Here is a 139,853-nt window from a genome sequence, read left to right on the forward strand (position 1 = left end):
GCAGTTAGAAGACCTCCTCCACTGTGTGTCTGCACCAGGACAAAGTCACAGCGACCTTTGCAATTCCCTCTTCTCAACCTTAGTCTTTTTTCTGCACATTAACAGTGATGTGTGAGTCAGTTGCTTAATGCCCGAAAAAGAAAAAGAAAAAAAAATCTGACTCTGGGAAACCCACACACACTTAAATTCTAGGACTGGAATTCTGTTCAGAGCCCTAAATGAATGGCATCCTCACGTCGCCTTCGATTTGTCCTCTCCATCTGGAATCATTGTAATAATGGGTCACGGCTCATGTGTGTAATGCATGAACTGTGGGAAACAATCTATATGCGCCCATCATTTAATCCACACAAAATCCTCAGTCTCTGTTTTTTAAAAGAGGAAGACCAGAGATGTTAATTTACCTAAGGCTACCCAGCTAGGAGGTGGCAGAGTCGGGGCTCCACCCCAGGTCAGGCTAACTCCCGCATCCTTCATCCTAAGCCTCTGACCTCTGCCAGGATTTGCCTAGCATTTCTGGAGGCAAGCTCTCCTCCTTTCTACTTTAGAAAAATGCCATCAAGGGGGGGAGTTACTTACCACCTGACACAGCCCACTCACTACCCTCACATTCTCACTATTTGCATCAGCTACTCAGGAAATTAGAGCAAATCCTATTTTTAGATGCTGGGGTTCAATGACAGTGATGTATGGGTTAGTGGCTCATTTTTATGAAAGTGGCTCAGAGGTGTTACCTGATCTGATGTTTGGAAACTCTCTTACATCACCGTTTTGATCTTTAATAGAGTTTATTTCAAAGATCGCTTTGTTTCTTGCGGCTCCTCTGTGAGTCCTACAACAGACTTTGGCCAGAAACAATAATACTTGGAGCTGGAATAGATGGCATGGAGAGAGGGTGAGACTTTTCTCAGAAACTTGAAACACAAAGGATGGCGGGGATGAGCGGAGAGCAGGGCAGGGCCTCAAAGTAGAGTTTGCCCGGTGGCTGAGCAGCAGGCAGGCCCTTCCTGCCAAAACTGACTGTGTGTGTATGTTAGACAAAAGCTCTACAACTTTACTACTCACTCTTCATAGCTAATCGCAGTCTCTTAGTTTTGAAGATTCTACCAGCAGGGAGGCCACGCGATGTCTGTGGGGCGCTCAGGCAACCCTAAGACTTAGGCAAGAAAAGAAAAGAGCAGAAAAAGAGGGATGGAGATGATAGAGGGAAAGGAACAAATACAGAGCGGTTGATGCGCCCTGGCAGAAAATCTGATTTAATCAGTTTCACCCTCTTGTCAGTACTGGAAAAGACCTTTATTCCCATTTACTAGATTAGGCAACCGAGGCCAGAGTTGTCATGCAACTTATTACTGCAGAGCACATGGCTAATGACTGTGGAATTAGGATGGCAAGATTTGGAAAACAAAACTACAGGACACCCAGTTGAATTTGAATTCCAGATAAACGATTTTAAAACATTTAGTTTAAGTTTGTCTCATGTAAAATTACAGACTTATCCTAAAAATTTAACTGGACATCCTGTCTTTTATTAATACCTGGCAACTGTCACTGAGATTCAAACAGTTCTGTCCATTATTTCTCAGATACTCGTTTGCTTTATATATAATACTTCATTTATATTATACTTTTATATATAATACAGCAGAATATAATTGATGATGATCATCAGCCAATATTGGTTGAGGGCAGTGCTTTGCCTCTCCTATTTCACTTGAAACCCTGTCATCCTCACACCACCCCATCCAATGGGTACAATTATTATTTCCATATTCTGGATTAGGAAACTAAGTCTCAGTGAGATGCAATAACTTGGCCACAGTCCACAGCCAGAAAGTACCAGAGCTCAGATTTGAAATTGTTACTGTCTTGCCTAAGCATGGTCACTTAAGAAACAGCCTTTTCAAAAGTTGAGTTAACACACATGTAGAAAAGTGCTCAATATCTAAACAGAAGGTTCAATGACATGCTGCGAACACCTGTGTAAGTACCAACCAGGTCCAGGAAGAAGACGTCCAGCACTCCAGGAGTCCCACGCGCTCCCTCCCAGTTGCAATGCTCATCCTCCTCCTTGGAGATTCCGTCACTCTGGCCTCCAACCTCCAGCTGAGTTTGCCTGCCTCCAAACGTTATGTAAGTGAAATCTTTACAGGAAGTACCCGCTGGTGTTTCATTTCTATCCCTCAACACTGTGCTTGTTGGATTCACCCTGTGGTGGTGTGTACCTGGAATCTGGTCCTTTTCATTGCTGTATAGTGTTCCACCAGCTGATTATACATAATGAACCCATCCTATTGTTGGTGAACATTTATGTTGTTTGCGATTAGTTTAAAATGTGATATTTTTTTTGTATTGAAGTATAGTCCATTTACAATGCTGTTATTTTCTGATGTACAACAAAGTGATTCAGTTATACATATTATATATATATATATTCTTTTCATGTTTTTCCATTATAATTTATCACAGATATTGAACATAGTTCTCTGTGCTGTCCAATAGGACCTTGTTGTTTATCCATCCTATTTACAATAGTTTGCATCCGCTAATCCCAAACTCTCAATCCTTCCCTCCCCCCACCTGCCTTGGCAACTACAAGTCTGTTCTCTATGTCTGTGAGTCTGTTTGTGTTTTGTACGTACATTCATTTGTGTGGTTAAAATGTGCTCTTATAAGCAACAAGCACGACTGCTGTGAACATTCTCCTGCGCGTCTCTTGGCGGACACAAGCATTCATTTCTGTTGGGTATATACCTAAAAGGGGAAATGCTAGCCAGAAAGGGGTGTATATTCAGAGTGCGTAGATATGCCACACAGTTTTTCAAAATGTTTGTACCAATTTACACTCCTAACAGCAGCACATTCAATTTCCAGTTGCTCCACACTCTCACCAGCACTTGGGGTTGTCAATTTTTGTAATTTTCGTGTAATGGTATCTCCTTGCAGTTTTAATAGGCATGCCCCTGATTTCTAATTAGGTTGAACACCTTTTAATGAGTTTATTGGCTCTCTGAACATTTTCTTTTGTGAAGCCTCTGTCCCAGTTTCTTGAGCATTTGATTTGGCTGTCTGTCTTTTACTTATTGATTTGTGGGAAGATTTTTAATAAGTTCTGAATAGGAGCCCATAGTTCTGGGTATTGGAAATATCTGCTCCCATTCTATGCCTTGACTCATGCACTTACATGGTGTTTATTAGTGGAGGTCTTATGATTTTAATATATGAAATATATCAGTATTTTCCTTTTTGAATGGTGCTTCTTAAACAAGAAGTCTTCTCCTACCCCCAAGATTATAAACGTTGCCTCTGCTCTAGGTTTCTGGAAGCTTTGTTCTTCTGCCTTTCACATTTAGATCTACAGCTCAATTGGCATTAATTTCTGCATATGGTGTGACATAGAGAGATTGGAAAACTCAATACTGTAATGATGGCAAATGTCTTCAAAATTGATCCGTAGACTATGTCATCTCAATTCAAATCCAGCAAGTATTTGTCATTGTCGTATGAGAAACCTGATAAACTAATTCTAAAATTGATAAATAAATTCAAAAAAAGAATATCCAAGATAATATTGTAGAGAGAATGCTAAAAGAATGTGTTTTATTGATATCAAGACTATTATAAAGCTATAGTAATTGAGACCATGTGATACTGACATAAACATAACCAAATCGACCAGTGGAACCGAATGAAAAGCCCTGAACCAGCCTACACGCATGTGCGGAACATATGTTTTGTGATACAAGTGGACCCACAGGGCAGTGGGGGAAAGATAATTCTTTCAATGCATTGTGAGGGGTCATCCATATGGAGAAAAACAAACTCGTCTCCAGGGCTCCCACTTTTCAGCACTGCACAAGGCCAGGGTACTCTGTTCTTAAATGCTTGTATGATGATGGCAGTGATGGTTATAACATCACCATTATTTACTACAATTCTGCCACTCTCAAAGTGCTTTCCAGTCTGTTATTTTCCCCAAACCCTAAGAAGCAGGCAGGGAAGACATTATCAGTCCTTTCATGGATAATGAAGCGGTGGCTCCAAGGGGTGAGTGACCAACCCAAGGACACTTGCCTAGCCCTTGAGCTTCACCCGTGGCTTCTTCCACTTTGTGAGAAGGCCAGTGTTCCTTCCTGAGGGGCATGACAGAGGGGCAGGGAGAAGTGGGCTTTGGGGAGGTGGACTGGAAATGGCTAGAGGTCAGTTGTACACTTTTCAGGCCCTGCGATGGGCTCCTTGACCAGGTGTCAGTCTCTGGATCGCTCCCTGGAGGAGAGTTGTCCCTGGGATGGAGCAAGAGGGCTGTGAGTTGCGGTGGGAAGAGGATGGCGTGGATCTGCCATTTGTAATCATGCTGGAGACTGGGGTGGGGTGTGAAGATGAGCTGGGGTTCTAATTCCAGCTCTGCCATGAATTTGCTGTGTGCCTTTGAACAACTGACCTCACCTTTCTGGGCCTCAGTTTTCTGAGTCTTCATTGTTAAATTAACCATCTTTCCAGTCTTTCATCTTTAAATGAACCAACTCCAAGATGTATCCCTTAAAGTGTTTGTAAAGAATTAACAGAAATGGTGCCTATTGCTTAGTAAGGACTCAGCAATTCTCAGCAATTGGTGTTAGTATTATTCAGATCACTTCTTTCTAATAAAAAGTAGCAGCTGCCATTGATTGAGCATTTATATGTCTTTTTCTCTTGTGAAACTGGGGGCTCAGCCTTCACAAAGGATTTATGAGCTGCATTTGCCAAGCCCTACCCATCTCCTGATACAGAATGGATGATTCTACATGCTTTTATATATAGGTATAGAGAAAAGACTGGAAGGAACTACACCAAGATGTTAAAAATCATCATCTCTGGGTGATAAGAATGGAGTTGATTTGCTCTTCTTCTTTTTATTTACTATTTTCTGAATTATGTACATTAGATGAGAATTAATTTTATAGTTGGGAAAATGATTGCTCTGATAAAGAAGATGCAGGTATGAATTCTTCTTGTTAGTTTAAATGAAGAAGAGTCTGCAAAGGGCCACGTTAAAGCCTCTCCTTGAGTTCCAAGCTTAAACAGACAATGGTTTTGGAGTCAGAAATTCCAGAGTATCAATCCCAGCTCTGCTCCTTTCTAGCTGTGCTAAGCTAGCTGAGTCTCTTAACCTCTGTTGGCCCCAGTTCTCTCATCTGAAAAATGAAAATGGAACTAGCAGCCTTCGAGGCTTGTTTTCAAGGGCTTGATATGTGCGAATGTACACAGCCATGTTTCTGGCACTTAGGAGGCACTCACCCAGCAGTGACCCTTCCTTTAGGTGGGCTCCTTTCCCAGAGTTTCAATGGAGATCCTTTGACGGTGGCCATTACCTACCATCTCACTTTACAGAGGAGGACAGGGATTCAGGGTGGAAACTTGTCCAAGGTTACAGAGCTCCGAAGGGAAATTCTGAAACAGGCTCAGAGAGGGTGAGTGATCAGACAGAGGTCACACAGCTTAAATTTACTGCCTGTGTAGCTTGTAAAACAACAAACTAAACACCCTCCCCCACTCCCCCAAAACCCGAGTGCCCTTTATTGGGGGGTTACCATTAATGAGGCACCGTGGCAAGCCTCCTGAACAAAACCAGCAGCAGCAACAACAAATCCGCTGCCATTTATCAGTGCTTACGCAATGCCAGGGATCTTGGCACGTCCCACAATCGTCTCAGTTAATTCTCCGGACAATTCTAGGACGTGCGTCTTTCGAGCCCATTTTACGGATGGGGAAACTGAGGCTTAGAGGCTGAGGCCCTTCCCCAGAGCCGCAGCAGGCCTGGCACCGGGTCTGCCCAGCTCCCCGGGAGGCTGCGGGAGGGCCAGGTGGCATGCAAGGAGTTAAGCGGTAGGCAGTGCCGTGGCTCCGCGCGAGGAGCGCGCCGGGCTGAGGCGTGCTGGCGGCGGCGGCGGCGCTGGGAGCTCGGGCTCCAGAGACGTGAAGTCCGGGGGAGCGAGCGAGGCAGGAAGGGAGGCAGAGAGAGAGAGGGAGGCGAGGCGGCCGGAGCCCCGCGCCCAGCCGCAGCCCGCGCCCAGCCGCAGCCCGCGCCCAGCGCGCAGCGGGCCCGGGCATCCCCGGGCGAGTGCCTGCGCGGGGCCTCGCCTTGGCGCGGGGCACCCGCAGTGCCGCCCGCCCGCCAGCCCGCCCGAGCGCTAGGCTCGCAGGAGCCCGGTTTGCACTTCCTCTCGCCTCCGCCCGCCTCCCCGGCTCACCGGCTGGCGTCGCCACCGCCTCCTCGTCCCCGGCCACCGCTGTCGCCGCTGCTGCAATCCAGGACGCACACTCTTCCACTTTCCCGCTGGAGGCGCGGAGGATGCCCCTTGCACCAGACCCGGAGAAATAGCCCCCCGGGCCGCCGGGAGGAGACTAGGCGGCGAGAAAGAAAATCCAGTCTCCCTTTCCTGGATGCCACTGCAGCAGCTGGCAGCTGGGAAGGCACCCACAGAGCGGGTGCGCCAAGCGGGACGCGGGAGTCGCAGAGAGAGAGACCCCGGGCGCTGGCTGGGCTCCGTTGGCAGAGTTTGCAAGTGACTGAGACCCTCAGGTAAGGGCTAAGGGGCCTGGTCCTGCTAGCAGGGGGGCCTTAGGGAGAGGGCATAGAGCTGCTGCAAAGGATATCTGTCGCCCAGCTGGGCTGCCGATTCCAGATGCTGCCTGGAGCCTGGGGTTCAGTGTCCAGAGCCAGGTGAGTAAAGAACCCCGAGTGGTGACAGCCGGCTCTGGGTGGATGACAAACTTTCTCTCCTCCCTCAGAGGGTTGGACGTGCCGGCTTATCCTGCGTCCTTCCTCCAGGCATCCCCTCGGGTTCCTGAGATAGGACGTGCAGGGCTTCTCAGCTGACCTGGGCCGGGGAAGGCAGTGGGCCCCTTTCATTTGACTCATGAATCACCCCCTTCTTGGCCAGTTAGAGTTCTGAGGGAGAAGGAGCTGGACCTATTTTCAAGTTGACTTTACAGGGTCCTTGTGGGGGTAATACTCTGGTAAACGAGATTCCCCATCATCTGGAGAAGAAGCCAGGACTGCCTGGGTGATGAATTCTGTGTAGAGTGCTTTGCGGTCTTGCTTATGTCCATTCTGGTGCGTGCGTGCATATGTGTGTGTATATGTATGTGTAGAGGGAATCAGGGGGACCCGTCCAGACAGATCGCCCCCATCCAAGCCCTTCCAGCAGCCCCAAGCGTCATCGCCGGAGCCGAATCACCTCGCTGGCAGACGCTAGAAACAGTGGGGATCAGCTCCGATCCCTTGCAGCTCCTTAGATGAGCTAAAAATTTGGGAGAAGTTTCCTGAGCTGCTCAATGAGACCATTCAGATTGGAGCCTGGCGAGGTGCAAACTTCAGCAGAAAAGAGGTTGGAATGGACATTTGGATGGGGACTCCTGGCACTATCATCCTCAACTCTGAGGCTGTGGGTGGTCTGTCACACCCCAGGCCCTTGAGGCTCTGCAGAGCCCAGCACGTAGCTCATGAGTCTGGCCAGATCGTTTTTTTCCTCTTAAGGAAAAACATGCTCCAAAGAGGCCACCTGGTCTCCAGGGGTCATTTTTGGAGCCATCCCTGTTGTCACAGCCCCGAGATGAAGTCTTGCTTCACTTCCTAGGGTTCCAGCCTAGGGCCGGGGTCATCTCCATGAACTAGTTGGTCCATGAGGCAGGCAGTGGAGGTGCTTCTGTTCCTGACCTAACAGATGTATTCCCCTGGCCCTGTGGTCAGACCTGGTGTCTGCCTCTAGGAAACAACATTGCTACGTGGTTCCTGGACAGTGCTTGAGGCATGAGGTGGGAGTCTGAGGACCTCCCGCCAGTGCTTGGGATTCTGACCTGGGGCCAGGCAGGCTACGAGCTGCTTCTCTAGGCTGCCAGGACCCAGGAATGCTTCGAGGGTGTCAGAGGCTGGTATTTAATGTCCTGGGGAAACCCCGTCTTCGGGTCAAGAGGTTGAACGTCAAGTCGGCCATCAGTTTGCTATGTGAGTTTGGGCAAATCACTCAACCTCTCTGAGCTCCAGTTGCTGCTTCTGTAAAAAGGAAGAGATTTCCTGTATCCTCAGAGGTCCAGACATTCTTACAGCCCTGAGTGACTGTCAGAGATGAAATCCTCCAAATCCCAGGAGGTGGTGTAACACAGTGTGTGAATGGTCTGGGACTGAGACACGTCTGAGTCTGACCAATCACTTCGCCTTCTGAACCTCGGTCCCTCCACAGTACAATGAGGAGCTGATAACTGAGACGGTGCGTGGGAAGTGCTTGGTGCGCCTGGTGAGACTGGGGCTGCACGAATGCAGCAGCAAGGCTGTCTGTTTTGAGTCTTGCGCACAGGCATCTGGGTGCTGTTGTCCCCAGGGAGGCTGGCCCTGAGCACCAGGTGCCTGATCCTTGGCTGGGGACCCGGCCCTTGTTCTCTCGGATCATCTGACACCTGCAGTTCCCTCCCCCGCCCCGACCCCGCTACCTGCTCCTTCCTCATAAAAGCACTTCTGGACCAGCAGCTCCTAGTGGGGAGCCCCAGGCGGTCTGGGAGCGCTGGATGCATCCAGCTGCTGCGTCGCCATGACAACAGGAGGTAGAGGTAAGCTGTCTCCATGGCTTCAACTTTGCAGCTGTGGAGGGATCCAGGGCAGAGAAGTTCAGTATGTCTGGGCAGCCCTCCATCTGCTTAGGCTGTCTGATCAGGCGAGGCTGCTGTTCCCTGCAGGAACAGCCACGCCGGGAAAGTGTCTTGCGTGTGTGTGTGTGGGCAGGTGGCTGAGATTGTGGAGGAAGGCTGTCAATTAGTCAGTCTTATTTCTTTCTGGATGGTTCCGAGGCTTGGGATATCTACATCCCTCCCTGTACGAGGTAACCCCTGTGCTGTGCTTAGTCGCTCATTCGTGTCCGACTCTTTGTGACCCCCTGGACTGTAGCCCTCCAGGCTTCTCTGTCCATGGGGATTCTCCAGGCAAGTATACTGGAATGGGTTGCCGTGCCTTCCTCCAGAGGATCTTCCCAACCTAGGGGTCAAACCCAGGTCTCCCGCATTGCAGGCTGAGCCACCAGGGAAGCCCTGGGTCCATGCTAAAACCTCCATGGGGAAGACAGACCTCATCTTGGCCAACACGGAGTGAGTTAACAGGCATGCAGCCTGGCCTGGAGTGGGAGCAGCTCCACCATGTGTTAGCTCTTATCTACGGGCTCGACTTTCAGGATTCAGAAAATGAACAGTTTGCTTTCCTGGCGGAATAGGACGTGTGTGTCTGTGCAGACACCTGTGTGTGAACATGTGCCTGTGCATACGTTCTCATGTAGTATGCGTACGTGTGCTCGTGTGAGTAGAGTTACGTAAAACCCTGAAGCGTGTGTGGGCACATGTGAGACTAGTGTCAGTATTAGTGTGTACTCATGAGATTGCCTGTCCACGGACTTAGGCATATGTGTGTGTGCACGTGCCTGAGTGAGGCAGTGTGAGTGTGGGTATGCATAAGCAATTGTGAGTGTTAAGCAGTTGTGTGTGTGGTCAGGTGCACACATGTGTCGCGAGGGTCTGTATGCCAGTCTCTGTTTGAGGGGCTGTGTGGGGTGGCCAGGGCACATGTACATGTTGTCTGTGTGGGCATCTGTGAGCACTGCGTGTGTGCACGTGCGCACCTGTGTGCAGTGATACGAGTGTAAGCTTACGGCTGTGTCTATCCCCGTGCTTTTCACGGTGTCTTTGTGCCTCTGTGTGCATGTGTGTGTACAGCCCTGCACGCTTCTCGTCCTCTGTGTGCCTGTTTGCTGTGATGCAGCCTCTGTGAGTGTCTCTATGTGTGCGTGTGGGGTTCTGAACACGTGTGTCTGTGAGTGAGAGAGGGTGCACTTGACTATGTCTCTATGTACGTGTGTGTTTCTATGGATGTGCACCTGTGTGCTTTGCAGTGTAAACTTAGTCATCTGTGTGTGTACACATGTGTTTCTGAGTGTGTGCACCTGTGAAGCACAGTACGCTTGGCTGTGTCTCTGTGTATATGTATGTGTTTCTTAGTGTTGCTATTGGGCTTGTTGGTCACTGTGTCCATTCGAGTGTGTCTCGGTGTGCACGTGAGGTGTCTCCGAATGTGCTTCTGGATGTTGCGGTGTGACGTTTGTGCATGGCTCCTGTGTGTGCGTGAGTTCCCAAATGTGTGTACCTAGAGTGGGGCCTTGTATCTTTTCACATGTCCCTGGGTGTATGATGTGTGTTTCGTGTGCTTGCCTGTCTGTGGGGCAAAGCAACTTCTGTGTGTGTCGCGTGTGTATATGTGTGTTTCTGAACACATGCGTCTGTGCAGGTGTGACTCGGTGTCCGCAGGGCTGATAAGGTGCTGGGCGGGGGGGTGGCTGTAAACACTGCTGAGAGCGTCCAGACAGAACGCATCTCTGAACCTTTAAACGCTGCTCTTCCGTGTGCTCTGCACGTCTGCACTGTGCTCGCATGTGTGCCTGCCGAGTGTTGATTCAGCGATCGGTGGCGCCAGCTCTGAGCAGAGTGTTGGGGTGTCGGATGTTCATTTTCTCAGGCGCCTTTGCTCTGAAGCTGTGTCTTCCTCTGCCCCCCAGCTCCCTCAGCCCCCAGGACAACCCATGTCTCCCCCCACCAGAGGCCTGTACTTAGGCCAGTCACTGAACAGACTCGCAGATGTTCAGAGCACAGGTATAATTTTAGGCAGAAGGTCTGAACATAGGCAGCCTAGGATGCACTGAACATTTCAACAGCAGTGTTCCTAATTAAGAGCAACTTGTTTTCCTTAAATAAACAAATCAAGTGAGAAAAGAAATTGCCCGAGATTAATGGCTCCCTGGAGCAGGTCCAGATGTTGGGAAGGTGAGGATGGGGGTCCCCACAGACTGCCAATGTTGCTGCTGGGGTCTTCCAGATTTTGACCAGGAGTTGATGTCGCAGGGGCTGCAGAAGCTGGTGAGGCGAGCAGGCCGGGGCAGTGTGAGAACCCTTTCTGAGGTTTGCCTAGTGTTTGGTTGTTGGGGAAAACACATCCCTGGCCCCAATTCCTCCCCCATCCCTGTATCCATGCTCTTAGCCATGAGATGTGGCTGTTCTTCCCACTCAAGAGGCAGGCAGGGTCTGTGCTTCTCATCTTTCACTTTCAGTTTGGCCTTGTGTCTTCCTCTGGCCCGAAGTGATAGAGTGTCCTTTCCAAGCTTAGATGTCCAGGGGCCTTACATGTTTCTGCCATGGCTGGGAGAAGGGCTCCACCAAGGTAGCTGCCCTCCTCCCCCTAGCCTGGCCCCAGAATGAACACATGTTGAACTACCCTTAGCCCAAACCTCAGTTAAGAGTCTAGCTCAGCCATGCTCCAGTTGGCCACTAACAGATCAACTAATTAAATCCTTATATTACTGGGGCTTTGTGGTTGTTCATTACACACCATTATTGTGATTGTAGCTAACTGATGCAGTTACCAGTGCTCTGTATTTCCTGCTCCTGTGGGACCCCTGGTACTCATTCAGAGATGCACCATGTACTTCTCACCATGGATACCCCATTCCTACCTGGATCTCTGCTCATCCCAACATCAGCAGTGTTAATAATAATAATAACAGCTAATGCTTATGGAGTACTTACCAGATACCAGATACCATGCCAGAGGTTTCATACAACTACTCTCTGAGATATTTCTGTTATGACTTCTGTTATAACCTGTGAGGCTCAGAGAGATGATTTGACAACTCAGGAGAGGCATCGCTGGAATTTGCACTCAGATCACCAGATGTCAGAGACCATGCCTTTAACCACGACGTCGTCTTGCCTCCCCAATGCTAGCAGGCATGCTTGCCATTCTTGGGAAGCAAGCACATACTTGACCTTCCAGTTGGCTCACCTGGAGGTCAGGTAGGCAGGAATGAATTAGATCACAGACATGAGAAGCGTCTCTTTGGTTGAGGGGAGATTTGTTCAATCTCTCATTCACGTATTCGTTCTGTATCGAATGTCAGGATTTGCTGATGCTCAGCATTTGCTCCGAGTCTTCTAAGAGTCATACTTTGTCCCGGGCCTTGAAGATACAGAAGTGGCAGACCCCAATCCTGTCCTTGAGGACCTTACAGTTTGGGGAGGAAGCAGGAGGCCCTGGTTCTGGAGGCAGATTAGACTGGAGTCCAGCCCAGCTTCCCGATTACTATCTGAGCCCCACATTCCTTGAGTCTTGGGTTGAGGACAGAAGCTTCAGTTTACCACCTTGCTGCTGCTGCTGCTGCTGCTAAGTCGCTTCAGTCGTGTCCGACTGTGTGACCCCATAGACGGCAGTCCATCAGGCTCCCCCATCCCTGGGATTCTCCAGGCAAGAACACCGGAGTGGGTTGCCATTTCCTTCTCCAGTGCATGAAAGTGAAAAGTGAAAGTGAAGCCGCTCAGTCTTGTCCGACTCTGTGCGACCCCACGGACTTAGGAAATACCATAAGGAAGGCACGTGCCTCGGTTTGCTCGTCTGTAATATGGCGATGATAGTGACAGCGCCTCCTCCCAGAGGTGTTATGAGTATTTACTACGTAAGCTCAGCCCGTCAGCCCTGGGCATTGTGAAAGGGGGCTTTGGCTGAGGTGGCACAGGTTGGTGACAGAGCTGAGGTCAGGAGCTGGGCCTTCTGCACCCTGACCTGTGACAGGGGCCTCAGATCCCACGCTGCTTCACATGTGGGCGTATTCGTCTCTTACTGCTGCTGTGACAAGTGACCACAAGTACAGGCACTTAAAACAGTGTGAACTTATTCTCATTGCTAGAGATTAGAAGTCTAGAATGGGTCAGCAGGGCTCCGTTCCTACTGGACTCTCAAGGGGAGGAACATTTCCATGCCTTTTCTATGGCCTGGAGGCTGCCCACATTCCGAGGCTGGTAGCCCCACGTCGCTCTGACCTCTGCCTCCACGGTCATATCTCCATCTCTGACTTCTGAATTCCCTGCCTCCCTTATTAGATGGGCTTCTCTCATAGCTCAGTCGATAAAGAATCTGCCTGCAATGCAGGAGACCTGGGTTCGAGTCCTGGGTCAGGAAGTTCCCCTGGAGAAGGAAATGGCAATCCACTCCAGTGTTCTTGCCTGGAAAATCCCATGGACAGAGGAGCCTGGCAGGCTACAGTCCATGGGGTCACAAGAGTCGGACACGACTTAGCAGCTAAACCACTGCCACCACCTTATTAGATGGCACTGGGCCCCCTCAGATAATCCAAGATAATCTCCCCATCTCAAGATCTTTAACTTACTCGTATCTGCAAAGCCCTTTTTGCTATGTAGGGTAACATCACCATAGGTTCAAGGAATTAGGGCATGGATATCTTTGGAGAGTAGTTATTTGGCTACCAGGCTTCCCTGATGGCTCAGATGGTAAAGAATCTGCATGATTTGATCCCTGACTCAGGAAGATCCTGACCCAGAGAGCATGGCAACCCACTCCAGCATTCTTGCCTGGAGAATCCCATGGACAGAGGAACCTGATAGGCTACAGTCCATGGGGTCAAAGAGTCAGCCACAACTGAGCAACTAACATTTTCACTTCTTTTTCTTTATTTGGCTACCACGGTGGAAAAAAAACAAATGAATCATTCCACATTCATTGATTCAACACATATTTATTGAGTGCTTAGGTGCACCAGGCTTGAGTATTTCCTGGGCATCGACCATGTACCTAGGTCTATCTAGGTCCTGAAGATGAAGTGTTGAGCAAACAGACAGAGGCCCTGCTGTCCTGGGGGTGATTCAGGAATCGGAATCAGAACAGAAATGCATAAATAAATAACTGAACAGCTTAAATTTAAATAGTGATGAGTTCAGTGAGGAAAACACAGCAGGTGATGGAGGTGGTGTCTTCTAACAGCCCCTGTCGGGGTCCTCTGCATCGAGGAACCCTCCTCCCCTACCCCTTCTGGTCTGGGGGTGGGCATGGTCCTCCTCTGCGGCCAGGCCCTGGGTGCTGCACTTCCCACCCCTCGTGGCTTCTCTACACTCTGCCCGCCATCGTAACTGCCCTTGGTCACCCCACTGGGGTGAGCCGTCTGTTGCCCACTGGCCCCTGATCAACACGGGCGCTTGATGTGCCAGGAAATGTGCCCTGCTCTTTTTGTGTTTTCACTCATTGATCCTCACAACATCCCTCCAAGGAAAATGCTCTTTTACCCTCTTTCTCAGGTAAGGCGTATAGGCATGTTCACAGTATCTTTATTCACAATGGCGGACAAGTGGAAGCAACCCAAGTGTCCGTCGACATGGGATAAAGTGTGCTCCATCCATGCCGTGGGAGATTATTTAGCCTTAAAGAGGAGCTAAATTCTAACACACACTACAACAAGGATGAACTCAAAGATGTTCACACTGTGAAATAAGCCCGACGCAACAGGACAAACACTGTATCGTTCCACTTTGACTTTCTTAAAGTAGTCGGGTTCAGAGAGACAGGAAGTAGAATGGTGGTCTCCGGGGGCAGGTTGCAGGGAGAAATGGGGAGTTGGTGTTCAATGGGATCGAGTTTCCATTTGGGAACATGACTGTTCTAGAGATGGATGTTGGTGACGGTCGCACGACGCTGTGAACGCACTTAACACCACTGAACTGTACACTTAAAAGTGGTTAATGTAGGAAATTTTATGTTGTGTATGACATCACCGACTTAATGGATATGAGTCTGAGCAAACTCCGGGAGACAGTGAAGGACAGGGGAGCCTGGCGTGCTGCAGGCTATGGGGTGGCGAAGAGTCAGACACGACTGAGCAACTGAACAGCAACAACAATAGATTTTGGCAGGATGAAAACAAAGTAAATAAGTAAGTTAAAAGTCTAGAGAGGACTTCCCTGGGGTCCAATGGATAGGAATCCACCTGCCAATGCAGGGGACACGGGTTCAGTCCCTGGTCTGGAAAGATTCCTCATGCTGCAGGGCAGTTAAGCCCGTGGGCCACAGCTACTGAGTCCATGCACTCTAAAGCCCATGCTTCACAAGAGGAGAAGCCACTGCAAGGAGAAGCCTATGCCCCGAGACTAGAGAAAGCCTGTGCATAGCAATGAAGACCCAGTGCAGCCAAAATTGAATAAATAAATTAAAAAAAAATTTTTTTTCTAAAGTCTGGAGAGGCTAAGATTGGAACTAAGATCTGACCCTAGAGGCCATGTTCTCTTCCGCATACAACATGGTCTCACCCTCAGAGAACTATGCACACCCAAAAGTGGGTGTGCAAGGAGAGTGTGAAAACACGCTGGGAGAATGTGGACTGGGGCTTTGCACACAGCAAAGGGAAGACCTGAGGTGTTGAGGAACCCATGGCACACTGGCACCATGCACTCCCTTTCATCAAGGTTCACCCACTGGTCTAATCAACAGATTTTTATTGAGCACCTACTGTATGCCAGACCCTGTGGCGAAAGTGAGGAGAAAAACAAGACCCCAACCTGCATATAATTACAACTTGAAGTAACTGCCAGAATTTAGGGCCTCTGAAATGAAGAATTCCTTGAGAGAGAGAAAAAAACAGCCCGGCTCTGAAGGATGAAGAGGATTGAGCAGGTGAAAAAGGCTGGGAAGATAGCAGAAGCAGCATGTGCAAAGGCCCTGAGGTGAGGAGAGTGGCATGAATCAAAGACACGGACACATTTCCAGACCAGGGAAGAGCTGGCACACAGCCAGTGGACAATCCTCAGGGCCTCGCCAGCCCCTCGAGTGCTTTGCTCTTTATCCTTCCAGCAGTGGGAGGCCTTGGACAGATTTTAAGTACAGGGAGTGAATGATTCTATTAAACCCCGACCAGAGCAATAAGAAGAAACTGCACCCCCACGTGAGGTGGGAGCCCATTGAAATGCCTACAAAGAGGGAGCTGGGCGGACTTCAGTGATTTCAGGATTTCAGCTTCATTATGCAAAACACACAGCTTTCCAGGGGAGAGGTAGGCTTGGCAAAAGAGAGTCAACAAATTAGTTTTTTAATCTGCTTTAAGTTGCTAAAACGCCCTGTCTCCCTTCCATTGTCACCTGACGGCCTGTGGGCTATTTTCACTTTTATCAGAGAAATTTTTTTTTTTTAATTAAAGGAGTTTTTCCTTTTGAAAAACAAATCCCAGCTGTGTTCTGATAAGATAGAATTAAAAACGGCATGGGGGGGAAATGCCACAGAAAGCTCTGACTTTTCTCCTTCTGTATCTGAACTGATTTAAATAATAATTACATGTTTCATTTTGATGCAGCCTCTCCTCAGCCCTTCCTGGCCTCCCCCAAATCACCAGAGTGTACCAGCAGCTCCAAACATAGGATGCTTCTAAAACTCCCAACTCTTGGCCCCTAGAGAGAGAGAGATTGAGAGACAGCCCTATAAAAGACTGAGCTGCTGCTGCTGCTGAGTCGCTTCAGTCGTGTCCGACTCTGTGCGACCCCATAGACGGCAGCCCACCAGGCTCCCCCTTCCCTGGGATTCTCCAGGCAAGAACACTGGAGTGGGTTGCCATTTCCTTCTCCAATGCATGAAAGTGAAAAGGGAAAGTGAAGTCGCTCCGTCGTGTCCGACTCTTAGCGACCCCATGGACTGCAGCCTACCAGGCTCCTCCGTCCATGGGATTTTCCAGGCAAGAGTACTGGAGTGGGGTGCCATTGCCTTCTCTGGATAAAAGACCAAGAGTTCTGACCTAACAGCTTCAGGTTCAAGGCAAAAGTTGCTCGAATCCAAGTGCTGCCAATTCACAACAGTGTGACCTCAGGTAATTTATTTCAATCCCCTTAGCTTCTAACTGTGTGTGTGCATCCTGTGACCCCTTGGACTGTAGCCCACCAGGCTCCTCTGTCCATAGGATTCTCCAAGCAAGAATACTGGAGTGGGTCGCCATGCCCTCCTCCAGGGGATCTTCCTGGCCCAGGGATTGAACCTGGGTCTCTTATGTCTACTGCATTGGAAGGTGAGTTCTTTACCATTAGCGCCACCTGGGAAGCCCTGGCTTCCCACTGCTGCTGCTGCTGCTGAGTCACTTCAGTCGATTCTCCAGGCAAGAACACCAGAGTGGGTTGCCATTTCCTTCTCCAGTGCATGAAAGGGAAAAGTGAAAGTGAAGTCGCTCAGTCGTGTCCGACTCTTACTACTCATATGTAAAATGGAAATAATGATAGGATGTATATTCGTTGGATCCTTCTGGTTGTAACTGACAGAAAGTCCAACTTAAATATCATGACACTCTTTTATTCTCAGGCAAATAAGGACGGTATAGGTTCATGTAACTGGCAACTAGCTTCAGGTTTGGCTTGATCCAGGAGTTTGATGGCGTCACAGGACATTCCCTCACTTTCTCTCTCTCCCTCCCTCCCAGTGTGTCTCTTTTTTTCCCCGTCCCAATCTCTTGACTCCTTTTCCTCAGTGGTGGGCTTTCCTTCTCCAGCGGGCTCTGACTATCTTCATCTCTGCACAAATGCCTACCAGTAACTCCATGATTACATAGTGTCAGCCCCAAGCCCTCCTCCCACCGGGTTTCCTGAAATCAGAGAAAATGACTATACTGTTCAGTCAGATTGAGGTCATATGGCCACCGTGGACCCTCCTCGGGTGGGGAGGGTGTGAATCAGCTCTTGTGGTTTCCCGAATCACAAAGACCAATAGCAGAAGCGGGATGGGTCCCCAAAGGATAATCAGGACCAGTTAACCTGACAAAGGAAGTAAATGCTGGTCACACTAAAATGACCTTTCTACTGCTGTCACCTCAGAGGGTTGTTGTGAGGTGAAGATTAAATGATATTGATCACGCAAGGTGCTTGGCGCTGAGCCCAGCATGCAGTGTACACAGTAAACGCTGTTCCTACTGCTTCTAAGCTGTTGTTGACATGTGATTGACATGTGATATCACATGTTATTGACATGTGATAATATAGGCCAGGGAGGGGCTCTGTGAGTACTGAGGGTGATGGGGGACGCCCATGACCAGATGACTCAGCCTCGGCACCCCACTGGCCCCTGGGAGTCTTGGGCCTGTCAATTCCCCTCCAGTTTTGGTTGCCAAAAGCCATCATTCCCTAACAAACCACATCTCACGGATCGCTTCACCAGCTAAAAGCTGGTGATGACTCAAAGGACGCAGGGAGGGGTGACAGATGCTGCCGGGGGCAGGCAGGTCCCCTAGGAGGGGCAGTGATGAGCCAGAAACCTGGGGGACCAGCTACAGGGAGCACCCACTCCCACGAGCTGTCTCCCCACATCTCTCAATGGTCTTTAAGGTGTTATACACAACCTCTACCTGCTTGTAAATGTTGGTCACCCAATTCAGGCAATTTTGAAACACCAGACAGAGCAAACAGGCATGCCTGTGGGCTCAGCTGGACCTCTGTTGTAAAGCCAGGTCTCCCCAACACGGGGGACACGGAGCCTGTTCTGTCTGAACCACAGAGAACTGGTGTTGGGGATGCCCTCGGAAGACGAGCCAGCCCTTTGCTCTAGAATCTGGTTGTGTGCCGCCTGCCTTCAGCATCCCCCTGGATGTCCCCACAGGAGTTCCTTTTCATTCTGAGCCACACCATTCGTAACAGGCTCCGTGGATGGCTTCAGTGCAAACGACCGCTTAGAAGCAGTTCATTTTGCTGCCTGAGATTATTAATGTTCTCTCTGATTTCCTGCTTCACTCTATTGATTTCCTGGGATAAACCTTTCTCTGCAGAGGCTGTGAAGGTAATTCAGCTGCCATCCCTCCATGTGAGGGAGGGTTGGATCCTGGCTCTCCCATCCCACTTCCTGCTGTGTGACAGAGGGCAAATCACTCCACCTCTCTGAGCCTTGATTTTCTCTTCTACGACCTGGAAGGGGGGTCCTCAGAGCTCCTGCCTCCTAAGGAGGTGTTGGTCACACGGGAGCCACTCACCAACCTCGGCTCCTCCTGTGCAACTCCAGCCCCGGTGACCTGGGGAAAGTGAGAGACACGCTCATGCTTCTTGTCTGTGTTTAACACCCACTCTATGGAAGGTTCTTTCCAAGCATCGGTTGCTGTTCAGTCACTCAGTCGTGTCACTCTTTGTGACCCCATGGACTTCAGCACATCAGGCTTCCCTGTCCTTCACCATCTCCCTGAACTTGCTCAAACTCATGTCCGTTGAGTCGGTGATGCCATCCAACCCTCTCATTGTCGGTCGCCCCCTTCTCCTCCTGTCATCTTTCCCAGCATCAGGGTCTTTTCCAATGAGTCGGCTTCTTTGCATCATGTGGCCAATGTATCGGAGCTTCAGCTGCAGCATCAGTCCTTCTGATGAATATTCAGGGTTGATTTTCTTTAGAATTGACTGGTTTGATCTCTTTGCTGTGTCCAAGGGACTCTCAAGAGTCTTCTCCAGCACCACAGTCTGAAAGCATCAGTTCTTTGGCACTCAGCCTTCTTTCTGGTCCAACTCTTACATTCGTACATGACTACTGGAAAAATGATAGCTTTGACTATATGGACCTTTTTGGCTCACAGCAGCCCTGAAGTTTGTGGCCTTATATCATTCTCCTTATTTACAAATGAGGAAACTGAGGCTCTGAGAGGAGAAGGGATCTGCCCAAGGTCACACAGGTAGGGGATGCCAGAGCTCAGACTTGAACTCTAGCGTGCCTGCATCTGGCACCCCTGGCTCTTGAGAGGGGCGCTACCTTCTATTGGAACCAGCTGCATTCACAGAAACTCATGGGCACCAAGGACCCCTTAGCAATGGGCTCTAGACCCAGCTCTGCTGCTAACTTGCTGCGTCACCTCAGGAGACTTTCTGGACCTCTCTGGGCCTTTGTTTTCTCAGCTCCTTAGACTCACGTTGCTCCCTTCCAACCTCAGGGCCTTTGCACATGCTGTGCTCTCTGCCCGGCATGGGCCCCTCTCTGCCTCCAACCTTCTTTACCTGGTTAATTGCACCTCCACCTTCGGGTCTTGGGTGAAGCATGATTTCTGAGAATTCCTGTGGAGTTCCCCTGGACCAGATCAGATCTCCCCCACTGTATGCTTTCCCAGATCCATCCCTCTCCTTCAGGGTTTGTGATTCCAGTGCTCCGTGATGATTTAACTAACCTGTGTCGCCTCTGCCAGAATTGCCCACTTGAGGGGGATTGGGGAGTCAGTTAGATCTCTTCCCACACCCACACTCCAAGCCTGCCATATATTTACAGCAAAAGGTTGTGGTTATTAACTGAAACTTAAAAAGAACCCTTAGGACCCTCAGATACTGGTAGGAGTATGAATTAGTACAACTGCTTTGAAAAACTGCTGTGCTATATTTTCTTACATGGCATGATACATCCTCTAATCTGCTATTCTACTTTGAGATATAGACTCAATAGAAATGAGGATATATGTTCTTTTTATACATGTAGTAGTCGTAAGCATGAGAAGCCAGAAACTACCCAAGTGTCCATTATAGTAGAATAGACAAATAAAATGAGGTCCCGTCATAACACGGAGTAGTACACAGCAGTGAAAATGAACTGGCTACAGCTTCGTGCCACAAATAATGCCCAGCAAAAAAATCCAGACACAAAAGGGCAGGTGTGTGTGCATGCCTGCTAAGTCACTCAGTTGTGTCCAGCTGTTTGTGACCCCTATGAACGGTAGCCTGCCAGGCTCCTCTGTCCATGGGCAAGAACACTGGAGTGGGTTGCCATGCCCTCCTCCAGGGAATCTTCCCAACCCAGGGATCAAACTCGCTTCTCTTACGTCTCCTGCATTGGCAGGCAGATTCTTTACCACTTGCACAGCCTGGGAAGCCTGTGGGCATATACTATACAATATGAATTACACAAAGCTCAAAACAGAAGCTAAGCTATAGCGTTTAGGTGAAAATATGATAAAGTAAAGCAAGGAAGAAGTCATCAGGACGGTCACGACCTTGGGTGAGGAAGGAGGGAGAGGTGATTAGGAAGGAGCACAGAGGGGACTTTGAGAAGCTGGCTTTTGTTTCTGGCCCTGGAAAGTGGTTACCTGGGTGTGTGTTCACTTTGCAATAACTCATCAAATTGTACATCTTCATTTTGTGTTTTCTTTTGTCTGTGGGTCACGGGTCTCATGGAAAGACCCCCTGTACCCACCGCAGATAATTACCTCTCGGGGGGAAGTGCCGCCTAGACCACACTGCCTTGGTTTACGCACAGGGAACATTTCTGTCATCCTGTTTAAGCAAAGGTTTCTCTACTCTCCGCGGCATGGGGTGTGTCTCTCTATCCTGCAAGCCCCCAGGACTCCAAATTTACATGTGTGGAAACAACCCAGTAGCTTTCTGTTTTGGCATGGAGGCCACCTGGCCAGAGAACACAATTATCCCCTTTTTCTCAGACCTTGATAAGCATGGGGTGAGGGTTGATGGCCCCAGAAGGAAAAAAAAAAAGAAAGAAACTAGGAAAGAAAGAGAAAAACAAAACCTGAGAAGCGTTTTCAAGTTTCTAGTTTTGCCGGCTACCAAAAGACAGGGCATCAGCTGTCCTGGGTGGAGGGTCAGATAACACAGCTGGGGCAGGGCTCAGAATGAGGACCGGGGCTCCGAGGTGGGGCAGCCAAGTGCCCGGCCCTGGGGAGGGGCTGGCCCCCCGTCCAGGAGAGCTAGGTCAGCAGACTGACTGCCCCAGATCTTTTCCAGCCACCCTGACCTCCGTTTCCGTGCAGATAGGAGGGTGGTCCTGGGCCCTCCTCTTGAACCTGAACCTTAGCTAGAGAGCAGAAATACCGTGATTTGTGTTTGTCCTTGGAGCTTGAGAGGGCTCCCCTGGTGGCTGAGATGGTCAAGATCCCACCTGCAATGCAGGAAACTCCGGTTCAATCTCTGTGTTGGGAAGATCCTTTAGAGAAGGGAATGGCAACCCACTCCAGTACTCTTGTCTGGAAAATTCCACAGACAGAGGAGTCTGGATGGGCTAAGTCCATGCAGTCATAAAGAGTCGGACATGAGTGAGTGACTTTCCCTTTTAGAGCTCAACACGGGATATATCAGGTCTTCCACATGCTTCCAGAAGCCTGGCTGATGGTTTTGGGTTATTAACTCCCTTGATGATGAGCTTCATCCATTCATTTAGGAAATATTCATAAATCTCCTACTTACCATTCATTCAATAAACATGGATTGTGCTTACCTTTTTCTGGACTCTGCTAAGCATCAGGGATATGATGAGAGTGAGTAGCTGGTTTTGGTTTGCCAGGGATTTTCCCAGTTTAAGCACTTAACATCTAAGTGTCCCAGGAACCCCTCAGTCCCCCGCAAACCTGGACGGTTGGCCCATGTGAGCAGGATGCTTCTGATGACCAACCTCGTAGAGCTCTCAGTCCAGTGGAGGAGGTAGGCAATTACAAACCAGTGCATCAGGAGGCGTGGGCTCCAAAGGAGATCTCTCATCCCAGTAGAGGGTTTCCAGGAAGGCTTCCTGCAGGAGGTGGCATCTGAACCTAGCCCTTCGAGAGGAGTAGGGCCAGGCAGAGCTGGAGAGTGGGTGAGGGAGAAAGACAGTATTCCTGATGGGAAAGAGAGCTAGAGGCTTGTTTTCAGAGGTGAATCAGGTGAACTATGGCTGGTGGTAGAGAAGAGTAGGGTTGGGGAGAGGACCAAGGAGGGGTAGGTCATGGATGACCTTTTGAGTTAGGGGGGCAATCACCTGGCATTTGGGAAACCTGGGTGGGAAGGGAAGGGAGAAGGGAAGTGAAAGCTCCAAATTTCTATCTAAAGATTGGCTGGGCTGCTGTGTAAAGCATGAAGGAGGAATTGACAGTGGAGGTGGGGGTGGGAAAGGGTTGAGAATGGCTGGAAAGAGGCTGTTGGGCAGGGCTCTTCACTGAAGCTTCCACATGCTCAGGCCAAGAGCCTCAGAGGCATCTTTGACTCCCATGCTTCATCGGCTGCCCCACAAGTGACTCTGAGTAAATCCAGCCCCTCCTCGCCATGGCCACCCCGTTCCTGGCATCCCATGCCCTTTTCCTCCACGGCTCTTATCATCTTCTAATCTACCATGTGATTGGCACGTTGATTTCGTTTGCTCTCTGCTTCTTCCCTCAAGAACAAGGTGTCCTCAGCCTCGAAGCTATTGACATTCTGGACCACGTGATTGTTTGTTGCTGGGAGCTGTCCTGGGCATCCTGGGATGTTTCAGCAGCATCCCTGGCCTCTGCACCCACTGGATGCCAGTAGTACCCCCCTTCCTGGGAGGTGATAACCCAAAAAAAAAACCTCTCCAGACTTTGACCAACGTCCCTGGCAGGGCAAGGGGGCAACATCGCCCCCGAGTCAAGACCTATCGCACAAGAATTTACGTTCCGTGAGGACTGAGATTTTTGTGCCCTTAACCGTGTTTCCCCGGCGCCCAGAATGTGAAGCCTGGCTCACTCATAGTGGTGCTCACTGAATGTTTGTTGAATGAATGAGCGTGAGATGATAGGGTCGGGGATGGGCTTGGAAAACTGTGAAGGGCCTGGGAGACGGTAAAGTGACTAGATCAATAAATAGAGCTACCTTTGTATCTATTATGGTGGTGATTCCAGCCCTCTTCATTATCCTTTCTGGGACTCATGTTCCATTCATCATATGACAGAGGAGGGGTCAGAGAGGTTAAGTGATGTGAGGAGGAAAAAAAAAAGTAGGAAATGAGTGGTGGAATCAAGCTCGAACCCAGATCTTTAGGAATCAAGCTTGAACCCAGATCTGTAGAAACCAAGTTCAGGGTCTTTTCAGGTGTCAGATACCGTCATATAATAACAACTGTTTATTGAGCGGTTGTTACATGCCAGGCTCTGGGCTTTGGATAGATCGCCTCGTTAAAGCCTCTGACAACATCATGAGATTACTACTGTCATCCCGTTTTTACAAGTGGAGACTGTGAGGATCAGAGAGGTGGAGTGAGTTGCCCAGAGCCACACAGCCAGGAATGGAACAGAGCTACCTGCCTGGGAATCTGAGGCTGACTCCCCTTCCCCTCTTAGTAATGGCTTCACCCCAAAGTGCTTTTCCTTTCCCTCTAGTCTGCAAAGGAGAAATGATCAAAGGATTCCCACTGACATGTTAATTTTCAAGGCTGCATTTTGAAGTGCCCTGCAAGGAGATTCTGTACATTTCACAAAGCCCCCTAGCCTCTTCCTGCTTAACCTCATCTCCCTGGCCCCACTGCCTCTGTGTGATGCAGAAGGCTGTTGCTCTTAACCACTCTGCTCTCCTTCCCCTCCGATTGGATAGATTTTAAATAAATAATTTCAGGGATGTGTCATGAGCTTATCCAAGGGGAAAGACTGGCACATTGTGGGAACCTACAGGAAGCAGACTCAACTTATTTCACGGGGTCTCCAAGGAAAAGATGTGGAGACGGGGATGAGAAGGATGGGTGGGAATTAACCGAGCAAAGGAAGAGGGTGGAGAATATTTGTGGGTCAGGGGGAGCTCAGCTCGGGGAGATGGCGTGTTGCAGAGGTGCATCGTGCATTTGTCCAGCTGCAGTTCAGAAGCAGCAGAGGGAGGAGGTGCTGCAGAGACAGATGGGCGGACTCGGATGCCATAGTGCATGCTTGGGAGTGGATCCCGGTCCTCTCTTTGGCCTTCCCTTTGGCAGGCTCTCTGCTCATCCTGTCCTGACCCTGGATCCAGAAGCAACACAGACAGCCCCCTCTCAGAGGTCAGGCCCGAAGCCTGTTGTGGCTCGCCGTGGCCAGGTTGAGCAGACACGCTGGGCAGACCTCCGTGAGAGGCTCTTAAAAAAGAAGAGCCTGTTGGAGCCGTGGACCAGCCTCCCTCTGCAGCCACTGGTCTAGCCCTGGGTCCTTGCCTCATAAACCCTCCTCTGACCTGAGTTTGTCTCCCGAGATGGGGCTCCTGGCCCCTCAGTGGCTGCCTCTCCTCCCCACCCTGTCCCCAGGGCTCAGCCTCTGCTGTGGGGGCCCAGCGTGGTCACGCTTCAAGGCTCCTCAGACTGTTCCTCACCGTATCACATGCTGTCTCCTAGGATTCTTGCTCAGCTGAGGTCCTGCTGATTGGTTTACTGGTCTAGCTACTGACATCCCATCTGCAGCAGGAGCGTTTGGGGCTGGATAACTCCCGGTTGTAGGGGGCTGTCTTGTGTGCCTGGTAGGATGTTGAGCAGCGTCCAATGCCAGGAACACCACCCCCTTCAATTGTGACAACCAAAAATGTCTCCGGGCATTGCCACGTGCCCCCTAGGGGACAAAATTGCCTCTAGTTAAGACCACTGGTTTAGATCAATCATAACACATTCCTTGGGAATTGGCAAATCGCTGCCTCCTTCCAAAGATAGGGGTTCTGTTATCCAAGTAGAGGGAAGGATATATATATATACACAAGATATGTAATAGTGCATGCCATGCTTATTGCAGTAGAGAGTTTTTCCTTTTCCTTCCTCCCTCCCTCTGCCCCTCTGTCCCTGCCTTCCTCTGTCTTTTTCTTCCTTCTTTCTTCCTCCTTCCTTCTTCCTTCTTATTCCAACAAAACTTTCTGTGCATTATTTATAAACACAGGCAGCCGAATCTGGCGTTTGACCCTTTGGATACAGTTTACAGACTCTTGGAATTTATTTTAAAATGGCAACCACAAAAGAAAACCAAAAGCCTCTCTTCCTTGAGGTAAAATGGCCCCTTGTAAGGCAGGCACTGCCGTATTCACCGCCTTCTTTGTATAGTGTTATCCATGCAATAGATAGTAAATCCATTCTTTAAAAATTTTTTACCCTTTCCTCCCAATTTTTAAATCGCAGTAGAATACACATAAGATTTGCTGTCTTAACCACTTCTAAGTGTACAGTTCAGTGTATTCAGTACACTCATACTTTTGGGCTACCCCACTGTCGTCCAGCTTCAGCATCTTTGGAGAAATTCTCAAGTTGCTTGGCCAGAGGTGGATGAGCCAGGATCGCCTGGACACGCCCTCTCAGTTTATATCTGGGGAAACTGATACCCAGAGCAGGGAAGGGACTTGCCAGGAGACATCACCAGTTAGAATCAAAGTCAAGATTAGAACCTAGGGCTCACTCTGCCCAGGCCCCCTTCTTTGTGGCTGCCTCCACCCTCCCCCCAAGGAATGGGGGTCCAGAATACCTTGCACACAAAGACGCCACATAAATATTTAGTGACCATGCTGGCCAGGGACTCCACCGAGGTGCTCCCTGGGGTTAATTCGGTTCCCTCTCTAATCTCTGAGAGGTTGGGAGATGAAAACCTACTCCAGAGGCTAATGGCCAATTAATTACTTTATTTGGCCAGATAACACATCTCATCTTTTTTTTCTAGAAATTCCTTCCCCCCTCCCTGCTCCCACCACCACCACCACCAAGGTATGATCCCTTCTTTGCAACAGCTCTCCTTACTCTCTCCGCACCCTCCCCTGCCCACCATGGGACACCAGACAGCGGGACGGCTGCTCTGCGATAAGCGGGCCATCGATCCCCTTTCCGCCCTCCTGGACCCGTCTCAGGGTGTCTGGGGAGCCTCAGTTACCCTCACAACAACAGCATTTAGCCAGACCCTCCTCCTCCGGGATGCACAGAGGCATTAATTGCAGGGAGAGTAAGAGAAAGAGGGGAAACAAAACCCAGCAAGACTGCCCATTCCGAAGGTGACGCAGTGGGAGAAGGACGCCTGGCCAGCTCTGATTTCTGAGTTGTGTTTTTTTTTTTTTTGAAAGTGCCTCTGCATGGCTTGTTTTCTCCACTGGCGGGCTGATAGGGGACGGCGCCCAAGGCAGGACCAAGTTAGAGGCTCTGTTCAGACAAGCGAGGCAAGGGTCCAACCTGTGCTGGGAAGGGCAAGGGCCAGGAGAACAAGGGCTCTGTGTGTTCATGGGCACAGGGATGGGAACCACAGGCTCCAGCCAGGTGCCAGATGCCCTCAGAAATCCACGAGGCTGGAGAAATACTGGGTCGGGTGGCATCGGTGATGGGTAATCGAGATAGCCGTGAGCAGAGATTTTTTAAAGTGAGCTGCATTTGGGATGATGACAAATTCCCCCTCTTGGTGGCCAAGTCTGCTGGGGATGAAGGTGGGACTCCCAGGAATGAACCAAGCCCACCCAGGAGGCTGAGGGGAGGGCTGGATGTTCCTGCCCTGGAAACATGAAAGAGCCCAGGGAAGGAGTGGCAAGCTCAGATGTCCTTGGGGGCCAGGCAGGTGACCTGATGCAGGCCCCATGGGACTCAGTTTGCCATGGTTGATCACTGAGCTAGGTTCAGCTCCCAGCTCTTCAGCTTGCTTAGCTGAGTCACCTCGGACCAGTGATTTTAATCTTCATGCCTCAGTTTACCCATATAGGAAACTGAGTCAGTGCTAGTACTTACCTCATTGAGGCCATTGCAAGGGTGACATAACACACACTTAGAAGCAGCAATGCTGGTTTATCTTTCAGAAGCAGGACCTCTGGGTTTGCATTCCAAAGCACCAAATCACTAATGGTTGGCCGTGAACTCAAATTGGAAAATGAACAGGAACAGCCTGTCCCCTGGCTCTCTGCAGCCCACAGCCCACGGGCTGCCCTGGCACCACCCTCTAGCCAGGGGTTTTGGACAGACCTGGGCTGTCTCTCCCGCTGCCTGGTTCTTGACCCTGGACAAGTGGCTTCCCTTGTCTGTATTGTGTTTGAAACATCTATGGTATCAGTAGGAGCCTGGAGAAAGCGATGACTCACTCAGATTGGGCAGCAGACGAGAGTCTATGAAGGCGGACGGTGTGCAAAGTGGGGGAATCACAGCGGATGGTGCCGAACTCCAGGGTTAGTGCCCGAGGGGAGCTGTTACCACCTCTAGTCCTGAAAAGGCAAAGCGCAAGAGAGGTGGCAGAAGCCCAGAGCAAAGTGTGTGGAGAGGGATCGGGTCTTTGGTGGAGGGGCTCAGCCAACCCTGGTGACTCCACAGAGAGAGAGGGACTGGGGGAAGGAATGCCCTGCCCATTTTATACCTACTTTCTCCTCGCCTGCCCTCACATTGGCCTAACTCAAGTGGAAGTCAGACAGCCTGTGGGTGTGGTTCATGAAGACCACCCTAACTAAGGCAGAGTGCGGGGTGGAGAAGGGGAGGAGTCGACGTGGGGGCAAATGAATGACAGGTGATGCCACCACCCTCCTGGATTCTGGAAGGTTTTCCTTAGCCAGCTAACAGGTGATGCTAACACACAGTTGGAGCGACAGGCTGAAGGTATTCTCATTGTTTTCGCAGGAGGGAAGGCAGGGGCGCTGGAAGGGAGAGTGGAGAGTCCCTCTGTGTGTCCTCAGAGTATGTGATCGGCCCCTTAGAGATGATAAAGGGTGTGTGTGCTTCCTGTTGCTGCTGTAACAACATCAACTCAATGGCTTAAAACAACACACATTTATTCTCTTATAGTTCTGAAGCTCAGGTGTCCAAAATGGGTCTCCTTAGGATAAAATCAAGATAGGGGCAGGGCTGTGTTCCTTCTGGGGGCGCTAGAAGAAATTGTTTCCTTGCCTTTTCCAGCTTCTAGAGGTTGCCCACATTCCTTGGCTCATGACCCCTTTCTGTTGTCAAAGTCAGCAACCATATCACTCTGGTCTCAACTTCTGATGTTGCATTTCCCGGTTTGACCTCTCACCTCTTGCCTCCCTCTACTAAAGACGCATGTGATGGTGTTGTGCCCACTGGATAATCCCCATCTCATGACCCTTAACTGCCAGGTTTCTTTTGCATGTAGAGTAAGAGTCATAGGTTCCGGCGATTAGGACATGGTCATCTTTTGGGGGGTCTTCACTGTGCCCACGACCAAAGGGTTCTAGGAAGCTTCTCAGAGGGGAGGTGTGTTCCCACCCCCATGCCCAGGAATTCAAAATCCCCTCCATTAACGTATCTTTTTTAGAGGAATGATCTCCCCAAACTCCAGCATTTCTTGATCTACCTTCAGAGAACTCCCCAGAGCTGCATGTTCCTCTTAAAGTGGCTCTTCTATCAACTCACTATTTTATTCAGCTTCATCCTAAGTGATAATATATGTAAAATCAAGGTTCGATGTTCACTTATAAATTTTCTAAGTATTCCCATTTAAATAATTACGTAACTATTGACATTTTAGGGGAGGTTGATGTGTGAAGCACCTACGAGTGCCTCGTGGAATACTATGAGCATGTGAACACCCCATGGCAGAGAATTCGGATTGCCACAGGGAAAGGCGACTAGGCTTCCTAGATGGCAAATTTGCCCCCATTCCCAGCCTGCTGCCTGCATTAGTCAAGGTTCTCCAGAGAAACAGAACCGAAGAGAGAGACAGACGTGTTATAAGGGATCGACTTAATTTCAGAAGCTTTGAATCTCAAGGTCTGCAGTTAAAGAGCTGGACACCCAGGAGAGCTGATGGTATAAGGTCCAGTCTGAGGCTGAAGGCAGAAGACAGACATGGTGTCCTAGCTGGAAGACAGTCAGGCAGAGAGTGACTTCTCCCTTAGGCCACCTTCTCATGTCGTATCTCCTTCTCTGACGCTGACCCTCCCACCTCCCTCTTCTAAGGACCCTTGTGATAATGTTGTGCCCACTGGATAACCCCAGGTAATCTCCCCATCCCCAGACCTTTAACTTAATCGTATCTGCACAGTCCCTTTTGCCTGTAAGGTAACAGAGTCAATGGTTTTAGGGATTAGAACATGGGCATCTTTGGGGGAGGGGGTCTTCATTCTGCCCACGACAAAATGGTTCTAGAAAGCTTCTCAGAAGGAAAATATCTTCCCGTTGCCATGCCCAAGAATGAGGGCCACATGTATTGGGGAGCACAACCTGCTTTCCTCAGCTATGGATTCATATGTTAATCTCATCCAGAGACACCCTTTCAGGTACACCCAGAGTCATGTTTGACCAAATGTGTGGGCACCCAGGCACCGTCAAGTGGACACATAAAATCAACCATCGCAGTGATGTTGTGAAAAGAAGGCTGAGAGGGGAGTGAAGAGACCTAGGTGTGGGTTCTGGATCTGCTGTGTGATGTTAGCCAAGACTCATTCTTTCCTGGGGCCTCAGTTTCCAAATCTGTACGATGGGGATGACCCCTAAGGTTCCCTCTTGCTCAGACATGATGTGGTTTTGCTCTTAGCCCACTGTATGTTAATAATCAAACACTGGGAGATGAGACAGGCTAGTTTTGACAGGGATGCCTAGAGTATGCGGTGCAGTTGGAGGCACCAAAGGACTCTATCCAACCCCAGAGCCAGCATGACTCATTCTTCCTGGACCTCACGGGGCACCGTATGCGCACATAGGTCATGGCTGTTAGTGGGGAGATTGTTTTATTCGGTCTTGTAGCCATCTCACCAGGCCTAGAATAAGGACTCGGTATATTATCTGGTTGCTGAAGACTGATTGAATGATAGAAGAAAAGTCAGCATGATGTGTGAGACAATGCCAAGACGTCAACATATCCAAAAGGCCCCTCATAGGACTGGAGACCCTCATAAATGAGTGGTGAGTGTACAGACCTGGGTAAATCCTAGAGCCACTGCTTAGGCGGAGCTACATGACCTTGAGCAAGGTACTTCAGCTGTCTGAGCCTCAGCATTCTCATGCATACAGTGGGGATAATAGTAGAACTGAATCATAAGTTTGAAAGGTGTCTCAAACTTTGAGACACCTTTGACTGGTGTCTCAGTGGTAAAGAATCCACCTGCCCCTGCAGGGGTTGCAGGAGATTCGGGTCCAATCCCTGGGTCAGGAAATCCCCTGGAGAAGGAAATGGCAACCCGCTCCACTGTCCTTGCCTGAGAAATCCCATGGACAGAGGAGCCCAGGGATTGCAATTCACTGGATCACAAGAGCTGGACATCACTTCGTGGCTGAACAACAACAACAACCTATGCAAAAGGCACAGCCCAGTTGGAGAGGCAATGGCACCCCACTCCAGTACTCCTGCCTGGAAAATCCCATGGACGGAGGAGCCTGGAAGGCTGCAGTCCATGGGGTCGCTGAGGGTCGGACACGACTGAGCAACTTCACTTTCACTTTTCACTTTCATGCATTGGAGAAGGAAATGGCAACCCACTCCAGTGTTCTTGCCTGGAGAATCCCAGGGACGGGGGAGCCTGGTGGGCTGCCGTCTATGGGGTCGCACAGAGTCGGACACGACCGAAGCGACTTAGCAGCAGCAGCAGTGCCTCACACTACTTCAGTTCAGTTCAGTCGCTCAGTCGTGTCCGACTCTTTGCGACCCCATGAATTGCAGCACACCAGGCCTCCCTGTCCATCACCAACTCCCAGAGTTCACCCAAACTCATGTCCATCGAGTCGGTGATGCCATCCAGCCATCTCATCTTCTGTCGTCCCCTTCTCCTCCTGCCCCCAATCCCTCCCAGCATCAGAGTCTTTTCCAATGAGTCAACTCTTCTCATGAGGTGGCCGAAGTATCACACTTAGTTAGTGCTCCATAAATATCAGCAACAACAACGTGTGTTTTTTTTATCTTTTTATTTTGTATTTAAGTCTAGCTGATTAACAATGTTATGAGAGTTTCAGGTGAACAGAAGGGACTCAGCCATACATATACATGTATACATTCTCCCCAAACCCTGCCTCCCACCCAGGCTGCCACATAACATTAAGAGTTCCATATGCTATGCAATAGATCCTTGTTGGTTATCCATTTTAAATATAGTAGTGTGTCTAAATAGAAATGATACAAATGAATTTACAAAACAGAAAGAGACTCACAGACATATAAAATGAACTTAGGATTGCCGAGGGAAGGGCTAGTCAGGGAGTTTGGGATGGTCATATACCGCTGTTCTTACTGTTCCCATTCTGCCTCCCATGCAGGTTGTCTGGGGAAGATGTAGATGATCCAGTCAAAGCACATGCCTTTCCTGGGCCATTCAGGGGATGTAGGGAACTGTTGTTGACCCCGTGTACGAGGAGGCATGTTAGGTTCTTTGAAATCGACATTGAGCACCCTCCCCGATGCAGCACTCCCTTCCCCATCATTCTGCATCAGCAAGCCATCTGTGCCGTTCAAATATTGTTCAAATGTAATATTTCTGAAACTATTTTTAAGATGCTTCCTAAATGCTTGCCAAAACTCTTAACGGTCCCACGTGAACAAAAAATAAAATCGTTCGTCAGCTTTGCATTGTGGAAATAGACTGTCAGATGGAGAGAAAATGAAGGCAGTTGATTCAGTGCACCCCAAAGAGGAGGTGGAGGTGCTGGGTGCATACCTGACTGTGCCCTGGTCGCCCAGGTAGCCTCAGAAGGGTCATGCAGCATCCCAGAGATGCTTCCTCCCCTGAACGATGCGTTATTCACAGGGTAACCAATCGGGACAGCTCAGCACCCATGAATGGTAGCTGTTAAAACTGTCTAAAAAGATACTTGTGAAATGGCCTTCCCAGATGTTAGTTTTCCCATAAGCTGGACTCGGAGAAGGCAATGGCACCCCACTCCAGTACTCCTGCCTGGAAAATCCCATGGACAGAGGAGCCTGGTGGGCTGCAGTCATGGGGTAGCTAGAGTTGGACACGATTGAGCAACTTCACTTTCACTTCTCACTTTCATGCATTGGAGAAGGAAATGGCAACCCACTCCAGTGTTCTTGGCCTGGAGAATCCCAGGGACAGGTAAGCCTGGTGGGCTGCTGTCTATGGGGTTGCACAGAGATGGACAGGACTGAAGCGACTTAGCAGCAAGCTGGACTCAGTAGTAGAGGGATCGGGGATGAATTTTGGGTGGATTTGAGCAGAGCCTTTCTAAGAATGGGTTGCAATCCAGCCCTGTCTGTCTACTTGAGGAGCCAGCACATTTAAGAATCTGGCTCGACAGATTGCTGAATTCCTTTGAAGCGGGCAGCTGTGGGTGGTGGGTATCAAGGAATCTATTTAAGGCCACAAATTCAGGTGCACCGGAAGCATCCATTTTCTTATATCTCTTTGAGTGAATTCAGATTAGACTTGGAGTCTCTACTGGGTTGCAGGAGACTTAATTTTCATCATCACTGGGTCCACCTAGTCACCATCAAAATCCATTCATCGATCTGGTCTGTCTCCTCCAAGTCTGCAAACATGCTGCTTCTGGGCCAGGCTAGCAATCTGTGCCTAGGTCGGTATTTCTGGCATTAAGAGTCCACCCACTCCCCTTGGGCCTCTGCCAGGACCTGTTTTCCACTTCTGGTCTGGTTCCCTGTCACAGAAAAATTGTTTCCGCTCCCCCAACCTCCTCTCCAAGACCCCCCTGCAGGCCCATCAATGAGCTTTCAACCGGGTTTGCTAATAAACAGTTTTAAGATTGAACAAGGCTCCCAGATGTTTCACTCTGGCTTGCTATATTTATTTAATTAATAGGCTTTATTTGAGGAACATTTTTATTTGGCTGTGCCGGGTCTTAGTTGCAGTATGTGGGATCCTTAGCTGGGGCAGGTGGGATCAAGTTCCCTGACCAGGGGTGGAACCTGGGCCCCCTGCACCTTGGCGCGTGGAGTCCCAGCCACTGAACCCCCAGGAAAGTCTCGGGGGAGGGAGTATTTTTAAACTTACAGAAAGATTGAACAGAAAGTACAAACAGTTTCTATACACCCTTTCAACACACCCCCACCCGCCTCTGCCCAGTTCCCCTGGAAATTAACATCTTGTGTTAGTGTGGTCTATTTGTACAACTGGTGAGCCCGTACTGGTACATTATTATTCCCTAAAATCCATAGCTTACGCCAGAGTTCACTCTGTGCTGTGCATCCTGCGGCTTTTGACAAATGTATAATGACACATAGTCACCATTACGGAATCAGGCCGAATCATGTCACTGCCCTAGAAAAACCCTCTGCTCCATCCCTCTCTTCCTCCAACCCCTGGCTAACCACTGACCTTTTTACTGTCTCCATAATTTTGATTTTTCTGTGTTTTTCAAATCTTTAGCTTCCAAGATTTAAAAAGTGGAATATTTTGTATAAAAATCCAGATGTCCGATGCATGCTTAGTCACTCGGTCGTGTCTGACTCTTTAAGACCTCATGGACTGTAGCCCACCAGGCTTCTCTGTCCATGAGATTTTTCAGGTGAGAATACTGGAACAGTTGGACTTCCCTATAGCTCAAACGGTTAAGAATCCACCTGCAATGAAGGAGATCAGGGTTCGATCCCTGGGTCAGGAAGATCCTCTGGAGAAGGGGATGGCAACCCACTCCAGTATTCTTACCTGGAGAATCCCATGGACAGAGGAGCCTGGCGGGCTACGGTCCATGGGGTCGCAAAGAATCGGAGATGACTGAGTGACTAACACACCCATACTGGAACAGGTCGCCATTTCCTCCTCCAGGGGATCTTCCTGACCAAGGGATGGAACCCACGTCTCCTGTGTCTTCTGCATTGCAGGTGGATTCTTTACCCATTGAGCCATTGGGGAAGCCCCTAGATGTCCAGTATCTCTGAGAAAATTGATAATGTCCAAATGCAGATTCAATCCCTGAGTCAGAAAGATCTCCTGGAGAAGGAAATGATAACCCACTCCAGTGTTCTGGCCTGGAAAACCCCATGGACAGAGGAGCCCGGTGGGCTACAGTCTAAAAGGTGGCAGAGTCGACATGGCTGAGTGACTAAGCACACAAACAAAAACAGGTGGCCGTGGCCTGGAGCTGGGTACCAAGTGCTGCCCCCTCCGAGGCATGTGGGGTCTCTCGTTGTTGTTTCTACATTAAATTACATGTGGCCCCCAACTCCCTTCCTTGGCCCCTGTGGGCATTTGAGTTTGCAGCCCCGCTCTGGCCTCCTACAAACACCAGAACAGCCTTTGACTCGTGGGCTGCTTCTATTTCCTGCCCTGCAAATGCATCCCTGAGACCAGGTGTCACAACAAGACCGGATACCTGCTTGAGGTGGGGAGGAGAGAACCATGTTAGGGAAATCACGCCCAAATTAAATCCTCTGAAAACTGTCCTGTCACCTGTGGAGGCTCATCCAAGACCCGCAGACAGCCAGCGGGAGGGATGTCTGAGGCGGGAACGGGGTCAGCCAACCTCCTACACTTGATAGGTTTCTTCTGCCTTCTCTGCACAGCCTGAACTTACCAGTGATCTGAGGCTGGGGGCCCCGGCGTGGGTTACGCACAATGTCCTTCAGTGGCCGCCACGGCGCTGGGTCAATAATTTATGCTAATGCTGCAATTCACCCTACTGACCTCCTTCCTGGAGAGTGTCAGGGAACTGGACACCCAGAGATTAAATTGCCCCTGGAGGCGGAGGGGTGGGGGTGGGGGCGGAGGGAGTAGGTGGTGACAAGTGCAGAGAGAGGAGGAGGTTCAAGGCCAGAGCATCACTTGCCAAGACACAGGCAGAAATGAAGACAGCCTTTTAACTTGGCTTCAGGGTTTCGCTTTAGGGAAGAACCTGAATCTCCAAGCCGTGAAATGAGAACCAGATTGATGTGAGAGCGCCTCTTCCCTCCTGCCTACAGCAAGCCCCTGAACAGTTTCCAATCAGAGTGTCTGGGACAGACTGAGGAGTGGTCAAGAGAGCACCGGAAGCAGAGTCCAGTTGCTCCCCTTCCATGCTGAGCGATCCTGGGCAAGTTGCTCTAGCTTCTGAGTCTTCATTTCCATCTCTGGCATGGAGACACTCACACACACCCACACACTCAATGAAGGCAGTAATAATGCTTATCTGTCGGGAGAATAAATGGGCCTGTCATGTCCCACGGGGTCCTCTGTATCTCCTCCCCACAGCACCAATGTCTTGTCATCTGCCCGAGTCATCATACACGAGCCCTTCCTCTTTCTCACCCTCTATGTTTATTCAGTCCACAGCAGTTCGTTTCCTTTTGTTTCATTTTCACCCACTGCCGTGTTGAAGGACACGTGAGTTGTTTCTCCAGCTTGGGGCCATAGGGAACAGAGCTGCTAGGAACATTCTCGTGCAAGTCTCTCAGTAGACAGAACACTCACTGCTTTTAGGCTTGTGCCTGGGAGTGGAATTGCAGGGTCATGGGCGAGGTGGATGCTTAGCTTTAACAGACCCTGCTGGTCCTCCCACCTGGAGCTCATCTTAGAAACACCTTCCCTGCCCACTTCAGCTTTCTCTCCAGAAGATCCATCTTCCAGCTCCACACTGAGCTGGTAACAGGAATTAGGAGACAGCCTAGCTCAGGACACCTAACCTTCTGACTCAGAGGTTTGGGGCAGGAGGGACATGGAGAGGATGGAGAGGGAAGAGGACCCACTCTCCTTTTCACTCAGCCTCTTTCTTTATCTCTTGGATTCTCCCATTTGCTAAGTTACTGAGACAAAAGTTTGGGGTTCATTTGAGGGGGTGGGGGAGACGTCTCCCAGACTTAACTCATCAGCATACCACCTTTGTGATTTTTGCCACATTTGTTAATTTTTCTTTGAATTGAATTGCTTTTTTTTTTTTTTAAATGAAAACTATTTACTTAAGAAGGTAACTTACCTGAGACTGTAAGTCAATATATGCCATGTGCTCAGTCGTGTCCCACTTTGCAACCCCATGGACTATGGCCCATCAGACTCCTCTTTCCATGGGATTCTCCAGGCAAGAATACTGGAATGGGTTGCCATTTCCTCCTCCAGGGGATCTTCCCCACCCAACCTGAATCTCTTGTGTCCCCTGCACTGACCGGCAGGCGGATTCTTTACCCTCTGAACCACTGTATGCCTCTGAAATCAATACAACTCTCCCTAAAGAGAGGCTGATGATTATAAACACTAAAAATAAAACAACCCAAAGTTGATCAGTTCCAGCCAGATACAGTTAATGTCCAGGGACTATGAGCCTGAGCCTCTCTCCGTACCTGTAAGGTACCGATTCCACGCCTCTGGTCTTGGTATGATGGCGATGGGGACATCTCATGAATCTTATGGGTGGTCCCCACAAGGACATTCCTGCATTGTGATTCTGCTGGAGCTTCCACTCCTAAGCGAAGTCGTCTGTTAGGTTCAGCAAAGCCCTCAGACTTTCCGGGGAAGTGTTTGTAGCCCTTGGGGCCCTGCCAAGGTTAAGCGGAGAGAATGGTCCTGGGGAAATTCACTCGCCGTGTCATCTGCTTCCAGGCACTGACTCGAAGCCCTGTCTCACGGAGGGTAAGCAGGCTCTCCCCAGGGTGGCTGCTGTTAGGGAGGTGGTGATGTGCCGGGATCGGGGTTTCCCGGCAGACCCACCTGGGTTCCAAGCTCAGCTCTCCGCTCACTGTGTGTCTCGAGTGTCCGACTTCTCCTCTTTGGGTCTCAATTTGCTCTACTATAAATGGGAGTCCTCACTCCAATCTCCTCAGGTGGTGAGACTGATCAGAATAGATAATGCACAAAATACAACAGGCAGATATTTGATAGACAAAAAGCATTATTGTGGTTCTTCTTTCTTAAGGAACCCATGGGCTGCGTTTAAACTTCTGCAGAGCTGATTGTTCCTCTCAGAGACTCATAATCATCCCAAATCTTCGACTCAGAAAGCCCTTCACCGTCCAACCTCAGTTCCATCCCAGATATCTGCTTTCCCACAGCCCAGGCCACAGATGTTCACAAACCTGGGTGAGAATCCGGCAATAGCTCTAACACAGGTAAAACTTTTTTAAATTGAAAGTTGTTGTTGTTTAGTTGCTAAGTCATGTCCTATTCCTTGCGACCCCACGGACCGTAGCCCACCAGGCTCCTCTGTTCGAGGGATTTCCCAGGCAAGAATACTGGAGTGGGTTGCCATTTCCTTCTCCAGCAGATCTTCCAGACCTCAGGATCAAACCTGCATCCCCTGCTTGGCAGGAGGATTCTCTACCACTGAGCCGTCTGGGGGATTGAAAATGGCAACAACATAACTCAAACGGACTTCCTAAAGAGAATCTTTTCTCTTGGCTCACAGCCATCTAAATCTGTAAGCGCTTGCTTCAGGTGCGGTTTGATCCAGGCTGAAACAAAAAGCATCAGATCTTAGTTTCTCTGCATCTCTACCTTAACTGGTCTTTGGCTGCCTGACGTTAACAAGACATCCCCAAGAGCCCAGTCTCATTTCTCCTACTTGTCCCAATCCACAAGAAACCAGAACCTCCCTCTCCCAGCCAGTCTCGTTGACTCTAATTAGATTATCTGCCTGCTCCCGAACCAGTCACTGTGGTAGGAGAGGGAGACAGCTATGCTGATCGGCTTAGTCTAGTCGAGACTCGTCTTTGGAGCTGAATGTGGGGTTAACCCTACTCAGACCACATTGGCTAGAGGAGATGTGGGTTCTGCAGGGTGTTGAAGCCAGAGGAAGCGGGCAGGGGTCAAAGGATGCTGCAGATGCATTAACCAATGTCTTAAAAACTTTCTTCAAGAAACAACAGATTTTCCATTAGAAACCTGGTAATATAACAGAATTGAAGGAGTCTCCTTCTCTCCCTCTCTCCTCTCTAACTTGTTCCCAGTGCCGTGTTGCCTGAAAATAACAAGGTTGGAGTCAGAGTGATGAATGGGGCAGGATTGACTCGGCACTAATTTTGCCTGGAAGCCATAGCTATTTTGGGCTCCTGCTGAGCCCTGGTTTAGCTTAGCTGGTTAGAGAGCAGGGCTCATGAGGTCAAGGGTATAAAAAGGAACAGAAACGTGGGCCTGGAGGCAGGAGTCCTGGGGCCAGATCTTCAAACAGGTCACTCACCTCGCCCCAGGCTACTGCCTCCCCATCCCCCATGAGGGGTCCTGTCCTCCTGCGCCCACCTTCTTCACCAGGCACTCCTACACATCTCTCAGGTCACAGCCTGATTTCTCACTTCAAAACTAGGTTGTAAGTCCCTCCATGTACTTCGGTAGCCCTGGGGTTCTGGGTTCAAGGCGCAGTTCTTGCGGTTTCTCAGTGAACAGCTTGGGCCAAGTTTTTCAGCCTCACTGCACCTCAGTTTTGTCATCAGTCAAATGGGGAGGATGTGAATAGTGCCTGCCTCATGGGGTTGTTGTGGTAATTACCTGGGGTGATTTTTGCAAGAGGTTTCCCTGATGACTCAGTGGTAAAGAATCCACCTGGTCAATGCAGGAAACACAGGTTTGATCCTTGATCCAGGAAGATACCCTGGAGAAAGAAATGGTGACCCACTCCAGTATTCTTGCCTGGAAATCCCCATGGACAGAGGAGCCTGGTGTGCTACAGTTCATGGGGTCACAGAGTCGGGTATAACTTGGCAACTGAGCAACGATTTTTGTAAGCATTTAACACATGGCCAGCCTCAGTAAACGCTAGCTTAAATGAATGATGGTTCTGAAAATCACACAGAATATCAAGCTAGCGAAATCAAGCTTCTGCTCCCTATCGTTTAAAATACACAGAACCAGAGTTTCATTTCATTCTCTCCTCTACCTCACCATCTAGAACTGTGCCTGGCTTAGTCAGATGCTCAATAGACTATGTTGAACAAATGTCCCAGTTCAGTGTGTTCTGGGGAATTCCCCTAGTTCTGTTGAGAGCCCAGAATTGCACAATTAAGTTATCCACAGGTCTCAAGAGCAACGTCAAGTTTGCAAGGCCAGCGTGAACTGGGGGTGGGAGGCTTCCTTGTGCAACAGTTTGAGCTGCTAAAAATTACTTCCCTTCTTTGAAATTCCATTTTCTACTCTCTCCGGTTCCCACCCACCCAGAGCCTTGAAATTCTGGAAGACCCCCACTAACATGCAAATATCTGTGCATAAATTCATTATCACCCTGGTGTCACTGGCTTTGAAGAATTAATTAGAAGAGCAGCCTGGGGAGGGGAGCAAGACAGTGGGCTGATGGACTTTGTGGAGTCGGGGATGAAGGAATGGAAAAGCTGTCAAGAGGCAACCTCCCTGGGTGAGAGGAGAGGCAGCCCAGACCTTAGGTTCTGCCCAGACCTTGACCTGTAGCAACTCTGTATAAACTTGGTTGGCAGCAGTGCTAGCAGTAAATAAATAAAATGCCCCAAACAAGACCCTTCTGTTTGAGTGGCCCATCAAAGATCCGAGGGAGGTTATTTCACTTGGCAGCTTCCCCCGTGGGTGGCCAAGGAGCCGAACATGGAGGCTGTTCTCCTTGGGCCTTCTTGTGCTAGGAAGAGAGAATAAATTCCACAGGACCTGCGGTGGATGACTTACTTTTCTCTCCCTAAAGACATTCTCAAAGTTGTGTGGTAGAGCGTTCTTTGGCCAAAGAAAATGTCCTAGGAGTAAGGGTGTGTGTGTGTGTATGTGTATGCTTAACCTGGTTAAGAAACTTGCTCAGGATCAGGGTAGGCTCGGCAGCTCTGAGCCCAACACTGTGCTTTGTGCTCACAACACACCGGGGAGGCAGAAGATGAGGCTGACAGTGATAACACAGGTGATGTGATAATGACAGAGATGATGGCAGCCAAGATGTTGATGACGACGACCATGACGGTGAGGATGGTGATGATGGCGGTGATGGTTCTGATGGTGGTGGGAGCAAAAAGTCTCCTGAGCACATACCGTGAACCCAGCCCTCTTTGAAGTGCTTCCATTTATTTTACTAATTCATTGCATCCTCACAACCTCCTTGTGAGAAAGGGTCTATAATCGAATCCATCGTTGGCTAGTTGTGTGATACTAGGCAAGGTAGTTCATCTTTCAGAGCCTCAGTTTCTGCATCTGTACAATGGGGAGAAAAACAGCATTTCTCTGTAATGTAGTCAATGCAGTTTGACATAAGTGGATAGGAGATAAAAGTGACTTTTATAGTTCCTCATTTTGAAACCACTGGGTGTCATTTTGGGGGACTCTGAAGAACTCTGGTACCACAGTCCTTCATGTCCCAGTGCAGAAAGAATTCAGTGAGAGGCAAAGTGATAGATAAGAAGTGATTTATTAGAATAGGACATTTGTGAGGCTTACAAGCAGGTGGGTGACGGGGCGCCGTGCCCCAAGAACTTACTGGGCTAAGGTTTTGTAGTCAAAGGAAAAGTGGGGAGGGGGAGGAGAGCGTCTTTATCTTTCCTGAGTAGACGTCATGCTTCCACCATTGGTTCCTCCTCCAGGTTGAGGAGGTGAGTTTCCTTGTCCCTACAATGGCAATCTAATTATTGTTTTTTATGTGTGCAGAGGGGCTTCCCAGGTGGTACAGTGGTAAAGAATCGGCCTGCCAGTGCAGGAGGTGCCAGAGACATGGGATCGATCCCTGGGTTGGGAAGATCCCTGGAGGAGGAAATGGCAACCCACTCCAGTATTCTTGCCTGGGAAAATCCAATGGACAGAGAGACCCGGCAGGCTGTAGTCCACGGGGGTCGAAAGAGTCAGACACAACTTAGCAACTCAGCAATAGCTAATCTGTGCAGAGAGCTTGTCCTAACTCACTGAGCTCGCTGGGCAGGATGTGCGTCTCACGCCGCCGTCGTTTTGTCGTTTGGGGGCATGTCTCGTGCTTCTTGTGGTTTTGTCGCTCAGCAAGCCTGCTTGGCTTTGCAGTTAAGCAAACCTGCTTTCCTGAGCGATCATTAACTTACAGGGGTCTCCCATGTTTTTTTCTACTTACAATCCCCTAGTGAGATTAACTATTTAATCACCTATTTTGTCCCTTTACTCTCTCTGCATCAATTTGATTCTCCTGCCAACTCTGTGACGAAGGAGCTACTATGATGACACCAGTGTTACAGTAGGCAACTTCTCCCAGTTAGGAGTGGCTAAGCTGGGGTTCAAAGCCAGGCATAGACTCTCAGTCCCATTGGCCTGCAGAAGCTGTCTTACTTGTTTCTGCAGGGCTGTTTCTGATCCACCAGATTCCTGGGCTGAGGCTGGGCTCGGGGGCCCACAGGAGCCCAGATTGGCTCCAGAACAAGCTGGGCTCGGTCAGCTCCCAGCGAGGTCACACTTGGGGTGGCCTGGAGCTGCCCACAGGGTGGGGTTCGGACAAAGAGGCTGGAGCTCTTGGGTCCATGGCATGAGTCATCTGTTACCCACACTAGTCTGGATGCCAGAGAAACAAACTGTTCACCTCTCCTCCCTCCCACATGAGGAGGCCACCGAGCTGCAGCGGTGATGCTTCTTGGCTGGAAATTGATGAATCTACAGAGTTTCTCCAGCTCTGCAAACCCCCAGAGATATTCAGCTCTCCTGAGCCTCACCGTCCGCTATGGCGGCCACTGAACCAAGATGTGCTGTACGGGTGAAATGCACGCCGGAGTTTGAAGTCTTAGTGTTAAAAAACAAAGACAAAACCCGGAATATAAAATATCTCATTGATAAATTATGTTATATTTATGTTGAGAGGACTATATTTTAGACATATTGGTTGAACTAATTTCACCTGTTTCTTTTTACCTTTTTTAATTGTGGTTTCTAGAACATTTTAAGCTATACATACAGCTCACATTATACTTCTCTGCTCGAGAGCGTGTAGTCAACTGGGGCCACTTAACAGCTTGGTTAAGAGTTTCAGCCCTCGAGTCAAAGAGACCTGATTTCAAACCCCCACTTGGCCCCTGAGCACCTGTGTGACCTTGAGTGAGTCATTGCCCCTCTCTGGGCCTCAGTTTCCTCACCTGTAAAGTTAATAAGAGTCCCTGCCTCGTAGGGTTGTTTCGTGGGTAAATGAGAGGTGTTGTGGACAACGGTGAGTAAAATGCCTGCTATGAAGTGAGTATTTCATAGCTAAGAGCTGTTAACATTGTTCGTTGTAGCTGATGTCAGCTAACCCCGTTTAGCCCAAACCTCTCCAGACCCAGAGGTCTGTCTTCTTATTTGTGTCTGTATTTTGTTTCTTGAACAAGCTTCATGATTTTAAATAATTTTTTCACTGAATTAAAAGTAAGTATTAGAGCAATAATTGATGAAAAATTCTTCTTGTCTTGAGAATGAATGGACTCTGACATTGAGTCAATCCAATTCCGGCCCAAAAAAAGAAAAAGCACAGAGTTGTACCATTTTTTGTGGATTAAAGTATAATTTGGGGGCTGTGGAAACCCCAAGAGATCCCATGGACTCCCTGTAGTGCTTTTGGGGGGCTTTAAGAACTATGAGAGGGAGAGAAGGGCCATAATATCTTTCAATCCCCTCACCCTTATGGACAGGGGAATAGATGACCAGAGAGTTTAGGCAACCTGTTCAGTGTCACACAGCAAGTAGGTAGCAGGTCATCCGGCTCCAGGGTCTGTGCCTGGAGCTGCTTGCTTTACTGCAGCAACAGATCCAGTCGTCACAATAATCCTATCATTATTCCTTTTTAAAGATGAGGAAAGAGGACCAGAGAGGTTAAGTCACGTGTCTACCATCACACAGCTGCAAGTGGCAGGAGTGAAATTCAATACCTGCTATGTCAAGAGCGTCCTCCCCCAAATTCACCTCCACCTGGAACCTCAGGGCCTCATTTGGAAATGTGTCACTGGTTAAGATGAGGCCACATGGGATTCAAGTGGGGCCCTAATTCGATGACCGAAGAGAAAACTGGGCTTCCCTCATGGCTCAGTGGTAAAGAATCTGCCTGCCAATGCAAGAGACGTGGGTTTGATCCCTGATCCAGGAAGATCCCACATGCCATGGAGCAACTAAGCCTGTGCCCCACAATGGTGCACGTACAGATCTGAGTCTGTGCTCTAGATCTCAGGAGCTGCAGCTATGGAGCCCCTGTGCCTAGAGCCTACCACACTCAGCAACAAAGAAGCCACCACAGTGAGAATCTCCCACACCGCAACTGGAGAGTAGTCCCCGTTTGCCCCAACTAGAGAAAAACTCGTACAGCAACAAAGACCCAGCACAGCCAGAAATAAAAATAAATAATAATAATAAATAATTTTAAAAAAAAGAAGAAAAAACAGGCAAACACAGAGAGAATGAATGCATTTGAAGATGGCAACAGAGATTGGAGTATTGCCTCTATCATATAAAGAATGCCAGAGAGGGCCAGCAACCACCAGGAGCTAGGACAGAGGCATGGAACGGATTCTTCCTCAGAACCTCCACAAGGAACTAATCCTGCCTCCTGCTGCCTCCTTGATTTGGAACGTCTGGTCTCCAGAACTCCAAGAGCCTAAATTCCTATTGTTTAAGCATCTCCCACTCCAGTTTTGGCAATTTGTTATAGCCGCCGTAGGAAACAAACGCACCAGGCATGACATGCTTGCTGCCCCTTTGCTGTGAAAGCCCTGGCTTGTTCTGGGGAGCCATGGAGATGGGCCCTCCTCCGTGTCCCCAGACCCTCCCACCAGCCCGAGGCAGCTGCTGTTCCTCCAAGTGGCTCCACAGGCTCTGGGCTGTGAGAAAGGCTGGCTGTGGTGCAACTGTGCCATTCCTCTGCTCCTTGCATCGTGAGCTCTTGCAAATGACTGTTTTCACTCGAAAAGAGGCTCCAGAGAGCTCTTCAGCCGCTCAGCAGGAGCTGTGGATGCTCTTGAATTAACACGGAGGAGCAGAACCTTCTATGGCTGATGGCCCAGAGGCTCCCCTTTGTCCTGTCCCTTGGTCAGACCTGGGAGGGATCATGGTGCCTCTCGGTAGCTCCCACAAGGGCAGTCACAGTTGAGGTCAGGTCAGAGTTGCCTGTGTTCAGCACATCTGCTGAGAAGGGGGTCAAGGGATGCTGAATTAGGCTCCACAGTTTCCAGGGGTCAGCAGCCTTCTGACTCCTGTGGTACAGGGACCTGCAGGGGCCTCTTACCCAACCAGGCAGCCTGTCAACGGCCAGCACATGCACAGTGGACCTCTGTTCAGTCCAATCAGAAGGGCAGGAGGCCACTGAGGAGTAACCAGCTCTGTCTCACTCATGTGTGTGTGTGTGTGTGTGTGTGTGTGTATGTGTGTGTGGTGGGGACTCTTTGGGATTCAAACACCCTTGCCTTGCTGGGTGGTTTGATGTAAAGTCACCTCTCCTTCTGATTTCCACCTTATCTGGGACTATTGTCCCCAAAGCCTATTGAAAGTATCTATCCAACCAATCAGAGAAGGCAATGGCACCCCACTCCAGTACTCTTGCTTGGAAAATCCCATGGATGGAGGAGCCTAGTAGGCTGCAGTCCATGGGGTCACTAGGAGTCAGACATGACTGAGCAACTTCACTTTCACTTTTCACTTTCATGCAGTGGAGAAGGAAATGGCAACCCACTCCAGTGTTCTTGCCTGGAGAATCCCAGGGATGGGGGAGCCTGGTGGGCTGCCGTCTATGGGGTCGAACAGAGTCAGACACCACTGAAGCGACTTAGCAGCAGCAGCAGCAGCAGCATCCAACCAATATTTATTGAGCTCAGGCTCTTTCTACAGAATTCCCAGGTGAAGCTGGTGATAAAGAATCTGCCTGCCAATGCAGGAGGTGGAGGACACTTGGATTCGATCCCTGGGTCTGGAAGATGCCCTGGAGGGATCTGAAATGGCAACCCACTCCAGTATTCTTGCCTGGAAAATCCCATGGACAGAGAAGCCTGGCGGACTGCAGTCCATGGAGTCCTCAGGCTGGATATGACTGAGCCCACGCAGGACAGCAAGCACTTTACAGCATTACCTCATTTAACCTTTACAAAAATCGTGTCCTGTATTACTGTCATGGTCCTCATTTACAAATGGCAAAATGAACCCCAGCCACTTGCCTGAGTTCACAGAGCTGGTAAGTGGCCAAGAGGGATCTGGATGCTGGTAGGTCCTGCACCTAAATCCACACTCCTTACCATGTTAATCTTGGCTGACTTTCTGCTTTTCAACCACATTCCCTCCCCCATGTGTGTAGATCTGGATCTATTGTTAAAGAAAAATCAGAGCTGGAGAGTAGCTGAAGTGGAAAAAGTAGATTTTATTCAGGACTATTGCAACAGGAGAAGAGAGACCTCTGGAGAGAACTAGCTCAACTCCGAATACAGCATGGGCAAGTGGGCGTATACAACCAAGCAATAAGGTTGGCCAGACATAGGGGGGTGATCAATGGATGGAAAATTACAAAATTACAGAAAGGAAAAGAACTGGGGAGGATTCTGACTGAACCAACCTAACAGGATTGAAGGCAGTGCTGGAGGCAGGTCAGGTGATCTGACATTACCTGGGGAATGGTGGAGGGTGAGAAACCCAATTAGAGCAGATATCAGATCAGATCAGATCAGTCGCTCAGTCATGTCCGACTCTTTTCGACCCCATGAATCACAGCATGCCAGGCCTCCCTGTCCATCACCAACTCCCGGAGTTCACCCAGACTCACGTCCATTGAGTCAGTGATGCCATCCAGCCATCTCATTCTCTGTCGTCCCCTTCTCCTCCTGCCCCCAATCCCTCCCAGCATCAGAGTCTTTTCCAATGAGTCAACTCTTTGCATGAGGTGGCCAAAGTACTGGAGTTTCAGCTTTAGCATCATTCCTTCCAAAGAAATCCCAGGACTGATCTCCTTTAGAATGGACTGGTTGGATCTCCTTGCAGTCCAAGGGATTCTCAAGAGTCTTCTCCAACACCACAGTTCAAAAGCATCAATGGAGGATGGGAACTCTGCTAAACTGACTTCGAAGGAGCCTCACTAAAATTGGTCAGTACAAAGATACCTCCCCTTCATGGATCACAGGGTGATCAGCCTCCATGAATCAAATGTGGTCTACTGGAGAAGGAAATAGCAACCCACTCCAGTACTCTTGCCTGGAGAACCCCATGGACAGTATGAAAAGGCAAAAAGATATGACAAGGGAAGATGAGCACCCCCTGGATGTCCAGTGTGCTACTGGGGAAGAGCAGAGGGCAACTGCTAGTAGCTCGTGTAAGAATGAAATAGCTGGGCCAAAGCAGAAGTGACGTTCAGCTGTGGATGTGTCTGGTGGTAAAAGGAAAGTCCGATGCTGTAAAGAACAATATTGCTTAGGAATCTGGAATGTTTGGTCCATAAATCAAGGTAAATTGGATGGATGTGAGAGTTGGTCTATAGAGAAGACTGAACACCAAAGAACTGATGTTTTTGAACTGTGGTGCTGGAGAAGACTCTTGAGCATCCCTTGTGCTACAAGAAGATCAAACCAGTCAATCCTAAGGGAAATCAACCCTGAACAGTCATTGGAAGGACTGTTGCTGAAGCTGAAGCTCCAATACTTTGGCCCCCTGATGCAAAGAGCCAACTCATTGGAAAAGACCCTGACACTGGGGAAAGACTGAAGGCAAAAGGAGAAGGCGGTGGCAGAGGATGAGATGGTTAGATAGCATCACCATCTCAATGGATATGAATTTGAGCAAATTCCTGGAGATAGCAGAGAACAGAGGAGCCTGGCGTGCTGCAGTCCACAGAGTCACAAAGAGTCAGACACGAATTAGCGATTAAACAACAACAATAAGAGACATCTGTCTGGGGAGGCCTTACAAATAGCTGTGAAAAGAAGAGAAGCGAAAAGCAAAGGAGAAAAGAAAAGATATAAACATCTGAATGCAGAGTTCCAAAGAATAGCAAGAAGAGATAAGAAAGCCTTCTTCAGCGATCAATGCAAAGAAATACAGGAAAACAACAAAATGGGAAAGACTAGAGATCTCTTCAAGAAAATCAGAGATACCAAAGGAACATTTCATGCAAAGATGGGCTCGATAAAGGACAGAAATGGTATGGACCTAACAGAAGCAGAAGATATTAAGAAGAGATGGCAAGAATACACAGAAGAACTGTACAAAAAAGAGCTTCATGACCCAGATAATCACGATGGTGCGATCACTGACCTAGAGCCAGACATCCTGGAATGTGAAGTCAAGTGGGCCTTAGAAAGCATCACTACGAACAAAGCTAGTGGAGGTGATAGAATTCCAGTTGAGCTATTCCTAATCCTGAAAGATGATGCTGTGAAAGTGCTGCACTCAATATGCCAGCAAATTTGGAAAACTCAGCAGTGGCCACAGGACTGGAAAAGGTCAGTTTTCATTCCAATCCCAAAGAAAGGCAATGCCAAAGAACGCTCAAACTACCGCACAATTGCACTCATCTCACACGCTAGTAAAGTAATGCTCAAAATTCTCCAAGCCAGGCTTCAGCAATATGTGAACCGTGAACTTCCTGATGTTCAAGCTGGTTTTAGAAAAGGCAGAGGAACCAGAGATCAAATTGCCAACATCTGCTGGATCATGGAAAAAGCAAGAGAGTTCCAGAAAAACATCTATGTCTGCTTTATTGACTATGCCAAAGCCTTTGACTGTGTGGATCACAATAAACTGTGGAAAATTCTGAAAGAGATGGGAATACCAGACCACCTGACCTGCCTCTTGAGAAATTTGTATGCAGGTCAGGAAGCAACAGTTAGAACCGGACATGGAACAACAGACTGGTTCCAAATAGGAAAAGGAGTACGTCAAGGCTGTATATTGTCACCCTCTTATTTAACTTATATGCAGAGTACATCATGAGAAACACTGGACTGGAAGAAACACAAGCTGGAGTCAGGATTGCCAGGAGAAATATCAATAACCTCAGATATGCAGATGACACCACCCTTATGGCAGAAAGTGAAGAGGAACTAAAAAGCCTCTTGATAAAGGTGAAAGTGTAGAGTGAAAAAGTGGGCTTAAAGCTCAACATTCAGAAAACGAAGATCATGGCATCCATTCCCATCACTTCATGGGAAATAGATGGGGAAACAGTGGAAACAGTGTCAGACTTTATTTTTCTGGACTCCAAAATCACTGCAGATGGTGACTGCAGCCATGAAATTAAAAGACGCTTACTCCTTGGAAGGAAAGTTATGACCAACCTAGATAGCATATTCAAAAGCAGAGACATTACTTTGCCAACAAAGGTTCATCTAGTCAAGGCTATGGTTTTTCCTGTGGTCATATATGGATGTGAGAGTTGGACTGTGAAGAAGGCTGAGCATCGAAGAATTGATGCTTTTGAACTGTGGTGTTGGAGAAGACTCTTGAGAGTCCCTTGGACTGCAAGGAGATCCAACCAGTCCATTCTGAAGGAGATCAGCCCCGGGATTTCTTTGGAAGGAATGATGCTAAAGCTGAAACTTTAGTACTTTGGCCACCTCATGCGTAGAGTTGACTCATTGGAAAAGACTCTGATGCTGGGAGGGATTGGGGGCAGGAGGAGAAGGGGACAACAGAGGATGAGATGGCTGGATGGCATAACTGACTCAATGGATGTGAGTCTCAGTGAACTCCGGGAGTTGGTGATGGACAGGGAGGCCTGGCGTGCTGCGATTCATGGGGTCGCAAAGAGTCGGACATGACTGAGCAACTGATCTGATCTGATGTGAAAAAGAGTTCAGGGGAGTCTGTGCAGAGCTTGGTTAAGGAGGAAATTATTGTCACTATTTCCCATCCCATCCTTAAAGAATATTTAAGGCTGCAAGTGCCTTAAATGGAATGTGATAATTAAGAGAGTGAGCCCTGGCAACAGATATTTCTAGGCTTAAATCCCAGCTCAGTGTGCATGTGTGCTTTGTTGCTCCATAATGTCCTACTCCTTGCAATCCCATGGACTGTAGCCTGCCAGGCTCCTCTGTCCATGGGATTCTCCAGGCTAGAATACTGGAATGGGTAGCCATTCCCTTCTCCAGGGGATCTTCCCGACCCAAGGATCGAACTTGGTTCTCCTGCATTGCAGGCGGATTCTTTACTGACTGAGCCACCAGGGAAGCCCATAAATCCTAGTTCTACCACACGCTAGCTGAGTTTCCTTACATGGAAAATGGAGACAGTCATGGGCCTCAATCTGTGGGCCAGGTGAGGTGATGTGGGAACAGCCTAGCACATGGTGCAAACCTGCATGGTGGCCAGAGTCCGAATGCCGGACAGTGCCCTCCAAGCCGCGGAAGCCGGTGGCCGTCAGTATCAGTCGTGCCGCCATGGTCTGCTCATGCCACAGAACGCCTTTGAGCCTCTCAAATGTTGCACGCCAGGCACTGGGGAAAGAGCCAGGGATGCAGAGGTGCGGGAGACAGCATCAGCGCTTGTTTCAGGTGGGCGTTGAAAGGCGGAGAGTTCCTGAGCTGAGCTTGCGTGTGTGTATCTTCGTGTGTGTGCCAGTGGTTCTCAAGTGGGGGCGATTTTGCCCTGCAGGAGACACTTGGCAAACTCCGGGAGCTGGTGATGGACAGGGAAGCCTGGTGTGCTGCAGTCCGTGGGGTCACAAAGACACGACTGAGCGACTGAAGATGTTTTTGATCATCTCAACTGGTGGAAGGATGCTGGTAGGCAGAAGCCAGGGATGCTTCTGCGATGTACAGAGCAGCCCCCCTCAACAACAAATCACGCAGCCCCAAATGTCAGTGGGGCTGAGGTTGAGAAATGCCGGGCACATGCACAAGAGAGTTCAGTGAGCCCTTTTATCCCCTCTGCAGAGAGACCCAGGGCTCCCTGGGACTGGGAGGAAATGCAGGCCTAGAGCATCTTCCTTCAGCCTGCCCTCTCCCATCAGCTGCTTCCAGCCAGATCATCAGGCCTCCCCACATTTAATAGACTCCAGGCCTCTGAGGCAAATGTAAAAACAAAACCCTGTGCAAATGTGTTTTTATGTAAACACAGCAGGGGGTGGCGGCTGCCTGCAGAGAAAGTACCCTGTGGCTGGTACTTCTCAGAGCAAAAATAACCCCGAAAGCTCTTGCTCTCGGAGCAGGCAATGGGATGAGGGTCACGTGGGAGCCCAGGTGCTCATGGGAGCTGTCCCTGCCCTGGCTGAGCTATCCCTTCCCGCCAGGTGAGCATCCCAGGGGCCCAGGATGAGAAGTGAGCAGGTGTTGATTCTCTGGGAAGCATCTCTTCCCTTCGGAGCTCAGCTGGCATTGCAGGAAAAAGCACAATGGGTTTTTTTTTTTTTTTTAATGTCTCTTATTGAGTATCATTTGCCTACAGTTAACTTCACCCATTATAGTTTATATCTCTGGGACTTTTTAACAAATGCATTCAAGGACTTCTCTGGAGATCCAGGGGTTAAGACTCGGTGCTTCTGCTGCAGGAGGCCAGGGTTCGATCCCTGGTCGGGGAACTAAGAGGTCTCATATGCTGCTCGGTGAGACAAAAAAATAAATAAATAAACCAAACAACAACAACAAAAACAAACAAACAAGCATACAAACGCATTCCGCCATGCAGCCACCAGCAGAGTCAGGATATACAAGCTTCTGTTACCCTCAAAAATTCCTCTGTGCCCCTTCGCAGTCATTTTCTTCCCTGATTCTAGCCCTTGGCCACCACCAGTATGTTTTCCCTTGGCCTTTTCTAGAATGTCATGTATATGAACCATATATCCTTTTGAGTCTGGCTTCTTGCTCTCAGCATAATGTCTGGGAGAGTCATCAGTACTGTCCCAAACGTCTATCAATAGTTTGTCCTTTTTATGACTGAGTAGTACTCCCTTGTATAAATGTGCCAGACTGGAGTTGGGGGAGAATCCTGGGCTCCTGTGGATCAGAGAAGTGTTGTTTTGGGATGAGGAAGGCGACATTTTTACACCCAGAGATGATGCATTTGTGAAGTTTGTGCAGGATAAACCCTCCCCGTGGATAGATCTGCTAATTCAGGCAGATCTGTATGGCAAACTTTGGTTTGGCAGGGGGTTGGCACTCAGCGAACGTTTGTTGAATGACTGCATGAATGAATGAGTGCATTGCCGTTTGAATGGCCAGGGGAGAGGGTTGGGGGAACACTAAGTGGAGCCAGAGAAAATTTAAGTCAGTTTTTGCTTTTTTGTTTTACAAAGGAGAAACTGAAGGTGCAGAGAGGGTAAGCCACTTGCCCTGGGCCACACAGTCATAAAATGAGCTTGGAAGATGCAGCAGGAAGATGAAGGGAAGGGAGATACCAGGCCTGCGTATCCACCGGTGCCCCAAACTGGACTAGGAATTTCCGTCATGAGTCTCCTTCAACTTTTACAACCACCCCAAATCAGCGACATACTTTGCAGAGAGCCCAGAACAAAATGAAAATGTCCCTTGTTCAAAGATTATTAAGAAATTCAAGACAGTGACAGCAGACAGCTAAAACCTAGTGCAGAGCCCCGCAGGACCACACAGGTCACCTGCCCTTGAAGATGACCCCACAAAAATTTTCATTTATAGATGAGGAAACTCCAGCTCAGAGAGGCTGCACACCTCACCCAGGGCACCCAGCCTGCCTGCAGGGATGTCCAGATTCAAGCCCACAGACCCGAGTGGTTACCTAGCCCACCCCTTCCTTCCCGGGACTGGCCTTGCTGGTGGGCCCCATGAGGTGAGCACCCGAGCACCCTGACCTCCTGTCCAGCACTCGGGGCAGGGAGGAGGGGAACTTCCCTATCCCAAGACCCTGGCTGCTGCAGCCTCCAGCATCAAACTGCCTCCTTCTTCCTCTTGTAATGAGGAAGGTCTGTAATGAGACAGACCTTCCTCTCTCCCACCCTGGCAGATTTATTCCTGGGGGTGTGTGGGTGGATGCATGTTTGTGTGTGTGGCGGGGGGCGGTGTTCTAAATTTAAAGACATCATGACAGCAGCGACCTATTAATGTTAGGGCTGGTGGGGTGGGAGGGGAGGCTGTGCTGTAGAAGAACCAGAAATAAGTTGAGAGATAAGATGCCGCCTCCAGTTCCAGCTTCTGCCCCAGTCCCACCCTGCCTGGCTCTGTGCCCACCAGCCCTCTGGAATGGGGTAATAATAGCTGGGCATGCCTGTTGGCACCAGATGCCTGTGAGAGACCTTGAGAAGTGGCATGTTTCTGCCCATTTTACACATCAGGAAAAGAGACGTGTAAAGAGGGCTCGAAGAGGGGACGTGCCCTCCCCAGAACACAGCAGAACTACTAACACAGTGCAGAACCCACGTGCCCGCCGCCATGCCATAGCTGCCTGGGTTGGGTCAAAAATGAAGTTAGCAGTCATTGTGACTGTGTTGGGCTTCCCTTGTGGCTCAGATGGTAAAGAATCTGCCTGCAACGTGGGAGACCTGGGTTCGGTCCCCCCGCACGTACGCCTGACTCCCGGCTAAGTGCTCTACATGCATTACGTGAACTAACCCCCTAAACAACTCCAGCAGCGAGTACCGTCATCCTCATCCCATTTTATGAGTGCGGAACCCGCAGCTTAGAAAAGGTAAGTGGCTTCCTCACCTTCTCAATGCTAGTAAGTGATGAAGCCAAGATTCCAGCCCAAGTTGTGTGTGTGTGTGTGAGACTCAGTCATGTCTGATTCTTTGCGATGCCATTGACTGCAGCCAACCAGGCCCCTCTGTCCATGGGATTTACCGACATCAAAGCGCACGCATTCTCCATCTCTTTCTCTGAACCCCAACTGACTGTGGATAAAGAAAATACAGATAAACAAAACGAAGAAAACAAAACAAAACCACTCCTCCACCTACCCTGCGAGAGGTAACGTCTTTATGTACATTGGTGAGTTTCCACCCAGCTGTTTTCCCTCTGCCAAAGGGGAGGTTCTTGCTCCGGGCACATGACCCTTGGTGGTCTGTAATTGCCAAGCAATTAAGGGATGACAGGAAATATATAATTCATGGGCACATCTTTCATCCTGGTTGCTGGAAGGCAGCGAGGCATGGCCGTCTCCCAGGGAGAGTTTCAACCTTGACACAGGAGGAGACAGGATCTCAGGGGCTTAGAAAAGAATTTCGGAATCAGAGAACCTGCCAACATTGAAACTGACCCTGGAATCCCAGCACAGAATGCTGGAGGTCAGGGATCCTAACATGGGGCCTTCTCATAGAGTCTTATGAAAAAGCATTAGGATAAAATCTAGAATTAAGCTTTAGAAGCGGAGACGACAACTTCGTGAAGCTGGAGTCAGATGGGTCTAAGGGTGGTGTTCTGATACACACCTCTCTTTACTCCCACAAGCAAAATCTAGAACACTGTCTAGAGACATTCTTCATTGTCATAACTTGGGGGGCGGGGTGGAGCTGTTGGGGGGACAACGCTGGCATCTAATGGGCAGAGGCCAGAGACACCAACCCCTACAATACACAGGATGGCCTCCACACCCCTGCCAGCCAGGAATTGTCCAGTATCCACAATGTCGGTAGTGCTGAGCTTGAGAAACTCTGGCCTAGACTTTTGAAGCCATGTGCAGTCCATGGGGTCTCGAGGAGTCGGACACGACTGAGCGACGTCACTTTCACTTTTCACTTTCCTGCATTGGAGAAGGAAATGGCAACCCACTCCAGTGTTCTTGCCTGGAGAATCCCAGGGACGGGGGAGCCTGGTGGGCTGCCATCTATGGGGTCGCACAGAGTCGGACACGACTGAAGCTACTTAGCAGCAGCAGCAGCTGGTTTATGCTCTTGACCATCCCAGGGGTTAAGAAACTATCTTTGGGCCAAACGGGAAGCTTCCGTTTCTTGTTTTACCTGCAACACTGAACCCGTTTCTTGGGTAAGTCACCGAGCGCCCTCTGGGCTCACTTGCAAAGTGGATTGAAGGATGCCTGCCCTGTGCTGTCATGGGGATGGACCGACAGATATGGGCACGCGTGTGTACCTGCTCCGGGGGCGAAGGGCGGGGCGGGCGTGGGGAATGCACGTGTTCACGCATGCGCATCTGTATTGGCACTTGCACATGTGTGGTCGTGTGCCACCTTCTTAGAGGTGAGAAGACTTCAAGAGGCTGAAGTATTGGTCAGTTTCAGGCAGTGGTTGTCTGCGTGGGACGCCAGAACTTCTTGGGCCACTGAAGGATGTGGTGAAGATACCCCATGGGCCTGGGGACCCCTGGGCCTTCTAGAAGGGGCTCCCTTCCCTCATTCCCAGCTGAGGAGCCTCAAGAAGCGTTGCCAGATGACTGAGCAGACTCCCTGGAGAAAGGCCCTTGGACCGTGAGGGCTTCCGAATCAAGCCACCCGCCTCTGCCGCTGCAGGAAGTTATGATTGACATGCCAGAGTGGGCGGGCCCAGATTCGAGTCTCAAGCTGCCGCTCCCCGGCTCTGCCTTTTGGAGAGTGGGCTGACCCTCCCCACCTCGACTGCCTCATCTGTAAAGTGAGAATAAACCAACCTGCCGAGCAGAGCCCCAGGGGAGAGTCTAGATGCGGTTAGATGGAGGCGCCTGGCACGTAGTAGGTGTGCAATAAATGGTCGTCTACCCACTTTCTTTCCTTCCCAGGGAAGGTGCCAAGGCTTCAGGTCTGGGTGAGTCACTGGATGACTGTGGGTGGTCCCTCGGCTTTCCCCTCTGAGCCTCAGTTTCCCCATCTGTCAGTAAGGAAGCCGGCCTGGGGCTTGTGAAGGGTCCTCCCTCCAGCTCTGATAGGCTCTGAACCCACCTAGTAGACCTGCTCTGAGCCAGCTGCAGGGGCCGGTGGCCCCTCCAAGAGCACTGAGTGCCCCATGGTGGAAGAGAACTTGAACCCATACAGCTGGGCCGTGGGCAGAGACCCCTCCCTCCAACACACACACACACACACACACACACACACACCTGCGCACTGGCTTAGACAGAAGAACTAGGCTTGCTTGATTGGAGAGTGGGGACAGTGGTTCTTGCTGGGGAAACCCCTGGTGGAAAATTCCTCTCTGAGAAGAGCAGCTACTGGGAGCCGTCATTGTTTCTAAATTAGAGCTTAAACCTCCACGGCCAGTGTGGAGCCTGCAAACAGCGAGTCACTAGTCATGGCTGGGCAGGGGGTGATGGGGGCTGGCAGGGAGCGGCGTGGGCACACAGGGAACAAACCTGGAGCCAACACAGCCCTGGCCTGGCCATGTGATCCTGGGCTACCCTTTCAGCCTCCCTGAGCCACAGAGACATGGCCATACCCCGCTGGGGCAGGGAGGGTCCTTTGGGGACTCCTTCAGCTCCATCCCCATGTTGTTAACCAGAGGAATCAGGGATGGGTCACTCTGCGTTCAGAAACAGTCCTGAGCAGAATCCATGGCCCCTGCAGGATGGAAGCTCGCTGCCCAGCCTCTGCTCTCTCCACACTGACCCCACCCCAGTGCAGGTCCCTGGGGTGTTCAGGGTCCCTTCCCACCTCTGTCTGGGAGAGCCTTGCCCCAGATCATCTATGCCTGCCTCCTTCTCATTTTTCAGGTCTCAGCTCAAACGCTTTCTGCTTGGTAGGTTCTTCTGCAACCACTGTACCCAAAGAACCTCTCCCTAACTATTCTCCTTCAAATGATTTTTATGAACCTACAGGGAGAAATGCATTTTGCCTTAGGAGCCAGTATACACACACACACACACACACATCCCAAAGCAAAAGATTCACAAAATCCTTCTCCTTACTGCACCTGAGTCGGTGATAATTCACTCAGTTCACTCCCTTCCATCCCATCCCACCCCTCCCCTCCCTCCTTCCCCACGGTTCTCTGCCATCCCCTGGAGGTCGGCCCCTCTGGGTAAACATTCTGCCCAGAACCGGCAGAGCCATCTATTTTCTCCCCCAGACAATTAGCAGCCTATTAAGGACCTCTATGCAAATACGCACTAATTGACCCACCACACAGCAGCTCCTGGAGGGAGAAGGATGACTCCAGATGGCTTAATGATAGGGATTTGGGGCCTTTCTTTTGAAGTCCCTCTTGGCGAGGAAAGTGATCTGGGCTCAGAGGAGAGTTGCCAGCCGCCTGACAGGGAAGACCAGTGGACTGGGTGACCCTTCATCAAACCACTTGAAAAGGGGAACTGTCATTTCTTATATATATATTTTTTTTTCTTTACTTATTTATTTATTGACCATGCTGGGCTCAGTAGTTGTGGTACGTGGGCTTAGTCATCCTGTGGCACGTGGCATCCTTCCAGATCAGGGAGCAAACCTGTGTCTTGCACCGGCAGAGGATTCTTTACCACTGAGCCACCAGAGGCGCCCAGAACTGTCATTTCATCATGACCTTTATCTCCCCACCACACCCTCGTCCCTTCCTGCAACTGTTTCCCTTCTCCCCAGCTCAGAGTTTAGATGATTCACTAAAAAGCTACTCCAATGAGTCCATGCCTTTTCAAGCATGTGATTACCTCCCCTTTAAAAAAAAAAAAATTGACTTTGCTTTTTAGAGAAGTTTTACTCTCACAGCAAAATTGGGCAGAAAGTTGGGAGATTTCCCATGTATCCTCTGCCCCTCACCTCAGATGGCCTCCTGCACCATTGACATCCCCCAGAAGAGTGGGACATTGGTTATAATTGATTAACCTGCATTGACACATCGTTTTTGCCCAAAGTTGATAGTTTACCTTAGGATTCATTACTGGAGTGGTACATTCTGTAGATTTTGGCAAATGTGTAATGTGTATCTACCAGTGCAGTGGGCTTCCCTGGTGGCTCAGATGGTAAAGAATCTGCCTGCAATGCAGGAGACACGAGCTGGATCCCTGGGTTGGAAAGATTCCCTGGAGAAGGGCATGGCAACCCACTCTAGTATTCTTGCCTGGAGTATCCCATGGATAGAGGAGCCTAGCAGGCTATAGTCCATGGAATCTCAAAGAATCAGACACGACTGAGCGACTAACGTTTACTTACTTACACGTACCATTGTAGCATCTTATAGAAGTGCGTCCTCACCCTAAAAATCATCAGGTCACCTACGCATCCGCCCCCTCCTAACCCCTGGCACCCACTTATCTTTTTGCTGTCTCCGTAGTCCTGCTTTTCCAGAATGTCATATATTGATAGTTGGAATCACACTGTGTAGCCTTTTCAGATTGGCTTCTTCCACTTAGGAATATACATTGATGTTTCCTTCATGTCTTTTCATGGCTTGACAGCTCATTTCCTTTTAACACTGAATATTATTCCATTGTCTGGATGTACCACAGTTTATTTTAATCATTCACCTACTGAAGGACCTCTTGGTTGCTTACAGGTTTTGTCAGTTACGAGTAACGCTGCTATAAGCCTCCCTGGGCAGGCTACTGTGTGGGCATAAGTTTTGGACTCCTTTGGGTAAGTACCAAGGAGCATGATTGCTGGATCATCTGGTTAGACTGTGTCTGGGTTTTGTGTAGTGTATCTTTGAAGACTAACTGTAACTAACTCTTACTGAGTCCCCTTGGTTAAGAGTGCATGTTCTGAAGCCAGATCGCCTTTGTTTGAGCCCTGCTCCACCATTCCTTTGGAGAAGGCAATGACATCCCACTCCAGTACTCTTGCCTGGAAAATCCCATGGACAGAGGAGCCTGGTAGGCTGCGGTCCATGGGGTCGCTAAGAGTCGGACACGACTGCACAACTTCACTTTCCCTTTTCACTTTCATGCACTGGAGAAGGAAATGGCAACCCACTCCAGTGTTCTTGCCTGGAGAATCCCAGGGATGGGGGAGCCTGGTGGGCTGCCGTCTATGGCGTCGCACAGAGTTGGACACGACTGAAGCGACGTAGCAGCAGCAGCAGCCACCATTCCTTAGCTGTGTGACCTTGCGTAGGTGACTTAACTTCTCTGAACCTCAGTTGTCTCATCTGCAAAATGAGGCTAACACATGAGATCTTTCATATAGGATTGTTGGAAGGATAGAACAAACTGACGTATAGAACAATGCCTTGCACGTGCATGCGTGCCTGTGTGCTGAGTCGCTCCAGTCACGTCCGACTCTGACGTGGGAGGTGCTCAACGAATGTTAGCACGTGCGGTTACTAGAGTGCTCTGTATTTTATTTATTTGTTTGTTTTTGGCTGGGTCTTCGGTGCTGCATGCAGGCTTTCTCTGGTTGTGGCAGGCGGGGAGAGTAGGGGCTGCTCTCTAGTTGCGGTGTGCGGGCTTCGCATTGCAGTGGCTTCTTTTGCTGCGGAGCACGGGCCCTAGGGCACACAGGCTTCCGTGGTTTTGGCTCTCGGTCTAGAGGGCTGGCTCAGTAGTTGTGGCTCACAGGCTTAGTCGCATCGCGGCACGTGCGATCTTCCTGGACCAGGATCCAACTGGCGTCCCCTGCATTTCAAGGCGGATTCTCAACTACTGAACCTCGGGGAAGCCCTGCTATGTATTTTAAAGACATTAGCTTCTTTCGCCCTTATAGTTTCCCAACGAGGCAGAGTGAATTGTTCCTATTTTACAGATGGGGAAACTGAGTCTCACACCACTTGTTGACATCACACAGCCACCCCGTGGCTGAGGCAGATTCAAGCCAGAAATGGCTGACAACTAGATCTTACCCCAGATCTGACACCATTCCTCACATTTCTCACTACGGCTCAGCCTGATTCCCTGTCACAAGTGACGATGGCCGTAAAGTTTGCCTGTGGAGCAAGAGATGCCGGAGTCATTAGCTGGGGAAACAAAATTTTAATATTTATTCATAATGGGCACCATATGTTCCCTCTGATTTTTTTATTTAATTACATCATGGCAGATGGCTGGGTGTTAAAGGCCATTAAGCTAATGGCATTTTGCCTTCTCATTTATTTTCTCGAGTTTTTGGAAAGATGAATGAAAGGGGACATCGATGGTGAGCTGTCAGCTCTGGGCAGTGGTGGGTGAGTCTCTGTCCTGGAAAGCGAGGGAGTGGGGAGTCGGGGTTCTGGAAACTCTTCCTGGGAGGTGGGTGAGATGGAAGAGGCAGCGCAACCTGTGTGCACATGGACAAGCTACTGAATCTCCGTGAGCCTTAGCTTGCTCACCTGTAAGATGGGTGTAATCGTGCCCACACTTCACACTCATGAGAGGTCATGTATTGCTTTCCAGGAATCTGGGTGAAGATCTACATTCAGCAGGTTCAGCATAGCACTATTTATGTACAAGGAAGGAAAATGAAATATTTTACATATCTAATGGTAAGGAAAAGATTGGATAAGTCAGGGTATATGCCAAGTAACGGATACCATGGGTAAGTAGTTTATTTAGGTGAAAGGCACACTAATCCTTTTCCTTCCCTGGTGAAAGCTGTTCAGTCGTGCCTGACTCTTTGTGACCCCATGGACTATACAGTCCGTGAAATTCTCCAGGCCAGGACACTGGAGTGGGTGGCCGTTCCGTTCTCCAGGGGATCTTTCCAACCCAGGGATCGAACCCAGGTCTCCCACGTTGCAGGCGTATTCTTTACCAGCTGAGCCACACCCTGCGTGGGGAAGAAAAACAGGGAAGGGAAAACATCAAGGCAAGGTGGTGCTGTCAGTCAGCTACCACTGAGGGCCCCTGAGGCTGGGGAAGCTCAGGAGCCTGTGCAAAGACAGCCTGACTTACTCCATCAGTGGGGTGAGGGAGCTGCGCATTTAAACACCGACTCCCATCCGTCGTCGACTGAGTCTGCTTCCAAATGGCATTTGGAAGTCAATTCTATAGGTAGGGCACAGCCCTCCTCTAGTACAGATTTAGCAGACGGGCAGAAACGAAAAGGGTGACAGCATTAAGTGTGGATGGCATTTGCAGCCATAGGCGTGCTCATCATGCGTTACTGGGGGAGGTGGTGGGGGGGCATTGTCACTACAGCCATTTTAGAGGACAGATCGTCATTTCCTGGGATAGTCATAAGACGCTCTCACAGTAGGACCCAGGAGTTGCACTCCTAAATATATACACACCCTGTGTTATCTTGGACACATCTATCAGGAAAGAAAGATAATAGTGTTTGCAGAGACTAGGGAGGGGATTCCATTCTGCCCAAGCCATATGAGCTGAGACTTGATGAGGGGGGCCTGTGAAGGAAGATGAGATCCTTGAAACAGGAAAGAGGGGCACTGAGAGGCAAAACCACACATACTCTCTGTAAGTCATAATAAGACGTAACACTGACACTTGCTAATATTTACTCCTTACACCAGTGCTATGAGATAAGTACTGTTATTTCCCCCTTTTTATAGCTGGGGAAACTGAGGTATACAGGGGTTAAACCGTTCCAGGGAGTTAAACTGTTCTAGGGGTTAAACCGTTCTAGGGAGGATCAAGTGGTGCAATGGAAATAAGATGCTCAACACAGTGCCTGTGTATTTCAGTTCAGTTCAGTTCAGCCACTCAGCCGTGTCCAACTCTTTGCGACCCCATGGACTATAGCACGCCAGGCCTCTCTGTCCATCACCAATTCCTGGAGTTTACTCAAACTCATGTCCATTGAGTCAGTGATGCCATCCAACCATCTCATCCTCTGTTGTCCCCTTCTCCTCCTGCCTTCAATCTTTTCCAGCATCAGGGTCTTTTCCAATGAATGAGGCAGCTCTTCGCATCAGGTGGCCAAAGTATTGGAGTTTCAGCTTCAGCATTAGTCCTTCCAATGAATATTCAGGACTGATTTCCTTTAGGATGGACTGGTTTGATCTCCTTGCAGTCCAAGGGACTCTCAAGAGTCTTCTCCAACACCACAGTTCAAAAGCATCAATTCTTCAGTGCTCAGCCTTCTTCACAGTCCAACTCTCACATCCATACATGACCACTGGAAAAACCATAGCCTTGACTAGACACTTTTGTTGGCAAAATAATGTCTCTGCTCTTTAATATGCTGTCTAGATTGGTCATAACTTTCCTTCAAAGGAGTAAGCGTCTTTTAATTTCGTGGCTGCAGTCACCATCTGCAGTGATTTTGGAGCCCAAAAATATAAAGTCTCTCACTGTTTCCACTGTTTCCCCACCTATTTGCTGTAAAGTGATGGGACCAGATCCTATGATCTTAGTTTTCTGAATGTTGAGCTGTAAGTCAACTTTTCCACTCTCTCACTTTCATCAAGAGGCTCTTTAGTTCTTCTTTGCTTTCTGCCATAACGGTGGTGCCATCTGCATATCTGAGATCATTGATATTTCTCCTGGCAATCTTGATTCCAGCTTGTGCTTCTTCCAGTCCAGCGTTTCTCATGATGTATTCTGCATATAAGTTAAATAAGCAGGGTGACAGTATACAGCCTAGATGTACTCCTTTTCCTATTTGGAACCAGTCTGCTGTTCCATGTTCAGTTCTAACTGTTGCTTTCTGACCTGCATACGTATTTCTCAAGAGGCAGGTCAGGTGGTCTGGTATTCCCATCTCTTTCATAATTTTCCATAGTTTGTTGCAGTCCACACAGTCAAAGGCTTTGGCATAGTCAATAAAGCAGAAATAGATGTTTTTCTGGAACTCTCTTGCTTTTTCCATGATCCAGCAGATGTTGGCAATTTGATTTCTGGTTCCTCTGACTTTTCTAAAACCAGCTTGAACATCAGGAAGTTCACGGTTCACATATTGCTGAAGCCTGGCTTGGAGAATTTTGAGCATCATTTTACCAACATGTGAGATGAGTGCAATTGTGTGGTAGTTTGAGCATTCTTTGGCATTGCCGTTCTTAGGGATTGGAATGAAAACTGACCTTTTCCAGTACTGTGGCCACTGCTGAGTTTTCCTGGTTGGCATGTTGAGTTTTTTTGCTGGCATATTGAGTGCAACACTTTCACAGCATCATCTTTTATTGAAATAGCTCACTCAACTGGAATTCCTGTGTATTTGGTATTAGCAAATGCCAGTGGTTTCTGACATTGTTACTATTTAGCCAAGACCAAAAGATAACCACTGACCTGGGCTCCCAGTTTCTTGGAGGTCCCCGGGTGGATCTCCTCCCCAGAACCGTGAAGAAGTTGAACTTTCGCAAACCTGATTTCTCAGCATCTTTTTCTTGGCAAGTTTGGATGGTCAGGGAATCAGCTGGTGTCTGGGCTTGTGCCCTGAGGTCAAGTTCAGGGGGTTGTAGAAAGAGAACCAGGCCCCTGCCCAGCCTTATGGGCTTCCAGCCAGACATACCTGCTCCCCAGAATCTGGAGGGGAAAGCGCGACAGCCCCCCGAGGGAGGGAGCTGTGGGACAAGCTGAACCTCTTGTTTTCCATTCCCTCAGGGCAGCTCTGCCCTGCCCATCATATTCTTGGCAGCTCAGCACCCAAGGTTCATTCTGGTGCTAAAAATAGGCTGTGTTTAGACACTCTGGGGCTCTGGCTGGAAACACGAACTGAAGTAACCAAACACTGTCATTCCCGCAGAGGGGGCCTCTTGGCCTCCCTGTTACGGCAACTCACGCCAATTCACGCCAACCAGGGAGGGAGGCAGGGTAGGGGCTTTGTGCCACTTTCAGCAGATGGGGAAACTGACGCCCAGAGCAAGTCTCACGTGAAATGCAAAGGGATGAAGCTGTGAGAGCCAGCTTGTAAGGAACACCATCTCTGCCCCTGTGAGTGATCTCATCAAGTCCTCCCCAAGACCCTGCAAGGGAGACTTCTAGGGGCTACCTGCTTTGCTGAGAGAAAACAGCAGCTCAGAGAGGTGAAGACACCTGTCGAGTCTTATGCGATTCTGGCTTCCAGCTTGTAACGAACAACTGGAAACAGAGGAGAAGGGGCAGCTGGAGGCCAAGGTGTGCCCGCAGCCCAGGGTGGGACACACATCAGCTACGGAGTCACACCTACTTTGCAGGTTGCTGGGAGGGAGGAGCTGGTTAGAGGCTTGTGAAACCTTCAAACACAGTGTTCCGCCAGTGGCAGTTAGTTCCATTCCCCAGTTCTGTCTGGAGAGACACAGAGAGAGCTTGAGAGAGACTTGGAAAGAGAGAGAGAGAAGGGAGAGGAAGGATGATGGGTGGACAGGAGAGACAGACGTTTCCCTGGGGAAGTGGGATTGGCTCAGCGGCGGCCCCTGTGCCCTAGGACCACCCGAGGCTGAGAAACGCAGGAGGCTGCTGCAGGGGGCCCTGCATTTGCAACTCCCTCAGGCTGTCACTCGGGGATTTGGCACATGGCAGGGACCTGTGGCGGAGGTTCAAGTTCTCTGCTTCTTCTCACTATTTTCTGCACCAGTGTTCCCTGGGGACTTACCGTCTGCCAGAGGATGGGGCTGGCGTAGCGAGAGCACAGACAGGGTCCCACTTACACGGGGCTCGGAGTCCAGGGCGTCCTCCTTCCAGGTGACCTCCCCCACCCCCCAGCACCGGCAGTCTGGTGTGGGCGACTCGAGTCAGCGCCCACCTTCCCCGGGAGGAGCCCCCTTCCTCAGAATCCGCACCCCCCTTTCCCCAACCCCACATCCGACACCACCGCTGCCTCAGTCTCTCTGTTCCCTGCCAGCTCCTAATGAGCTCATTATCTTCTTAAAACCCATTTGGCACCCACTTAGAGAAAAGATGTGTTGAAATATAGAAGAACGGGAAGGGAACAACAAAAAGGAACTAGACCCAGAAATACCCTCAGAGAGACAGAGCCACGGGGACACAAGAGGGGAAATACTTGCTGTCTCCATACCCGCAGCAGATGCGCTGCTTGCTGTCGGCAAGGGGCTCTGGAGGCAGCTCACGTGTGCTCACGGGAGGGGAGGCGCTGAGGGCTCTTCTTGAGCACCTACTATGTGCCAGATGTACAATTTTTTTTAACTGGGGTATAGTTGCTTTACAATGCTGTGTTAGTTTTCTAGTATACGATAAAGTGAATCAGCTATATGTGTACATATATTCCCTCCCTCTTGGACTTCCCTCCCACCCTACACCCGCATCCCACCCATCGAGGCCACCACAGAGCACCAAGCTGAGCCCCCTGTGCTCTTCCTGTAGTTTTCAATGCAATCCTCCAACCAATATATTTCGGGGGGAGTGTCAAGCTTCTTATGTCCACTTCACAGGTCAGGAGCCTTGGTCGCTGAGAAGAGGTGTCTTGCCCCAGTCACACAGGTGGTGGATGGAAGAGGCGGGATTTGAGCCCAGATCGGTCTGCCTGCAGAGTCCATGCTCTTGCCTGCATGCCTCTGGAAGGGCTGGTGTCCCCCTCACCGCCTATTCCCATGAGGGCTGCTGGTCTTCCTTCATCCTGGCCCAACTGCGGAAATCTCTGCCATGTGCGTGATTTACATGGAATACCAGGGGACACCCCTCACTGCCCAGAGGTTTTTAAGCTGATAAGAGGCTGGTCTTTCCAAAGTGTCGGTGTAACCATGAAACTTCAGTTATAGTCCAGATTTCTGAGTTTGGCATTCAAGGCTCCCCAGGGTCTGACCCCAACCCACCGCTTCACTGCCTTCTTACCATGCACTAAGCTCCTCTAGTGGCTCAGAGGGTAAAGCATCTGCCTGCAGTGTGGGAGACCTGGGTTCGATTCCTGAGTCAGGAAGATCCCCTGCAGAAGGACATGGCAACCCATTCCACTATTCCTGCCTGGAGAATCCCATGGACGGAGGAGCCTGGTGGGCTATGTACAGTCCTTGGGGTCGCAAAGAGTCAGACACGACTGAGCAATTTGGCTTCACTCAGTAAGCCCCTCAAGCTGCCTCCACCGCAGTGCCCTGCCCTGGGTGTGTGCTGCTCCTCCTCCCTAAAGTGTCCTTCTGCTGTTTCTTCACCCAGAAAGCTGACTCTTCCTGCAAGACCCGCCAGCTTAAAGACCCCTCCCAGAGGGCAGCCGTCTCTGAGTCCCCTCAGGGCAGCTTCAGACCCTCACTTCTTGGGGCTCCCACATTCCGGGGCCTCTTACCCGAGGGTACAGAAACCCCTTGACATGTAAGCCAATATCTAGGAACTTTTGTGCAAGCGCTCTTCTCTGGGCATATGCCTGTAGTTTTTTTTTTTTTTTTTTACCCAAGACTAGAATAGATGTGTGGTTAGGAACACAAGCTGTGAAATCAGATGAGCCCAGGTTCACAAGCCAGCTGCCACTTACCAGCTGTGTGGCCTTGGACAAGTTACTTTATCATCCTGTGCTTTATTCCTCTCCTCTTTGAAATGGATCTAGATCTGCCTCATTGTATTGACATGATGATTAAATCAGGGCATTGTGTTTGTAGAGTGGTATCTGGCATATAATAAGTGCTCGATAAACATTAGCTGTTAATATTAATTTCTGTTCTATATCTTATATATACCTCTACTATGGGATTTATCATTGTCTCTCTGCCTGGAAAATCCCATGGACAGAGGAGCCTGGTGGGCTACAGTCCATGGGGTCCAGAAGAGTTGGACACAACTGATTTCGACTTCACTTTCACTTTTCACTTTCATGCATTGGAGAAAGAAATGGCAACCCACTTCAGTGTTCTTGCCTGGAGAATCACAGGGATGGGGGAGCCTGGTGGGCTGCCATCTATGGGGTCGCACAGAGTCGGACATAACTGAAGTGACTTAGCAGCAGCAGCAGCTCTAATATAGTGATTTGATATGGTGATCGTTTAAATTGCTCTCTCCCTCAGTAAACTCTGAATTCTTTGAAAGCAGCAACTCCGAGTTTTTTTTTTTTTTCAAATTATTTATTTCTGCATTCCAAGCACATGCATGGTAGGCAAGTAACACATGTTGCTAAATGAATGGAGGAATGGGTGGATGAATGGGTGGGTGGAGAGCTGGATGAATGAGTGGGCTGCTCCAATTCAGATGAATAGATAGATGAATGAATGGGTGATGGATGGATGGGTGGATGGATTAATGAACAGATTAATGATGAATGGATGGAGGGGTAGGGGAATTGATGGATAGATTAAAGAATGAATGATGGATGGGTGAATAGATTGTGACTTAATGGATGGATGGATGGGTAGGTGGACTGCTGGGTAGATTAAAGAATGACGGATGGATGAACAGATAGTTTGACCCCACAAGAGCATGCATTTGGGGCTGTCTTGTTCATTGAATAGTTCCAAGTGCTTACAACGATAGTGTATGTAGGTGCTCAGTACTTAATTCTTGAATGAATAGGATGGCATATGTAGGAACACTGGACTCTACCTCACACCGCAGTTAAACTCTCATGCTGCTGTCTGGATTTGGTAGGGGCTGTCACCATTCAAATCACCCATTGGCTGGCTGACAGTTGACTCCTTTGCAGTGGCCAAGATTGTCATGAGGCCCCCTGCTGGTGGTGATATGAAACCACATAAGGCAAATGGAGTTCTTTTTTTTTTTTTTTTTTTTTCCATTTTCTAATTTACAATCTATTTTCTTCCAGACTGCTGATCCTGAGTGTTTACTGAAAAAACCATGGTTGTCAAACCTTTGTGCTCGTGATCATCACCTGAGAGCACCTGGTTACACCTGTAGGCTTCCTCCTCAACCAGAAATTCCGATTGGAGAGATTGGGAATCTTCATGGGTAGCCAGGCTCCCAAGGGATGCTGAATCAGACGCTCCTCAGACCACACTCTGAGGGGCCCTCATACAATGAGCCACCACTGGCCACTGGGAGCAGGTGGAGACGGGCTGCTGCTTCAGGGGCTGTCTCGGAACTCCCAAGTGATGTCCTGACCGTGTGGGAGAAAGAGTCAAAAAGGCGGGGGTTCGGAGCTGTGCTTTTGTGTTCAGACCGTCCTAGGTTCCAATCCCACCTCCACCACTCACCAGCTGTGTATCCTCAGTTTCCTCATTTGTAAAATGGGAAATAGGCACTTCCCATGGGAACATGGGGAAGAGTAATTAATACACATGGAAGGCTCCGTACAAAGCAGAGCATGCCATGCATAATAAATACTGAGTGAATGCGTATGTTGCTAAATAATTCTGCTTTCCTTCCTTCTCCTTTTCTTCCTTGGATAAAAGAGAGGGACTCTGGGTTTGAACTCTTCCATGACAACGTGATCCCGGTGAGAGAAGGAACTGTGTCTCTTGGGTTCACAGCTTTATTCCCAGCACCTAGAACAGAGCCTGGAGGAGGGCATGGCAACCCACTCCAGTATTCCTGCCTGAAAAATCCCATGGACAGAGGAGCCTGGGGGCTACAGTCTACATGGGGCCCCAAAGAGTCGGACAGACTGAAGCGACTTAGCACACATGCAGGACAGTGCCTGCTACACAGTAGGTCTTCTATAAATATGTGTTTGGGGGAAAAAAAATGAACAAATTTGATCTAGTTCAGTATCAGTCACGTCCAGCAGACAGTCTGGCAAAGACCTAGGAAGTACATTTAGACTTAAACTAACCCCCATGAATCAGCATATATTTGACAAATATGCAGACGTATGGGGCTTAGGAAGGGCTTCCCCCATGGCTCAGCAGTAAAGAATCTGCCTGCAATGCAGGAGATGCAAGAGGTGCAGGTTCAATCCCTGGGTTGGGAAGATCCCTTGGAGAAGGGAATGGCAACCCACTCCAGTATTCATGTATGAAAGATTCCATGGACAGAGGAGCCTGGTGGGCTACAGTCCAAAGGGTCGAAAAGAGTCAAACATGACTGAGCACTGAGCAGTGGGGCTTAAGGACCTGAGTTTGTCCAAGATAAAGCTTGTCCCAAGACGAGGACCAGCAGGAGTCGCTTTTACCCAGCACTGCTGGGTTCTTTGGGCCACTGGTTTCCTCCCTCTCTGGACTCTGCATTCTCCCCTCCCCTGAGAATGTTCAAGAAAGCTTCACATTCTGGCCTCTGCCAGGAGGTTTCTTATGTCTGTACCTGTGCTCTTTTGCAGGTGGCAGCCCTGAGCCCTAATGCTTCACCAGATGAAAGGCTGCCCGCTTGTGTTTCCACCAGGTGGACAGACTGAGCTTGGTCCCCAGCTGGGAAAGAGGCCCTCCGTGAATTAACCTAGGTCCTATAGGCCTGAGCAACCAAGAACGGGCAAGAAGCGAACTCCAGCTGCCTGTGAACCCTCACAAAATCCTCCTCCGATTGCTATTTTCCAAGTTCTTTGGGAATTCTGCGGCAGAGAACAAGATGTAGGAACATGGGACCAACTCCTGAGTGCCCTGAGCCTCAGAACCCCTTTCATGGCCCAGAGAAGCCCACCCTGACCTCAGGAGGGCTGGGGAAGCCTGTCCTCTCTTCTCTTGGCGTCAGCCAAGCATTGGACTTGCCCTCCTGCCCTGGACTTGGCAGTCACCTTCACAGCGGGATTAAGACTGAAGACCCCCAGGGGCTCCATCCCTAAGGGAAGCTTAAGAAACAAAGCCCCCCTCCCTTCTCTCCTTGGACCACACCCCCCCAAGCCCCAGCTGAGCCCCAGCGATCCAGTCCGGAATGATCCCACTATGGCCAAGCTCTGGTTCAAATTCCAGCGGTACTTCCGCAGGAAGCCTGTGCGTTTCTTTACCTTCCTGGTGCTCTACCTGACAGCTGGGAGCCTTGTCTTCCTTCACTCTGGTTTTGTGGGTCAGCCTGCCGTCTCCCAGAACCAGGCCAACCCCGCTGTGGGGGCCCCAGTGGAGGGCGCTGAGCTGACCTTCCTGGGTGACTTAAATCTGGGCAGAGGCTTCCGGGACACAGGTGAAGTCTCAAGCATCGCCCGCAGGTACGGACCCTGGTTCAAGGGCAAGGACGGGAATGAGAGAGCCAAGCTGGGGGACTACGGGGGAGCCTGGAGCCGGGCCCTCAAGGGGAGGGTCGTCCGGGAGAAGGAGGAGGAGCGAGGTAAGAGGGGTGAGCCTCTGGGCTGGAAGGTGGCTGAGGACAAGGGAAGGGGGATGATGATACTAATAATATTATAGTAACAGCTGCCAGTGTTCAGTGTTTCCTAGGAACCAGCCATTATATATGCAGGAGGTTTCACAGAGGAGAAAATTGAAGCTCAGAGACTTTAGGTAGCTTGCCCAGGGTCACACAGCTTATAAACATCCACGCTTAGAGCTGAACCCTGAATCTGTCAGAGTTCAACATCTGACCCTCCCATGCAGCCCTTTATAGCCCTTGTTACATGCACCTGAAAATCGAAACCCCGAGCATCTATTGAGCACTTACTAAGGGCCAGGTACTTTTCCAAGCACTTGACAGGCATCAAATTACAGCCACAACCCCATGTGATAGGTGCTATTATTCCCATTTTAAAGATGAGGAGACTGAGGCCCCGGGAGCCTAAGGTCACACAGCTAGCTAGTGGCAGAGCTTCTGTTCTGCTTAGCCGGATCCCTTGGTGAGGGCGCTTAGGGGACTTCGTTTCGTTGCATTTTCTTAGCCTGTCACAGTCAAAGTGGGCTTTTCTTCCTAAGTACATCACCTCACTTGATTTTCACTACACTCCATGGACTTAAGGAATGTGATCCTATGCCCAGTTAACACACATGGAAACAGGCTTGGAGAAGTGAAAACTTTCCCCAAGGCCACATAGCTGGTCAGTGACAAGTTCAAAGCAGACACATCTGGCCTGGATGCTGGCTCTATGACTACTTCCCAGGGTCAACTGATGTCCCCTCATCGGAGCAGCGTTCTGGGGAGGACCCCACAACTCCTGCAATTCATGAGATTAACACGAATGGACATTTCCAGAATCACAGCCAGATGGTTTGGGAGGATCTACCACCAATCAGGACAGAAGGAAAACCTCCCCAGCCCTTGTGTTCCCTGCCACATGTCACACTTCCGCTGTCATTCAACTTGTGGAAAAACCCCTTCTCCCACCGTGGAAGGAAGCAGGGCTATTGGAGGGGACTCGTCCTGGGGAGCATGTTTCCCTGCTTCAGTCCCAACCTGCTTCTGGCTCAGGAGCCATCCAGAAGACCCCATCATTTTACCCTCAGGAATTTTCTAGAATTCCACTTCCTTGAAAACTTCACAGGGCAGTGAAGGAGAAGGCGAGAGGTAGCAGAATGGCTTAGGGAACTTGGATTCATAATCCAACTCCACTCCAACCAGTCACAGTCCAAGCAAGTGGCTTGGCCTTTTCATCCTCAGTTTTGTCATCTGTAAGATGGGAACAATGGCCTCCTTCCTGCCAGGCTTCTCCTGAGAGTTTGATGAGACATGATTATGGAAACACCTGGCATGTTGCCTGCACAGAGTTGAGTCTTAGGGGTGATCAGGAAGGTCTGTGGATCCACCTGGGTAAGGGACCCCATCTTGTAGGCATAGCTGAGGTGTGAGGTGCTGCCTTGATGGAGAAATTCTCTCACTGCCTTCTCCAATCACCAAGCTTCATCTCATCTCAGCCACTCCAAACTCCTTCTGCTACTTTGCAAGCCCCATCAAACTTAGGATAAATTCCAGAGCCCCCAGCATGGCCCACCATGTTGTAACACTTGGCATTATATGTTGTAACATTAACATGTAACACTTCCCACCCACTTCACCACACATCTTAAACACACCAATCCCGTTCCTACCTCAGGATCTTTTTATAGTTAGTCTCTTCCATCTGGGATGCTCTTTCCCATATCTTTGCATGGCTCCCTTCCTCCCTTCCATCAGGTCTCCAGTCAAACCATGGCATCCTGTAGCGGTCTTCCTGGAATGCCCTAAAGTAGCCCCATTTTGTGCCTGGTCAGGACCACGTTCCCCAATTCTATTTTTGTCACAGTACCTATCACCATCTGAAAGTATCTTGCTTTTATTTGCTTCCTTAGTTTTTTAATTTTTGAAATTTTATTTACTTATTTTATTTTTGGCTGCTCTTGGTCTTGGTTGCTGCATGGGCTTGCTCTAGTTGTGAAAAGCAGGGCTAGTCTCTAGTTTCAGTGCACAGGCTTCTCAGTCCAGTGGCTTCTCTTGTTGTGGAACACAGGCTCTAGGCATGCGGGCTTCTGTAGTTGTAGCAGGCAGACTCAATAGTTGTGGCACGGCATGTGATATCTTCCTGGACCAGGGATCGAACCAGTGTCCCCGGCATTGCAAGGTGGATTCTTAACCACTGAACCACCAGGGAAGCACTTTGCCTCCTTGTAGTCTATCTCTACTACTAGACTGTCAGCTCCATGAAGGCAGAAATGGGTACCTGTCCCGATTGCTTCGTTCTATCAGCACCTTGGACAGCACCAGAAACAAAGATGGTACTCAGTACCTACTGGTTGTATAAAAGAGTTATTGGATGCACAAACGAAGGAATGACCAGCCTGCTGCCTGGCCACAGCTCTACTCATCCTCCAGGTCTCAGCTTAGTTCACCTGCAGAAAATTGTCCTGACCCCCCTCTGCTGCTGCTAAGTTGCTTCAGTCGTGTCCAACTCTGTGCGACCCCATAGACGGCAGCCCACCAGGCTCCGCCATCCTTGGGATTCTCCAGGCAAGAACACTGGAGTGGGTTGCCATTTCCTTCTCCAATGCATGAAAGTGAAAAGTGAAAGTGAAGTCGCTCAATCGTGTCCAACCTTTGCGACCCCATGGATTGCAGCCCACCAGGCTCCTCTGTCCAAGGGATTTCCCAGGCAAGAGTACTGGAGTGGGTGCCATTGCCTTCTCCGACCCCCCTCTAGGCTTGATCAAATGTTCCTTCTCTGTACTCCCTGCCATGGCCCTTATGTGAATGGTAATTTCCTGTGTTCGTTGAGGTCCTCTAATAGAATATGATTCCCTAATGGCACAATTGATACATCCAACAACAATAGAAACAAATAGAATGAAATACCACCGCCCCTGTTCCAGGTAGTTACTACCATTGCTTGAGCACCTCCTTCATGCCAGCCACTGTTCCATGTGCTTTTCATATGTTATTTGAATGAGATGATATATGTAAAATGCTTTTCAGATCTCTTGGCTTTTAATAATAGGTCACTTAATAGTTTCTGCCACTAGTATTAATAGTAGTAGAAATAGTAGCTAAATATATATTGAATGGTTATTATAGGCTAGACCGTCATTGCCTTATGTAATTATCACAACGACTCAACAAGTTAAAGACTATTATTATCCTATTTTACAAATGAGAAATTTTTAAACTCAGAAGAAGTCACTTACCCCAGGTTACCCACGTGGTGAGTAGAGGAACTGAGGTTTGAAGCAAGATTCATTTAATTCCAAAGCTTGTGAGCCCTCTTCTCTACCATGCTACCCCACCCCTTGCTTCTGGAAATCTTAGATATTTTATAAAGTATAAAGAGAGACAGAAGAGAAAATAAAGAAGCCTGGAGCGCAGAGCTCTCATCAGGCAGCTTTGAAATCAGGCAGTCTTATTAAGAAAACACAAATTCAGACTGTCCTTGATTAACTTATTCAGAGTTCGGCAAGGAAACACAACATATTAGATTAACGCTAATAAAAATGAGACGCTTCCTTGACCTGATGCTAAACACATTTGGTTATCTAAAGTTGGCAAGGGCTCTGCTGGATGCAACGATGCAAGACTTAAGCTGTAAAGGACTCGGAGCCCATCATGGGACAGGAAGGGAGGGTGGAGCTGCTCCCAGGCTGGGCTGGGGTTGGGCAGGAAGTCTGACTTCCCGGGTGGAGCTGGCACCTGCAACGTGCCAGTCACCTTGCTAGGCTTTCGAGATCCTGTGCTCTGAGCAGCCACATGAGGGTTCAAATTCCAGTTCTGTGGTAGCTTGTGAAGCTCTTTGGGCAGGTCACCTCAGTTTCCTTTGGGAGGTAAAAGGTACTTAACATCAGATGTCTGTTGTGATGATTATATAAGATAAATCGATGGCATGCTCTCTAAATGCCAGGCACTGTTCTAAACACTTTGAAGCTGGTACATCCCATAGTCTTCTTGGCAGCCCAGTTAAGTAGACACTGTCATTAACTCCCCCTTCCAGGGAGGAAATGGAGGCACAGAGAGGTTAGGTAACTTGCCCGAGGTTAACCAGCAGGAGGAGAGGATAAATCAATATTTGAACCCGGGAGGTTTGGATCTTACACTTGAACCCTAAGCACTACATCGTCTCAGTTCTCAGTGCACAGACAGTGTTCAGCACAGACCCTGGACCCCAGTAAGCACTTAGTGCGTGCTGGCTATTATTATTAATATTGTAATCCTGTAGGAGAGAACAGAGGTGATGTGACTTGCCTTAGGTGACCCCGTTGCCGGGAGCACAGCCAGGAGCTGACTCCAGTTTGATTTCAAAATCTGTGCTGTTTCTGTTTCCCCCACCCCAGATTACAGAGGGTGTTGGGCTGGGCTTGAAGAAGGACACAGGAGATTTAGTCAGCATTTTTGGAAGCAACCGCAGGGCTCCCACTTCCCACCTCCTCCAGCAGAAGATGCAATCTATGCAGGTTATGGAGGGTCAGCTCTGGGTCAGACTGTGTGCTCATACTCAGCCTTATGTCTGTAGGAAGTATTAAACTCTTTTCCATAGGTGAAGAAACAGAGGCTCAGAGGGGTTAAAGGACTTGTCCCATGTCGCACAGGTGCCAAGTGGCAGAGCAGACTCCAACCCGACTCTTGTTTACAACCAAAGCTCTTCTTTTAAAAAAAAAATTTTTTTTTGTTTGTTCTTGGTTGTGCAGGGTCTTTGTTGCTGCATGTGCTTTGCTCTAGTTGCAGCTAGCGGGAGCTACTCTCTAGTAAGGGTGCCCGGGCTTCTCGTTGCAGAGCATGGCCTCTAGGACGAGCAGGCTTAGCTGCTCTGAAGCGTGTGGGGTCTTCCCAGATCAGGGATCAGACCATGTCTCCTGCATTGGCAGGTGGATTCTTTACCACTGAGCCACAAGTTCAGTTCAGTCGCTCAGTTGTATTCGACTTTTTGTGATCCCATGGACTGCAGTACACCAGGCCTCCCTGTCTATCACCAACTCCTGGAGTTTACTCAAACTCAGGTCCATAGAGTCGATGATGCCATCCAACCACCTCATCCTCTGTCATCCCCTTCTCATGCCTTCAATCTTTCCCACCATCAAGATCTTTTCAAATGAGTCAGCTCTTCACATCAGATGGCCAAAGTACTGGAGTTTCAGCTTCAGCATCAGCCCTTCCAATGAATATTCAGGACTGATTTCCTTTAGGATGGACTGGTTGGATCTCCTTGCAGTCCAAGGGACTCTCAAGAGTCTTCTCCAACACCACAGTTCAAAAGCATCAATTTTTCAGTTCTCAGCTTTCCATAGTCCAACTCTCACATCCATACATGACCACTGGGAAGACCATAGCCTTGACCAGATGGACCTTTGTTGACAAAGTAATGTCTCTGCTTTTTAATATGCTGTCTAGGTTGGTCATAGCTTTTCTTCCAAGGAGCAAACATCTTTTCATTTCATGGCAGCAGTCACCATCTGCAGTGATTTTGGAGCCCCCCAAAATAAAGTCTCTCACTGTTTCCATTGTTCCCCATCTATTTGCCATGAAGTGATGGGACCAGATGCCATGATCTTAGTTTTCTGAATATTGAGCTTTAAGCCAACTTTTCCCTCTCCTCTTTCACTTTCATCAAGAGGCTCTTTAGTTCTTCTTTGCTTTCTGCCATAAGTGTGGTATCATCTACATATCTGAAGTTATTGGTATTTCTCCCGGCAATCTTGATTCCAGCTTGTGCTTCATCCAGCCTGGCATTTCACATGACGTACTCTGCATAGAAGTTAAATAAACACAGTGACAATGTACAGCCTTGACATACTCCTTTCCCAATTTGCAACCAGTCTGTTGTTCCATGTCCGGTTCTAACTGTTACTTAAAAAAGATCCAGAGCCACCAGGGAAGCCCCCAAAGCTCTTATTCTTAACCACTGAGCTATATTGTTCATTGTTCAGTCACTCAGTCATGTCCGACTCTTAATAGAATCCCAACTCCATTCATTCATTCATTCATTCTGTATTTATTGCATGTCTGTTTGCCTTGCCTGTGCTGGGAGATGGAGACACAAGAATGATTCAAGCACACTTTTTCTTTTTTTGGTCTGAGGAATAGTCATACCCTCCAGGAGAAAGAAAGACAAGTAAAAAGATGAATTATATTTTAGAATATAACTTTTTTCTTGATCATCAAAGTCACATATGCTTATTGTAGAAAAATTAGAATACACAGCAAAAAGAGATAAAAGTTAAAATAGCCCAGAGGCCCACCATCCAACAACAGTCATGATCAACCCTGTTGAGGTATCACCTTTTTGGTCTTGTTTCCTCCCTTATGGGTTTATTTCTAAAGAATTGTTGTTCAGTCACTAAGTCATGCCTGACTCTTTGCAATCTTATGGACTGCAGGCTCGAGGCTCCCCTGTCCGTCACCATCTCACAGAGTTGAGTCAGTGATTTCTAAACGATGGAACACTGTATATATATATATATATATATAGCATCATGTCATGCTTTCCCCCACTATAGCACTTTTTCATTTTGTTAAAAAGTCTTCCACAGTGGGCCTAAATTCTTCATACTCTGAAAAAATAATGCCCAGTACTTGGAAAATTGTTTAGAAAGTGCTAAGGTGGGGTAAACCAGGGGACTCTGGGATCCCAAGGGAGGGATCCGGTTGGGTCATGGGGCTGTATCATGCCTTCCTGAGGGGAGGAGATAGTTGAGCTGAGCCTGTTAGGATCCTTGGGCCCTGACCAAAGTGAAAGATGCGTCCCTTCTACCCCTAGGGAACCTAGATATGAGCAGGAATTCCAGGAATGCAATTTCCTGCACAAGGAAGCCCAGAGAGCCCTGGAGTGATCCTCCTGAGGGACAACTTTCCAAGACAGTGAAGAGTCCCCAGCAGGAAAGTAACTGTTTCTCTTTTCCACAAAGAGATCAGCCTTCTGGTCAATTTTTTTTTCTTACAGTCAATTTTAAAAATACCCCTGTAGGGACTTCCCTGGTGGTCCAGTGGCTAAAACTCCATGCTCCCAATGATCGGCCAGGTCCGGTCCCTGGTGGGAGAACTAGATCCCGCTGCAACTAAGAGTTAACCTGCCTCAGCTTAAAGATGGGCTTCCCTGGTGGCTCAGTGGTAAAGAATCTGCCTGCCAATGCAGAAGACACGGGGTCAATCCCTGGTCCGGGAAGACCCCACATGCCATGGAGTAACTAAGCCCATGTGCCACAGCTACTGAGCCTGTGCTCTACAGCCCGGGAGCCACAACTACAGAGCCCACGTGCCGCGACAACTGAAGCCCAAGCACCCTGGAGACCATGCGTGACAACAAGAGAAGCTACCACGATGCGAAGCTGGAGTACCGCAACCAGAAAGAAAGCCTGCACAACAGCAAAGACCAAGCACAGCCAAAAATAAAATAAATAAATAAATTTCTTTCCAAAAGAAGAAAAAGGTCTCGTGTGCTACAACTAAAGACCCAGAGCAGCCAAATAAATAAATAGTTTTTAAAAATATCCCCATATTGGTGTTCAAGGGCTGCTATAGCAAAGTACCATGAACTGGGTGGCTTGAAACAACAGAGATGTATTACCTTGCAGTTCAGGAGGCTAAAAGTCCAACATCAAGACGGGCTCTCAAAGCCCCTAAGAGGGAATCTCTTGCAAGCCTTTTCCCCAGCTTCTGGCATCAGTGGGAACTCTTGGCCTTCCTTGCAGCTGTAAAACACCAGTTGTTGCCTCTGTTTTCACACGGTCTTCTCCTTGTGTCTCTGGGACTTCAGAGAGCTGCTTGCCGCTTTCTTATAAGGACACCAGTCATGTTGGATGGGGACCCACCTACTCCAGTATCACCTCATAATTAATTACATCAGAAGTGACCCTATTTCCAAAGAAGGTCACATTCTGAGGTACTGGGCTTAGGACTTCAACTGATCTTTTTTTTATGAGGGGCACAGTTCAACCCAAAATACCTTTATGTTGGTTTTCTTTTTTTTTAATTTTCATTTCATTTCTTTGGCTGTGTCCGGTCTTGGCTGTGGCACGTGGGATCTTCATTACATCATGTGGGATCTTTGGTCACGGTGCACTGACTCTCTAGCTGTGGCATGGGCTCAATGGTCGCAGCAAGCAGGTACTTGGTTGCCCCAAGGCACGTGGGATCTTATTTCCCCAACCAGAGATTGACCTTGCGTCCCCTGCACTGCAAGGAGAATTCTTAACCCCTGGACCACCAGGGAAATCCTACACACTTATGTTTTATTTCCACTTTTTAGGCAGGACCTTGAGTGCTACAGCCAGCCTACTTGCAATGGCAGGATTAGAACCCAGATCTGGTAGACTCTGAAACTGGTCCTTGAGGACACTGTAATACCTCCTGTCTGCAAATCTGCTCACAAACTATAAATAAGAGGAATACAAATTAGCACATGTTTAGCTATCCTCTTAACAAATTACCTTTATTGAAGAGAACAACGTTGCTTGAAAAGGAAGATTAATTGAAGCAAAAGAGGGGGAAAAAAGGACAGGAAAGGGGGAAAAATAGTCAGGAAAGCTCTTTTCCAGATGCTTGTGTTCTCCTGGGCTCACCCCTCACTGGTTTCCGCGCTTGAGATAAATAGCAAGGCTGGGATGGGACTTTGCCGTTTCAGCGATATTCGGATGGCTGCTCCGACGAGCTGATAGATTGTATGAACTCAGCCATTAATTCACCCTCGAGTGGCCCGTGAATTTTGTCCCTGTTTTACATACCCGACCTCCCCCTCATCTCCGGGAGATTCTGCCACTGCAGCAGAACTTGAGGAAAATCGGAAGTGGGTTGGATGGTAGCCCACCCCTCCCACCCCGTCACCCCACCATGAGCGTATCTCTAACTGGGCAATAGAGCTCCGGCGACAGGGTTGCCGGTCGTGTTGGCCACAGCCTGCACTGAGGGTCAGGAGGGAAAGAGTCACCAGCCCTTCCTTGCCCGGGGCAAGGAGGAAACAGATTCAGTATCCGTTTCCTGACCCAAAGAGCTCAGCCCATCCGTCAGGTCACAGTATATAGCATGCCCAGGCTTCTCCAGAGCAGCCGTGAAGGGGACTGCGAGTCCCTTTTTCCCTCCTGTGGACAGAGGAAGAAGAGGAGGTTCATCTGTTCCCACATCAAGTCTTTGAGCGGCTGTTGTGTGGGTCATCTCAGCCTGTTGCCTGGTCTGGTGGGAGGGTTAGGGAAGGGATGGTACAGCATTTAAAAGCCCAGGCTTTGGGGCAGATGGACCTATGGTCGAGTACTAACTCCTCTTCCAAAAGACCCTCCGTCTCCCATCATCCCTCCAGGAAGGTCTCTCTGGCGGGATGGAGAAGCCTTTCTCCCAAGCCGAGACTAAGTGTGGTACACAAGAAAGGGCAGCCTAAATAGGGACGTGGTCTGGGCTCCCCCAGCTGGGTGGACTCGAGCAACTTAGCTTGGCAGTCAGCATATTAGTCAGTGCTCCTGTAATGGCAGGTGACAAAAAACCCACCTTCAATCAGCTTCAGCCAAAGAAGAAAATGTAGTGTGTCTTGTCCCCAAACTACCGAAGAGCCTAGGTTGTCAAATGAATGAATTGTGCCATTCTCTTCCTAACTCTCATCTCTGCTTGCTTCTGACTTAGCTTGGTTCTCCTGCACAGACTGACTTTGTGCCAGGGATCTTGGCTGTTGGTAATTCTGGGCTTAGAAAATACCAGTATCACAACTCAAGGGAGACAGGCTTCTTTCTCCCAGCTTTAATCTATAAGAATCCAAAGGGTAGGTCCTGTGTCCTTCCCCAGAGCCATCAATCACTGGCTGGTGGCAGGTGCAATATGATCGGCTCTTCCAAGGTCAGCGTCTCCCCAAGATGAGAGCAGGTAGGGGCTCCCCAGGTGGCACTAGTGGTACAAATCCGCCTGCCAGGGACGGAGGCGCAGGTTCCATCCCTGGCTCGGGAAGGTCCCCTGGACAAGGCAATGGCGACCCACTCCAGTAGTCTTGCCTGGAAAATCCCGTGGACAGAGGAGCCTGGCAGGCGGGCTACAGTCCATGGGCGTTGCAAAGAGTGGGACGTGAGTGAGCATGCACACGTGTGTGCAACAGAAGAACACGAGGATAGGGTGCTTTGAAGGCACAAAGAGTACCATGACAGCCCACCCATTCACCCGTGTGTACATATGCTCACACACCTATTAATTTGATTATAAAACTCTCATCTAACACAATCCAAAATCCCACCTATAGTCAAATGCACCCACCCTCACCCTCTGGCGAGACCACCCATGGTCATAGTACTTCCAGCTCCAAGCCCAGCATTTCTGGGTTGTGAGCACTCATCTCCCTCAGGACTCAGTGTGGCACCTTATGATCCTGAGGCCTGTGGGTCAAATGGAAGTGAAGCCTCCTCAAATGTACAATGGCTGGAGGACAGATCTGGGCTTAAATTTGAAGCGAGATGCTTCCAAGCCGTAGGCACACAGGCAGATTGCATCATTTCGAATTCTACTTAGAAACAAGTAAGATGGAGTAACATGAGTGGGGACCAACCAGAAAGCATATACGTATGCCAGATACAAAGATTCACTTCTAAGACAGGGAGATGGGACAGTCATTAGGATCAGTCTCTTCATCTATAAGATGGATTAATAAGAAGGGTGTGAGGACCAAATCTTTTTAAATGAGGAATGGCACATAGTAGACAGCACATAGTAGGTACTCGATGCATATTCTCCCTCTCACACACACACAGCTTTTGACCTGATGACAATGACCTCATTCTGCCAAAATAAACAACGGCTCCCTCCCTTTCCCTTTCCCTTCCTCTCCTTCCTCCTTTTTCTTTCTCCTCCTGCCCATCCTTGGACACTCTGTCCTCTAGTGAACTATTGAACTAAGGTTACTTGCCAACCATGGCCCATGGAAGTTCTCTCTCCCAGCCCAGATGCAAACTTACACACACACACACACACACACACACACACACACACACACCCCTCCCCGGGCCATGCTTCCCTCTGTGACACAGGAGAGTCATCCATTGTTGAACAAGCACAGGGACAAGATGTCGGCTTTTCCAGAGCTGTCACCATCTGACGTCCCTGCTCCAGGGAGGCAATGTTTCTTTTAAAGATGGACTGTTTTTAGTTGACCAAATCACCTCTGTCTTATGAAAGAAATTCAAGGTGATCAGGGTTGAGACACATCTCCAGCGAGGCTGACAAATTTTGCACCTCCTAGGGCGGCGTTGAGGGGACACAATTTCTCCTTAACGAGCCTGTATCCTCTGCTAGACCCTGTTCTCCATCACGAGTTGGGGCAGGGGAGTGGCGAGGAGCCCACAGTTTAAATAGACAGCAGCCTAGGCCTGAACGAGATCAAGTGGCATGTAGCATTTTCCTCAATCATTCTCCAGGAGGGCCATTTAATTCCAAGGGCTGGCTGGATCCTCAGGCTCACCTCCAGTGACTCCCAAATGCAAGAGCACTGGGTTGGGGTCCGATAGACCTAAATTTAAATCTTTATTCTACCATCAGTTAGTTTCAGGTCTGGGACAGCTCACTTCACCTTTCTGGGCCTCTGTTCAATCATCTAAGAACAGAGTCTAAGCATGCCAGGAGCCACTGCACCTGGGTCATTGCAAAGGTCCCCGGATCCACAGAGAAACCAGAGGGACTTTCCTGGTGGTCCAGTGGCTAAGACTTCACCTTCCAGCACAGGGGACGCAGGTTTGATCCCTAGTCAGGGACAGGAGCTCTAAGATCCCACATGCCTTCCGGTGAGAAACCAAAACATAAAACAGAAACAGTATTGTCACACATTCAATAAAGACTTTAAAATGGTCCACAGCAGGAAAAAAAAAAGTCTTTAAAAAAAGAAAAAGCAGAGAGAAACAAGGAGGGCAGTAGTTCAGAACATGGGCTCTGAAGCCAGGTTGCCTGGGTCCAAACCCAGCCCCATGGGTATAAGCTGTGTTTCCTTGGGCCGCTGACTTAGCCTCTCGGGGCCTCAGTTTCCTCTTCTACATTGATGGGGAATATTAATAATTCCCTCACAGGCTCATTCTAAGGATCCACAGAGACAGTATGAGTAAAGCACTTAGCAAAGTGCATGTCCAAATTAATAATGATTGTAAGAACCCACGGGAAAAGCCTTGATAGACTGTAAAGTACCGTCTTCGTGTACTATTTACCATGACGTGTAAGAACACACGTACTAATCTAAGAAAACTAAGTGAATGGTGTATCATTGGATGGTTGTTTAACATAATTCAAGATTTTCCTCTGAGGGACTCCCAGGGTGGTCCAGAGTTTAAGACTTTCCTCTTGCAGTGCAGCGGGTGTGAGTTCGGTCCCTGGTTGAGAAGCTAAGATCCCACGTGCCTCACGGCCAAAAACCCAAAACAGAAAGCAGAAGCCATATTGTAGCAAATTCAATAAAGACTTTATAAAAATGATCCACATCAAACAGAATCTTTAAAAAATTTTTTCCTTCTGGATGAAAGCCTTTACCTTGGCTCACAAGGTGGGAAAACTGGGAAGAACTTAAAACAGCCGTGAATGGCTGGTTTCTTATCCCACTCACCTTAACGACATGCCTATTATATGCAAGACCCTGTGGAGGACATGTTTATGCAGATAAGTCCATTTTAACCTCACTGGCCCGATATTTTCATCCCCACAGTGAAGGAAACTGGGCCTCAGAGAGATTAAGCGGCCCAAATGCACTGGAATGTCCCCAAAGTGAGACAGTGATTTGGATATTGAGGTGTCCAAGTCCAGTGTTCCTTCCAAGAAAAAAAATAACCTTAAGTCATCTTGTAGAAATGACGGCAGACTGTCAACGGATCAAGCTCTTCAGAGCTGTCTTAATAAGAGTCCCGTGTGCTTGGCGCTTAGGGAATGAGGCTAGCTCGGGTTGCTGGGTGCCCAGTTGCCATCAGTAGAGCCCAGGGGTGTGCCCTTAACCCTGGCTATGCAAGGTCCCTTCCTCCCCTCTGTTGGCCTCCAGGGCCCACAGCCTTACCCACGGGACTCCACTGCCCCCGTAGACCAAGCTCTGCCAGTGCACACAAGTTTCAGGCTCTCTTGTTTCCACTTTACTGCTCAGAGGAAGGAACTGGTACCAAGAGGTCAACAAAGCCACATAGCTAGAGGCATACTCGTCACTTCTGAAACGCTTTCAGCTTTGTCTCCTTCCCCCACCACCCCAGATCTTACTTTTCTCATCTTCCCAAAGCTAAGTACATCGGCTGCTACCTGGATGACACCCAGAGCCGGGCCCTTCGAGGCGTGTCCTTTTTCGACTACAAAAAGATGACCGTCTTCCGTTGCCAGGACAACTGTGCAGAACGGTAGGGTCCCAGGCTCCCTGCATTCAGGCCTCTTCTTTCGCAGCTTCCTACCTGTGGTGGTCTTCCTTTTTTTTCCGTGGGAGGACATATGAAGGATGGACAATGTGACTTTAAGGGAAGGATGAGGCAACGGTGTGTGTGTGTGTGGGCATGCTTGTGCACATTCTCTTGCCTGAAAAATCCCATGGACGGAGGAGCCTGTCTCATGGACGCTGGAGATCAAGAGTAGGGAGTTGGTCTGTAGGAATCTGTGTGCAGTTATGTGAGGCTGTGCCTAGGTGTGAGTTTACAGTGTACACTCTGCAGAGTGATATGTTTGTGAGCTTAATGCCAACATCGAATTGCCTTTAAATAATAGTGGCTGTGAGTGCTGGAGTCTCTGTGGATATGTTGGCAAGGGTCCAGAATTGTGGGAAAAGCACGAGTGAGTGTTTACGTGCTGGCGAGTGTGAGTCTGTGGGCGTGAGGCTTGTGAGATGCCTGTGGGAAAGCTGAGGTGGGAGCCTGCAATCAGGGATATTTCGTGGTTCCCCAGTCAAGAGACTGTTCGTTCCTGCCCCAGGGAGAAACACTCACCTGTCCAGGCAATGTTTTCCAATCTAAGGAGAAAACAATGTTCTCGATGAGAACAGGCCCTACGGGGAGGGAGCTGACGTTTAGAGAGTAGACAGACCCCAGGGGACGGCGAGGGGGGACCCTGGGGCCAGGCCTGGGAACAGCCCTGCTGTCCGGGAGGCACCGAGCAGTGAGCAGACCTGCCCTCCCCCATGCCCTGGGACCCCGGCCCGTGGCGGTTTGCGGGAGGCCTCTAACATGCTGACCTTCAGACTCGAGCCTGATGCCTCTGGAGGTCACAAGCTCTGGAAGAGCTTGGCTGCATGGCTGGAGAGGAAATGGGCAAGTGGGTGGCCAAGGGACCCTTCCCTCTCTCCCTGATTGGGAAACACTGTCCACTTTATAATCAGCTTCCAGAACAGTCCACCATCAAAATCCTGAACACAGGACCACCTTCAGCTTAGGAGAGACTCCCAGCTCTCTAGGATATTGATTGATTAATTTATTTATTGGACTGTGGGGAGACGGAGGTAAATGGCAGGGCATGGCCTCAGAGGGGTCTTGTGGGGGCTGAAGAGTTAGTATTTGCCAAGCAAATGTTTGAGAACAGCGCCTGGCAGACGGCACGTGTAAGCTCTTGCTGTTCTGCGGCCCAAGCCTGCTCATGCTTCTGTCCCCCGACTAGCTGGGGAGCCCCTTGGAGGCAGGGCCTTGGCTGACTCACCTCTGGCTCTATCTGGAAGCACGTGTGGGCTGCCAACAAGCGTGTGAGGAACCAAACTGAACTACGCAAGTTGATCTGACTCATGTTCTGAAGCTCAGTCTTGGCTGTCGCCTCCTGAGAAGTCTCTCCTGGCACCCCAGGCATGTTGGGCGCCTCCTGCATTTCCACCATCGGCGATATATTCCATCTCACCCTCATCTCACTGTGCAGCCCTTTTCTAGTTATGTGCTTGTCTCTGCATCCAAGCTGTGAGCTCCAGGACGCGCGTGTCAGCATCAGCCGGGACGTGAAAATCGCTGTCGTGTCCGACTTTTGCAACCCCATGGACTATACAGTTCATGGGATTCTCCAGGTCAGAATACTGGAGTGGGTAGCCTTTCCTTTGTCCAGGGGATCTTCCAAACCCAGGGATTGAACCCAGATCTCTGGCATTGCAGGCAGGTTCTTTAACAGCTGAGCCACAAGGGAAGCCCAAGAATACTGGAGTGGGTAGCCTATCCCTTCTCCAGCAGATCTTCCGGACCCTTGAATCGAACCGGGTCTCTTGCATTGCAGGCAGATTCTTTACCAACTGAGCTATCAGGGAAGCTCACCTGAGATCTTTCAAAACAAACTGCTGGGCCCCACCCACCCCCAATTTTCGATTTGCTGGGTTTGAGGTAGAGTCCAAGAATTTGCATTTTTAACAAGTTCCCAGATGATACTGGATGCTGCTGGTCCCGGGACCATGGTTGGAGCCCCGCTGCTCTGACTTGCACATCCAGCTGGGAAACTTTCAGAGCTCCTGCTGTCCAGTAGTGGTCCTTCCATCAGTGCGTCCGGTTGTACGTGACGGGCCCAGGGACACCTGAGAACCACGGCTTCGGAGAGACAGAGAGGTGGAAGAAGGAGGCTGACCCAGCCCCAGGACGCCCAGATAGTTTACGATGCTCCTGCTGCATCTGCAATTTGTTTTGGGGGCTCCAAAGTCACTGCAGATGGTGACTACAGCCATGAAAACTACAGCAAGCAAGATGCTTGCTTCTTGGAAGAAAAGCTATGACCAACCTAGATAGCATATTAAAAAGCAGAGACGTTACTTTGCCAACAAAGGTCCATCTAGTCAAAGCTGTGGTTTTCCCAGTAGTCATCTACGGATGTGAGAGTTGGACTATGGAAAGCTGAGAACCGAAGAGTTGATGCTTTTGAACTGGTGCTGTAGAAGACTCTTGAGAGTCCCTTGGACTGCAAGGAGATCCAACCAGTCCATCCTAAAGATCAGTCCTGAATATTCATTGGAAGGACTGATGTTGAAGCTGAAACTCCAATACTTTGGCCACATGATGGGAAGAACTGACTCACAGGAAAAGACCCTGATGGTGGGAAAGATTGAAAGCATGAGGAGAAGGGGATGACAGAGGATGAGATGGTTGGATGGCATCACTGACTTGATGGACATGAATTTGAGCAAGCTCCAGGAGTTGGTGAAGGACAGGGAAGCCTGGCGTGTTGCAGTCCATGGGATTGCAAAGAGTCGGACACGACTAAGTGACTGAACTGAACTGAACTGCATTTGCAAGGAGATCAAACCAGTCAGTCCTAAAGGAAATCAACCCTGAGTATTCATTGGGACGACTAATGCTGAAGCTGAAGCTCCAATAGTTTGGCCACCTGATGTGAAGAGCTGACTCAATGGACATGAGTTTGAGCAAACTCCAGGAGACAGTGAAGGACAGGGAAGCCTGGCGTGCTGCAGTCCATGGGGTTGCAAAGAGTCAGACACAACTGAGCAACTGAACAACAATTGCATCTGCCCAGGTGACCCTGTGGTTGCATGCCACCCTGAGTAGTTGAGATGTTCAGAGACATGAGTCTGGGTGGGTCTGTGTCTCCAGCTAGCCCCCGGAAGGCATGAGCTGACACCTCCTGTAAGTCCAGTCTTGCAGAACCAGTAATTTGCAGGCTGCCCCCCGCCCCCTGGAACCTTTCTCAATTCTGGAACATGCCTCAGAGAATGCAGTGGGCAAGAGGGCTGAGCAGAGGTTGTCCTACTCCCCTCCCTGCCACCACTTCATACCCACCCCTGGAGCCAAAACAAGCAATTCCCTTCTCATCTGTTTACAGACGGATCCTTACCAAGAGTCCTTTTTAGGAAATGATTCCATAGCTGTGAAAAAAAAAAAGGAAAATGTTGCAGTGCCTGGATTTCTTTTTTGTTTTAAGGAAAGGAGTTTTTTTACTTGGCTGGATGTGTGACCTTGGTTTTCCAGAGAGATGTGAGAGTCCCCTGCCCCCTCTCCTGGGCCCAACTTCTCTCAGGGGACATAGAGGTATCACCCCTGGGTGGTGTTTCCCGGAACAAAGGGGTTAGACTCTGCACCCGTGCTTGGCTCCTGGCTGTGGACAGGAGACCTGGGTGGTGCTCCTGGCTGTGGACACAAACCGGAGGGGGAGGGCAGAGGGACCACAGGACCGACCCATGCTTGGCTCCTGGCTGTGGACAGGGAGACCTGGCTTGGCTCCTGGCTGTGGACAGGGAGACCGGAGAGTAGGGAGGGCAGAGGGACCACAGGACCGACCCATGCTTGGCTCCTGGCTGTGGACAGGGAAGACCGGAGAGTAGGGAGGACAGAGGGACCACAGGACCGGAAGGGTGTCGTGTGTGTCGAGGGTGCTGAAGGTGTATGTGGGGGGGTGCGACTGTGACATGCTGTGTCTGTGTGGCGAGGTGTAGAGGGGGTGTGAGGCCTCAGGCAGGGAGGGAAGCCAGTGGTCTCCCTGGGGTCTCGTCCCCTCCTTGAGTCTCCCTGCCTGCCCCGCCCCAACCCAGGACCTCGCTGTAATCCTTCTTGGCTTCTTCCCCATTGCACCTGCAAGACTTTCAGACTCCTCAGCCTCCAAGACTTTCTCAGGGTCTCCTAATTCTCGATCTTGATGTCCCTTGGAGCATCCCTGTCCCCTAGATCTCCTTAGGTCTCCCTGACCCCCCACAGCCTTCCTTGTTTTCCCCCTCCTGCTTCCAGGAAAATAAGGAGAGCCCCCCACCCCAGTCTCCTCCTTTCCCTGGGGTCTCCCCATCTCCTGAAGCCTCTTGTCTACCCGCTGTCCACTGTGGATGGGTCTCCTGTCCCCTGAGGTCCCCTCTTTCCTCCCCTGGGAGGTCTCTCTGTCATCCCACCTTCAGCATCTGTAGCCCCATCTCCCCCAGGACCTCTGAGTCCCCAGAGCCGACCCATCCCCTGGGACCTCCTCCCTGGCCACGACTCCCTGCCCTCCCCGGGGGTCTCCATGGGGGCAGGCACCCTGGCCTGACAGCAGCCTCCCCCAGGGGTTACCTGTACGCTGGGCTGGAGTTCGGCGCCGAGTGCTACTGCGGCCACAAGATCCAGGCGGCAAACGTGAGCGAGGCGGAGTGTGACATGGACTGCAAGGGCGAGCGGGGCAGCGTGTGCGGCGGAGCCAACCGCCTGTCCGTCTACCGGCTGCAGCTGGCCCAAGAGTCAGCCCGCAGGTGTACGTGAGTCAGCCCCTCCCCTCGCCGCCCCTCCTCGCCCACCCGCGCCCCCCACCCCTCCTGAGCCCTCGGGCGCCCCCCGCCACCAGACACCACCACCCTGCCCCAGCCTCGCCTCCAGCCAAACCCCTCTTCCCCCTCCACAGACACCAAAAGCCTGACCTGGCCTGTCCTTCCTGACTGGCTGAGAGCAGGTTGTCCCTAACGATGGTGATGATGATACTGACAACAGCAAACGCTCCATCATTTCCGAAGTGCCTTCTTTGCAAGAGCACACGTGGTCCTCACGATGGCCCTCCAAACTGCAGTTATTCACCCACTTTACAGATGAGGAGACTGAGGCTCGCTGTCACACAAGCAGCAGAGGATTTAAACCAACTCCAGAGCTTCTCTCTTAATTTTTCTCTTTTGGCCGTGCCATGTAGCACGTGGGATTTTCGTTCCCTGACGGGGGATTGAACCCAGGCCGCCTGTACTGAAGCATGGAGTTAACCACTGGACCGTCAGGGAAGTCCCATAGCTTATGCCTTTAATGCTCCCATAGAGACGATTTCCAGATGGCGCTAGTGGTAAAGAACCGGCCTGCCAATGCAGGAAATGTAAGAGGCAAGGGTTCGATCCCTGGGTTGGGAAGATGCCCTGGAGGAGGGCATGGCAACCCACTCCAGTGTTCTTGCCTGGAGAATCCCGTGGACCGAGGAGCCTGGCGGGCTACAGTCCACAGGGTCAAGAAGAGTTGGACACAACCGAAGTGACTTAGCACTCATGCATGCAGAGGCAATTTATCCCTCACTTGCCAATGTTTTGGTCTTATGAGAAAAACTCTCCAGTTTTCAGACTGAGGGAGGGAAGGGTGTGGTTAGGCGAGGACAGGAGCCACCCCTCCTCCGTGGATATTGTCGCATTGTTCCTTCTCTGGCTGTTTAGTAGCAGTTAATGTTTGTTTCTCAAGCATCTGCTGTGCACCGGGCACTGTACTAAGCCCATTGCAAGCCTGATTTTGTTTCCCTTCCTTACAGACTTTTCAGGCAGTTGCCATGGTTAATCATCTCCATTTTACAGTGAGGAAACCGAGGCTTAATGAATTTAAGTAAGCCTGCCCAAGGTCACACAGCCTTGTGACCTCAGAGCTGACGTTCAGACCGACAAGCAGAGCTAATGGCCTTGACAAAAGACAGAGGGCTGAGGTTTGTCCTGGGTACTCTTCTGATGCCGTCCTGAAGTGGAAACAGGAATCCAGAACTACAAATCTCGAATTTGAACATGCTGGGGAATCCCAGGGAGATCTTGTTAAAATGCAGACTCTGATTCAGCTTTCCAAGGAGGTCCTAGGTGATGCTAGGCTGCTGGTCCATGGACCACACCTTGAATAATAAGGCCTTAGACCTCAGTGGAGCTGACAAGATCCGCCCAGAATGTAGGCCTTCCCACTCAGGTGGACTTGGCAGAACCCTAATGCCCGTGTGCATGCAGTGAAAGGCCTCTTCCGTGTGAATATCATCATTGATAAAAATTCATTGCTGGTTTCCTTGATAATGTGTTGTTTTCCAAGCCCTATGATTTTGAAGCTCTGCTCACGCTTTGCTCTGCAGCAGGGTCAAGCGTGCCGCCAATTTGCAAAACAGCTGATTTCTAGAAAAGGAGGTACCGTCTCCCTGTCCATCGTGGCCTCAGTTCCCCCAGGTCTGAGGGCCCGGCTGGCAGAGGACACAGTGGGTATGTGAAATCCGGGCTGGAAAATGTCCGCGCAGCGAGTTTCTGGTTTGGCCATTAGGGTAGTGAGGTTTTGATTTGACGGCAGAGTCGTCATCCCCAGTACTGATCTCTTTACTTTTATCTGTTTATTTTCGGCTGTGCTGAGTCTCCCTTGCCACACGCGGGTTTTCTTTACTTGTGGTGAGCGGCGGCTGCTTTTTGTTGCAATGCATGGATTTCTCATTGCCGTGCCCACTCTGGTTCGGAGCATGGACTCTAGGTAGTTGTGGCTCGTAGGCTCCAGAACGAGGGCTCAGGAGTTGTGACACTCGGGCTTAGTTGTTCTGTGGCATGTGGCCAAGGATCGAACCCGTGTCCCCTACATTGGCAGGCAGATTCTTTACCACTGGATCGCCAGGGAGGCCCACTACTGATTCTCTTTATGCCAGTATTCACATTATTTGGATGGCAACTTTGACCATAAGAAGAGATGACCTTAGAGTTATGTGTATTTAGAGGGAAAGCTGCAGCCACTAGAACATTCTGGTGAATGATGCTGAGCTAGATAACAAGAATTGGGCAGTGTATGTCATCAGCCACTCTCAGCCAGACCTCCTTTTGCTTAATGTTCAGAGTGGCTGGGTAATATGAACATTCTCCTGTCTGTCTTCTCTCTGTCTCTCTGTCTCTGTTTCTGTCTCCTGCTCTCCTCCCCGCCACACACACACATCCTCAGATACACACACTATTAAGATCACCAGGTATAATAACAGTCTCATGCTATAGCCTACCAGGTTCCTCTGTCCATGAAATTCTCCAGGCAAGAATACTGGAGTGGGTTTCCATTTCCTCCTCCAGGGGATCTTCCCAACCCATGGATCAAACCCGGGTCTCCTGCATTGGCAGGTAGATTCTCTAACCACTGAGCCACTTAAGAAGCCCAAGCAATATAGTCTCATGGACCATCAAAGATATTTTTTTTCAATTACCTGAAATGTAAAAGCCTCAACACACATAAACCATGAGATCCTCTTACAGTCAGATGTGTTTTGCCCTGGTAGCAGTGAGGGGGTGGGCTGATTGGGTGGTTGCTGGTAAGAGACCCCTGAGGCTGCTGGGAATGCTGCTGTGCCCCTCAGCTCACCCACCTCTGCAGTGGTATTCTGTTCCATCTGAGAAAGGAACGTTCCATCCATACATTCAATATGGGGAACCCATTCACTTCTACCAAGAGAGGAGACCCGGAGTCTAAGCCCACCCCAGTTGTTCTGAATTGTCACTGTGCAAGGTTGGAAGCTTGGGCACCTCCAGCAGGAGACTACAGAAAGGAATCTAAGCCTTGCTAACCTCAAGGCTGCTGTGGCTGAGATGAGAATGGAAGTGGTCTGGATAAGGAGACAGATGGTTGGTCAAGTTGGAACTTCTCGTGGGCTCCCAGTTGGCAACATGGTATTGGGAGAGAGCGTGAGGACTGTTCATTGAACCAAAACACTTGGTGAGCTCCCGTGGCTTAGGCTTGGAGAGGAGAATGGGTAATAAAAAAATAAAGCATAGTCCCTGCTCTCAAGGAGGTCACCGTCTAGTGGACAGGCAGACCCAAGACCAGTCGGGTCTGTTCAAGTGGGCAAGGGGGTGGTGACGTACATATAGGAGCCAAGAAAGCAACATTTGAGCCAAATCTCATTCTAAGATTTCCAGGTGAAAGGAAGAGTCACATATCCAGCTGAGAGCAAAAATCCAGGATCAGCAAAGGTTACGTTTTGAATGACCTATTAGAAGCACCTTCCTTGCTTGTGTTCTATTTTGCAGCTTTAGAAACTGAGGCCTAAAAAGCACAAGTGGCCAGACTGAACAGCCCTGGGGATGGCTCTACAGAAGAAGGCTGACTGGTTAGGGCCTTGAAAGACACACAGGATTTTGCCTGGTGTGAAGAGGAGGATATTCAGACTCGAGACACATTGCCAGAGGGCAGGGGACAAATCAGGGCAGAAGGAGCAGAGTGTGCAAACGCCAAGAGTTACTTTTAGTGGGCAATGGGCAGGCCTGACACTCTCAGGGCCACAGAGCTTGTCAGGGACTGAACTTAGGCTGGGACCCAGTTCTCTGACTCCCGCTATGGGTTCTAATGCGATATAGCGCTGCAAACACCCTGGCCTTGTGTTGAGTTCCGGACCCCATGCCTCTCCCTTGGAAATGCTGCTTGGTCTGACCTACCTCCTTTCTTCCCTGACCCCTGATCTCTCCTTCTGCCCTGTGTCCTGTCTCTACACAACACAGACTATCCGGAGTCTTTGCTATGGCTCAGTGACATGCTTGGTTTCCCATTCCTGAGATCTGATTTATACACAAATAAGTTAGAAAGGGAGGTCTTCCACCACGTGACACTGGCGTGTATTCCTTTAGGCAGGGCAATGAGCGAGTGCTCCAGGAAACAGGGGTGGTAGAAACCAGGTTCCATTTATAGAGTCATTAGTTTATATTAACACTGTGCCCTAATTGTGTTTCCCAGGGCAGTGGCACAGAACTCAATGATTGTGAAGATCCAAAGGAGGCTTACTGTCTCTTAAGCACCCCTCTGGTGGGGTGTTGGCCTTGCATGGGGTGTCAGCCTTGTGTGGGGAGGCAGCCTCGTGTGGCGAGCCGGCCTCTGTGTCTCTGAGGTGATGGAATGCTCCTACAGTAGTGAGAGCATTAAAAGACTGGCAGAGCAAATGTCTGCAGGAACCCTGCTATTCTCCCTTGACACAGACTCTCGGGCACAGGGACTCTTTGCCATTTGTTACAAAAGGACCGAGAAATGGACTTCCTTCTTGGTTGGATTACATTTTTCACAGCGGTTTGCTAAATGTGTCAGCAAGTGCGGCTTCTCCTCCCAGGGGCAGAGACCTGCTGGTGATTTGAGAATATTATGGCTTTATAGGATGTTGCAAGAAATTCCATTTGCCTGAAAGATTCTTGCAAGATTTGCTTTGCAAGGTTCTCTAGAATTACACGAAATACATATATATGTGGGGCCCATGGGTGGCTGTCCATGGTGCTGACCATCCTTCAGTGCTGCCTGAAACCCCCATGGGCTTTATGGGGGCTCAGTGGTAAAGAATCCGCCTGCCAATGCAGGTTTGATCCCTGGGGAGGGAAGATCCCCTGGAGAAGGAAATGGCAACCCTCTTGAGCATACTTGCCTGAGGAATCTCATGAACAGAGGAGATCTCATGAACAGAGGCTACAGTCCATGGGGTCACAAAAGATTCAGACACGATTTACTGACTAAACAACAACAAAACCCCCATGACTGCAGACCAGCCTCTCCCAGGACTCAGCCCTTTTCTCTCTCTTTTTTTTTCTCTTTGATGAAAGTATTATGAAGCTTACACTGTGTGTGCATGCTAAGTTGCTTCAATCACGTCCGACTCTTTGTGACTCCATGGACTGTAGCCTGCCAGGCCCCTCTGTCCATGGAATTCTCCAGGCAAGAATACTGAAATGGGTTGCCGTAACCTCCTCCAGGGAATCTTCCCGACCCAGGGATCGAACCCGCATCTCCTGCGGTTCCTGCATTGCAGGCGGATTCTTTACCGCTGAGCCACGAGGAAAGCTCTATGAAGCTTATGTTATCACTGAAAAAATAGATCTTGACTTATGGTTTACAACTTACATAGTGTAATTTATATACTGTTCTTGTTGTGTACTGCTCTTAGTTCTAGCAATTTTTTGTCTCTTGAAGTTTAGAAGGGAAACTTGGCACAATGCTTGTCCTTTATGCTCACTATACTCTTTTTAACCACCTCACCATCTAGCCTCAGATGACCATGGAAAGTCACACTGGGTGGAGGGAGGGACCACGTCTAGCTCCTTCTTTGCCAGGCCTGGAGGCCTTTCCTTCCCCTTGATGTATATGCCTGGGGTCCCTGAATTTTATAATTCAGATGGATCTCCATGAGTTCTGCTGTGTACGGTCGAGGCATGATAGCCAGAGAATTGTTCTCCTTCTGCATCGTGGTGGGGGGAAAGAGTTTACACTTCTCCCTAAACCAAACTCCAGGGAGGCTATGGGAGCAACGGATACAGGGTATTTTGCATTTCTCTATTTGGCTGTGCCAGGCCTTAGTTGCAGCATGAGGGATCTAGTTCCCCGTCCAGGGATTGAACCCGGGCCCCCTGCATTGGGAGCATGGACTCTTAGCCCCTGGACCACCAGGGAAGACTCTGGATGTAGGTTTCAGGATCAGGCACACATTGTTTCTATCCCAGCTCTTTGACTGACTTGCTGTTTTGACTTTGACCATGCCATTCATTCTCTCTGAGCCCCAAGTGCCTCATCTGTAACATGGGGACAGTTCCAACCCTGAAAGATTGCTCTGACGGCCATGTGAGATAAAATCCAGAAAGCACAGTGCCTGTTTGGAGTAATGGTAATGCATCTTCCTTCCTAAAATGAAAACTCCTCAATTCACTCCGAGCAGCACCCAGCTCAAGTTATTTGAATTTCCAACAGCTCACAGGAGCCTTTGGTGATGCCTAAAAATAGCTGGTTTTGAATTCTCCTCGGACAGTTAGGCTCTTTGTGTAATTCAATCTCCCTCTGATTATAGGTAGCCATTAACAGCTCCCAGCTCACTGCCTTTCCTCCTCACCGGCATCTTTAATGCAGTAGAGCTTGGCCTAATTACCCTGGGGGGTGGTGGCCTCTTTCAAACCAAGGAGAACTCTTCCTCGCCTGCCTTTAAGCTGATGCCTGGTGGCATTTCCCTCATCTTTGTGAAGCCCCAGAACAAAGAGACGATGGACTTCAGAGGGACTTGCGCTGCCCCCAGTCAAGAGAGCTGATGAACAGTTGCTCTGCTCGCCTCTTGCTAGTAAAAAAACCCCAAGCTGCCGAGGTCATGCACCATCCCAGCTGGTCTGGCAATGAAGAGCTGACATTATCAGAATGTGGGGCACAGGCTTCTGTGATCCTTGGACCCCTCCTGTGGAGCCTGAGAGGGTTTCTGGGAAATTCAGGTGGCTGACACAGGGTCTCTGGAGCCCAACCAGGTTGGAATTTGATAGGCCTCCTGCAGAATAGCAGAGAGGTGGGAACCTAGGATGTGACGTCAAATAAGACTGGAGCCAGATCCCACCTCTGTGCCCCACTAGCTGTGTGGGCTGTAATACCGATCAAATCTTGTTATGTCTCAGGATCTCCCCCTGCAAAACAGGATAATAGCATCATCTACTGCTTAGGTTGTTTTGAAGATTAACTGAGGTAACATGTGTAACATTGGGGCTTCCCTGGTGGCTCAGATGGTAAAGAATCTGCCTGCAATGCAGGAGACCTCGGTTCAATCCCTGCATCAGGAAGATTCCCTGGAGAAGAGAATAACTACCCACTCCAGTATTCTTGCCTGGAGAATCTCACAGACAGAGGAGCCTATCCATGGGGTTGCAAACAGTCGGACATGACTGAGCGATAAACACACACACACACGTGTAACATACTTGGCATCAACGACATAGAGTTAACGGCTGTTATTATTTTCCTTTGTTGCTCTCCTTCAGCAAGGGTTGCTCATTAGGAAGACATTACTCAGGGTTACTGCTACTGTCCAGGGCACAACTCCAGGGGGCGCCATTCTCACAGACTGCAGGCTGTGAAGAGCAGCAGCTCTGAACTTCATGCAGGATTCCCCTTGGGAATTAAGAATGCACAAAGAATCCATGTTGGATTCCCCCAGAGACAAGGCTGTGAGCTTTGGTTTACTTGAACGATGACCCCACGATGGACCTCCAGGGGAGTGAAGACATGAGACCAGGGAAGGGAAGGAGTCAACATAGACCTTTTACAAAGCAGGTCGCTACTGAGGAAGCTTAATCCTGTTGGAAAGGCAGTAGAGAGGGTTCTTAATCTCGCAAGGAGATCAATTCCCTGGAAGCTTAGTGTCCATCCTTCACACACCCAGGGTGTTTACAGGATGTCACTGGCAGCCTGTACTGGGATGGTGAGTGCCAGGAGTGTATTAATGGGGCACTGATAGTGTCTCCTACGTAGGGTCTGGCCACCCTTTAATCATGATCGAGTGGTGGAGAAGGAGCAGGAAGAGACATTGACTAAATCCTGGTAGGTCTTGGGCCCTATAGATGCCACTGTATCAACTTCCACCCCAACTATGCAGGGTAGAGATGATGGTCCTTGAGTACAGACGAGGAAACCGAGGCTCAGGCCAAGGACACACAACTGTGGAAGGTGCTGACCCAGGTCCGTCTGAATTTAAAACCAGTACCCTTTCTGCTGGGCATGAGAGACCTTTTGCAAACAGGAAGGCATCCACCTAGTGCTGTGGAAGTCCAAAATTCTTTGTATCACTAGAGAGTGTTAGGAAACTTAAGGGATCCAGGCTGGCCACTTCTCTTGTGTTTTCAGATGTAAGAGACAAGACAGCCTCGCGCCAGCAGTAGGGAGAACCGGTGACCCGTTCTGAACGTGTTAGTTGCTCAGTCGTGTCCGACTCGTTGCAACCCAATGGACTGTAGCCTGCCAGGCTCCTTTATCCATGGATTCTCCAGGCAAGAATACAGGAGTGGGTAGCCATTCCCTTTCCCAGGGGATCTTCCCAACCCAGGATCAAACATGGGTCTCCTACATTCTAAGCCGATTCTTTACCATTTGATCCACCAGGGAAGCCCTGACACATTATACAGACGGAAGAAATGAGGCTAGAAGGATGATTCAGCGTCTTGGCCACCTTGCATATTCTTAGTGTTCTGATCACCAAACCATAACGGAGAGCAACCTGCAGAGAGAGGTGCCCTCCAAAGTGTTCCCCAGACCCCTGGGACTCCAGCCTTCCCACAGAGCATCACAAGGTTCTCTGTGAATCCACATGGTTTCCCTTTAAAAGCAGAATGTGCAGGACTGTAGAAACACCCCACATCTGGCAGGTTAACTGCTCCTAGAACTAACCTCCCAAACCTGTGCGCCTCCCCACCCCCACCCCAGTGGACACCCTGACCAAAGAGAGACCCGCAACAGCAGCTTCTGATCCTTCTCTGGCCCTTTAAGGTCTCGGAAAACCTCACTTTACTTCGTATTCAGGGCATTCAGTTCAGCTCTGCTTTCTAAGCTGGGAGGTTCAGGGACTCATTAACAGATGCTTAAATGTCAAAGGGAGACCCGTCTGAGCTGTGCTGGGCTTACAGAGTCTTCCCAGCTTGCAGTCTGGCCTCCCTGCATCCAGGAAGGCAGGAAAAGACCACCTGGGAGATGCCAGGGTAGGAATTCTACTTCCTCTAAGGAGCCAGATTCATAGACTTTTGCCTGCCCCTTCCCTGAGGTCTCAGATGGTAAAGAATCTGCCTGCAATGCAGGAGACCTGAGTTTGATCCCTGGATCGGATCGGGAAGATCCCCCAGAGAAGGGAATGGCTACCTACTCCAGTATTCTTGCCTGGAGAATCCCATGGACAGAGGAGCCTGATGGGCTACAGTCCATGGGTCAAAAAGAGTCGGACACGACTGAGCAACTAACACTTTTACTTTTCACAAAGAGAATCAAACTCCAGTGTCAAGAGACCCCAGAGTGACAGCCTTGGTTTTGTGAATGGTTAGTGGTCAAAGGGGACTGAATACACGTCATAGTGTTTTGGAAATGCTCAAACAGGGTCTGAGGCTGGTTTCTTAGAGAGGGGTAGCCCAGAGTATAGGGACTCAGAGCTCAGATGTTCCCAGGCTGGAATTCAGATACGTATCAGCTGTGTGGCCTTAGGGAATCACTTCCCCCCCTGAGTCTGTTTCCCCTTCTGTTTGATGGGGAGAGTGAGACCTGCTTTGTCATTAGGAGTATAAACTGTATCAAGTGTTTACACAGTGCCCAGCACATGAAGAGTATTTGATAAGACCATCAAAAGTGGAAAGATCTCAGACTTAGATGCCAGTCTTAGCTCTGCATCATAATCTGGGTGACTTGTATCACTTGGTTTCAGTCCTCTGAGACTTGCATTTCCCTGTCTTAAAAATGGGGCTCCTTATACCACCAGGGCGATGCAAGTGTTCAACGAGGCCATGTGTATTCAGCTTAGTTCCCAGCTAATAGCATGTTTGATGTGACTACAACTATCTAAGGGGGCTTCCCAGGTGGCACAATGGTAAAGAATCCACCTTCCAATGCAGGAGACACAGGAAGTGCAGGTTCAATCCCTGGGCCAGGAAGATCCCCTGGAGGAGGAAATGGCAACCCACTGCAGTCTTCTTGCCTGGAAGATTCCATGGACAGAGGAGCCTGGTGGGCTACAGTCCATGAGGTCACAAAAGAGTCAGACACGACTGAGAGAGCAAGCATAAGCATCTAACCATCATAGTAGCATTATTATTATTAGAAGAAGCATAGAATTGGGAGACTGAGTAACCTGGCTTTGATCTCACTCTGTCCTTAGCCAATTTTGTGATCCTGGAAGCCAGAGTGTCTCCCTGAACCAGCCGTGGCAGCTACTGCTCATGGCTACCGTGAGGATTCAATGGATCCAAAGCACCCAGCCAGGAGCCTGGCATCTGTGGAGGCTCAATAAACACTACTACTACTACTAAGTCGCTTCAGTCGTGTCCGACTCTGTGCGACCCCACAGACGGCAGCCCACCAGGCTCCACCGTCCCTGGGATTCTCCAGGCAAGAACACTGGAGTGCGTTGCCATCTCCCTCTCCAACGCATGAAAGGGAAAAGTGAAAGTGAAGTCGCTCAGTCGTGTCCAACTCTTTGCGACCCCATGGACTGCAGCCCACCAGGCTCCTCCCTCCATGGGATTTTCCAGGCAAGAGTACTGGAGTGGGGTGCTATTGCCTTCTAGTAGAGTCTAAAGAGAGAAGGGGAGCCCCCTTATTTCTGAAAGGCCAGCATCTCTTTGTCCTGGCACCTGAGTTGGCATCCAGCTAACTGAGTTGTTTGGTTAAATGAAGATTTGTGCACACCACTTCCGGCCTCCCATCTCATTGCTATAAACCTTAGCTCAAACGGGCTTCCCTTGTGGCTCAGCTGGTAAAGAATATGCCTGCAATGAGGGAGACCTGGGTTCGGTCCCTAGGTTGGGAAGATCCCCTGGAGAGAGGAAAGGCTACCCTCTCCAGTATTCTGGCCTGGAGAATTCCATGGACTTTCACTTTTGCTCAAACACCTGACTCCCCTGCCCGTCCTTGCCTTGTATGGCACATTCTCTGAGCATCACTGAAACTTCCTTGGGGCAACCGATGAAATGGGGCTTCACCTCTGTGCATCCTGGGCCATGGGATGGGAGGCCACGGGACACCAGTGGCTTTTGGGGATGTGACGATTCTTCATTTGGAGGGTGGAGGGCCGTCCTGTACAGAAGAGAATCTGCATAGTCTAACCTCCTCCTTATCATTTACATGTGGGGAAGCTGAGGCCAGGACCACAGCACCCACCACCATCGCTTCTCCCCAGCCTGGAATGAGAGGTGGGGAAGTGGAGGAGATGGGGCTGGATAGCAGGAGTCTGCAGCATGCTCCGGATAGTAGTCATTTAACCCAATTCCAGATGTCATCTCAGCTTGCTAGATTTCCCTCCACCATGAACAACTTCAGGCTCCAGGGTGCCAGGTGGTAGGGATAATCACTAGGGTGCCTTTGACAGCTGAGATTTAAAATTTTCGTTCCTAGACTCCCTCCCCCTCCTCCACCATCCTTCTGCCCGAGGAGTAATTTCATATCTTTTTCTCTGCACTTAAATATAGGTATGCTAAAAAAAAAAAAAAGGTGGGGGTTGGTGGTGGGGAGGTGCTTACCAGTAGATAGACCCAGATACAGACATAGATGGAAATATACGATTTTTGCAGCTTGCTTCACTTGCCCCAAGGGTTAGCATCATGTTTCTGAGATAATCCTCAGCACGTTTTTGCTGACAGTGGGTCTTCAATATTGCCATACAACCTCCCTTTCTAAGTCCTGTCTCTCTCATTTGTCACATGAGAGATTGCTATGGACCTTGCAGAGTTCTCAAGAAGGTAAAATGGTATGGCATTTGCAAAGTTCTCAGAAGGGTGGATAACGCATAGAAGTCACCGACACGTAGTAGATCCTCACTAAATGGTTCCTACTTGTGTGCTCCTGGCTTGGATTCACTCGTCAACTGTGTCCTTTGTTTTCTGTGAAAGCTGTGCTTCTAGAAAAAAATGTATTCAACTCAAATTTGAGAACCACGGAACCCAATTTAAAATGGGCATCAATAAGCCTTTAGATAAATTTGACAGGGGCCACTTTTAATTGTTAAAATTTGTCTTTATTATATTAAAAAATAAATGTGCACTCTCAAAAAGGTTGGGAAAGAGGTTTACAGAAAAAAGGTAGAAATAAAAATTGTCTAGAATCCTATCCTGTCCGTCAGAGTTCTCCAGAGAAACAGAACCAGCAGGATATGTGGAAGTGTATAAATTAAGAGATTGGCTTAAGGAAGTGGCTCATGAAATTGTGGAGGTTGGCAGGCCTGACATCCAGAAGCTGAATTCCTTCTTCTCTGGAAAACCTCTTTTTTCTCCCCCCTCTCATTCTTTCAAATTACTAGACGCAGCTCACCCACATTTCAGAGGGAAAGTGTCCTCAAAGTCAGCTGACTATAGATATTAATCCATCTATAAAAAACTTTCTCAACACCTAGAACAGTGTCTGACCAAACAGCTGGGCACCACAGCCTCATAAGTTGACACAAAACTTAACCATCACACCTACTATTCAGAGATAACCCTCTAGGGATTTATATTGAGAGATAATTTGTGTACACAACTAACATTTTATAATAGGCGGAGTGTCATCTTTTCAGTTTTTATTTGGCATCCTATCTTGACTACATCTTTAGAGAGACGAAGCTCTCTCTAAAGTAGCCTTTAGCCTCCTTATTCTGTATGGAGCATGAATCCCACTGTGTCATCGTTCCACACATTATTTGTCCCACACTTCATTGTTGGACACTGAGGTTGTTTTCAGTCTTTCATGTGTTAGTTTAAATCATTTCTGCAAAGAGCGTTCTTACTGATGAATCTTTATGTCCATCTGTAGTGGATGCAAAAGGTGCCCACCCAAATCCTCTTTACCACCAGTAGCTCAAATCTGCCCCCTTGCCTGAAAAACAATCCTTGACCCAATAGCTTCCCAAATGACAGATGTTGAGGAGGGGTGGGCAGACAAGGCCAAGGTCAGAGCCTATTCCTTAAAGTGGAACCAACCTTGTGATGCCCCTTGCCCTCCAGGCCGAAGGTGGTACCCCGCCAAGGTCACATGCTTACTTAGCTCCTCTCCTCCTCTGTCCTGCTTCCTTCCCACCATTCTCCTGAGAGCACACCTTCAATAAAACACTGTCTCAAGGTGTGCTTCAGGTAAACTCAGCTGAAGACAACAGCTGAGTATTGTTTTGAGGACAACTTTTATTAAAGAGGTAGCAATGGTCTCCAAATTTTCTACTATGTAGCTGGGATGCTTCCAGATTAGGGAATTAAAGGGAATCTCTCCAGTAAATCAGCCTCTTGTAGCACTGCATGGGGCAGACACTCTTGAGGTACCAAGTGTCTCCCCTAAAGCCCAGGATAAGGGGGCAGAGCACCCCAGTGCTGGAAGAAAGAGTGGGAGGACCCTGGACCCCTTGGCTTCCCTCCATCTCAAATGCCCAACCCTCTCCTGAGATCATGAAAATCCTCCATAGCATCTAAGTTACCACCACCAAGGATGTGAAAGTGAGACGCAGGAATGGTGGCAAAGAAAAGGGGATTGGATGGCCCAGCAAGAACATCTCAGCAACCCAGGTTGTGGACAGAGATGCTAGGGCTGAGGACATTCTTGGAATTTTCTAGCTCACGATTCTCCATCATGTCCTTGCCTCCACTGGGCGTCAGTTCATCAGTGCTTCCTTCAGAAGGTGGTTCTCCCAGCCTGCATCTGACTGTTCCTTTTCCCCTTGGCTCTCCAGACGGAAGTGCAGTCTTCGAGGCTGCTTCCGCAGGCCTGACAACCTCTCCCTGGCCTTGCCCGTGACTGCCGCCATGCCCAACATGTCTGTGGACAAGTGTGTGGACCTCTGCACGGAGAAGGTGAGCCTGCTTCCGCACACGGAATTCCAGGGAGGGTGGTGCGGGGCAGCTGGAGAAGTGAGATGCTTGGCTGGGGGAGCAGCCACCTGGCTGCTCTGAGGAAGGTTGTGACTGTGACATGTGACACAGGAGGGGAATGTGGATCCAAAGGCTGGGAGTTATGCAGGTTCCATTTCTTTCCCTCAGAGGAAGTGTGTTTGTTCTAATAGTGAGGACTGCTCAGGAGTGAGGGTGACGTGTGGACTGGGCCTAGAAGCAGGTGTCGAGGATTGCCAGGTAAAGCCCAGGACAATCCCACTTTGGACGAGAGTGAATTCCCCATCGCTGGAGGTATCCAAGCAGAGGCAGGGCAGGTGTGGCATCAAGAACTTCGGGTACTGGATAGCAGTTGGACTGGATGATCCAACTGGATGGTCCTTTCTCAACCTGAGATCCCTGATGGATGGCTGACTGTTTATCCTTCTTCCCAAATCAGACAGGGAACTCCACAAGAGTAGAGGCTATGCCTAAAACATTTTGTGACCACTCTTGATACCCAGCATGGAGCTAAGCTCATCACTGGCATCCAGTGATATTTGAGAAGCTCCCTCCATCATCCAAGGTGAGCTAATTATATGAGGGTCCACAGGAGAACCCCCCTTCCCCACCGCAAGAAAGTGGTTACCCATTTCATTCATCCTCTCAGCTACTATTTGATGAGAACCTCCCTTGTGCCAGGCCCTTGTGCTCAATGCGGGGAGCACAAAGTCAATGAGATGTGGTCTTTATCCTCAGTGATGCTGGCATTGGCTGGGGGCCGCTTTGTGGCTCCTCCTGGGTGCTCAGCCTACACCCCAGCTCCTGAATGCTCCCACCTGTTCTGAGTCATCCTGTTTGGCCGTTTCTTTCATTAAGGCTCCTAATTCACAAAGCACCTTTCAGAAAGATCAAGAGGCAGCAACATTGTAGACACTGCCACTTACTGAGCCCCTCCATGCACCCCTCTGTCCCATGGGTCATACAGCTTACCTCTCACAACAAGGCTAGGAACTGGGAATTTTCCTCCCCATTTCACAGATGATAAAACCAGGGCTCAGACAGGTCAGAAGTCACTTCCCAAGCTCACAGCACAAGCAAGTGGCAGAATGGGTTCAGACACCAAATCTATGGCCTTGACTTCTGAGCTCCCCTGGAGACTCCATGGGCTTCCTAGGTGCGCTAGTGGTAAAGAACCCACCTGCCAATGCAGGAGACATAAGAGATGCAGGTTCAGTCCTTGAGTTGGGATGATCCCCTGGAGGAGGGCATGGCAACCCACTCCAGGCTTCTTGCCTGGAGAATCCCATGGACAGGGGAGCCTGGCTGGCTATGGTCCATAGGGTCACAAACAGTCAGACACAACTGAAGCGACTTAGCACCAATGCAGTCAGAGACCCCCACAGTGAGGCTTTCAGGAACTCTTCAAGGTCCAGGAGCCATTCAAGGGCAGCCAGGTAACTTCAGGTCACCAAGCATTTCCTGAGTGCTTGCTCTGCTCCCTGGAGGCCTCCTGGAAGGTCAGGGGTGCTGTTCATAAGATTAAAAAAGATTTGACCATCTTTTGGTCCAGCTTTCTCTCTTGGGCAGGAATCCCCCTCCCATGGTCTCCCCTCCAGGTGGACATCCATCTGTCCTGAGGGCCCAAGGGGAAACTACAGATCAGCTGGTGGTGAGGGACAAACAGGAGATGGTGAGGTCACAGGGCAAACCAGTGTGGAAAGTGTCCTGCTGTACACAGAACGGGAGGAAAGGGAAGGTGTGGGCAGGCTGTGGGGGTGTGTGGGGTACAGGAAGGCCCTGCTGCAAGCCTCCCTCTTCTATTTTCCCCTAATGTCCTTGGAGGGGCCACAGGAGAAAACTGGAGGGGATTAGGTGGACAGGGGTCCAAAGCTGCTTGTGCCAAGTGGTGACGGGTCTGAGACTTAGGGGGTCAGAGGGGGCTTCAGTATGTGTCACCGGCTAGAAAACAGCCTCCATCACGGCCCAGGCTCAGCCACCTGCCTCCCAGCAGCATCTCTCTGATCTTAGGCTAGGTGCTATAGCTCAGATTCAGTATCTGAGAAAGAAACCAGACCTACCATGGCCAAGCTCACCGGATCCAGCCCCAGAGGTATGACCTTGGTTTGTCAGCAGATTATTCGTGGACCAGCTACCAGGGAGAATTCGGCTCCATGGGTCTGAGCAAATTGGACAAAGGACAATCTGTTGCCCTCCAAATCTCAGGTCCAGCCTGCTCCCACTTAGCTCTTCCAAAGAGCAATTAAAGCAATTAGGAGCCTCTCACCAAGGGTCAGACACGACTTAGCGACTGAATCACAACTCCCAGCGAAGACAGTGGTTACGCATGGGTAACGACATCCTCTTTGGCTTAAAAGAACAGTTTCAGACAGCTTTTCCCAAAACATGGGCTTCATACCATGGTCAGCCCCGGAATATTGACTGGGGAGTAATTCATGGCCATGAGAAAAATTTTCCTTTTTCAGTTTTCTTTCAGGTCCTCCAGGAGAAAGCTACTTCTCAGTGCTGCAATGGCTTTAACGCCTCTCTCCACTACACTAATCTCCCTTTTGCAGGAAAATGGAGTTGACCCCAGGGAGTTCTTGGCAGGCAGAGTGCCTAGTTAGAATTTAATCACATGGTTTTGTTTCTATAGTTTTAGGGTCCACAGTATGAAAATATATGAAAATGCTATTTCTCGACCAGGACTACTTTTGAGAGTGATAGAAAAAAGAAGTTCCCTTTGAAATCTGAGTCTCAAAGCATGACTTGAAATTTGTGTCTCAAAAGGAAACAGTTACATGTGCGTGCTCACGCATGCATGTTCAGTCATGTCCAACTCTTCGTGACCCTGTGGACTGTAGCCCTCCAGGCTCCTCTGTCCATGGGCTTTTTTCAGGTGAGAATACTGGAGCAGGTTGCCATTTCCTCCTCTAGGGGACCTTCCCAACCCAGGGATCGAACCCAAGTCTGCTTCTCCTGCGTTGGCAGGAGGATTCTTTACCACTTGTACCACTTGGGAAAACAAAAAGTAAAACTATGTGGGGCGATGGGCATGCTAATTAGCTTCACTGTGGTGATTATTTCACAGTGTATGCATATATCAAAACATCAAGGCATACGCCTTAAATAAATGCCATTTTATCTGTCAATTATAGCTCAAGAAAGCTGGAAAATATAATAGTACAGGAAGTACGCAGACAGGACAGAATCTTCCTAGTGAAGCTTGGGGACCCTCGAGTCAGGGAGGGTGATGGAGAAGGCGGTGGTTGGAACACAAATCCTGTTTGCATCCAGAGTCCAGGCTGCCTGGGGATTCAGTGATTTTCTTCCCTTCCTCTCTCACGTCATCCCCAGGAGTACCCGCTGGCGGCCCTTGCGGGCACTGCCTGCCACTGTGGCTTCCCCACCACTCGGTTCCCCCTCCACGAGAGAGAGGACGAGCAGCTCTGTGCCCAGAAGTGCAGTGCGGAGGAGTTCGAGAGCTGCGGGACCCCCAGTTACTTCATCGTGTACCAGACGCAGGTCCAAGGTAAGCCAGCCCCCCCCACCAGAAGCTCTCCCAGTGGCCACCTGCCACCCAGAGGTGCTCCAGCCAGCCCATCAGCAGGCTAGGGGGCAGAGGGCAGAGGCAGGGCTAGCGGGCGTGGCCAGGCTTGGAGACCCTGGAGGGGCAGGACAGGGAGGGCCCTCGGCAAGCGGGATGGTTCTGGAGACCTTCCTCTGCAGCCCTCACACTGAGCACCCCCTTGGTGTCTCTTCCTGTAAAGGCGGCAGAGAGATTGAGCGAAAAGACATCTGAACTGGGAGTGGGAGACTTGGGTCTTCAACACAGACCTCCAGCCAGATCACTCACATGATCCTGGGCAAGTCATTTCTCCTTTCTGGGCCTCGGTTTCTCCATCTGTAAAATGAAGCTGTAGATTGTTGGCCTTCCAGTTCTAGGAGCCTGCAAATTTATAATTTTTTCTTCTTTTTCTCCATCTTACTCATCCTTTCTACTTTCTCCCTTTGCCAGTAGAACCCACACCTAATGTTTATTTCCTCTTCCACCTCCTGGGGGTACCAGGCAGTGATGATGATGGTGATGATGGTGATGGTGGTGATGATGGTGATGATGGTGATGGTGATGCTGGTGGTGACAATGGTGATGATAATGGTGGTGATGATAGTGATGGTGATGATGGTGATGATGGTGATGGTGGTGATGGTGGTGATGGTGATGATGGTGGTGACAATGGTGATGATGATGGTGGTGATGATAGTGATGATGATGGTGGTGATGATGGTGATGGTGATGATGATGCTGATGGTCATGATGATGGTGATGCTGATTATGGTGATGATAGTGATGGTGATGATGGTGATGGTGGTGATGGTGGTGACAATGGTGATGATGATGGTGATGGTGGTGGTGGTGACAATGGTGATGATGATGGTGATGCTGATTATGGGGATGATGGTGATGATGATGGTGGTGGTGGTGATGATAGTGATGGTGATGGTGGTGGTGATGATAGTGATGATGATGGTGGTGATAATAGTGATGGTGATGATGGTGGTGATGATGGTGATGGTGATGATAGTGATGGTGATAATGACAGTGATGATGGCGGTGGTGATGGCACTTAGGGACTTTCTTTGTTCCAGACTCATTGTTGAATCCTTTGCATGCATTTTCTCACTGATTGCCCTCAGCTTTCCTATGAGGCAGGAACAGTCATTATGCCTCCTTTACAGGTAAAGAAACTGAGACTCAGAACAGGACTTACCTGAGGTCATGGAGTTTATAAAATTTCTAGATGAAAATCTTTTCTCCTGCTAGAGGCATGATGAAGGGTGAGTGGCACTTGGAAAGGTAACTTGTTGGGGTGCTCGGCCCAAAGAAAACCTGCAAAGGAGTACTCCAACGTCTGAGAACACTCTCCACCTATATGTGTCAGCCTGTGCCAAGCCTCATCTCATTTAATTATAGAAGGCCCACAGTAAGCCTATGATCAGGGCAGTATCATCCCCATTTTACAGATGGGAGAACCAAGATTCAGAGGGCTTGAGAACTGGCCACAATCACACATCTGCAAGAGTGGTTTGCTCTCAGGTTTCTGACTCCAAAGGCCATGCTAGAAACCTCTGACCACAGGGCGAAGGACACTACGCACACCCTCTGAAGCCTGGAGAACTAACAAAACACCACTGGGCTAGACTTCCTCTTCATCTCCCAGGACCCTAGCCCATGTACAGTTGGGCAGGTTGAGCACTGCACAAGCACAGCCTGAAGGAAGAGTGATGCTTGAGCGCTAGCCTGTGCTCTGCCCGTTGTGCTGTGCACTCCGGACGACAGTGCATCTGCTCAGGGGAGGCAGGGGTACCTTGATCTGATTTGCACAAAGGTGCTGTAAGAGCTAGCGGCAGCCCCAGCAGCAGGCTGCCCCTGTGTGGCCTGATGTGGGGTAGTGGCGGCCAACTGCGGCTTCCTCCCTGGCAGCTGATCCTGCTAAGAGCTCAGCGAGCAGGAATGTATTTAGCCAGGGTGGCCTCTAGCTTTATTTACACTCCAGTCAGGAAGGATGAGCTTTTGTTAGTTTCCAGGAAGTGTTGGATAGTCTGTACAGAACTGTGTAGCTACAGGTTGGGGGAAGGGTCACACTCAGCTTAATTATCCCGTGACCAGGAGCAGCCTTGATGGGAACAGGACACTGGAGTCTACTCAGTAGCCCCTGACTGACAGGTTTGCTCATTCCCAGGCCACTACTGCTCTCAGTTTCCCACATCGCACTTGCAGGCCCCGCACCCCAGGGAGGTTTGAGAGTCACGTAGTTCATGAGGCCACCAAGAGCATGGTCCACGAAGACTGCCATTTATTGAGCACCACTGTGTGCCAGGGACTATCTGAGCTCTTTAGACTGAATTAACTCATCTAATGCTCACAACAGTCCAACGACATAGGTACTGCGATTATTACCGTTTTACAAACATGGCAACTCAGCACAGAGAGGCTGAAGAACTCGGCCAGGGCCACACAGCTAAGACAGAGCAGAGCTGGGATTCAGACCGAGGCGACTTGGGTCCTGAGCCTGCACTCCTAATCTCAGCTTCTCAACATGCCCTGCGCATGCTCCCCATGCATTGTCCGTCTGATCCCGTAAGGTTTACTTTACAAGTGAGGAAACCGAGGCTCAGGGAGGTGAAAAGCCTTGCTCAACATCGCACAGCTAGGCCACAATCATCCTGGACTGCGGCCAGGCCTGTCTGGTTCCGACTATGTACTACACTGCCTCCAGCATTTGTTTTGATTTGTGGAGCTTAAGAACCAAATACACTTCCTTTTTAATGCTGAAAATAAGCACCTTTACTTCACCTCCCAGACAGTAGTTAAATGGAGACTTCTATTTTCAGGGGAAATTGAGGGGCCCAGTTCTTTCTCTCTCCCAACATTTTATTATGAAAAAAATGTCAAAGCTCCAGGAAAAAAAATAGGAAGAGTTACACAGTGAACATGCTAGACTTATCCTACAGATTTTACATTTCTCAACGTTATGGTCTGTTCACTTTCTCATGCATCTCTTCATTTCTCTATCCCTCAATTTTTCTTCCTGGATGCATTTCAAAGTAGTTGCAACATGATTACATTTCAGTCCTCCTATCACTAATTGTAATTCAATATTTGCTTATGGTTTTTCAAAGTAACATTTACATAGAGCAAAATGCACAAATTTTGAGTGTACTGTTCAATGCCAACTGGGTCCTATCAAATCCACACCCTGTCAAAATTATAGAACATAACCATGCTCCAGAAAGTTTTGTATCTAGGCTCCTTTTTTGCAATATGTTCCCATGAAAACTATTCCCAGACACCTGCTTGGCTTGATAAAGATGCTTTTCCACTTGTTTGTTTTCCCAAAGTCTGCTGTCCTCTGAACAAACAGATTAAATGTGCATGGCAGGGGAAGAGAGCTGGTCTCTGGCTAGTAGCATCATTACTAAGAGCTCACAGTGTGTGAGCCCTGTGTTCACACTCAATATCTGTTCTCTCTTCTGACCTTCCTGAGAACCCCAGGATGTCACCATTATCAGCGTCCCACGGTACAGGTGAGAAAGCTGAGGTTTATTCAGATCCATCATTTTTCCAAGGATACCTACCCAGCAAGGAGGTGGCAGAATTGGAATTTAAGTTTAGGACTTCAGACTTTCCCCTTGAAGGGCTCTTTTGAGAAAGCAGTGTGGCTTGTGATGAGACTTCGATAATGGCAGCTAATACAGAACAGGAAAGACCAGGGTACCATCTTGGAAGGATTCTAAGGGCAAGATGATGGCGGGTAGCAGATGCTACCACGTTAACAAAGCAAGGGAAGGCTGGATTGAATGGTGGATGGTCACTGGTGACTTTAGCAGAAGCTGATTCTGTGCAGTGAGCAGGGCGGAGTCAGGAGGAGCCCCATGAAACGGTGGAAGGAGGAAATGGGATAGGGGGGTGGACAACTCTGCCAAAAGTGAGACTGAATGGGGTGTGGAGTGAAAGTGTTAGTCGCTGAGCCATGTCTGACTCTTTGAGACCCCATGGTCTGTAGCCCACCAGGCTCCTCTGTCCATGGGATTCTTCAGGCAAGAATACTGGAGTGGGTTGCCATGCCCTTCTCCAGGGCATCTTCCTGACCCAGGGATCGAACTCAGGTCTCCTGCATTGCAGGCAGATTCTTTACTGTTTGAGCCACCCGGGAAACCACAGGGGTGCAGAGAGAGTGCTTACTGGAGGGGGACTTTTATTTTTAAAGATGGAGCTATTTGTTCATGTTTGAATGCTAATAATCAAGTCAGCTGAAAGAGAGAGAGAGAAGACATAGGGAAAATAGATGGAGTTATGAGCTGGGGGAGGAGAAAGGAGATGGAACAGACGCTAGAGCAGGGGTCACTCCCTTCTTCCCAGAAAGTGGGGGCATAGGGGAGGAGAGAGGCTGAGAGAGCAGGCTTGGGGCTCAAGGGGCAGGAGAGCCAGGGCAGGGGAGGGAGGGGGGCTTGCCTGCCATGACTTTATGGTAAGGATTGAGGTCATCGGTCCAGGCTGAAGAAGCAGTGGTAGGGCCAAAAATCCAGGATTCTTTCCTCTTCCTTTTCCACTGCCGAATCTCCTATGCTGGGCCATCACCTATTAAAAAAAAAAATCACCACTGTGACCTCTTAGCTCCAGGAGGGGCTGCAGTGGGAGATGCCGAGACATAACACTTTGCATCAGCCCTGACGGTCATGGCTGAGGGACCAGCGCCCCTGACACTGCCCAGTCAGGCAGGAGCAGAGCACAGATGGGCCCGGTGCTGGCAGGTGCGGAGGTTGGAAGGGAGAGCGGGTGGGTGGCATGAGCCCCGGAGGGTGCAAGGGCCAGGCTGCACAGAGCTTGGAGGTCCAGGTGAAAACCTTGGCCTGGGCCCCATGCAGATGGCTGCCATGTGTGGGTTTTAACCTGGAGGAAAGCATGGGGGTGATAAGACAGAGCCTCACTGTTCAGGTGAGAAACTGAGGTTGGTGAGAAGGCTCGTCCTCCTGGCTAGCTTTTATTGAACCCCTACTGTGTGTGCATCCTTCTTTCATATATTATCTCATAACCCTGTTCCCATTTCCAGATAAGGAGATGACCGGCTCGCAAAGCACCAGCTCTCACAGCTGGAAAGTGGCAGGGTTGAGACTCACACCCTGTCCCTTCTGGACAGTCTCCTTCCGATCGGCCCCTGCCCCTGACCCCTGTCTGTGCCCTGCCCTCTGCAGACAACCGCTGCATGGATAGACGGTTCCTCCCAGCCAAATCCAAGCAGCTCATTGCTCTGGCCAGCTTCCCGGGAGCCGGCAACACGTGGGCTCGCCACCTGATCGAGCTGGCCACAGGCTTCTACACTGGCAGCTACTACTTCGATGGTTCTCTGTACAACAAAGGTGAGGAGGCACTGGGGGAATGGGGACCGGACCCCCTAGAAGGACATGGGAGTACCCCTTTCTAAGCACCTACTGTATGCCACTCAGCTCTCCCAGGCATGTTGTTTGAGACCTACTATGTGCTTGGTGAGCTTCCCTGATGGCTCAGATGGTAAAGAATCTGCCTGCAATGCTGGAGACCTAGGATCGATCCTTGGGTCAGGAAGGTCCCCTGGAGAAGGGAATGGCTCCCCACTCCAGTATTCTTGCCTGAAAAATCCCATGGACAGAGGAGCTTGGCGGGCTACAATCCATGGGGTCACAAAGAGTCAGACATGACTGAGGGACTAACACTTTCACATGCTTAGTATCTTCCCTTCACTTCACATCCCACAAACATTTCCTGAGATCATGTCGTTGGTATCTCACCTGCATCCGTTTATCAAGCACCTACTATGTGTCTGGGACCTTCCTTCCATTTAAGTCATTCCTTGAGCTCTTACTGTATGCTGGGCACCTCCTGCGGGAAACTGAGGCCCAAAAGGCAACAGGATATCCCAAATCACTCATTGACTTGGAAACACAGCCAGTATCTTGAAAGCCTAGTACATTAGCATTCTAATTGGCTTTGAACAGACCACCCAAATGCCTTGGCTCTCACGGGCATGAGAGGCCGAAATGGTGAAGAGCATAGTCTTGGGCGGCATCGTGGCTTGGGTTTGAACCTTAGCTCTGCCTCTTGCCAGCTCTGTAACTTGGGAAAGTTATTTCATGTCTCTGGGACTCGATTTCCTTATCTATCAAATAAAACCCTCATAGGATTACTGACAGGATCAAGGTGTCTACGACATGTAAAGGGCTTAGAGCAGTGTCCGGCACAGAGCTGGTGCTCTAGAAGCCCCCACAGGCTACCCAGAACTTCTTTCAGTTCCTCAGCTTTTGAAATGAAAACCTGATCAGGTCCCTCCTTCCTTTTGTGTTAAACCTTCCAAGGACTGTTTAGTCTTTCTGGTCCAGTGGTGGTGTGAGTGGTAAAGAGCCCAGCTGCCAGTGCAGGAGACAGAAGAGAAGCAGGTTCGATCCCTGAGTTGAGAGGATCCCCTGCCGGAGGGCACGGAACACAACCCCATATTCTTGCCTGGAGAACCCCATGCACAGAGGAGCCTGGCGGGCTAGGGCTACAGTCCATGGGATCGTAAAGAGTCAGACACGGCTGAAGCGACTCAGCACAGACTTAACTCATCATCACAACCCCCACAGCCCTCTCTGGCCTTATGCTCCCCTCTCGCCCTCTGCTGTCCTGTACCAATCGCTCATGTGTGACACACTTCTTCCCGTCCTCCACAGGACCTTTGACTGGCTCTTCTCACCTGGGATGGTAAACTCTTCCCCATCCTTCAGTTCTCAGCCTAAGAACCTCCTTGCCCCGGGAAGCCTTTCTGGATGGTGCCTGACTGGGTCAGTGATCTTGGCCAGGCTGGCTGGGCTGCTCAGCTCCAGACTGCAGGTTGGGCCCATGTCTGTCCCGTGGGTCTCTCACCCTCTAGGACCAACAGCTTTCCAGGGCGTGTCCCTCTCGCAGTGACAGCAGAAACACATGCGTGTGCTGCGCTCAGTGTGCTTAGTCATGTCTGACTCTTGCGACCCCGTGGACTGCAGTCCTGCAGGCTCCTCTGTCCATGGAATTCTCCAGGCAAGAATACTGGAGCGGGCTGCCGTTTCTTTCAACGGGGAATCTTCCCGACCCAGGGATGGAACCTGTGTCTCTTGCATCTCCTGCCTTGGCGGGGGGGATTCTTTACCACTGAGCCACCTGGGATGCCCCCAAAATACACACAAGTGAACAGAAACGTGCTGGGTCCTGAGACATTGGCCAAGACCCATTTCCGTCCCCAGTCCATTGGCCAAAGCAAGCCATACGGCCATTCCCAGCATCAGTGGGGTGGAAATGCGGACTTTTCCCTAAGGGGAACCCTCAGGTAGATCACGTCAGGGCCCCCATCATGGCACCTGGGTGTGAATACTCCTCTTCTGCAGTCCTACCCAGGGCAGTGACTTTACATCCATGTCACTATTTGAATAGTCTGGCTCTCAAGAACTGTGACCCCTGGATGCTTTTGCAAGTCATTTTCTCCCCCGCTCCCTGGCACATAGTAGGCGCTCAATAAACATGCGAGTGACTGAATGAGTGGACGAGTGAATGTCTGAGGATCCTGGAGGTGGCCCGGGACGGGGTGGGGCAGGCCTCCTGTCTCCCCCAGCTCACTGCTGTATCCCCTGGCCCCCTCCCCGGCTGCGGGAAGGGTTCAAAGGTGAGCGGGACCATTGGCGCAGTGGGAGGACCATCTGCATCAAGACGCATGAGAGTGGCCAGAAGGAGATTGAGGCCTTCGACGCGGCCATCCTGCTCATCCGCAACCCCTACAAGGCCCTCATGGCGGAGTTCAACCGCAAGTACGGCGGACACATTGGCTTCGCCGCCCACGCCCACTGGAAGGGCAAAGGTACCACTTGGGAGTGGGGGCCGGGCGCCGGGGTGCCAAGGGCAATGCGAGGGACCAGGGCTGTCTCCTGCCAGGGATCCAGGAGGGCACCCTTGAGGGCATGTGTGAGGTCCCAGGTCCAACTTAGAGCTCAGAAGGTATGCCTCCCACATGCCACCCAGCCCACGAGCATCACCCTCTGTGAGCCAGGCTGTTATCATGGCATAGAGGTTAGGGGTTGGGCTCTGGAGCAAGACTCCCTGAGTTCAAATTCCAACTCCACTACTTCCAGAAAAGGCTCCTTCGCCTCCATGAACTTGGATTGTCCAGTTTATAAAGTGGAAGTGATAAAACTCAAGAAGTCAGCCCTTTAGAAGCACTCAATACACCCTCATGTAATTGATAATGGGATCTATTGGAGAAGGGAATGGTAGCCCACTCCAACATTCTTGCCTGGAGAATCCCTCAGACAGAGGAGCCTGGGAGGCCCCAGTCCATGAGGTCGCAAAAAGTCAGACACAACTGAGCAGCTTTCATTTTTTCCCACACTGATTCAAAGCAGGTTCCAGACCTTTTCCTGGGAATCAAGAGACCTGCACCCATGTCAGTGGCAGAGTGGCCATGAGGTCATCTGTGAGCTCCTGTGAGCATCATTCCAATAAACCCTCCCAGCAGAGGTTAAGTGACTTGCCCTTGGTCACAGCTGGAAAGTCACACTGTCAGTCTCCAAGCGCTGAACTTCATTAAGATGATCTGAGCTTAGTGTTCATCTCTGGTGCTCAGGAGATTCCAGAATGGGAGAATGTCTCTGTGCAGAGCAGTGGCCCCACCGTAGTGGGGGAGAGGTCCAAAGTCAAAACCCCTCAACCCCCCATATCAGTTATCACCCATGTCTCCATTACTGTAATGACAGTCACCTCAGTGTTTGTAAACTCCCACAGTTAACCCTGTGCTGTGGATGGGGCGAGCTAAGTTCAGGGAGGTTGAAGGTGCTGTTCCCGAAAGTGGTGGAGCAGGGGTTTGAACCCAGGGACCACTGAGCTACAATAAAGAATTGATCAGAACGTCCATGGCCACAAATCCTCCCACACAGAGCCCCTGATGCTGAGTAGGTGGTATAAACGTGAGCCCTCCCCGCCTCATTCAGCCTTGAGGAACCAAGCTGCTGCAGCCTTTAGCCCCGAGGGTGTTTCCCACTCCCTCCAAACCTTCCCCATGCCCCCGCCGCCCCCTGACAGCTGCTCCACATTCCAGCCCCTCCCCAGAGAAAACCAGAGCAGACAGGATGACATTAACCCAGCCAATCACACTCAGCACTGATGTCATCGATGAAAACCCTTGGGCCTGCCTGACCAACTGTGTGTGCCCTGGCTTCCCAGTTTGCTCAGGGGCTTGTCTATCCTTTCGCCTGCTGACCCACTCCCTCAGTGGGTGACATTTGTTCCCAAGGGGTAAAAAGGTCTCTGAATTATTTATTTGTAGAACAATCAAAAATGAACATTATTTGTGGCCAGGCTGAGAAGCCCTCAGGCACCAATGACAGGATCCTGCTCCAGGAGCAGATGCTCTGCTTGCTGAACGGCAAAGGACCCAGGAGGTCGCTGTACCCAGGGGTCCTCATCCCCACCAGCACATCTGAATCCCAGGAGGAGCATGGGAAAATCCCAGTGCTCAGACCACACACTGGACCGCTACAGGGGTGGAGCCTGGACATCTGTATTTTTTAAAGCAGTCTCCAGGCAGGCAAATTGATTCATTCTCCCTGTGGCTCAGATGGTTTAGCGTCTGCCTGCAATAAAGGGGACCCAGGTTCGATCCCTGGGTCAGGAAGATCCCCTAGAGAAGGAAATGGCAACCCACTCCAGTACTTTTGCCTGAAAATCTCCATGGACTGTCACCTTAGGAGCCTGGTAGGAGATAGTCCACAGAGTCGCAAACAGTAGGACACAACTGAGTGACTTCACTTTCACTTTCACTGTTAATGGGGAAGATGAGGCCCAAAGAGAGATAGGGGCCTGGCAGGATCACTCAGGCACGTGATGGCAAAACTAGACCCAGCTCTCCACCTCCCAGTAATCCTGAAAGTGAAAGAATTAGTCGCTCAGTCTTGTCCGACAACTCTTTTGCAATCCCATAGACTGTAGCCCACCAGGCTCCTCTGTCCGTGAAATTCTCCAGGCAAGAACACTGGAGTGGGTTGCTATTCCTTTCTCCAGGGGATCTCCTGGGTGTGATCCCTGGGTCTCCTGCACTGCAGGCAGCTTCTTTTACCATCTGAGCCACCAAGGAAGCCGACTGCTCCAAATAAGAAGTGTGGGACTCACTTGGGAAGCTCACATGGGACCAGGCACTTAGCAGTCTTTATCTCATTTAAGTCTTCTAATTCCCTGGGAGGTAAGAAGGGCTGCCACCACCACTGGTAGCAGAAAGGCATCCCAGGAAGGGAGCAGGTCACGTGTCTCAGGTGCCAGGAGTTGACTGAGCTGAGATTCAAACCCAGGCGTTAGCCACCAGACTCTCTTACCCTGGGGTGTGTCTGACCTGGTGCATTCAAAGCTTCCCCTCTTCTGGCATAACCCCTCCTCTCAGGTTCAGGCAATTCCTAATTCCCAGGAGCCACCTTCCCTCTTCTTCCCTATTCAGGATGACTGGGAGCTTTAAAACCAGAGATAAGGGAGACATCAGGAGAGGCTGAGCCCAGAGGCTGCAGGGGACGGGGAGTGTGGGGCACACGTCCCGCACTGGGGGGCCTGGGCCCCCTCATTAGTCTGGGATGGTGCTTCCTTCCAGACCTCACCCAGGGCTTCAAGTGCTCTGCCTGAGTGCCTTCCCCAAAGAGCCCCCTCCTCACGGCCCCCACTCTGCCCAGTCCTCCCATTTTCATTAACATCCGACCCCTGGAGGCACTTGAGTTTGAGACCCATGCTTTAGAGTCCTTGTTCCAGCAGCATCAGTATCACTTGGGAATTAGGAACACAGATCCTCAGGTTCCATCTCAGGCTTCCTGGATCAGAACTCGCATTTTCACAAGAGTCCTTTCAGAAGCTTCACGTGCACTTTAGAGTTTGAGGATCATTGCTTCAGGACGCCATCGGCCTAGAATGTGAGGGTCACTCCCACCTAAGAGGTCAGCCACCTGCTGAGCATGTCCACCCCACCCTGCCCGTGCCCCTTCCCGGTTACAGCTGGGTTGAGGCTCCTGTCACCCCCCCCACCCACCCACCCCCAGCTTTTGGTTCCATAACATTAATTTTACTATCTCCCTGGAGTGAGTCCAAAGCAAAGTTTTATGTGATATGATTACACAAGGTGAATTGTCCTGGATCTGTTTAATGAAACAGAGACCATGTTTAATGATTCCGTGGGGAATTAAATACAGTTAAGCCATTAATCAGGCCCCGGTTCCTCCCATCAACAAGATGAAGCAGAGAGTGGTCAGCCCATGTCCTGCCAGGCCCACGTGAAGAGCAGTTCCGGCGGAACCAGCATTCATTACCAGTGGTCCGTGGCGTAGCATGACTTTATTACCCAATTTGAAGGCAGCCATTAATTACCGGGAATCCTGAGCTAATTGTGGGCTTTTGTTTTTCGTTTTTGTTCTTCTTTCCAGTGAAGTCATTCAGGAGCTTCAAGTGAGGTATCTCTGCTATAAGAAAGGGTATGGAGGGAGCACATATCTGCTGCCCATAAAGGACTGGCCACGTGGGGCATCTCAGAGATGCTGGGTACCAACATCAGGACTATGGTAGCCATGGGACTTCCGTGGTATCCCAGTGGTTAAGGCTTCACACTTTCACTGCAGGGGGGTTGAGTTTGATCCCTGGTCAGGGAATCTAGGATTCCACATGCCATGCGGCCAAAAAAATGACAATAATTGTGGCCAACATTTATCCAGCACTTCCTGTGTCTCAGGTCTGGTGGCAGGGTCTGCAAGTCTTATTCCAGTTCCGTTTGTACAGGGGGAGGTTTTAGCAAGGCTTCCATTGTGAAGATGGGTAAACTGAGGCTCAAGGACAGTGCTTGGCGTCCCAAGGTCACACAGCCAATATGAACGCTGGCAATCTGACTTCAAAGTCATCTGTGAACAAACCCGGTGTCTTAGACGACACCTGAAGGTGAGGTGAGTGTTTGTAGACTAGGATCTGGGGCGCAAAGAACACTGGAGATGCGCAGATCAGGTGCTCTTAAAGGGTTTGCCAGGAGGGCAGGAGCCAGGCTCAGTCTGGGATAGATGCAAGTTCGAATCCTGCCACGGATGCCCACTGTGTGGGCTGGGGCAGGTGGCTGCATGTCTCAGAGCCTCGCTTGTTCCCGTGTATATAAAGGAGCTGGTAATTCCTCCTCTCCAGGCTTCTTGTGTGCACTGCCCAAGACAGGGCCTGCGAAGTGCCTGGCACAGCCCCCCAGCTCACAGTAGGTATTCAAGCAATGTACATTCCCACCCCAGGGAGGTTTGGAATCCACATCTCCCTCCCACTGCATCCAAGGCCAGAGCCATCCCCTGGGGCACCCAGACCATCATGTAGATGTACCCTTCCTTTTCCTAAGGCCCACTCTCCAGGGACCTCTTGAGATGGTCGCAAGCCTGGAAGTCCAGATATGTGGGCTGCTGAGTGACCGATCATCATCCCCGTCCCCCTGGTCTTCTGCCATGGGAGCGGCAGTTGTCCTGAATCTCCAGGGATGCTGTGAGATGATGCAGGAGCAGGGAAACGCTTCCGCAAAATAAGGAAAGCGGACTATACACATGCTAGATTTTTTCCTAATCACACAGATACATCTGGTTTTAACCCATTATAACAGTAAGGGCCCAATTATCTAGACACATTGTAAATAATCTATTTGAAGGCTAAAAACAAATGCCTCTGTCATCAGCATAAATATTTTCCAAGCAGCCATGGTGTTCCAGGGAGGCGCTGGGGGAGCAGGAGCCTCGCCACAGATTCTGATGTGCTCTGCAAAGAAAGAGGAACCCTTAATCACATCGCCACTTGGCTGCTGGGAATTTCAATTTAGTTCAACAACCATTTATTAAGCCCCTGCTGGGTGTAAGGCAGTGGGAGGGAGTGGGGGGTGAGGCTTTTGTTTTCTGGGAAAGATGGGGGCCTGGAATCAGGCAGGCCTGGTCTGGATGGTGCTTCCCAGCTATGTGACCTTGGGCAAATTACTTCACCTCTCTGAGCCTCCATTTCCTCACTGGTGACAAATGAACAATAGTCTTTTCCTTTCTGGGTAGTCACTATGATTAAATGAGATAAGGGGTGTCCATCATCCATCAGGGGTGAGGATTTAGTTATGAAGGACCAGCTGGGCTTCCCAGCCCAGCTTGGGAAACTTGCTGACCCTCCTTCAATAAAGAGATTCCTCTGGAAGATGCAGGGTGGCACTGCCCCTGTGAGAAGTCCTGGGTTCCCGAGGGTTCCTTCAGGGTTCCTGAGGGTTCCTTCAGGGTTCCTGAGGACCAACCCTTTGACTACTATCCAGCTGGGGCTCAGAATTGAGGCTGCAAATCCCCTTCTCTGTTCCCAGCATCCTTTATGACCCCCCTCTTGGGTTCCCCTTGAGCACAGTTTCAGCAGCTCCAGGGGCTGGCTGGCTGGCTGTCTCTTTGAGGTCTTCTCCAGGGAATTTCCCACATTCTGTTGTAGCCTGTCTTTGGAGCCAGGAGATCCCAAACAAACATTCCCAGTCTTGGTGACAATCCATCCTGTGCTTTTACCGTGGCAAGGAAATGAACAGCACAGAGGAACAGTGTGTGATACTTCAATAAAAAGCAAAGAGAGAATGAATTGGATAGAAAGGTGTCAAGATGACAATGTAAATTTGTTGTTGTTCAGTCACTAAGTCGTATCTGACTCTTTGTGAACCCATGGACTGCAGCACGCCAGGCTTGCCTGTCCTTCACGATCTCCCTGAGTTTGCTCAAACTCGTGCCCATTGAGTCAGTGATATCAGCCAACCATCTCATCCTCTGCTGCCCCCTTCTTCTCTTGCCCTCAATCTTGCCCAGCATCAGGGTCTTTTCCAATGAGTCAACTCTTCGCATCAGGTGGCCAAAGTACTGGAGCTTCAGCTTCAGTACCAGTCCTTCCAGTGAATATTCAGGGTTGACACTGTAAATAATCCGATTTAAACCATGGCCTCAGCCCAGAGGAGGTGCCTGGCTGAGCCTAGGAAATCAGGGAAGATGGCATCTCACCTAAGAACAGAATAATCACGGTGGTAATGATAACCAGCGTTTACTGAGCTTCTACAGGGTACAAGGAGCCATGCTAAAAACTTTGTATGCTTTTTCCAGTTCTCTATACAAAAGCCCTGTTACTACCCTGTGAGAAGAATTGTTACTACACAGGATAGCTATTCCTACATGGGATAACTTGGTAGATAAAAGCCCAGACTTTGAAACCAGACTATTTGGTTTCAAATCCCAGCTCAGCCAGTTTTTCGCTGTGTGACCTTGAGCAAGTTCCTTAACCTCTCTGTGCCTCAGTTCCCCCCTTCTGTTAAATGAAGAAAACGAGGATGCCTGCCTCACAGGGTTGTTGTGAGGAATATGTGAATTGATAGCTATATTAGTATATCACTGCATGTTAAAATATGGGCTTCCCAGGTGGCTCGGCGGTAAAGAATTTGCCTGCCGATGCGGGAGATGCAGGCTCAATCCCTGGGTCGGGAAGATTTCCTGGAGAAGGAAATGGCAATCCACTGCAGTATTCTTGCCTGGAAATCTCGTGGACAGATGAGCCTGGTGGGCTACCGTCCTTGGGGTCACAAAAAGAGTCGGACACAACTGAGCGACTGAGCACGCCTGCCTGTTAAAATATAGAAACAGAGTAGCAAAGATTTGTATGTCTGTGCCTGGTGTGGCGTAAGCCCCAGACAGATGTCTTGGGTCTCCCCAAAGAGCAGGAAGGACTAAGACTGTTCCAGGCAGAAGCAGCAGCCCGGAGGCGGGAGGCGGGAGGCTGTTTCAGGGCTCAGCGGTGGTGGTGGAGCGTATGCAGCGCACGCACGTCGGGCCCACGCCTCCCCTCTCTGTCCATGCAGAGTGGCCGGAGTTCGTGAGGAACTACGCCCCGTGGTGGGCCACTCACACGCTGGACTGGCTCAAGTTCGGCAAGAAGGTGCTGGTGGTGCACTTTGAGGACCTGAAGCGCGACCTCTTCGTCCAGCTGGGCCGCATGGTGGGCCTCCTGGGTGTGGCCGTCAGAGAGGACCGGCTGCTGTGCGTGGAGAGCCAGAAAGACGGCAACTTCAAGCGCTCGGGGCTTCGCAAGCTGGAGTACGACCCCTACACGGCGGACATGCAGAGGACCATCTCCGCCTACATCAAGACGGTGGACGCGGCGCTCCGGGGGAGGAACCTCACGGGCGTGCCTGACGACTACTACCCCAGATGATGGATGATCAGACCGGGGCAGGGGGCGGGCCGTTCAGACCCAGCAGGCCCCAGGGCGCTCCGGGCCCCTGGGGAGCCCCACCCGCCAGTCCACTCTTCCGTGTAGGTAGGGACCATCCCCTTGGCCTAGCGTTGGCCTCCAATGAGTTTCCCGCATGACGAAGGAGGCTCAAGGGAAGAGATGGTGCAGGCACCTCCCACCGACTCGCAACCGCCCCACCCCCACCCCTTGGAGATGGAGGGGTGGCCGGTTTGGGGAGTTCCCACCGCCTGGACCCTGCTCTGTCTCCGGTGTCCCTGCCCCCCGCACCTGTGGGAAAGAGGGCTCCTGGGTGTCCCAGAGATCGGGGTTCCTCACCACGGGTGTGGAGGATCCTGGCACAGAGCTAAAGGGAATGGCCCAGACTCGCCCCCATGCTGGGCTGAGCGCTCTAGCCGCCCCGTCCTTCCCCACCCAGGAAGCGCGGTGACAGGGTTTATCCGGGCCACTTCTGTCGGCAGGAAGATTGCTGGGAGGTTTCTCCATGGGCTTAGGTTTCTGACATTCTGTGGGTCAGAGAGGCCCTGGCTCTCAGGGTAGGTTAACTGGGGCCACCGGGTGGGGTCACAGGCATCTGGAGCCCCCACGTGGCGTGTCCACTTCGGGACCTGGGATTCTGCCCTTTCCTCACCCGCTGTATCCAGGAGGTGACCCGCTTCCAGGGGTGACACCTCTCTCCACCGTGGGGTCCCACGCATTGATCTGACACTGCCCTTCCGACCCCTACCAGCGGGTCCTCTGCTGTCCAGGTGGGAGAACACGCGTGCCCCCAAATCACATGACCTGTGACCGAGAGAGAGCCCCACAACCTTCCCAGACCAGCGACCCCCGCTTTGGTCGTAGTCCAGGGGGGCTCTTTAAGGAAAGGGGTGATGGGATGGTTCCTCGTGTCCGTACAGACGCTGCTCTTTCGATGCTGAGACGTCCAACCAAAGGACTGGGTGGCTGATCATCCGTCTTAGAAAGCATCAAGTTCCAGGATTCCCTCTCTCCCCTCACCTTGGGCATCAGTGGTTTCGCATCTGGCCCACACCTGCATACCTGCACCACCACCCCCCACCATGTAGATGCAAAAGCCATAGGTCACAGCTCCTTGCTGTTCTGTCTGGAACAACCCCCCCCAAGCAGCCCCCTCTGAAGCCTTGGGGTGCAGGTAAATGCTCATTCCCAAATAGCCAAGACACTATGGAGAAGGCGAATGTAAAGAGATATATTTTTCTAAGAGGAATATGACTCATACATTCCACCCCCTTGGAACCCGGCAACGCAAAGAGAAGGGCTGGGGGATCGGACCCGTTGTCCTCATCCCTGAGCCTCTCATCTTTAGGATTCGGGCCACCCCAGGGCCCGGCCAGGGGCTCTGAATGTATTTTGTACCAAATTTCTTTTCCCCAGGCAAATTTCTAGTCTTCTTTCTCGAAGCATCAGAGGGCTTGGCCTCCCCACCCTGTAAGAGGTCAGCTCTCTCTCTGGGAGACTCTGGGTCCAAGACCTGGGCCATTTCTTTGCCGGTGGTCTCTTCAGGCCACCAGCCTCTATCTGAAGACTCCTCAGGTCAACACCATCATTAAAAGCAAGTTTTGTTGATAATTCTACCACGTGATGGAGTGTCATGTAAGGCAAGGTCACAAATGGGATGTTTTTTCTTCTGTGTGTGTGTGTATGTGTATGTGTGTGTGTGTATGAAACAGGAATGTTCTGGGTGCGTCATTGCTCTTGTGTCTGTGCGGCTGTAAAGAACTGTGTGTCTTGGTGTTCAGAACTGTCTCTGCCTCTGTGTTCAGCCGCCCTTCTGTGTGGGGAGACTGCACCCCACCAGCTGGCGTGATGACCGCCCCATGTCTGGTGTGTCTGTGTGCCCCCTTCTCCAAACCCCGACCCTTGGGGAGGAAGGAGAGCGTGGTGGTCCAGCGGTCCCCAGGGCCTGGGACATGCCCAGCCTGCAAGCTGGGACCCCGGGTTCCCACCCTGCTGTCTCCCCCAGCGCGTTGTGACTCCAGGACCCAAGGAGAAGCATCAGGGCCTGCACCTGCTGATGGCAGGATTGCCTCCTGATTTCTCCAGGAACCCCGAGGCTGCTACAAACATCCCTGGTAGACAGTGTGGGCAGGAGGAAAGGGTGGGGAGGCCGAGGGGCTGCCAGGGCAAGGTCCTTCAGGAACCAGCTCCTTTCCTTCCTTCCCCGTCTCTCTTGCACTGGTGTGCTTTCTCCTCATCCCTGACCCCTCACCCTTTTTCCTTATTACGCTTGCCTCCTGCTCTCAATTTCTCTCTTTGTGGTCTTTTTCATTTCCTCGAGATGCACATTAAACCTCTTTTCTTTTTGTCTTTCTCCTCTCTGTCTCTTCCTCCCTGCCCCCATCCCTGAACCAGTCTCTGACTGCATTCTCTTTGTTTTGATTTCTACTTCTCTTTGTCCATGTGTCTCTGCGTCTCTCAGTCTCTGTCTTTGCCTGTCTCTTGTTCCCTCTCTCTCTCTCCCTCTCCACCTCTGTTGTCCTCTCCTCCCTCCTCCCCCTCATCTTCCTGGAGAGTGGGGGCGACTCAGTGGGATCCAGACACAGTGAGACAAATGCTACCCGGCCCGGTAACCACGGAAGTGGTTTCCTTAGCAACAGAAGCTGCAGGCACGCGCTCCACTGCCCCGTCCCTTAGCTATGACAGTAAGTACTGAGAGGGTGGGGGACAAGCCTGGAGATGAGGAAGTCAGTAAAGACACTGCTGTATGGGTCCTCTTGAGAGGGGACAGTGGTCAGAGATAAGCACTTTAGGGACATTCAAAACTATGAGAGGTGGAGGGGCTGTGGGGTCAGAGGCAGAGTGGAGACAGCTAGGGAAGCAGTCCACAGGACCTGGGGACAGACTGAATACATGGGGTGGGGGGCAGGCAAAGGGACACCAAGATTCTGTCTGAGCATCTTCAGAAGGAGGGCTTTTGAGGTGCAGAACAGAGGGCAGAGGAGCAGGTGGGGGAGGGGGAATGGTAAGCTCCTTGTCCCCAAGAGTGCACCATCCAGTTGGGGTGACATCGCGGGAGGGGAGGTGGAAACAGACACAGAAATATCTCACATGATTCGCCCTATAAACTGGCAACAAGGAGCCCGGAGGAAAAAGTGCGGCCCCAAGGGTGGTTTGAGAGGCTCAGGGATGGCACGTCATTGGATTGTGTGGCACAAAAGTTGGTGATAAGCCTTGGATTGGAACCTGGGAAGGACCCAGAACCTGTCCCAAAGATGGGAGACAGAAGGGGGTAGAATATAAAGAGGTGGGAAGAGACAGGGAGAGAGAGAAAAGAGAAAACAGAAGAGAGATTTTAAAGCATCAATTGGGCAATGTTTCCTACTGGGAAAACAAAATAGACGTTCGATTTTAGAGAAACTAGAAAAGGGGGAGGGAGGAAGCAGAAGCCCCCTACGGGGTGATAGCTTTTGCAGCTATAAATAACTGTCCCCAAAGAAAACACCTGTCAAGATACATCCACTCCCAGGGACACAGACTGTGTCCCCCGTCTAGGCTGATATTAAACTGATATTCAGAGCGGGTGACGGGGGTGAAAGGCAGAAAGTTGATCAATGTAACACCAACACCTCACTCCATTTTTTTCCCCAAATGCAATAAAGCGTGCAGGCGTGGAGAGCTATAAATCTGGATGATAATAATATCCGTCCCCACAAAAGCAACATGTTTATTTATCATGTTTGCACGTTTACTATTTCCCCTCAAATTTACAGTCTGCAATCTGCCAGCAGGCAAGGGTCAGGGAGGGGGGGACATGGAAATGAGAACAAACTGGCAGAACATCAAGGAGTGAAGAGATGACGGAATATCTATCCCCTCCATCCACACCCCCACACCCGGGCTGCCTTAAGCCCACTTCCAACCATGGTGGTGATTTACCTGAGAGGGACCACACATCTCTATTTCTGGTCTCTGACAGCTAATTGAAACGAACATTCATTATAGGACAGAACGTGTCGCAACAAAATGATTTTTGTGTGTTCTGGAGTCTTTTGCTAAACAATTATGGGGAGTGAACAGTCTGCCAGACGTGAGAGAGGGGGTTGATCTTAGTGGAGACGTGTGTGTGTGTGTGTGTGTGTGTCCTGAAAAATGGGGGATAAGAGGGAGGGGGAGGTGATTTAGGGGTCAGATTTTCTTCCGAGACCTGGGTTAGGCACCTGACCCATAGAGTCCCCTGGGGTTCCAAAATGTGAAATGCCCATGCCTTATCCCAGACATGGGATAAGGATCAGATTTCCCAAAACATAAGAGTCCAGGCATGGACGAGAGGATCTGCAGGGCATACTGGGAGCAAAAGTTGTATTTCCAGTTGCCTTGTTGATAATTACTGGCCCCGATCTATGTGCCACTGTGGTAGGTGTGTTTTGTTGTTGTTGTTTTTTGACCGTGCAGTGTGGCATGCAGGATCCTAGTTCCCCAATCAAGGATCCAACTCAAGCCCCCTACCGTGGAAGGCCAGAGTCTTAATCACCGACCTCAAGGCATGATCCCTAGAACTAGCACAGTGCCCGGCACACATGTGCAATGGAAGCGAGTGGTGATTTTCTGAATGAGTGAATCGAGGACTGTTAAAGGATCTCCAGAGAAAAACCACAAGTCATCAGCCAGAGCAGACCCTTGGTGGCCTTGAATTTTCTCTCCAGCAACGCTGAATTGATTTTCTGTTTTCTCATCCCCAGCCTGAGCCCCTAAAGCCGATGGTGTGGTGCAGCCCACTTACACCGGCTCTCAAAAGCCCATTGTGTGCATCTCAAACTGACATTCAGTGACATCACATCTGTAGCTTGACATTGGCCATGGTGAGAATATTTACACCATGGAAATCGGCAACTGCTGCAGAGCAGGTGAGTGTCTTTCTGGTTTTGTTTGGAGAGCCAGTCGTTAGGTGTTTACCAGCACACCAGTGCCCAAAGCACAGAGGCACACGTGTGCTGCTTCTGGTCTCTTCCATGCCTTGATTCGCGCTGTCCCCCTCTATCTGGAAAGCCTCCTTAAGACTCAACTCAGGCTCTTCCTCCTCCAGGCAGCCTCCCCTGATCCCAAAGGCCAAGTTCAGCTCCTCCTCTAACCTGATCGATCACAACTCTTGACGTGGCCATTCTTGTGATCTCTTCAGTAATCTGGTACAGGTGTCTCTAAAAGCTTAGGGCATGAGCTCTGTTAGGGCAGGAACCTTGACTCTGGATTTCGACGCACTTCCTGGCCCAGACTAGGTGACAAGCAAATGTTGACCCAGTGGAAGAATGGATATGCCAGTTGCATTGAACACCATCCACCAGCCTCTCAGTCATCACAGACTTTGGGGTGAGTAGCTAGAAGAAGTGCCCCACTACTGCCCAAACAATGGCCCAGAAGACGGGGAAATGAGAAACCACTCACAGTGATGAAGTAGCTAATATTTGTTGTTGTTCAGTTGCTACGTTGTGTCTGACTCTTTTGCAACCCCATGGGGACTGTAGCCCACCAGGCTCCTCTGTCCGAGAGATTTCCCAGGCAAGAATACTGGAATTGGTTGCCATTTCCTTCTCCAAGGAATCTTCCTGACCCAAGGATCAAACCGGCATCTCTTACATTGGCAGGTGGATTCTTTACCACTGAGCCACCAGGGAAGCCCAGAGTACTAATTATATACTGAGCACTGTGCTAGGAGCTTCATATGTATAACGTCACTGAGTCATCACCAGAACTCTGGGAGGCAGGGACACAGTCTCCCCACTTTATAGTGAGGGAAACTGGGGTTCAGAGAGGTTAAGTAATTTGCCCAGTGTCACACAACTGGGAAATGATTGGATCTAGGCTTTGAATTCAGGCAGGCAGTCTAGCTCCTGAATCTATATGTTTAGCCACAATGCTGTATCCCAGTGGGGAGAAACAATCCAAGAGCCCAGAAGGTAAGGGTGACCCTAGCAAGTCAACACAGAGAAGATTGCTGCAGCGGGAGATGAAGGATGAAAAAAACTGCAAAGGACTGGCCTTTCTGGGGCCAAGGACCCCCGGGGTAAAGAGGAGGTAGAGACAAGGCCAGGAGCTGGTGCTCTAAGCAGCTCTGGCTTCTTAGCAGCAAGGTGGTTTATAGGTTCCCATGGCAACTGCCAAGCAATAATCTCTTATTCCGAAGCTCAGTGATTCTCTGTGAAGTCCATCCCATTCTCTTTTACTGCCATTCCTCCCAGACAATAGAGGCAGGGTGACAGCGTCTTCCTCAGGACAGACTGTGCCAGAGGAGAAGAAATGGCCTTGAGACCCTTTCTTGATGGAGGAGCAAAGTTTGGCGGAGGGGAGGCGGGGGCAGAAGAAAGAACAAAGAGGAGCTTAAGACCTCACAGGTCCACTCCTCAGACTGGGAAGGGGGTTTCAGATGGGCTTCTCGGTCTCATGGAGGCCATGAACTGTCTCCCCAGGAAAAGGTGAGCCGCACATACACCCACGCATGCAGAGGTTTGCAAAGAGTTTCAAGGAGCATATAGCCTCTTTGAGACCTAAACTAGGAAATAAATATATCATTTAAACCAGTGGCTTCCAAATTAGGGCAGCAGAACCCTATCTTCAATCAGAATCAGAAGTGAAATCCCAGTCTCTAATACAGTGGTTCTCAGTCAGGAGGGATCTTCCTGTAGGGATATCTAGCAATATCTGGAGATGTCCTTGGTTTCCACAGCCTGGGGAGGGGGAGGTGTTACTTGCATCTAGTGGGTGGAGGCCAGGGACGTAGCTCAAAATCCTACAAAACATGGAACAGCTGCCACAGCCAAGAATGATCTGACCTAGAATATCCAATACTGTCAATGCTGGCAGACCCTGGTGTAATATAATAAAAGGGGCTCTGCTCATTCATTCACTCACTCACCCATTCAGGGAAATGAGTGGGGAGTTCCTTCCGCATCACACTAGACTGACTAAACTCAGCTGTGTGACTTGGGACCAGCTGCCAAACATCTCTGAGCTTTAGTTTCCTCATCTCTAAAATGGCGATGATCATGGAATAGAAGTACTGGGCCCAGTACTCTATATACAGTGCGGATGGGGTAGGGGCAGGGCTTGGAAAGCACAAAGGTATTATCTTTAGTATCATCGCTATGACCTGGAGAAGGAAATGGCAACCCGCTCCAGTATTCTTGCCAGGAAAACCCCATGGACAGAGAGCCTGGCAGGTGACAGTCCATGGGGTCACAAAGAGTCAGACATGACTGAAGCAACTGAGCATGCACGCACGCACTGTAGCCTGCCAGGTGCTTCTGTCGGTGGGATTTTGTGTCATTATAAAAAGAAGAGGCAGTAGGTCTCTTTCTCTGTGCGGACACAGCAAGAAGGCAGCCATGTGCAGACCAGGAATGGGGTTCTCAACAGGTACCACCAAACCCGCCAACACCTTGATCTTGGACTTCCCAGTCTCCTCCTCCATAAAACCAAGATCGCTGCACTGGGTGATCCCCTAAGGATCTAGTCATCCCTGGGACGGGACAACTTAGAATCATACAAGCCAGCCCGCTGGGGAACAAGGCCTGGAGAGGGAGGAGCCTGGCCCCAAGTCATGTTTCACACCTATGTTCCCTGATGTCAAACCTACCATTCTGAGAACAGTCATCCTCCACATGCCCTTTCTTTGTGTGCTGATGGGCTGAATGGACTAAGGCCACAGGGTCCTGATGGTGGGCTGGCAGGAGCTCAGCCTAGGGAAATTCACACCCTCTTTCTCCCCTTGGTTGCTGTCCTTGAAAGCCAGCCATTTACTCTTCTCTCGCCTTGTAGGGCTGTGGGAAGTGTTTAATTACTAAACATGCCTTCAAAGCGAGCTAATGTTAAAGAACACTGCTTCAGCACTAATCATTGTTATCAGAGGTTGCTTTCTACCTCATTAGATGCATGGATTCGATAATTGTTAGCTAATCCCCAAGGAGAAACCAGCAGCCCCACGAGTGTTAGGACTGCATCTTTCCCAAGCAAACGTCCAGATTCCCAAGCCACAGGGTGGCCAGCTCATAGGTCTCAGAACTTGCGTGAAGTACCTTCACCTTCCCAGGTTCAAGTCCGGGCTCCGTCACTTCCCAGGAGTGCGGCCTTAGAAATGAAGGTTTGTTCCATGCAAATAGGGACCAAAAGAAAGCAGGAGTCACAATACTCGTATCAGATAAATTAGACTTTAAAACAAAGGCTGTGAAAAGAGACAAAGAAGGTCACTACATAATGATCAAAGGATCAATCCAAGAAGAAGATATAACAATTATAAATATATATGCACCCAACATGGGAGCACCGCAGTATGTAAGACAAATGCTAACAAGTATGAAAGGAGAAATTAACAATAACACAATAATAGTGGGAGACTTTAATACCCCACTCACACCTATGGGTAGATCAACTAAACAGAAAATTAACAAGGAAACACAAACTTTAAATGATACAATAGACCAGTTAGACCTAATTGATAGCTATAGGACATTTCATCCCAAAACAATGAATTTCACCTTTTTCTCAAGCGTACATGGAACCTTCTCCAGGATAGATCATATCCTGGGCCATAAAGCTAGTCTTGGTAAATTCAAAAAAATAGAAATCATTCCAAGCATCTTTTCTGACCACAATGCAGTAAGATTAGATCTCAATTACAGGAGAAAAACTATTAAAAATTCCAACATATGGAGGCTGAACAACACGCTGCTGAATAACCAACAAATCACAGAAGAAATCAAAAAAGAAATCAAAATTTGCATAGAAACGAATGAAAATGAAAACACAACAACCCAAAACCTGTGGGACACGGTAAAAGCAGTCCTAAGGGGAAAGTTCATAGCAATACAGGCACACCTCAAGAAACAAGAAAAAAGTCAAATAAATAACCTAACAAAAAAAAAAAAAAGAAATGAAGGTTTGTGCTCTTGAGCATCGGTTTTCTGATCTGGAAAATGAGACCTGTGTATATGGAGTGCCTGACCCACTGTAGGGGATTTAATTATTATTGTTGTCCATGTCAGTATTTCCTCTGCTGTGGAAAACTCAATGTTTTGTTTTTTGATCAGCTTTATTGAAGTATATTTTGCATATAACAAAATTTGCCAGTTTCACTTATACAATGTGATGGAATTTAACTGCCACAGTACACAGGTATGTCACCACCCTCACCATGTTGCTACGGAACATTATGGTGTGTGTGTGCTCAGTCCCGTTAGTCACGTCTGACTCTTTGTGACCCTATGGACTGTAGCCCGCCAGGCACCTCTGTCCATGGGATTCTCTAGGCAAGAATACTGGAATGGGTTGCCATGCCCTCCCCCAGGGGATCTCCCTGACCCAGGGATCGAACCTGCATCTTCTGCGTCCGCTGAGCCACCTGGGAAGCCCTGGAATGTTATCATTTCTCCCCAAAATTCTTTGATGCCTTTTGCAGTTGATTCCTTTCCTCCACCACCATAGCCTCCATAGCCTCTAGCAACCACCAGTCTTTTTTCTATCATAATTTTCCAGGATTTCATGTAAATGGAATCATATCGATCTGGTTCTTTTAGCTAATGTAAGACTTTTGAGATTTATCCTGGTTGTTGCATATATAAATAGTTTGTTCCTTTTCACTGCTGAGTAGTACTCCATTGTATGGACATACCACATCTTTTTTTTTTTTAACCTATTCACCAATTGATAGCAATTTGACTTCTTCCCAGTTTTTGGTTATTATCAATAAAGCTATTTGGTTGGCCAAAAAGTTCACTCAGGTTTTTCCATATGATGTTACAGAAAACCCAAATGAACTTTTTGACCAATTCAGTACTACAAATGTTCACTTGTGGGTCTTTGTGTGAGTATAACATTCTCAATCTCTTGAGCAGATACCTAGGAGTGGAATTGCTGCCAGGTTACAAGATACACATATGTTTAATAAAAGAAACTGCCAACCTTTTCCAAAGAGTCAACACCATTATGTACTCCCTCCAGGAGTATAATGGAGTTTTTAGTGCTTGAGCTCAGTCATATCTGACTCTTTAACCCCATGGCCTGAAGTCCTCCAGGCTCCTCTGTCCATGGAATTCTCCAAGGCAAGAATACTGGAGTGTGTTGTCATTTCCTCCTCCAGGGGAATCTTCCCAAGCCAGGGATCCAACCCATGCCTCTTGCCTCTCCTGTACTGGCAGGCAGATTCTTTACTGCTTTGCCACCTGGGAAGCTGGTATAAGAGCTTAGTTGTTTGAATATTTAAGTTTTGTGAGAGGATTCACATGACAGAACCCTTCCCTGCTCCATCAGCTGGGGTTGCTTCAGACAAAAAGTATGAGAATATCTGACTCAGGGACATGTGAGCCCCCATAAGAACAAGGACTGTGGTCCTTCCCCTGCTATGAGTGGCTGCCATTTTGCTGGACCTATTCAGAAGCAGGCAACTTCCCAGCATGTGATTCTCACACTAACCCTATGGTTTAGAAACCACCATGAACCCCTTTCACAGCTGAGCAAGTGGAGGCTTAGATGATCACTTAATTGTTCAAGAGACACAAGCAAGAGTCAGGGCCAGGACTTGAACTTTGGTGGATCTAAGAACAAAGGCCCAGAGGGCTGAACCACTTGTCATATGAAGAGTGACAGCAGGTGGGGAAGGAAGGTGAGGGAAAGATGCTGCCATCCCATGTAGCAAGTAAGACATGGACATGAATACTCCAGAATGCTGGTGATCAGAAAGAAACCAGCGCCTTGTGCAGAGCACTTTGGAGGTCCAAGGAAGCAGAAAATCTGAAATCTCCGAGAGCCCTCTTTTTCTCCACCTCCTCTGAGGTTTGCAGTCCCCATGCCAAGCCTCTCCTTAATCCAATTAAAACGGACTTGTTTATGCTTATCAGCTCTTTATTGGGTTTGTTAAAAATGTGCAAATTACCCAGAGGCCTCTTCGTCCCCCGAACCAAAAGGCATCAATAAAACTATTAAGTTAAATCCAATTAAGCACAGCTGCTGGAACTTGAGTGTGGTAGAGCAGAACAGAAGGGAAGGAGGAAGGGAAAGGATTTTTGCTGGGGAGAGAAGAGACCTTCCAACATCCCCACTTAGAAGCCTCTCCAACATTCCATGAGTGTGGGTAGGAAAAGGGCAAAAAGATTCACCATCTACCATGTGCTGGAGGGTGGACTTTTGTGTACTATATCATTTAATTATCTGTGTGTGTGTGTGTTCAGTTGCTAAGTCGTGTCCATCTGTTTGCAACCTCATGGACTGCAGCACACCAAACTTCCTTATCCAATTATCTCAGTAAGTCCAAGGGGTGGACAGAGTTGACCCATTTTGTAGATGAACTGAGGCTCAGAGAGGTGAAATAAGTTGTCCAGAATGTCCCACGATTGGGAAGTGACAAAGGCAGAATTTGTGTCCTGATCTGTCTAAACCCTCTCCCTGGAATCTTGGAATGTCAGAGCTTAAAGGGTCCTTCCAGGTTGTCTGGCCAGGAGCAAGGCTCTGGAAACACACAGACCCTGAGTTTACACATCCCTAACCAGGTGGTGCTAGTGATAAAGAACCCACCTGCCAATGCAGGAGACCCCAAAGATTCAAGTTCTCTCACTGAGTCAGGGAGACCCCCTGGAGTAGGAAATGGCAACCCACTCCAGTATTCTTGCCTGGGAAATTCCATGGACAGAGGGGTCTGGTGGGCTACAGCCCATGGGGTTGCAAAGAGTCGGACTCCGAGCACACATGCAGAGCAGAAAATGTATGCAGCCATGCTAGTTTGGGGAGGAGTCGATGAAGTGATGTGTGTCTTAAGTAACTGGTACATAGTAGGTGCTTGTTATATGCTAACTTCTGATAAGTTCACACTTGTCAAAACCCATCTCCTTCCCTTTCCCTGTTTTTTCAGAAAGGAAGGCTGAGACCCAGAAAGGGAGCATGACTGTCAAAGTTACACAGAGACCCCGTAACAGTGGTATGACTCCAGCACGAGTCTCTTGCCTTCGGATTTAGCACTTCATTTCATAACCTGCAGTGCCGCTCCACTTTGCACATGAAAGCAAAGCCCAAAACACTGAGGCATGAAGTGTAGAGGGCACTTGGTGGCCAGGGTCATCAAGTTTGATGCTGAGGGAACTTCCCTGGTGGTCGAGTGGATAAGACTTTGCCTAACAATGCGAGGGAATGAGGGTTCAATCCCTGGTCAGGGAGCAAAGATCCCACATGCATCATGGCCAAAAAACCAAAACAGAAACAGTATTGCAACCAATTCCATAAAGACTTTCAAAATGGTTAAAAAAAAAAAAAAATTGTTGCCGAGCACAAGAGCTTGGCAGCCTCCGTGTCCCAGCCTCTTGGCACTGCCATTCCTTAGCTGTGTTGATTGGGCACATGTCTTAACCTCTCTGAGCACCTAGTTTCTCCTCATTAAAAGCAGGGCTCGTCACCCTATTCCAGTGAACGTTTAGGGTGCAGCGAGGCCGGGCAGGTGAAAGCCCCCTTGAAGGCAGAATGACGGCCTGCAAACAGCACTGCACACAAGACACTGGGGGGAGTGTCTTGAGCGTCTGTTCTTGTGGTCTCCAAAAATGCAGGCTGGGTTTCTAATCCCTGGCAACCCTCTGACCCAGGGGACACAGCGCAGGAAGGGAGAACAGACGCCCAGGGTTCCGGGCAGTGTTAATCCTATTACAGATGCATTAGGAGCCCTAGGTGACCTCACGAAGCACCGTCCTCTCCGCAGAGCTTTCCCAGCCCTGTCACTGGCTGATTCCCAGGTCTCAGAAATCTGGGAAGCAATTCCACCTAAGTGGGCAGAAAAATCATGTACGACTGTGCATTGATTACAGCAATGCCAAACCCTCCTGGGCTGCAAGGATGCAGTCCTCATAGTGCAAGGATAAACAGCTGGAAGTTAGACCAGAGTAGGGGGAGGGGGTTCAGCTTCCAATCACTACATCCTCTTCACAGCCCAATCACCTTGGGCAAGAGACTTTGCCCCTGTGAGCCTGCATTCCTCCTGCAAATGTGAAATGTAGAATAATTGTCATTAACTGCTGAAGATTGTTAGTCATGATCTTAATAGTGATCGTTATGACTTTTTCACTCTGATTCTTAAGACCCAAACACCGTTGGGAGCGGCAGATAGAGTCAAGAAGGGGGAATTCCCTGGCAGTCCAGTGGTTAGGACTCTGCACTTCCACTGCAGGACTTCCTGGGGCACGGGTTCCATCCTTGGTTGGGGAATTAAGATTCTGCATGCCACGCTGTGTGGTGCAGTGGGGGTGGGAGGGGTTAGAAGTGTTGGTAATAGATGGCTCTTCTGCAAATGATGAAGGAGCTTTTTTAACTAGTGCTGCAAATACAAGGTCTTTGTCCAGTCAGCCCCAGGAGTCTGTGTGCATGGGAGGAGGGCTGGACCAGTTACATAAGAGGAGGAATGATGCGATATCTGCTCTGATGTGTGCAATGCGATTTGCAGCCGGATTGTGGACTAAAGGCAGGCTGCTGTCTTGAGGGAGGATTTCCCACCTTCCTTTATTCTCTCTTTTTAGCACAAAAGAAAGCCCAGCTCCTGGATTCTGCCAGGGCAAGCAGCAGACCCACTTCCTGCAACAACTCCAAGGCTTACCACTGGATAATAGGAGAATAGAGCACAGGGAGAGGGAAAGAAAAGCTACTGCTTTTCAAGAACCAGGAGGCAGAAGAAGGGGAGGGGGTACAGGCGAGAGAACTGCCCAGGTACTGGCTTGCTTCCTCCTTGCAGCTTTGCCCCAGGCCCACAGGGGACAGGGGGTGGCCTCCAGATCGCAGCCTGGTCTCGCTGGATTTCTCGACGCCCTCGGTTCTCATGTGCTGTGGATATGTGGCAGGGGCAGTAACCTTCTCACAAGCTAGGATGCTTCATCTCAGTCCCACCTGGGAGGAGGGCAGAGTAGGGGTGCTGGGGGTTATATTTGGGGGAGCCAGGGCAGGAAACTGATCACCCAAGCCCAGAGCAAATCCTCTTTCCATGGTCTTACAGGCACACATGCAGGACCAGGGCAAGTGGAGACATTCCTTCACACGCACTGCAGCAGAGAACCCTCAGGAACTCCGGACTCCCCCATGCTCCCCTGGGACCATCAGACCAAGCCCTACCCCCCACAGGCCCGAAACCACCACAGGAGACAAGCAAGAGGACACTTAACCTCCGGAGCCTGTATGAAGATCGTTTGGACTAAAATGTCAAAACAGAGTTAGATTAGTTTGCTAGAGCCTCTGTAACAAAGTACCACAGATCGTGCAGCTTAAACATGGAAAAACGCTGTCTCACAATTCTGGGGGCTGGAAGTCCAGGATCAAGGTGTCAGCAGGGCTGGTTCCTGCAGAGAGCCTGGAGGGGAGGGTCTTCCCCACGCCTCTCTCCTTGGCTTGCATGTGGCCGATTCCCCCTGTGTCTCTCCATGTCGTCTTTTCTCTGTACGTATCTGTGTTCAAACTTCCCCCTTTCTATGAGGACACCAGTCAAACTGGATCAGGCCCCACCCCGATGACCTGGTTTTAACTTTCTCACCTCTGTGAAAGCTCTGTTCCCAAAGCAGGTCACATTTTAAAGTACTGGGGGTCAGGAGTTCAACACAGGAATGTGGGGGGCACACTTCAAACCACAGCACGGGTAAAACTTAATTGTGCTTTTGTTTTGTTTTCTGCCAGTGCTGGGGGGTGGGAGAAGTTGGAATGGAAGTCGTAAGGAAGACCAGATCAGCTACAGACAAAGCAATTACATTTTCTTCACACACTCAAATTGCAGCAAGCATTCAACGTGCAACCCCAATACATAATTTAAGCAGATTTGTGCAGCCTCCTGAAACAATAGCGTGGATTAGGCACGGCCCCCAGAGATAACAAAGCAAGTTGCAGTCTTGTAGCTCCAGTAAAAGGGGGGAAAAATGGAATAAAACATTACCACAGTGAGAGCTAGCAACTTTAGGGATGTGTAATATTTTCCAGATGCTCTGATAAGCTCTTGACACGGATGATTTTATCGAATCCTCATGCAACCCTACAAGGCGTGTTTCCTACTCTCCCAGGCTTAGGGATGGGGAAGCCAAGTTTCAGAGAGGAAATGTTATTTGCCCAGTCCACCTGGCCTGATTCCAAAGGCTGTGTGTGTGAATACTGCCCGCTGTACCCGCCTCATTTTCCTGAGCTGGGTGACCTCTTCCTAAAGCTTTAAAGAGCACTTCCTTCTCCCTCAAGGGAAGGGTTGGGGCAGGGACCCGAAGTGGGGTACTGGTGTGCAGAAGGCTCAGATTAGCCAGATCTGTAGTCTTCCCTGGGCTTGAGGGTCAGGCTTTAGAAGCTAGGCTGTACTTAGCTTCTCTGGGGAGAACCCATCAGGGAGTTACAAAAACAATGGCACCAATGATGCTTCTAGAAAGGAAACACTCTGCAGGCCTCTCAATAGAACTTGGCTAAATAAACTGTGGTTCTCCTCTACTAGGTCTGCTACACAAGAAACTCAGCAATGAATGCCCTAAGGAGCGATATGTGATTGACACAGATTGATACGTTTGAGCGAAAATGTTAGAGAAAGAAAGACAGAGCCATTGAAGGGGATGTATATGCACATTGAAGAGCAAAGAACAGTGGAGCTGGGCGTGGGGGCATCTAATTATTGTCATAGCTCACCTCCAATGAACTGTGGGACTCGTTTCCCAACAGGGATACAGGGAACTGACTCAACTAGACTGACCATACGGTCGTGTCAGCTTTGACATGTTAAGTGTGAGCAAGCCATTTCCATAGAACTATCTGCATCCTTGAAGCTGCTGTGGCCAGCGGACCAGGAGGAGGTTTACAAGCAAGTGACACAACTGGGAAATCTAGGAACCAGAAATGGGTGGCATTGAAGATTCCAAGCTGAAAACCCATCGCCCCAGTGGTGAGCCTGGTAGGGGAGTGTGGAACCCCCATTTGGGATTCCCCAGATGGAGCAGGGTGCCTCCATATCCACGTTCTTATTCCACTGACCTTCGGGGTTCCTGCAATCCCACTTTTAGCACACCTTTCGTTTGGGCGGAGCAGTGCCACCTCCGGCTGCTCTTTCAAGGGTGGGAAGGAATATTGGATCAGATCACTCCCCTATTTTGAAGAGTCAGAGATGGGGGAGCAGCCACTGACAGCTGCACCCTGGTCCCCAGAATCAATCCCAGGTCAGCAACCCCAGCCAAGACATGAGGCTTCTCTCTCTAACCCCTGAGAGTTTCACTGCTTTACAACAGAAAGCCTTTCTCTCCCTTTTGAACTAATTTCTTCATCCCTCCTTTACTGAGGCTTCCCTGGTGGCTCAGTCTGCAATGCGGGAGACCTGGGTTTGATCCCTGGGTTGGGAAGATCCCCTGGAGGAGGGCACGGCAACCCACTCCAGTATTCTTGCCTGGAGAATCCCCATGGAAAGAGGAGGCTGGTGGGCTGCAGTCCATGGGGTCTCAAAGAGCCAGACACAACTGAGTGACAAAGCACTCCTTTGTTGAAACAAGAAACAGCCTACCTAATAAAAAAGCAAGCTGTACAGATGTGGGTTCAAGCTCCAGCTCTTCTCCATGCTAACATGTTGTAAGATTCAGGAGAATGAAGAGAGTGACTGCTCTCACATCTCCAAAGCCCAGCACAGTGTAGGTGCTCAATAAAAATCAATGCAGCTTCACAATGTAATCAATATAGAAAAAAGGTAAAATAAATTTGAAACAGTGAATTGTAATAGTCATTGTCATAAAACTCAATGGCGACAATGATAAACTTAACATCAGTCTGCACTTATTTCTTCATTCATTCCACCAAATATCATGAGCACTTCTTCTGTGCTAGGCACTGCTCTGCTGCTGGAGGTAAGCAAGATGAACACAGTTTGTGGCCTGATGGAGCTCACCACCCAGGCGGGGAACAGCCTTAAGGCAGTTAAACACAGAAATAAATAAAATTATTCCAGATGGCAATAAGTACCCTGTGGTTCTGCGAAAGTTGACCTCTTTGAGTTTCTTCATCTCCAAAGTTAAGATGCTTTTACGCTTCAGGCTTCTAATGAGGATGGCATGGGATGATGGATGTGGAATTGCCTAAAATCCCATCATGAGTCAGTTCTTCCCAGTAAAGCACTGGGCCCTGACCATCGTAAACTCCCTGCCATGAACCAGGGGCTCCTAGGCTGTTACTAGCCACCAGCCACGGCCAATAGCCCCCCTTTCCCACCACCCTGTGTGAGTCCCTGCTCTGTGGCGCCAGCCTCTGGGAGTCAACCGGAAATTCCTTCGATTATCTGGATGTTTACTCCATAGGTGTCACACATCTGTGTGATGGAAGCCTGGGAAAAGATCATCTGGAATCCATCTCTCCCAAAGCTAGGCATTTGGACTCCAGGGATCCTTGGGCATCGGGGACTAATCATGCCGCTGTGCTTTCTGCCGTAGCATCACCCAGTGCCCAACACAGACCTTGAGCCCAGTTGACCGCTCCATCCATGATTTCTGAGTGGCAGGATAAACACAGGAAGTTTGTGGTCACAGTCATGCCAGCCAAACCCTTAACCTAGTCCTGGACCGGAAAAGAACTACAAAACAATAGAAGGAGGGGAAGGAGGAGGAGGGAGGCATCTGCATCCTTTATTTTCAGGCTGCAATTAATCAAAGGGGAAGCGCAAAGGCCAGGGGTGGTAGACGCACTTAATGGTAGCCTCCCTCCTTCGCTTGTGACTGCTCCTAAAGGTACAAGAGAAAGAATTGTGGTTACTCCACTTCTGAACCTGGGGCCTCGGTTTCCATGTCTGTGAAATGGGGGATAGCCCTACCCTTTCCAAGTTCCACCAGTATGAGAAAAAATGTGAAAATACTTTGGAAATGAGGTAATCATGATTTAGATGATGAATTAAATTTAGATTAATACATCATCATGAATTAGATGATAATGATGACAAAAATAACATCAGCTGATGGTTATTTTTTTTCATTCGTTCAACATGATACGGTGAGAACTTTTTCTGTATGAAGCACTTCTGGGTGCTGGAGGTACCGAGGTGAGCAAGAGGTAGTCCCTGGACAGACAGTCTTAAGGCAACTAAACAAAGAAATAAATCAAATTATTCCAGATGACGGGAAGTACTATGGTGAAAAAGAAACAAGAGATCTGATGGACAGTGAGTGGGGAGGGGGAGGCTACATTAAGTCAGGGGAGGGGTCAGGAAGGGCCTGTCTCAGGAGGCGACACTGGAGCTGAGACCTGGAGGAAGCGGAGGAACCAGTCATGCAAACAGAGGTCCTAGAATAGCAAACTCGAAGTCCTGAGGTGGGAACAGTCTCAGATGTGTTAGTGTTGTTGCCACTCTTGATGTTGTGTTGTTCTGGGGAGACAAAGAGGAATGCCTGGCTGGGGAGCATCATGAGATAAAGATGGAGGAGGTGATGTCAGTCCTCTAGGGCCTTGTAAGTCACAGTGAAGGTTTTGGATTGCTGTACTTTGTACCAGATAGATGCTCACTCTAGCTGCTTTGTGGAGAGTGAGTTGTTGGGGGGCAAGGCTGGAAATAGGGAAACCAGTGATGGGGTAGATGCATGTCTGCTGAGAGAGGGCAGGGCATGTGAGCCCAGCATCTGCTGAATGCTTAAATTTCACATCTCCTTTAATCTCCATGGCAACCCTGTGAGCTGCAGGTCTTTACTATACCCATTGTACAGATGAGAAAACTGAGGCTTTGGAGATGTTGAATAGCTTGCTCACAGTCATAGAGCCTTAACCCTAGCCCTAACCTTAGCTGATGTAAATGATAGAGCTGGGGTTCCAGCCCAGGCAGTCTGACTCCCGAGCCCATGTGATCCTGGGTCTTAACCATCAAAGGCCCTTTGAGTCCGAGGGCAGAGTGGGAAGGGCTCAGTCCTTCCTGAGATGCTGCCTCTTCGGATGGACCCCTTCAGAACCACCCCTCTCTGAGTTGCTTCCCTGAATCAGAGGGAAGCCCCCAGATCTGGGTCTGCCCAGGGTGCCAATGCAAGTGGGAAGGTATTCCTCCAGGTGCCATGAATTTTTTTTTATTTTTTAAAATACCTTTAATTGAGACATAATGAAGTGCAGTGTACTTGTGAAGTGCATTAATCTTACATGTACAGATAAACGAGTTTTTCATATGAAGACAACCATGGAACCACCACCTGGATCAAGAAAGAGAACCTCTCTCACCTACCTGCGTGTGTGCTCAGTCACTTCGGTCGTGTTTGACTCTTTGTGACCCCATGGACTGTAGCCCACCAGGCTCCTCTGTCCATGGGATTCTCCAGGCAAGAGTGCTGGAGTGGGTTTCCATGCCTTCCTGTGGGATCTTCCCAACCCAGGGATCGAACTTGGGTCTCTTATGTCTTCTGCATTGGCAGGTGGGTTCTTTATCACTAGCGCCACCTGGGAACCCCTCTCACCTACATCCAGGACAATTTTGAAGGGTACAGTTTATGCCCCAAGCACAGCACGTCTCTGCCCTGTACCAGGTTTTTCTAAGATCTCCTACCTCCCCAAGGAAGGAAGACTCACTGGAAACTCCAAGTGACCTCCCAGATCCTAGGCAGGGGTCCTTCAGGGCAGAGCAGCACCAAAGCCCTTGTCAACAGACCAAGAAGTGAAGAGGGCGGCTTGGTGAAGACCCAGGTCTCTAGAATGATGGTGATTTAAAAGTGACTCATGTAAGCATTTTCATGCATATCTCATCTCTTGGCAGTGGGTAAGACAGGAGGTCTCCAGTCTTATTACAAAGAAGCCTCAGTTTCACCATCCGCAAATTGGGGGGATGGGGAGCTGTGAACCTGATGAAGCTGAGTTTCCTGCAAACTCAGCAACCCTAAGATTCTCAGGGTCAAGAGGAAGTGACAAGTCCACCCAGACAACATTTTCTTCCGCCAAACGAAAAAGCAACTGCTCAGATTCCTCTCTCACCTCCTCAAAATCTGACACTGGAGAAGTATCATATGCTTATCGTCCTTCTCCAGGGAGGAGTCTCTTCAGAGGACAATTTGTTATTTACAAGTTGCTTTGGTGTCAAAGAGACTGGGGTTTGAATTCTGGCTCTATCACTTACTAGCTGAGTGACACTGGGCAAGTCACTTCACCTCTCTGAACCTCAATTTCCTCATCTGTAGATGGAGATGGAAATGGCCCTTACCACAAAGATCTCTGTAAGGATTCAGTGAAATGATGAGAGGAAAGTGCGTGGTGGGTGCCTGGAGGATTCTAGGTGACCTCGAGGTTAAACCCCAAGTTCAAGTGCTTGGCATCTAGTCTGTTA

The 139,853-nt window shown here is 49.7% G+C and overlaps 1 protein-coding gene across 5 annotated transcripts; it reads left to right on the forward strand.

Moving 5' to 3' along the window:
* The first annotated feature begins 5,712 nt into the window (after positions 1-5,712).
* WSCD2 (WSC domain containing 2) lies at positions 5,713-121,203 on the forward strand. Of its 5 annotated transcripts, XM_070385956.1 has the most exons (11): positions 5,713-6,562; positions 37,235-37,427; positions 57,500-57,579; positions 67,939-68,876; positions 82,129-82,243; positions 86,830-87,018; positions 100,650-100,770; positions 104,143-104,317; positions 109,543-109,707; positions 111,990-112,190; positions 119,217-121,203. In XM_070385956.1, the coding sequence occupies exons 4-11, from the start codon at positions 68,498-68,500 to the stop codon at positions 119,567-119,569; spliced, it is 1,698 nt and encodes a 565-aa protein (XP_070242057.1). In that variant the 5' UTR covers positions 5,713-6,562; positions 37,235-37,427; positions 57,500-57,579; positions 67,939-68,497; the 3' UTR covers positions 119,570-121,203. The 5 variants fall into 5 exon arrangements, with proteins under 5 accessions (XP_070242057.1, XP_070242056.1, XP_070242058.1 ...); XM_070385955.1 differs by lacking the exon at positions 57,500-57,579; XM_070385957.1 differs by lacking the exon at positions 37,235-37,427.
* The last annotated feature ends 18,650 nt before the right edge of the window (positions 121,204-139,853 follow it).

This window comes from Bos mutus, chromosome 17 (genome assembly GCF_027580195.1).
Source record: "Bos mutus isolate GX-2022 chromosome 17, NWIPB_WYAK_1.1, whole genome shotgun sequence".
In the NCBI taxonomy this organism is placed as follows: Eukaryota; Metazoa; Chordata; class Mammalia; order Artiodactyla; family Bovidae; genus Bos; species Bos mutus.

What these genes read in the sequence shown, in the direction of transcription:
- WSCD2 (XM_070385956.1), top strand. Translation starts at nt 68,498, where the DNA reads ATGGCCAAGCTCTGGTTCAAATTCCAGCGGTACTTCCGCAGGAAGCCT. An exon ending in TGGACCTCTGCACGGAGAAG is followed by an intron (nt 100,771 to 104,142) that starts GTGAGCCTGCTT and finishes CGTCATCCCCAG; the next exon opens with GAGTACCCGCTGGCGGCCCT. An exon ending in GTACCAGACGCAGGTCCAAG is followed by an intron (nt 104,318 to 109,542) that starts GTAAGCCAGCCC and finishes TGCCCTCTGCAG; the next exon opens with ACAACCGCTGCATGGATAGA.